This window comes from Desmodus rotundus, chromosome X (genome assembly GCF_022682495.2).
Source record: "Desmodus rotundus isolate HL8 chromosome X, HLdesRot8A.1, whole genome shotgun sequence".
Classification (NCBI taxonomy): Eukaryota; Metazoa; Chordata; class Mammalia; order Chiroptera; family Phyllostomidae; genus Desmodus; species Desmodus rotundus.
The window spans coordinates 28,587,638-28,731,816 of NC_071400.1; positions in this window are offsets into that span (position 1 = coordinate 28,587,638).

Sequence of the window (144,179 nt, forward strand, 5' to 3'; positions counted from 1 at the left end):
ATCCTGGGTTGCTCCATCTGTCTTGCTCCCCGGGTGTTCCTCCTAGCTCATCCACATATGAATGTGAGATCACCTGGTCCACCAGCCACCACCTCACCCACGTTGTCAGTTGCATTGCAGCATGTCCTCTCTGCCATGGCTGCTCATCTCTGTCCCTCCTACCAGTCTGGATGAATGTTTCTTTTTTAATTCCTTGGTTGTTGGACTTGATACAGTTTGATTTTTAGACAGTTCTGGTTATTTTTGTTTTTAAATTGGTTGTTTTCCTCGTTTTGCTTGTGTGAGGAAGCAAAGCATAGCTACCTACTCCTCCATCTTGTTCAGAAGTCTACTATACTCATTTCTCTTTTATTGTGCTAGTGAAATGGTATTGTGTTTATACTTTCCAATTCCAAATGTTCATTGTTGACATACAGGAAAACAATTGACTTTTGCACATTGACCTTTGCATCCTGCAGAGTATTTTATTCTTGATTACTGGTTCCAGGATTTTTTTTTTTTTTTTGGCACTTGTTGATTCTTCACAATTTCCTAGGTAGACAATCACGTTATCTTTTAACAGTTTTCTTTCATTCTTCCCACATTGTGTACCTATTCTTTTCTTTCTTATTGCATTACATAGGACTAACAGTATGATGTTGAATAGGACTGGTGAGAGTGGACATCCTTGTCTTATTTCTGATCTTAGGGGGAAATCATCTAGTTTCTCATTATGCATTCATTGATAGAAAATTTATACAAACAAGATTTCCCATGTAAATTTCATCCTGCATATAAGATAATAATCTTACATTACTGTGGTACATTTCTTAAAACTAAAAAGCCAACATTGTTATATTACTATCAGTGAAACTCCAGGCTTTATTTGGGTTTCATGAGCTTTTCCATTACTGTACTTTTCTGTCTCAGCATCCCATTACACTTAGTTGCCATGTCTCCTCCTTAGTGTCCTCTCATAGTCTGTCTTTCATTGTTTTCCATAAAGTTGACAATTTTGAGGCATACTGGTCAAATGTGTTTTGCAAATATCTCTCGTGATTAAATGACTTTTTGAGTTTTTTGAAATAACACTACAAGGTTAAATATTATATCATATCACTTACTCTCAAGAGGTACATACTATCCATATCACTTATCTGGTGATGTTAACCTTTACCACTTAACTAAGACAATGTTAGCCATGTTTCTCCACTGTAAAGTTACAATTTTTCCCTTTACATTCTCTATTCTTTGGAACAGACTCACTTAGTTTAGCTCTCACTGAAGGAGAGTTTAGTTCCACTTCCTGGAGTGGAGGGTATCTACATATAATATTTGTAATTCTTCCATAAGGAAGATTTGTCTCTTATTTCTCACTCATTCTATTGACTATTTTACTTATGTCAGTATAGGCTTGTGCATATTTATTTTATACTTTAAACTATAATCCAATACCATGCTGTTTATTTTGTTGCTCAAATCATTCCATCTTTGACCATGAGAGTTCTTTAAGTTTGGCTCCTATACCCCTTTGACATACACATACTTCTGTATTTTGAGCATTTCCTTACTCTCTGGTGAAAGAAGCTCCATGTTCATTATGTATGCTCTCTTCCTCGGCCCTAGAATCATCATCCCTCCAAGGAGACTTGGTTTCTTGTATTGAATGATGGCATTTGGAAACCAAGACATGGACCTTAAACGATTGACTTAAGTTTTAAGCAAGAAAATATTTTGATCATGCTTGAATTTTTTAGAGCACTCTAATACTTCAGTATGAAGAAAATATTGCAGTGGGGACAAAAGGGGACATGGGGTAACTCTTTGGGAATAAAATTAACTATCCATATTTTATATCTCCTTCACCCTAAATTAAATTCATATAAATGACACTTCTGGAGTTTGTGTACTATTTCACCAGTCTCTCTGTTCATTCCTAAGCCACTATGAGGACACTTGGTTTAATGAATTTTATTACATATTTCATTATCTTACATATTAAGTACCTCCTCACTATGCTTTTTCCAAATTTTCTTAGTCATTCCTACATTTTTTTTTCTTTCTTATGAACTTTCAAACGCTTTTAAGGCTTTCCAAATCCCCAAATGGATCATTATAGCAATTACATAAATTTCAGAGAGAATAGTTCAGCACTCTTTGAGTAGATAACATGACTCTGAGAGGCAATGCAACTCTAAGACATAATATGAGAGGTGGGGCTAATCAAAGAAACACACAAGCAAGCAATCATGGCAGGACACAATTTTTTCATCACAATGAATTATTAACAGGCTTAGAAGCTTCTAATACCTGTGGAGAATAAAGGCTAAAAAATTCTCTCTCAAATTTAATATATGGAAGTTAACTGTGAAATAGCACAAGCTTCTGCTTGCCCAGAAATCCAACCTTAACCATTCTCCATACAAATTACTTTGAAATAATTCTAAAAAGTAAATTATCTATTTAAAGATAAGTAACAATAAAAAGGAATCAAAACAAGATCTGATATTTCACATTAAAAGAAAAGACAAAGGCTTTGAGTTTTTTTATTCTTCCAATGTTGTTTTTCTTCAGCATTGTGTTGGCTGTTGTTTTTCCTTTCTATATAACTTCAAGTACCAGTTTTCAATACCTGAAAAATAGCTTACAAAGATTCTGCTTTAGATTACATTAAAAGTATAAAGTTTGGAAGAACTTATAACAATAGTGAGTTTTCAAATTTATGAACATTAATTTATTTAGATCTTCTTTTTGAAAAAAAATTTATTGTTATTTCATTACAGTTGTCCCAGTTTTTCCCGCTCAGTTTCCCTCTGACCTTCCCATTACTTTGATTGGTGTTTTATACTTTACTGAATACAAATCCTGTACATTTTGCTAGATTTATATCCAAGGATTTAGTTTCAGTGTCATTGTAAATGTTATTTTTTAATTCTAATTCCAAATCTTAACTTCTGGTATATATATTAATTATGCTTCCTGAATATGTGTCATACTTGCTTATTAGTTTCAGGAGGTTTTGCTTGTTTAGGATTTTTTGTAGTTTTGGGGATCTGTATTCAGTAAGTAGAACTTCAACAATAGCATCATACGAAAATAAAGGTTGTTTTATTTCTTCCTTTCAATCTGCACAACTTTTTGAAAAAAATAACTTTATTGTAATTGCCAATCTTAAAAGGAAACTGTCCAGTATTATTATTTCACCATTGAGTATAATGTTACCTGTATGTTTCTAAGATGTTGTTTATCAAGATGAAAATATTCTCACATTCCTAGCTTGCTTAAAATGTTACCTCAAATAAGTGAAATGCTTTTTTTATGTCGATTGCTATGACTTTTTTCCTTATCCTTTTGATATGATAGATTACATTAACTGATTTTGAAAGTTGAACCAGATTTCTATAGCTGAAATACACCTGGAGATGTATGATTATATTTAGAAATTTTTAGAAACAATTTCCTAATATTTTGTTGAGAATGTATGTATCTATGTTCATGTAAAATATTGCTCTGAAGTTTTCCTGTTGTGTAGTACCTATACTTGGTTTTGGTATTTTATAATCTTGGTTTCATAGATCATGTTAGAAAGTGTTCTTTCTAGTGGAATTCTATTCCTATTCCTGGAATAGATTGTTAAAATTTTGTATCACTTCTTCCTTAAATATTTCATATAATTCATCAGTGAATTCAACCTGTCCTGGTACTTTCCCTTTAGGAGGTTATTAATTACTGATTCAAGTTCATTTACACATACAAAACTATTTGGATTATTTCTCCTTATGTAAATTTTGGTAGTTTGTCTTTCAAGTAGTCGATTCATTTGAAATAAGCTATCAGATTTGTGAGGGTTTTATTTTTGTACCCTAACAATCTATCTGCAATTGACATATTTAAACCATTCATATTTAAAGTGTTTATGGATTATAATTAGGTTAATATCTACTATACTTGTAATTATTTTCTACTAAATGAATTTTTGTTTCTTTTTCCTTCTCAACAATTATATTAGTGGTTGCCCTACAGTTTATAATATATACATTTATCTAATCTAAGTCCACTTTCAAATAATACCCTTCCACTTCATGTATAGTGTAGATATCTTATAAAAGAATATTCCCAGTTCTCCATTCTATCTACCATGCTATTGCTGTCATTCATTTCACTTTTGCATGTTATAATGACCCAAAACACACAATATCATTGCATTAAGCAAATTATATTTTAGATCAATAATAAAAAGTAAAGGATGACTTCCAGCCAACACGAAGGCATAGATAGATACACTTCACCTCCTAACAAAACCAAAAGAAGGAAAACAACAAATTTGGATGGAACTGGAGAGTACTATGCTAAGTGAAATAAGCTAGGCCATGAAAGACAAATACCATATGATCTCACCTATAAGTGGAACCTAATCAACAAAACAAACAAGCAAGCAAAATATAACCAGAGACATTGAAATTAAGAACAAACTGACAGTAACCACAGTGGAGGTGAAAGGGGATAATAGGGAGGAAAGGGGGAAGGGTTTTCCGGAACATCTATAAAGGGCACATGGATGAAACCAAAAGGGGTAGGATCAGGGGTGGAAAGTGGAGATGGCTGGGGTGGGGGGAGTGGTGGGGGGGAAATGGAGACAACTGCACTTGAACAATAATAAAAAAGGTTAAACAATTTTTAAAAAATTAAAAATGTAAGCAGAACTGCCAGAAAATCGAACTGTATGGGAGTCCGACAACCAATAAGTTAATGAAGAAATATTCATCCAGACCAGTAGGAGGGGCAGAGACAGGCAGCCAGGGAAGAGTGAACACCCAGAAAGGCAGCAGATGGAGGACAGAGTCCAAGGAGATGGTAACTGACAGAGCTGGCAGTCCCACAATTGCATGAGGATAAACTGGGAGGAACAATTGGGGAGTGCGGCCACACAACCCAGGATTCCAGCTTGGGGAAATAAAGCATCAAAACCTCTGACTGAAAAAACCTGTGGGGGTTGAGGCAGCAGGAGAAACTTACAGCCTCACAGGAGAGTTAGTTGGGGAGACCCACAGGGTCCTAGAACATACACAAAACCATCCACCAAGGAATCAGCACCAGAAGAACCCAAATTGCATGTGGGTAGTGGAGGAAGTGACTGAAAGCAATCCAAGATCTGAGCAAGAGGCATTGTTCCCTCTTGAACCCGTCTGCCACACACAGCACCACAATGGCAGTGACATGGGTTGACCATCCCTGGCAAATACCTAAGGCTCCTCCCCTTACTACATAACTGGCATGCTGAGACAAAACAATATGGCACAAATGAAAGAATAGATCAAAGCTCCAGGAAAAACTACAACTAAGTGATGAAGAGATAGCCAACCTATCAGATGCAGAGTTCAAAACACTGGGAATCAGGATGCTCACAGAAATGGTTGAGTATGGTTGCAAAATAGAGGAAAAAGTGAAGGCTATGAAAAGTGAAATGAAGGAAAATGTACAGGGAACCAACAGTTAAGGGAAGGAAACCGGGACTCATATAAACAGTTTGGAGCAGAAGGAAGAAAGAAACATTCAACCTGAACAGTATGAAGAAAGAAGAATTAAAAAATATGAAAGACTTAGGAACCTCTGGGAAAACTTTAAAAGTTCCAACATCTGAATCATAGGGGTGCCAGAAGGAGAAGGGGAAGAGCAAGAAATTGAAAACTTACTTGAAAACATAATGAAGGAGAACTCCCCCAAACTGGCAAAGGAAATAGACTTTCAGGAAGTCCAGGAAACCCAGAGAGTCCCAAAGTTCGGCACAAGGAGGAACACACCGAGGCACATCATAATTCCATTAACGAAGATAAAATATAAGAAGAGAATCTTAAATGCAGCAAGAGAAAAGGACAGAGTTACCTACAAAGGAGTTCCCATAAGACTATCAGCTGATTTCTCCAAAGAAACCTTGCAGGCAAGAAGGGCCTCAAAAGAAGTATTCAAAGTCATGAAAGGCAAGGACCTATATCCAAGATTCTCTATCCAGCAAAGCTATCATTTAGAATGGAAGGGCAAATAAAGAGCTTTCCAGATAAGGTCATGTTATAGGAGTTCATCATCATCAAGCCCTTATTATATGAAATGTTAAGGGGACTTATCTGAGAAAAAGATCAAAAATACAAACACTAAAATGACAACAAACTCACAACTATCAATAATTGAACCTAAATAAACAAAAACAAACTAAGCAAACAGCTAGAATAGGAACAGAATCACAGAAATGGAGGTCACAGGGATGGTTATTAGTGGGGAGGTTGGGGGGAGAATGGGGATAAAAGGTAAAGGGAATATGAAGCATAATTTATAGGCACAAAATACACAGGTGGAGGTTAAGAACAGTACAGAAAATGGAAGCCAAATAACTTATATGCACAACCCAGGAACATGAACTAAGCGTGGGATGCTATAGAGAGGCGGTACAGGGCAGAGGGGGATAAAAGGGACAAAAAATGGGACATCTGTAATAGCATATTCAATAAAATACACCATATTTTCAGACTATAAGATGCACTTCCCCTCCAAATTTGGGAGGCAAATGGGGGTGCATCTTATACTCCAAATGTAGCTTACATTTATATTGGTGAAATATATTAATTTATGTTATTAAATATTTTACCACATTTTTTGCTTCTAATTTTTTTTCCCTATTTTCCTCCTCTACAACCTAGGTGTGTCTTATGGTCCAAAAAATATGGTACTTCAAAGTTAATTAATTATAAAAATGAACACAAAACAACCCAAAACCAATTGGACACAGTGAAAGCAGTCCTGAGAGGAAATTTAATACAGGCCTATGTAAAGAAAATAGAAAAAAAATCTCAATAAAGAACCTAGCCCTACATGTACAAGAGCTGGAGGAACAGCAACAAAGAAAGCCCAGAGTGAGCAGAAGGAGATAATCAAGAGCAGAGCAGAATTAAATGGCATAGAGACTAAAATAAATTCAAAAGATCCATGAATCCAGGAGCTAGTTCTTTGAAAAGATAAATAATATTGGCAAACTTTAGCAAGTCTCATCAAGAAAAACATAGAGACGACAAAATAAATAAAATAAAACATGAAAGAGAAATTACAACTGATACCAGGGAAATACAAAGGATGGTAAGAAATTACTATGAACAATTATATGACAAGAAATTGGACAACCTGTGCAAAGTGTACACATTTTTAGAAATGTACAAATTCGAAAACTGAATCAAGAAGAAGCAAAATGTCTTAATACATCGATAACAACTACTGAAATTGAAGTAGTAATCAAAACACTCCTGGAACACAAAATCCCTGGACTGGGTGACTTCATAGGCAAATTTCACCAAACATTTAAAGAAAAACTAACTACTATTCTTCTCAAACTATTGTAAAAAATTTCAAGGAGAAGGAAGACTCCCAAACTCTTTTTATAAGGTCAGTATTTTACTAATTCCAAAACCAGGTAAAGACACAACAAAGAATAAAACTACAGGTCAATATCTCTGATGAACATAGACGCTAAAATTCTCAACAAAAATTGGCAAACCGCATCCAGCAATACATTAAAAAGATCATACACCATGACCAAGTGGGATTCATCCCAGGGATGCAAGGATGTTACAATATTCACAAATCAATAAACATGATACATCACACCAACAACATCAAAGATAAAAATCACATGATCATATCAATAGATGCAGAAAAAGCATTTGATAAAATCCAGCACCCATTTATGATAAAAAACACTCAGCAAATTGGGAAAACAGGGAGCATTCCTCAACATAACAAAGGCCATATCCAAGAAACCTACAGTCAACATCATACTCAAAGGGAAAAACTAATAGTTTTCTCATTAAGATCAAGAACAAGACAAGGGTTTGTGCTTTGACCATTCTTATTCAACGTAGTAATAGAAATTCCAACCACAGTGGTCAGACAAGAAAAAGAAATAAAAGCCATCCAAATAGGAAAGGAGGAAGTAAAAAAAGTCATTTTTTGCAGATGACACGATAGTGTACATTGAAAACTCTATAGTATCCACAAAAAAAACACAAAATCTAAAAAGGGAATTTGGCAAAACAGCAGGAGACAAAGTAAATATTCAGAAATTGATGTCATGTTTGTTCACCAATAATGAAATATCAAAAAGAGAAACCAGGAAAAAAATCTCATTTACTATAGCAACAAGAAAAATAAAGTACCTAGGAATAAATTTATTTTTTAAAATTTTTAAACAGTGGGGAATGGAGGGAGAAAGAGAGGGAGAGAAACATCAATGTGTGGTTGCCTCTTGTGAATCCCCAACTGGGGATCTGGCCCACAACCCAGTCATGTGCCCTGACTGGGAATTGAACCAGCAACCCTTTGGTTCTCAGGCTGGCACTCCATCCACTGAGCTACACCAGCCAGGGCCCTAGGAATGAATTTAACCAAGGATGTACAAGACCTGTACTCGGAAAATTATAGAACACTAAAGACAGAAATTGAGGAAGATATAAATTAATGGAAGCATTTGCCATGTTCATTGATTGGAAGAATTAACATCATTAAAATGCCCATATTACCCAAAAGAATCTATAGATTCAATGCAATTCCTATTTAAATACCAATAGCATATTTCACAGATCTAGAACAAATATTTCAAAAATTTATATGGAAACAAAAAAGACCCCGAGTAGCCTCTGCAATCTTGAGAAAAAGAACAAAGTAGGAGGGATAACAATAGCTGATATCAAACTATACTACAAGGCCACTGTGATCAAAACAATCTGGTACTGGAGACATATTGATCAATACAACAGAATAGAGGGCCCAGAAATAAAACTATGACTCTATGATAAATTAATATTTGACAAAGGAGGAATTACCATACAATGGAGTAAAAATAGTCTGTTAAACAAATGGTGTTAGGAGAACTGGACAGGTACATGCAAAAAAGTTAAACTACACCACCGACTTACACCATACAACAGGATGAACTCAAAGTGGACAAACGACTTAAATATAAGTTGTGACACCATAAAAGTCCTAGAGGAAAACATAGGCAGTAAAATTTCAAATATCCCTCCCACATAGCAGTATTTTTGCTAATATATCTCCTAGAGCAAGGGAAATAAAGGAAAACAAACAAATGGGACTACATCACACTAGAAAGCTTCTGAGTGGCTAAAGAAACCATCAAAATGAAAAGGGAACTGAGTATAGGGGAGAACAGATTTGCAAATGATACATCAGAAAAGCATTTGATCTCTAAAATATAAAAAGAATTCATACGACTCAACACCAGGAAGACAAACAACCCAATTAAAAAATGTGCAAAGGACTCAAACAGACACTTCTCCAAGGAAGACATACAGAAGGCCCAGAGACATATGAAAAGATGCTCAGCATCACTAGCCATCAGGGAGATGCAAATTAAAACCACAATGAGGTTATCTTCTCATGGTAAATGAGGTAAATGATGGTAAATGAGGTACCATGTCACACCAGTCAGAGTGGCCAACATAAACAAATCAACAAACAAATGTTGGAGGGGATGCGGAGAAAAGGGAACCCTAGTGCACTGTTGGTGGGAATGCAGACTGGTGAGGCCACTGTGGAAAACAGTATGGAATTTCCTCAGAAAACTAAAAATGGAACTGCCCTTTGACCCAGCAATTCCGCTGCTGGGATTATACCCTAAGAACACTGAAACACCAATGCAAAAGAACCTATGCACCCCAATGTTCATAGCAGCACAATTTACAATAGACAAGTACTGGAAGCAACCTAAGTGCCCATCAGCAAATGAGTGGATCAAAAAATTGTGGTACATTTACACAATGGAATTCTACACATCAGAGAGAAAGAAGGAGCTTATACCCTTTGCAATAGCATGAATGGAACTGAAGAGCATTATGCTAAGTGAAATAAGCCAGGCGGTGAGGGACAAATACCATATGATCCCACCTTTAACTGGAACATAATCAACAAAAGAAAAAAGCAAACAAAATATAACCAGAGACATTGAAATTAAGAACAATGTAACAATAGCCAGAAGGGAGTGGGAAGGGGATAGTGGGGAGAGGGGTCTATAGGAGCTACTATAAAGGACACAAGGACAAAATCAAGGGGGAGAGTAGAGGTGGGGGAGGGAGGTAGGACTTGCTGGGGTGGGGTGGAGGGATGGAGAGAAAATGCAGACAATTGTAACTGAATAAAAGAAAATAAAATAAATTAAAAAAATAAGTTGATAGTAAAAATTATGTGAAATAACTATTTAGAATAACCAAAACAATTTGAAAAGAACAAAGTTTGGAAAGCTATACCACCTGATTACAAGGCTTCGTATAAAGCTACAGTATTACAAAAGTATAGTATTGGTATAAAGGTAGACATGTTGATCAATGGTACAAAATAGATAGTCCTGAAGTATGCCTTTATGTATGTAGTTAAATGATTTTAGACCAAGATGCCAAGGTAATTCAATAAGGAAAGGGAATTCTTTTCAACAGTTAGTGGTAAAACAAGTGGATATCCCTTTTTTAAACAATATAAATAAAAAAGAAAGAAAAGCAAGAAAAGGAACCTGAAATCTTACCTCACACTATATACAAAACAACTAAAAATATATCAAAAACATAAATGTAATGTTTAAAACTACAAATCTATAAAAATAAACACAGAAGAAAATCTTTGTGACCTTCATTAAGTAAATATTTCTGAAATATGACACAAAAATGCATGAAAATTAAATTTTAAAAAGTGTGATTAGACTTCAAAATTAAAACTTTTGTTCTTTCAAAAGTAGCAGTAATGAATTGAAAAATAAAAACAAGTTACAGAGTAAGAGATATGGTTTGCAAGATATATAACGAATAAAGTACTTGTAGCCAATTGGATTTTTTTAATTCTCCCAAATAACTAAGAATTCAAATCAATACAAAATGAGCAAAAGTATCAAATAGTCAATTCACCATAGAAGATAATAACATGGCAAATATGCACACAAAATTTGCTCACCATCATTAGTCATTTGGGGAAAGAAAATTTGAAGAAACTTGAAACCCTCATATACTGTAGGGGGAAATGTAAAATGACACTGCCACTTGGGGAAACAATTTTGTGTCTTCTTAAAAAGTTAAAACATATGCTTATTTAGCCCAGCAATTCTCCTCCTTGGTATCTATCCTAGAGAAATGAAAACCTGTCCACGAAAAAGAAACACTTATATGTGAATATTTATAGTTGTGCATCTCATCATAAATGAAAATGGAAAAAATTTATGTGTCAATAACCAGGTAAATGAATAAATATACTATGGCATTCAATCAAATACTCAGCAATTAAATTAAAAGGAACAAACTATTTTTACATGCACCAACATGGATTAATATCAAAGATATAATACTAATTGAAAGAAGCCAAAACCAGGAGTCCACATACTGTATGATTGCATTATATTAAATCTCTAGAAAAGGCAAAACTATACATAGAGAAACAATGTCAGGGATTGCCTGGATCTGGGGTCAGGAGTGGGGATTGCTACAAAAAAGCATGAGGAAACTTTTGAAGTGATGGTTATGTTCTAAACTTGGATTGTCATAATGATGGCACAATTGTATAAGTTAAACACCAAATTGTAAAGTTAAAATGTGTAAATTTTATGGTATGTAAATCACTCTTCAATAAAACTGTTAAAAATCATTAGCTGAAGGGAAAATGGAGACAACTGTAATTGAACAACAATGAAAAAAAAACTAAATCTTTCCATTTAAAAAAATCATTACTGAGAAATATTAAAAAAGACCTCATTTAATGGGGACATATATATTATATTCTTAGACTCAAAATTTAAAGACAATTTTTTTTTCCCCACCACTTTCCCACCCCCACCTCCTCCGTATAATCATGGCTTTATTGTATTTAGGGCAGGGAAGGGGGGTTGTTAAAGTGACTCTAAAATTTAAATAGAAATGAACAGACACTTCTCCAAGGAAGACATACACAGGGCCCAAAGACATATGAAAAGATGCTCAGCATCACTAGCCAACAGGGAGATGCAAATTAAAACCACAATGAGGTACGATCTCACACCAGTCCGAGTGGCCAACATAAACAAATCCACAAACAAATGTTGGAGAGGATGCGGAGAAAAGGGAACCCTAGTGCACTGTTGGTGGGAATGCAGACTGGTGAGGCCACTGTGGAAAACAGTATGGGCTTTCCTCAGAAAACTAAAAATGGAACTGCCCTTTGACCCAGCAATTCCGCTGCTGGGATCATACCTTAAGAACCCTGAAACACCAATCCAAAAGAACCTGTGCACCCCAATGTTCATAGCAGCACAATTTACAATAGCCAAGTACTGGAAGCAACCTAAGTGCCCATCAGCAAACGAGTGGATCCAAAAACTATGGTATATTTACACAATGGAATTCTACACATCAGAGAGAAAGAAGGAGCTTATACCCTTTCCAACAGCATGGATGGAACTGGAGAGCATTATGCTAAGTGAAATAAGACAGGCGGTGAGGGACAAATACCATATGATCTCACCTGTAACTGGAACATAAACAATAGAAGAAAAAAGCAAACAAAATATAACCAGAGACATTGAAGTTAAGAACAATCTAACAATAGCCAGGGGGGAGTGGGGTGGGGACAGTGGGAAGAGGGGATTACAGGAACTACTATAAAGGACACATGGACAAAATCAAGGGGGAGGGTGGAGGTGGGGAGGGAGGGAGTTTCAGCTGGGGTGGGGTGGAGGAATGGGGAGAAAAGGCATACAACTGTAACTGAATAACAATAAAAATTAAAAAAAATTTAAATGGAAATGCAAGGTCAGGAAGAATCAAGGTAATCTCAAGGAGGGATGACACATAGTCAGTAATCAAAGCTTACTATAAAGTTATAGTAATTAAGGCACCATAGTGTTGTTATTGTGGTAAAAAATATGGAACAGTATCTAAATTAAGAAGCAGACTATAGTTTTTTGATCCACTCATTTGCTGATGGGCACTTAGGTTGCTTCCAGTACTTGGCTATTGTAAATTGTGCTGCTATGAACATTGGGGTGCATAGGTTCTTTTGCATTGGTGTTTCAGGGTTCTTAGGGTATAATCCCAGCAGTGGAATTGCTGTGTCAAAGGGCAGTTCCATTTTTAGTTTTCTGAGGAAATTCCATACTGTTTTACACAGTGGCCACTATGGTACATTTACACAATGGAATTCTACACAGCAGAGAGAAAGAAGGAGCTTATACCCTTTGCAACAGCATGGATGAAACTGGAGAGCACTGTGCTAAGTGAAATAAGCCAGGCGGTGAGGGACAAATACCATATGATCTCACCTTTAACTGGAACATAATCAACAAAAGAAAAAAAGCAAACAAAATACAACCAGAGACATTGAAGTTAAGAACAATGTAACAATAGCCAGAGGGGAGTGGAGGAGGGGATAGTGGGGAGAGGGGTTTACAGGCACTACTATAAAGGACACAAGGACAAAATCAAGGGGGAGGGTAGAGGTGGGGGAGGGACGTGGGTTTCGCTTGGGTAGGGTGGAGGGATGGGGAGAAAATGCAGACAACTGTAATTGAATAACAAACAAAAATAAAAATAAATTTTTAAAAAGCAGACTATACTAGTTTTCTAAAGCTGTATAACAAATTGTCACAAATGTAGCAACATAAAACAACACCCATTTATTATCTCATGGCTCTGTAGGTCAGAAGTCCAGATAGCCTAAACTGGGCTAAATGCTCATGGTCTCAAAAGGCTGAAATTAAAAAATCAGCTGAGCTGGGATGTTATCTGAAGGTTTCGGGAAATAATTTGTTTTCAAGCTCATTCAGATTGTAGGCAGAACCTCACTTCATTGACGTTTAGGTTTAAATTCCTTATTTCCTTACTGTCTGTCAGCTAAGAGCTGTTACCTTCATTTTAAGGCTGTCTGCATTCTGTCTTACAGGGTCCATCTTATCATTAAACCATCAACAGTATGTTAAGTCATTCTTACATTTCAAATCTATCTCTGGCTTTCCCTTCTGTCACCAGTCAGAGAAAGTGCATTTAAGGGCTCATTTGATTAAATCAGACCCACCCAGACAATCTCCCTATCTGTCCACTATATGGTCCACTGTGCCACATAATACAACATAATTACTGGAGTGCTATACCATCATATTCACAAATTCTCATGATTAGTATGTGGCATCTTGGAGAACCATTTTAAAATTCTGCCAACCACACATATTCACACACATATGGTCTCATGATTTCCCACAAATGTGGCACTGCAATGCAGTAGAAAAGTTATTCTCTTTCCAATAAATGATTCTGGACAAGTTGGATATCTATATGGAAAAAATAAAACTCACACATATGAAAACAATTTCAATCAGACCATAGACCTAAATATGGAAATTAAAATAATAAAGCATCCAGAAGAAAACAGGAAAATGCCATCATTTCATTTGTATAAAAAAACAAGATTTCTTAAATAGGAAATTAATGTACTATACATGAAACAAAAGGTTGAAAAAACTTCATTAAAATTTAAGAACTTTTGCTTATCCAAGGATGACATTAAGGCAGTGAGAAAGCAAGCTACAGTGTGGGGAGAGATATTGCCAAAAGATATATCTGATGAAGGATTCCAATCCAAAATATAGTTTTATTAAAAATCCTACATACTGCCCTAACTGGTATGGCTCAGTGGATTGGGTGTCACCCCGTGGACTGAAAGGTCACTGGTTCAATTCCACGGTCGAGGCACATGCCTGGGTTGCAGACCAGGTCCCCGGTTAGGGGAGTGTAAGAGGCAACTGATTGATGCTTTTTATGCACAGTGAAGTTTCTGTACTTCTCTTTCTTCTTCCTTTCTTCACTTCCTAAAAATTAATAAATAAAATCTTTTTTAATCCTACATATTACTATGAAAAAGACAGACAACTCAATTTCTTAAATGGGCAAATCTTGTGGAAAAGCCCTCTATAAAAGATATACAAATGAACACAAAACATGAAAAAGTTCTTAACTTCATTTGTCATCAGAGAAATACAAAATAAAAACACAGCATGATATCACTATAGAATGATCAAAAAAGGAAAAGAGAGAAAAAACTGACATGATAGATAGCATTAATGGTTTCAATTCTTTCATTGTAATCACTCTCTGCGATGGGACTTTGCAATTCCTCATATAAAATATGGAGAGTATATTCATTCCTCTACCCCTTGATTTTGGATTTTGCCTTATGACTTTCATTGGCCCTACAATAAATCAAAAGTAAACATGTGACATTTTCAAGACTAAGCCTTAGGACCTTGGGTATTTCTGTTACCACTCATGCATTTTTGACATCTCCATGAGCAGAGATTCCCCTGTGCAACTGCTGCTCACTCACCCTCTGGGGTGTGCCCCTGAATGAACATGCATAGAACAGACCACATTAAAGATCAATACCAGTCAGACTCATTGTTTTTGGGAGAGCCACCCAGGAGCACTTAATCTATACCAGCTAACTCAACTGCAAATGTATAAGCAATAATAAATGTTATTTTAAGCCACTAAGTTTTGTGGTAGTTTGTTTTACAGAAGTATCTGTTAATAGCAAGTGTTAATGAGAAGGTAGAGCAACCAGAATTCTCATATGTTAATAGTGGAAGTGGAAATTGGTACATCAACTCCAAGCACACTGGCAGTATCTAATAAAGCTGATCAAGTGTTTTCCCTTCAACACAACTCCAGTCCAGAAATGAAGACATATATTGCAGTGTTATTTACAATCACCAAGATATAGCAGCAGCCCAAGTGTCTATCAGTAAATGAGTGGATAAAACAACTATGGAACATTTACCCAATGGAATATTACTCAGATGCAAAAAAGAATAAAATTTTACCCTTTGCAATAGTATGGGTGGACCTGGAGAACATTATGCTAAGTAAAATAAGCCAGTCACAAAAGACAAATATCATATGATTTCACTCATATGTGGAATCTAGTGAACAAACTGAACTAACAAGGAAAATGGGGGCAGACTCATAGACAGAGTGAAGGATGACAGCTAGGGGTGGGGGTAGGAATTTAGGGAGTGGAGGGATTGAGCAAAAAGGAAAAGGGACTCATGTACATGGACAGCAGTGTGGTGACTGCTGGGGGGAGGGGGTTTTAAAGGGATCAAATGGTGATGGAAAAATACAATAAAGATTAAATTAAAAATATATATACTTCTCGAGGCCCAGGCTGGTGTGGCTCAGTGAATTGAGTGTGGGCCTGTCAACCAAAGGGTTGATGGTTCAGTTCCCAGTCAGGGCACATGCCAGGGTTGCAGGCCAGGTCTCCAGTAGGGGGCATGTGAGAGGTAACCATACATCGATGTTTCTCTCCCTCTCTTTCTCCCTCCCTTCCCCTCTATAAATACACACACACACACACACACACACACACTTTTCAAGACATGGACAAGAGGGATCATAACAGTACTATTCAGATTGCCAAAAATGCATAAAAACAGGCACATAGACCAATGGAACAGAACAGAGAGCCCAGAAATAAACTCAAGTCTTTACGGTCAATTAATATTTGACAAAGGAGGCAGGAGCATAAAATGGAGCAAAAACAGCCTCTTCAACAAATGGCGTTGGGAGATCTGAACAGCTACGTGCAAAATGAAACTCGATCACCAACTTACGCCATACACAAAAATAAACTCAAGATGGATAAAAGACTTAAATATAAGTTGTAACACCATAAATGTCCTAGAGGAAAACATTGGCAGGAAAATCTCAGACATTCCATGCAGCAACATCCTCACAAACATGACCCCTAAAGGAAGGGACATAAAGGAAAGAATAAACAAATGGGACCTCATCAAAATAAAAAGCTTCTGCAAGGCTAAAGAAAACAGCACCAAATTACAAGGAGAACCAACAGTATGGGAAAACATATTTGCCAATGATACCTCAGACAAGGGTCTGATCTCCAAAATATATAAAGAACTCACACGACTGTACTCCAGGAAGACAAACAACCCAATTAAAAAATGGGCAAAGGACTTGAACAGGCACTTCTCCAAGGAAGACATACAGAGGGCCCAGAGACATATGAAAAGATGCTCAGCATCACTAGCCATCAGGGAGATGCAAATCAAAACCACAATGAGGTACCATCTCACACCAGTCAGAGTGGCCAACATGAACAAATCCACAAACAAATGTTGGAGAGGATGCGGAGAAAAGGGAACCCTAGTGCACTGTTGGTGGGAATGCAGACTCGTGAGGCCACTGTGGAAAACAGTATGGACTTTCCTCAGAAAACTAAAAATGGAACTGCCCTTTGACCCAGCAATTCCGCTGCTGGGATTATACCCTAAGAACCCTGAAACACCAATCCAAAAGAACCTGTGCACCCCAATGTTCATAGCAGCACAATTCACAATAGCCAAGTACTGGAAGCAACCTAAGTGCCCATCAGCAAATGAGTGGATCCAAAAACTATGGTATATTTACACAATGGAATTCTACGCAGCAGAGAGAAAGAAGGAGCTTATACCCTTTGCAACAGCATGGATGGAACTGGAGAGCATTATGTTAAGTGAAATAAGCCAGATGGTGAGGGACAAATACCATATGATCTCACCTTTAACTGGAACATAATAAATAGAAGAAAAAAGAAAACAAAATATATCCAGAGACATTGAAGTTAAGAACAATCTAACAATGGTCAGGGGGGAGTGGGGAGGGGACAGTGAGGAGAGGGGATTACAGGAACTACTATAAAGGACACATGGACCAAATCTAGGGGGAGGGTGGAGGTGAGGGAGGGAGGTAGGTTCAGCTGGGGTGGGGTGGAGGGATGAGGAGAAAAGGCACACAACTGTAATTGAATAACAATACAAAATTAAAATTAAAAAAAAAACAGATTGCCACAAGTAGAAATCTTATAATGGATAGATATATTGTGGTACAGCTATAAATTGAAATACTATAAGCATAACAATGAAAAGGCATAAAAAATAGCAATATACAACAACATAGATTAACTTACAATTATAATTTTGAGCAAAAGAAGGTAGATACAATATAGTACATGTTGTATAATTTAATTTATATTAAACTTCAAAAATTGGCAAAATGAACATAGCCTTACATAATAGTGGTTATGTTTTGGAAGGATAATGATGGAGTGGGGAGAGCTGCTAAAGAAGCTTCTGTAGTGCTTGTTATATTCTGCATCGTGACCTAGGGGATGGAAATATTCACTTAGCAAAAAAGTCATGAAGTAGTATACTTGTGACTTGTGCACTCTTCTGTACTTGAATAAACAAATTTTAAAATAACAGACAATAATGTGGTGAAGGCCAGCAGGAGTTGAGGTCGGGGCTGGGTGGAGGGGGGCAAAGAGGGGGAAAATGGGGGACATCTGTGATAGTATCAACAGTAAAAAAAATAAAAAGAAAGTGGAAAGCTCTATGTATACTAATATAGAATAATTTCTAAGTAATAAGTGAAAATATTAGCTATGACAATTCTTTTTTTAAATTTACAGGCATATACTGGTACCTCATTGAATTTTAATTAACATGTTTTGAATGCACCTTTTCACATACTTATTTGCCATTAATATATCTTATGTGCTGAAGTGTCTATTCCAATCTTTTTCATTTTCTTTTTTTTTTTTAATCTTTAATTTCTAGTTAACCTGTGTATATCAAACTCCTGAGGGAATTCAACTGTATGCCTATTCGGAGGCTTTTCTGGTAAGTGGATATCACCACTACTGTCTACAGTGACCCCACTTGGTAATTCACAGGGATGTCTGATACCTTTAAATCACTGTCTCTACTGGAATCCATGCAAGATACCTAGAGGGAAGTTATTGTCTCTTCTCCACCCTTCCCCATACCAAACTCGCACAAGACTATAATGGTTCTATACCAAGGTCTACACTTAGGGGTCACGTGTACCTCAAAATAGTAACACAGTGTGAGAACAACAGAAATTATAAATTTATTAGGCTTGATCATTCCATTATATCACACAATGGAAGGGCCTTTCAAACTTGGAAAATATCCTATGTGAACATTCTATTTCCATCAACCTCCCTTTGCTATTTCTTTTTTCAATAACCATTCCTTTCTATGCAGCCCCTTCTTTCAAGTTTCCAAATACAGTGCCTTGCTTTTCAGCCCTTGAGACACTTCATCCTTCTTCACAAGAAGGGAAAATTCTCTTCCCTTTAATCACTTCCTGCTTTTCTGCAAACTGGAGTTTCTCAGGCATCAACTAAATGCTAACAGAGACTCTTATCTGCATAGACATTATCGCCTTTGGAGGACTCATATACAGACCCTAAGTCTCTGCAAGAATGAAAGTGGGTGCTGTCATCTCAGTTTTGCCTCTCCACCAATGACATCCACAGCTGACTTCTTCACTAGTTTTCTTAATAGGCATATAAACCTTACCATGTTGAGATATTTTTCTTAGCGTTAATATGACAATCTAATCTCAAATGAACAAAGATTATTTCTCCTGCTAACCTGAGCATGACCATGTATTCCTTTCAAACAACAAACAAGACTAGGTATTATTTTGCTAAGGATTTCTTGAGCGATATCTGCATTGTAAGAACCACAACACCAAGCTTTAGATACAAGAGACTTGAAAACAAACTCAATTTATATTCTCTTTCAATTCAATTTTTCTTCCTGATTTAGGCATGGAGATATGAGGACAGGGATTTGGCTTTTCAGTTCATTTCATCATGCCTTTCCCTGTTTTTAAAAGAGAGAATCCATGTTTTTTTTTTTTTATTTCACTGAGAACATGACAGGTAGCTTATAAATTGTCATATGGTTTACTCTAGTAAATCATTTTCAATCTCAATAGAAAGAGCTTCCAGACAGATCTTAGCAGCTGTTTTTAATTCAGACTCCTCTGAAGTATTTTTAGTACATTTATTTTAGTTTTTAGTCATATGGAAGTTTTGTTACTTCATTTTCTAGGTATGGGGTTATTTCCAGTGTTATATTCTACTATTCATTTAAATGGTTATATGAGAAATGCATGTGTTAGATAGGGACTAGTTTCATATTACCATCCATTAGTGGTTTAAAGACGTACTTCTCAAATTTAATGCACATATCAGAACTGAGTATGTTGTTAAAATGCATATTCTGAGTCAGTAGGTCTATGGTGGGGCCAGAGATTACACATTTTTAACAAGTTCCAAATAATGCCAATACCAATTGTCCATAGGCCACAAACTGAATAGCAAATATTTAGGTACAAACTCTGGGGACAAACTGCTTGGTTAAAATTCCACCTCCTCCATGTAATTTGGCTATGTTAAAAGAAAATTTCCCACAGACAATTTACTGAACTAGTAGGCTTTTTATTCATCAATTCATGAACTGGGCAGCATCCAAACTAGCATATAGGAAAGAGCTCTGAAGAGCTGTACAAGTAGAGATTTTTATAGACCAAAGTGACCAAGAACAAAGAACTTATACTAGGTATTTGCTGATTGGTAAAAGCAGCATTAATTTCTTTATGTGGAGCAAAGGGAAGTATTGGGTCCAGGTTAGTAACACGCTGAGCAGGTAAGTAAGCACTGACTGGATGACTGAGCCTTCCTTTTCTAGGAGATCCACACAATAAAATTTAGTTGAGTTTTGGTTTGCTGATGTGAGGCTTAGTGTGAGCAACTTCATCTGGTTTCTTTAACAGCTTTGTGGACAACTAACTTATTTTCCTCGTCTTTAAGATAGGGATAATATTAGCACCTATCATTTGGAAGGTAAATACTAAAGGTAAATACATGTAAAGGAATTTTAAAAGTATCTAATGAGAAGTACATGTACAATAAATGATATAAATTCTCTAATGGATAATTTAATGTCCATATAAAAGTGATAATTATAGAAATCATTATGATGAAGTATCAGATACTTTTGCCAGCAGTTGAATTATTCAGATCACTTAAAAGAAATGACTTATTTCAACCACAGAAATAAAAATATGTGAATTTAAAAAATAATGTCCTGGGTAAATGACAACCATAAGTGACAGCTAGCAGCTAAAGAGAAAGGAACGCATATGATGCTAGATGCATATGAATATACATACATATAACCTTAATTTACATTTTATAATAAATGGGTAAGGCAGATTTCCATTATACAGTACATTATGCATTATGCTATTTCCATTATGCAGTTGAGGAAACTGAGGTTCAAAGAACTTAAATTTGACCAAAGGTACCCAGTAAATGAAAAAAAAAACAGGATTTGAATAGAGTTGCAAATTTCTATTTCATTATCACCATAGAAAAATTCACTGGTTTTCTGACAGAAGTTCCAAATAGAAAGTGAATTCTTCCTGCATGAATCTCTAAATAATGAACAGATTCTCAATTCCTTCAGCATCAAATACTTTGCCAACCTTTTTGTGAACTGCAATCCTGCTGCACCTGCTAGCCTGGCTCTACTAAAGGCACACATGGTCAGCATTTCCATTCTAAATGCTGCAGGGGCACTTTGCAACTCAGCCATAATCAATCTATGTTGGGCTGAGGTTTGTCATTAAAGGTCATGCCTCAAGAGCAACTTTAAAATAAAAACTCTTTTTAGCAAACCAGTATGAGTGAGGCATGTGAACAGAAGCAGATTTTGCACCTGATTGTAATTCACAGCCAGATGTCAGACTTAAGTATTTGCTTTATGCTTTCCAGAAGATGGCTGCTGTGTATTTGCACCTGCAACAAATAAACAAACTGTAGGGAAAATAATTACAGCTGTAGCTAGCTCAGCCAATGCCCTCATCCAAAGATTCTCTAAACATTCACCTTCATTTTCAAAAGGTTTATCATGCAAAATTTTATCACCACAAACATTGCAGATACCAGTGATAGAAAATGAACATGAGAAAATGGGTCCAAAATAAATGGAGTAAATATTCTGACATTGAAATTGAAGTTACCTACTTACTTGTAACTGGAGAAATGTGTAAGACCATACAAACTGTAAGTACGAGTATCTTTGACAAAAAATTCCGAGATTGCAATGGAACCTAGAAAGGTAGCCCTAATGCAGTCTTATTAAGCCAGTAGTATAATCGGGTAAATTGGAGCAAGTCCGCTACAGTCAGTGTGTGCTTGTAAAACAGCTTTCTCCAAAAAGTTTCATATAATTTGCTAATTTATGTGGTATAAATGCCCCAATCTAGACTGATTCCAAGCTGTGAAAGTGACACCACTGAATCCAAAGTTGGGAACAGGAGGATACAATTGTCTCTGTTAAGCCAGCTATGGCACACATGGCTCAAATCAATAACCTAGCCTTCTACTATAGGAAACTAGAAAAATAAGAGCAAATTAAAACAAACAGAAGAAAGGAAATAATAAAGATGAGAGAGGGAAAAAATAAAATAGAGGATAGAAAAATAATAGAGAAAAATCAAGGAAACCAAAGGTTAATTCCTTGGAAAAATCAACAAAATTGATAAACTTTTGGCTGGACTGAAAAAGAAGAAGAAGACTATCTTACAAAAATTAAAAAGAACTATAAGAAAATACTATGAACAACTACTTGCCAAGAAAATTAAATAAGCCAGGAAATGCACAAATTACTAAAAATACACAAACTGCTGAAACTGACACACAAAAAAGAAAAGAAAATCTGAGTAGACCAAAAAAAAGTTAAGAAAGTAAATGAGTAATTTAAGAAAAAGAAACATGCAGGGTGAGAGGGTTTCACTGCTGAGTTCTACCAACCATTTCATGAATAATTAATACAAATCCTTCAGAAACTCTTCCAGGACTTCCTGCCAAGATGGAGGCATAGGTAGACACACTATGCCTCCTCGCACAACCAAAAGAAGGACAACAAATTTAAAAACAAAAACAACCAGAACTTACAGAAAATTAAACTCTACGGAAGTCTAACAACCCAAGGAGTTAAAGAAGAAACATTCATCCATACCAGTAGGAGAGGCGGAGATGGACAGCCAAGTGGAGAGGACTCCCAGCAAGGCAGCGGCTGGAGGACCAGGATGGGCAAGGTGGCGGCTGGCAGACCAGGTGAGGCTTGCTAAAACAGGAACATAATCACAGAAATGGAGATCACATGGAGGGTTATCATCAGGGGAGTGGGAGGAGGAGAGAGGGGGAAAAGGTACAGAGAATAAGTAGCATAAATGGTAGGTAGAAAATAGACAAGGGGAGGGGGGTAAGAATAGTATAGGAAATGGAGAAGCCAAAGAACTTATATGTATGACCCATGGACATGAACTAAAGGGAGGGAATTCAGGTGGGAGGAGGTGTGCAGGACGGAGGGGAATAACGGGCTGAAAATGAGACAACTGTAATAGCATAATCAATAAAACATATTAAAAAAAAAGAAACTCTTCCAAAAATAAAAAGAAAAGGGAACCTTCCCAATTCATTCTATGATGTCAGTGTTAGTCTTATACCAAAGCCAGACAAGGATATTAGAAAGTAAACACAAACCTATAATATTTGAAACAAAATCCTATGAATATTAAGATTATACATATTAACACAAAAATCCTCAATAAAATATTAGCAAACCCAATCCAGCAGCATAAAAAAAAAATCATCATAAATGAGTGAGATTTATTCCAGGATTGCAAGATTAGTTCAATATTAAAAAGTCAATGTAATATATCACATTACAAGAATGAAGGGCTAACCTACATCATCATCTCAACAAATGCATAAAAAGCACTTGACAAGATCCAGAAACCTTAAATGATAAAAACACTAAAAAATTAGGAATAGAAGGGATGTTCCTTATCCTGATAAAGGATTTGCAATGAAAATACACAGTTAACATTGTAATTAATGGTATAAGACTGAAATCTTTCACTTAAGTTCAGGAATAAGACAGGGATATATGATCTAACCATTCTATTGAACACTGTACTTCAAACTCTAGACAGGGCAACTAGGCAAAAAGAAAAGAATAAAGGAATCTAGACTGGAAAGGAAGAAATAAAATTCCCTCTTTGCAGATGACATGATTTTGTATATAGACAATTCCAAGGAAATAAAAAAAAAAAAAAAAACATTAGAATGAGTTCAGTAATCTGGCTTGGTACAAAAAACAATATATACAAATTACCTATTTCTACAATAGAACAAAAAATAAGATACTTAGGTATAGTTTTACCAAGTGAAATGCAAGATTTATACTCTGAAAACTTCAAACAATCATTTAGAAAAATTAAGGAAGACCTAAACAAATGGGAAGACATTCACGATGATGGATTAAAGACTTAATATTGTCCTAGCAATACTACCCAAATTGATCTATACATTCAACATAACCCCTATTGAAATATCATTTAGTCTTCTTTTGAGAAATTGACAAGCTTATCCAAAATTTCATTTGCAAATGAAAGAGACCCAGGATAGTTGAAACTATTTAGACAAAGAACAAACTTGGAAGACTCATCTTCCTAATCTAAAACTTACAAAGCTACAGCAATCAAGAAAGTGTGGTACTGGCCTAAACATAGACATATAGATCAATTATGTGGAAATGAGAGTTGAGAAATAAACCAATGCATTTATGATATATTGCTTTTTGACAAGAATGCTAAGACAATTCGATTAGAAATAATAATAATAATATGCTAAGTGAAATATGCCAGGCAGTGAAAGAGAAATACCGTATGATCTCACCTATAAGAGGAACCTAATCAACAAAACAAACAAATGAGCAAAAAAGAACCAGAGACCTGGAAACAAAGAACAAACTGACAGTGACCAGAGTGGGGGAGGGGCATAATGGGGGAAAGAAGTGGAAGGGTCAAGTCAAGGAACATGTATAAAGGACCCATGGAGAAAGACAACAGGGGAGGAAGATTGAATGTGGGAGAGGGGAGTGGGCAGGGCAGGGTAGAGAAATGGGGGAAAATGGGAACAACTGTAATTGAACAACAATAAAAAATTTTTAAAAAAGAAATAATAATATTTTCAGTAAGTGGTGAAGAGACAAATAGATATCCACTTGCAGAAGCATGAAACTGGACCCCTCCATCATCACACCATAAAGTAACTCAAAATAGATCATAAACCTAAATATAAGAACTGAAATTATAAAAATTTTTAAAAGGAAATAAAGCAGTAAATACCCATGATATTGGGTTGAACAATGATTTCTTAGGTATGGCAGCAAAAGCACAAGTGACAAAAGGAAAAAAAGATAAATTGGACTACATAAAAATTAAAAACTTTTCTGATTCAAAAACACTATCAGGAAAGTAAAAAGACAATGCACAGAATAGGAGAAAATTTTTGCAAATCATATCTGATAGGAGAATTGTATTGAAAATATGTAATGAACACTTATAACTCAATAATAAAAAGACAACCCAATTTAAATAATGAGCAATAGATTTGAAGGAAAACTTTTTCTCTACTCACAACACGTCTGTTTGGGAAGGGTTTTTTCCCCCTACACCAATGACTTCCCGATTCTCCAGACACCAACTGGGTGTCCTATGTCATAATTCAGCATTACTCCAGGTAGGTAGTATCAGACTCCACAGTTGTAAGGGCTCAGTCTCACAAGATTGCCCTCACTTCAAATGCCAGTCACAAGTAATGGGTCCCTAGAATATACACACTTTTGTCCAACTTGGCAACAAAGTTGGAGATTACTACAACCTCCTCCTCCTTGAGATCAATGATTTGTTGGAATGTGTCACAAAACTCAAGGAAATATTTAGTTACATTTATGTGTTTATTACAAAGGATACTATAAAAGATATAGATGAACTTGCAGATGTAGAAGTACATAGGGCAAGGTAAAGGAGTGTCCTGAGTACAGGAGTTGTGGTGCCTCACCCTCCAGGCACACGGATGTATCCCCCACCTGAAAGTGTTCTGAAACCATAGCTCAGGGATTCTTGTGGAAGATTCATCATATAGGCATCATCAATTATTCACTCAATGTACATCCCCTGTCTTTTCCACTCCCATTCCTGCAAGAAGGGGATGGGACTGAAAGTTCTCAGTTTCTAATCATGGCTTGGTATCTCTAATGACTAGCCTCCATCCTTAAGTTATTTAGGAGCGAACCAAGAGTTGCCTGATTAGAACAAAAGATGCTCTTACCCTCCAGGAAATCCTAAAGGGTTTAGGAGGTCTGAGTAACACTCTTCAATCCTCCCTATCACTCAGGAAATTAGAAAGGTTTTGGGAGTTCTGTGTCAAAAACCAGGGGCAGAGAAAAAATATATTTCTTATTATGTCACAAGACTTGATTTGACTTTGCTCTACAGAAGATATACAATTGCCCACAATGCACACGAAAAAAAATGCTCAAAATCACTAGTCTTCTGGGAAATATAAATCGAAACCACAATGAGACACCATTTTACATTCACTAGGATGGCTAAAATTAAAAGAAAAACAGACAATGACAAGCGTTAGCAATGATGTGGGGCAACTAGAACCCTCATAAATTACTAGTGGGGATATCAAATACTGCAGCTGGTTTAATAATAGTTTGGCATTTCCTCAAAATCTTAAACATTGAGTTACTATAACACTCAGTAGGTATGCGAGGTCTATCCAGAACATATCTAGCCATGTAATATGAAAAAAGAGACATTTATTGAAGAAGATACAAGATATAAAACACTTTGTACACAGGACAATGACCCCTCAGTCCCCTTCAAAGTAGGCACGTTGGGACCTCAGGCGGTTCTCCCAATCACCATCAGCTGCCCTATAATAATATTTTCCTGAATCTCATCAATGGTCTGAAATCTCTTCCCCTTCAAAGGTAATTTAAGTTTGGGGGAAAGCCAGAAGTCACGGTGTGCCAAATCTGGGCTTGAGCAGGGCCGAGTCACCTGGCTGATTTGATGTTTCACCAAACTACTCTGCTCAAGACGTGACACATCAGTGGGCACATTGCTGTGATGAAGCTGCCAATCAGCAGTTGCCTATAACTGCAGCCTTCTGAATCATCCCAATAGTTTCCAAAGAGCAATGTTCAAGTTTAATGCAAAATTTGAAGTAGATTTGTTGCATTACTTGCTCAGTCATTTTGAATGCAATGGCCACACAGTACACATGCTCACTCAATGGCATCTACTGCCCCCACTGACTAGTACAATAAAGTTGTCATTGTTCACACACGTGCATTCCAGTCCACTCTCCTGGGCTGTCAGGTTACATCGATATCATGTAAACCACGTAAACCGCAACATCTCATTATATTAACAATGGCTGGAATTTTTCAGGACAGGCCTTGTATATCTATTCCTAGATATACACCCAAGAGAAATGAAAACATACGTCATTACAAAAAAATTGTTCACAAATGTTTATAGCATCATTATGTATAATAGCTACAAAATGAAAACCAGATGTCCATCAACTGATGAATGAATAAACAACGTGGTATATTGATACAATGGAATATTATTCAACAATAAAAAGCAGTGCTGGTATATGCTATAACATGTATGAACCTTGAAAATATTATTCTATGTTTTAAGATTCCATTTGTATGAAGTATCCAAAATAATCAAATCTATAGGGTTAAGGTGGGGAAATATCAAGACTACTGGTTTCTGGGAGGGTAAAAATGTAAAATTAGATTTTGGTGATGGTTGTACAACCATGTGAATTTACAAAAAATACATTGAAACATTGAATTATATACTTATATGGGTGAATTATACAGTATGTGAATTATAATAACTCAATAAAGCTTTACAAACAAAAGTAAAAACAGCTAACATTTATTAAATACTTATTAAGTTCACATCACTGTGCTATTTACTTCACACATATTATTTCACCTAATTCTCATGATAACACTAAGTGGTAGGTATTATCATTGACCCTTTAAACAGAGGGGTAAGCTAAGGATCAAAGAAGTTGAGTATTACTAAACCATAGGTCCCATAGCTGCTAAGTGGTAAAGATGAATTTGAGCCCAGGTTTGTATTATTCTAAGGGTGACACCTGCAATTTAAGTTACTAGCTTACAGTTCCTGGTCATTAGAAAACAAAAGGTGATCACTAAACAGTAAATGAATATAGTGAATGTGTAGAAGGAGAAATTAAGTATCTGTGAATGGAATTTTGGACAGTATAATTTGAGGGCCAGCCAAAAAAGTAACTCACAAAGGCAAAGAAAAAGATTAATAAAAATGTGAGAGATGAGTAGCTTATTGGAATGATATTAAATATATATCAGACACTTAGCATGTGTTAGTGTGCTAGGCACAGGGAATACAACAGTGAAGAAGACACACTTTTTGCCACCAAAATATATTACACAAAATAGTAATATTAGATAAAATAGTAATTTAAAAATACATAGCCAAAATTAAGATGTGACTTAGAATTTCAAGATTTTTATTTGGTGCTTATTCATAGATGTATTCACATGGATTTCAGGAAAGACATTCTGAGGTAAAGCTATCTTTATTATCCCACTATTGGCCCTTTTTGTATTATTTTCTCTTCTAACATACATTCCCCCAAGCTCCCTTACTTTCTGATGTTTATCAAGTTGTTTCTCCTATTCCCTGTGATGTCTGAAAAAAAACATCCAGCTATCAGTCATTTAAACCCCAGTGTGAACGAACCCATATCATGAAACTTTGGTGCAAACAAACTGACATAAATCACCAGTCTTAGGAAGGTTTTTAGAAATGTAAAGTACTCAGAATAATACATTATGTGGTATGTTTCATTTATGAAGCATGTTTCCAAAATCTTCCATATGTTTTCCAAAATATTCTAAAATACTTTGAGAGCAGGAGCCATATTTTCTGTATATCCCAGAGATAATACTACTGCTGAGAGCTGATTCAGGGATAAATATATGCTCAGGGTTTTACTGATAAATAACGGTGTTAATTTTAACCTAATTATATTTTATAATATTTCCTAAGTCAAAAATAGATTTATTTGTGTCCTTCATCCAAAACCAGAGAAAATTATGATAATTTCCTTCCCGTAGCAGTAATGATTTCTAAATTCCAATTTTGGTAATTGTAGTCCTTTCCTTTTTATCATATCAATACTTTATCCCTGGAAGGGTTAAAATAATAGACTTTCAAGTACACTACACCATTCCTTCCCTCAGAGAAGGGATTCTTATATTTTTGAAAGTCTAAGCTGATGAACTAGACCACATGAGTGTTTTGTCACTTAGAGAATACAATCTCTGCAGGTATGTTGTTTAAGATACTCACTGGGTCATTGGGGAGAGGAAAACTATGCTCACAGTATCCTCAAAACTCTCTTGAATAAAAACCTATAAGTGGAACCTAATCAACAAAACAAACAAGCCCACAAAATATAACCAGAGACATTGAAATTAAGAACAAACTGACAGTAACCAGAAGGGAGGTGGGAGGGAATAATGGGGGTATGGGAAGGGGAAAGGGTTTTCAGGAACATGTATAAAGGACACATGGGCAAAACCAAAGGGGGTAGGATCGATGGTGGGAAATGGGGATGACTGGGGTCGGGGGGATTGGTGGGGGGAGTGGGGGAATGGAGGGGAGTGGGGGGGAATGGAGACAATTGTACTTGAACAACAATTTTTAAAAGTTTATACACACACACATACACAGGAGGCCAAGTCCTACAGTTCTGTATCAGGCTAAGTTTCTTTTGTACTCAGTAGGAGCTTTCTCTGCATGAGGATTCCTAGATCAGTAGATCCTGAACATAAAAAAGAAATCCCTCTAGCTACTGGGACCTAAAATATAAATACATAAAATTTAAAAATAAAAGATTTCTCTCAATGAAAAAGAAATCCTTCACCCTTGCAGGCAAATCCTCAGACTGAAGTACATAGGAAAATTAGAAACAAAGAGTTTCTGGTAAAAAATCCCCCTGCTCTGGCTTGGAACCTGCTGAAAGTTGTAGTGGAAATTAGCACCTTAATCTTATACAGAAAGAAAATTCCTTAACTCAGAGCTTTCTGGAAATACCAAAGGTCAGGGAACAGGGCTTATCTGTTGGGATGGCAGGTAAGGCAATTTTTGCCTAGTTTGAGGATCATCAGTTGGAGTCCTTACCCACATAACTATTTTCTTCCCTCTCCTCTCTGGGCGTGAAATGCATGAGGTACTGAATCCCCAGGAAGGAGAAATCTGTGAAGAAAGGGAGTGTAATTAATATTATTTTCACATTTACCATGTTCAAGGCATCAGCATCTCAGTCCTCACAACTATCTAATGAGATAAGTATGATTATCTACATTTTGTAAAGTGAGCATACTGAGATATAAGGAAGTTCAACAACTAGTCCAAAACCACACAACTAAAAACTGGCAAGGACAACATTCAAATCCAGATATCGTGTTCCAGATCCTACGCTCATAACATGGAGACCCTCAAATACCTTCTGACTGTTGCTGAGGATCAGCCCAAGAGGAGATAGTGTGAATTTTCCTATAAGTGTGAATTAGCTGATTTGGTAGGTGAGAGTGGGGAAATGAAATACCTTTAACCTACTTTTTAAAAGAAATTTCCCTTTGAGGTGCTATAAGCCTCAAAAATTAATTTAATGTCACCTGCTCTTCAAAGATCTTTGTGAACAGCAAGAGCTTTTGTTCATATAACAACACAAAACCTTGTGTCTTCTGCACATTCATAGCTCCTGCCAGCTCGTGAAGGAAACAGTTATACAATTTCCAACTTCCAATTAATATTGCTTTTAGAGGCTTCTGGAGATTTCTTTGGAAATGGCTCAATACCTAACACTAATTTTTCCTTAAAGTTCTATAAATTTGTTGCCAAATGGACAATTTCAGGAAAGTTGCCTGTTCTCACTTAAGTAAATCTGCAGTATTACCTCACTTTCTATAATATATAATATCAATTCAAGGCAGATAAATAACACTTCCATTCATCAGTCAAGTGCTTTCATTTTGCAGTTTTATTTGCTATCCAAAAGATAATTGTTTACCAGGCACTCTTATCTTTTCTCTGCATGAACTGCCCTTACAATAAAGCAAGCCCAGGATTTTGACAGTGCATGGAGATTTGGTTTTGATTTGAAACCAAGTCAAGATTTCACTTTGATTCCCATCTCTTAGATGCTTATATTTCATAAAAAAGTAGTAATACCAAACCTGGCCTGAACTGTGAGTATCTATTATGAGTAATAGAAATCTCTCCTGAGTAGCTCACCAACAACAAATTAACCTCTAAGTTTGTCATGGGATTTTCTCAGAGTAATAAATGATCTGATACGATTGGAATTGCTGACACCTGGTCAATGCAATATAAAAAGGGAACAATCTATTGACTCTTCTGAGCATTTCACCTTTGAAATAACACTCAATAGATGTCAAAGGGTAAAATGAAAGCATCATCTTTTTCAAATGACAAAGATGCTCTATTTAGGAGGAATTGAAAAGCCCATCTTCCTACAAATCTCTCCCCTACCACATATCAGGTTTCCCGAACATTCATTGATTACCATCGCTCCAAGAACTTCTAGAGGGAGATATGATTATTTCACTCTTTCAAGAGACTGTATTAACTGAGACAGTCAGGTATCTCTCTTATGTTACAATTATACTCTCCTCTAATATGCATCATGTTGTATCATGATTGTTTACATTTTAACTCTCATGTAAACTCTTAAATCCTTGGGAAAAGGGACCAATTAGACTGCATTTCCATTCCCTAGGACACTAACCAAAGTCTACTAAGTTATATTTGCATAGTAAATATTTCATGAATGCATAAGTGAATGGAGAGAGGAAGACATAATAAATATATGAATTACAAATTACAATGATAGAAATTTATTTATATTATTAAGATAATATTATCCATACTTTTTCATAGTTTACAGTTTACTGTTCATTTTACTGTCAAACTATGAACAGTAAAACGACAACAAACTCACAACTATCAACAACTGAACCTAAGAAAAAACAAAAACAAAAACTAAGCAAACAACTAGAACAGGAACAGAATCAGAGAAATGGACATCACATGGAAGGTATTCAGTGGGGAGGGGGAAGGGAAGAATGGGGGAAGGTACAGGGAATAAGAAGCATAATTGGTAGGCATAAAATAGATGGGGACAGGTTAAGAATGGTATTGGAAACAGAGAAGTCAAAGAACTTATATGTACAACCCATGGACATGAACTAAGTGGGGGGTGGGCTGGAGGGTTGGGGGATACAGGACAGAGTGGGGATAAAGGGGGGAATTGGAAAAACTGTAATAATATAATCAATAAAATATACTTTAAAAAAGATTATTATCCAGAACACAAAGCAGAGCCCTAAAACAGAGGTTGCAAACCAGTGTATTTTCAAGTTACATGTAGCACAGAGACGAGTTGTCTGTGACTCATACTATGTAAACCAGAACAATGTTTAAACAAATTGGTTGCCAGAATTGAAAAAAACAGATTTCATATTTTTAAGATCCACATGCCTGGCTTTTCATAGGAACTTAGAAGCGCAATCAATCAATCAATCAATATGGATCAATATTCCCATGTGGCAATGATCTGTTGTCCCTTTAAGATAGGGCATAGGCTTTCCTTTTCTTTATAATCCCTACAACACTCATTTTATTTCTTTATATTAGCTGCTTAGCCAATATATTTATTTTGAGGTTATGCCCTAAAGAGGACACATGACAAGTATGTTATCTATGAAGGTTAGGAATGAGAGAAGAGAATAGGGCACTGACTTAGGACATGAGTGACTAGAAAACAGTGAGAACTATTACCACTTCATGAGGGCACTGGGAATCTTGCAGAATAGAGCAGCATTGTTAAAGTAAGGCTTGCATTACTTCATAATTTTTTGAGTAAATACTATAAAGAGAGATAACCATAGGACCAAGTGTTAAGACATTCTTCTTTTGTACATTGTGATATAATATTTAGACTAACTTAGAACTCCACACAACAGATACTATTTTCACTGAAGAGAAGTGAAATGTTGAGTTAATATTGAGGCTGAAAATAAATGGAGAAAGTGGTTCATATGGTGTTTGCCCAATTAAACATCCAATCAGTCATTCCTTTTCATGGACCTTGGAATATAATTTTGCTTTCTTCCATTCACATGCAAATGGATTACTTCAAGTGCACAAAAGAAGCACATAGGAAGAAATTCAAACATTATGTATCCTAATACTAGAGGTATAACATGCCAAGTGAATTTTTTTACACAGCCTTTGTTCCAGCTTTTCTACAATAAGACAGCTGTTTCTATTCATATGTGGTATTTTTTCTTTCTTTCCTATTTTTTGAGGAAACCAGTAACTGTGATTACAGCATAATGTCTTCCTAAATCATATTCAAAATAGCAAAATTTTCTTTAAGATCATAGAAAAATATGTGTTTCTACAACAAACTTAAATTATATAAAACCAAATGTTTGTTAGAAGCAATATGACTGTGTAAACCATTTTTACATATTGTTTTTTTCCTACCTTTCAGGAAAAAATCTAACCAAAAATGTCAAACTAAAGAAATATTAAAAAGGAAGTAAATAATTAAAGGTTGCACCAACCAAATTTTAGATACTTCCATGTACCATCAAACCCAGTAATATTTCTACTTAACAATTATTTTCTTTTTTTCATTCTTAGATTTTCCTGTATTTTTCCATTACCATTTAGTTCCCTCATGCCCCCTCTCCCCACAATTGCCACACTGTTGTCCAAGTACATGAGTCATTTTTTCCTTTTTGTTCAATCCCTCCATCCCCTATCTATGAGTATTTCTCTATTTTCCTTGTTAGTTCAGTTTGTTCATTAAATTCAACATGTGAGTGAAATCATACAGTATTTGTCTTTCTCTGACTGGCTTATTTTACTTAGTATAATGTTCTCCGAGTCCATCCATACTGCCCCAAAGGGTAAAATTTTCTTCTTCTTCTTCTTTTTTTTTTACTGGTGAGTAGTGTTCCATTGTGTAAATGTCCCATAGTTGTTTTATCCACTGATCTATTGGTGGACACTTGGGCAGCTTTCATATCCTGGCAATGATAAATAATGCTGCAATGAACATAGGAGTACTTATGTTCTTCCAATTTAGTGTTTGGGGTTCCTTCGAATATATTTGCAGAAGTGAGATTGCTGGGTCATAAGGCAGTTCAGTTTTTAATTTTTTGAGTTATCTCCATACTGCTTTCCACAGTGACTGCACCAATCTACATTCCCACCAACAGTGCAAAAAGGTTCCTCTATGTCCACATCCTCACCAGCACTTGTTTTCAAAACAGTATGGTGCTGGCATAAAAACAGACACATAGATCAATGGAATAAATAGAGAGCCCAGAAATAAAACCACACCTTTATAGTCAATTAATATTGACAGAGGAAGCCAGCACATACAATGGGCTAAAGATGGTTTATTCAATAAATGGTATTGGGAAAATTGGTCAGATACATGCAGAAAAATGAAACTAGACCACCATTTTATACCACACACAGGAATAAATTCAAAATGGATTAAAGACTTAAACATTAGACCCAAAACCATAAAAATCCTAGAAGAAAACACAGGCAGCAAAATCTCAGACATTGCTTATAGCAATATTATATCAGATATATCTCTCTAGGCAAGGGAAACAAAAGAAAAAATAAACAAATGGGACTACATCAAAGTAAAAAGTTTTTGCACAGCAACAGAAAACATCAACAAAATAAAAAGATTTCCCACAGAATGGGAGAACATATTTGCTGATACATCTGCTAAGGGGTTCATATCCAAAATTTATAAAGAACTTATAAAACTCAACACCAAAAAATAAAACCCAAACAACCCAATCAAAAAATGGGCAAAAGATCTGAATAGACAATTCTCCAAAGAGGACATACAGGTCACCAACAGACATATGAAAAGATGCTCAACATCATTAATCATTAGAGAAATGTAAATTAAAACCACAATGAGATATCATCTCACACCAGTGAGAATGGTTACCATCAATAAATCAACAAATAGCAAATACTAGCAAGGATGTTAAGAACTATTTTCAATGTGAAATGCTTTCACACATTTTCTGATTACTAACAGTGGCTATACAAAAAAAGAAAGGTGAAGTAGGGGGATAAAAATGCTTGAGATGAGGAGGTGGCGAAGATGGTGGCGAGATAGGTGGGAGGGGAGTCCACTTCCCCTCAACACCAGTGAAATACCTAGCTGATCTGAGGAACAGAGCGAACAGCGAACACTATTCCAGCATATATGAAGATCGGAGACCAAAGATAGAGGACATTGAAAGATCAGACAGTAAAAAGAGTGCTTAAGAACAATAAGGTCCCTGGGACCAGCACGGGGACCAGGGCGGCTGAAGCCCAGGCCGGGGCACAGAGTCTGCTGCAGGATTCTTGGGAGAGAGCCAGGCTGGACTGTGTGAGCAGCCAGGTGCTTGTTTGGACCAGGGGGGCTTGAATAGGAAGAATTTCTCAAAAAGGAAAAGAAAATAGAGGCACTCAGCAGTGAGTTAGAGAACTCTCAGCAGCACCCGCAGGCTCTTATGCCCCTCCCCCCTCAGCCCCTGGACTGTGAATGCTGAAAAGCAGCCCCAGCGCTCACCTGAAGCCAGGCTGGCGCACACCCAGATTAGCGGACTCGGGGCCCACAACTGAAACTCCGGGTGAGTGTGTGCCCTGATAAGCGGCCCGGCTGTCTGGGCGCCAGACACAAAGAGCCCCAGTGGGCACGTACCCCAATCAGTGGCCTGGGGCCCACACCTGAAACCCAGGGTGGGCCTGAGCCCTGATAAGCGGACCGGCTGCCTGGGCACACAGACAAAAAGCACCCGGGGGGTGCCCACACCTAAAACCCCGGCTGGGTGCCCACACCTGAAACCTCGGGTGGTTGCACAACCAGATCAGTGGCTGGCTGCCCCCACGCACAGACCCAAAGCAGGGGATCTACAGGCAACCCAGGACCAAAGCAGAGATCCGCCACACAACCGGATCAATGGCCTGGCTGCCTGCAGGTGACCACAGCCAAAAACATGGGTTCTGAAAAACTTCTATTTAGCCCCTGCATACAGATCCCTGCATGGCCCACTGGCTCTCTAGGAGGAAGGCAGAATGCCCAGCAGAGAGGAGCTGCAGGGTTAGGGGAGACTGCATTCCCCAAAAGACTTGACCCAGTAGGGGGCTGAACTACCCCATAGCAGCACCGAGAGCCCCTAGCATCTAAGACAGCAAAGAGCAAGAAGGTGGAATGTGAGTTGCCCCTAATTGGTGCAACTCAAGGACAGCACAGCTGGTGAAATAAAGGCCTAGTGGGGAGGAGAAGGACCCGGAGGAACTAGACTGAAGGCTGAACAACAGCGAAGAGTGTGGCTCAGGAAGGGAGAAAAGTGAAACCAATCCTTCCAACCGTCCCCCACCCCCCCCCCCCCGGCCCTTCCACAGACAGGAGGACCAGCAGAACTAACCTGACTGGTTTAAAGCTAGTAGAAGACTTTTTTTTTCTTTCCTCCTTTCCACCTGAATTCCTTCTTCTTTTCTGTCCTTCTTTCTATTTTTTATTCCTTCTTACTTCCATCCTTTACCTCTTTTATTCCTTCCTCCTGCCTTTTTTTATTTATTCTTTTGTTTTAACTCTTGTTAAAATTCCTTCTTATCTTGCCTCCGATCTTTCTTTATTCCTTCTTACTTCCTACCTTTCCTTCTCTATTCCCTTTTTCCCTCATGCCCCTCTTTTTTTTTTTTGCCCCCCCTCCTCTTTTCCCACAGGTGAGACAATAAAACCTGGAGTGCTGAAAAGACCAGAGATAGACCGTGTTTCACCCATAAACGTCAGGTCAAGACCACTGAGCACAGGAGATTAAGGAGACAGCACCACTGAATCCCATTGGCATTCTACCATAGCAGTTTATACCATAAATCCAGGGAGTCAGAATACATCAATTTAAGAAGCAGATGCTAACAAGAAGAGTCTCACAAACAATGGGAAGACAAAGAAACAATCCCCACATGAAAGGAAATGAGGAGGCCCCAGAAAGAATGCTAACTGAAAAAGAGGCAAGTCAACTATCACATACTAAGTTCAAAGCAATGGTTATCAGGAGGCTCACCCAGCTCACAGAGAACTACCAGAAACTACAGGGAAACAACAATGAACTCACTGCAAACTATATCAACATGAAAAAGGAAATAGAAACTATCAACAAGGGCCAAGAGGAAATGAAGAACACAATTTCTGAACTGAAGAACACAGTAGAAGGAATGAAAAGCAGACTTGATGAAGCAGAGGATCGGATCAGCAAGCTGGAGGACAAAGTAGAAAAAAAACATCCAGAAAGAGCAAGAAAAGGAAAAGAGGCTCAGAAAGAATGAAGAGGGATTAAGGGAAATGCAGGACAACATGAAACGTAACAACATCCGTATAATAGGAATACCAGAAGGAGAAGAAGAAGAGCAAGGGATAGAAAACCTGTTTGAAAAAGTAATGATGGAAAATTTCCCTAATTGATGAGAGAAAAAGTCACCCAAATCCAGGAATCACAGAGAGTCCCAAGCAAGAGGAACCCAAAGAGGCCCACTGCAAGACATATCATCATTAAAATGGCAAAATTCCAAGACAAAGAGAGGATCTTAAAGGCAGCAAGGGAGAAAAAGGAAGTAACATACAAGGGAGCCCCAATAAGGTTAGCAACTGACTTCTCAATGGAAACGCTCCAAGCCAGAAGAGAATGGCAAAAAATATTCCAAGTAATGAGAACCACAGGCCTTCAACCAAGACTACTTTACCCAGCAAGGCTCTCAATCAAGATAGAAAGCCAAATAAAGAGTTTCCCAGACAAAAGAAGTCTAAAAGAATACACTTCCACCAAACCACCTCTGGAAGACATGCTAAAGGGACTGCTTTAAGGAAAGGAAGGAAAAGAGAGAGAGAGAGAAACACAGGTAGGAAAAAATACAATGAATAACTACCTATCCATAATAACCTTAAACGTAAATGGATTAAATGCTCCAATCAAAAGACATACAATAGCTGAATGGATAAGAAAACATGACCCACACATATGCTGCCTACAAGAGACCCATGTCAGGACAAAAGACTTACACAGACTGAAAGTGAAGGGCTGGAAACAAATTTTCTAAGCAAACGGACAGGAAAAAAAAGCAGGGGTAGCAATACTCATATCAGACAAAATAGATTTCCAAAGAAGGGCCATAAAGAGAGACCCAGAAGGTCACTTCATAATACTCAAAGGAAGAATGCACCAAGAAGACATAAACATTGACAGTACATATGCACCCAACATAGCAGCACCCAAATACATAAAGAAAACCTTGGAGGACTTCAAGAAAGATATTGACAGCAACACAATTATAGTAGGGGACTTTAACACCCCACTATCAAAAATGGACAGGTCTTCCAAACAAAATATCAACAAGGATATTGTGTCACTTAGCAATACGCTAGAGGAAATGGACTTAACTGATATATACAGAGCTTTTCATCCCAAAGAAGCAAAATACACATTCTTTTCAAGTGTCCATGGAACTTTTTCAAAGATAGACCACATGACAGGACACAAAGCAAGCCTCAACAAATTCAAGAAAATTGAAATCATATCAAGCATTTTTCCTGACCACCAGGGACTGAAACTAGAAACCAACCCCAAAGGAAAAAACCTAAAACACTCAAAATCATGGAGACTGAATAGCATGCTATTAAACAATGAATGGGTCACGAATGAGATTAGGGAAGAAATCAAAAACTTTCTGGAAACAAATGAAAATGAACTCACAACAACCCAAAACCTATGGGACACAGCAAAGGCAGTCCTGTGAGGGAAGTTCATAGCAATACAGGCCTACCTTAAAAAGATAGAAACATTTCAAACAAACAACCTAACGCTACGCCTACAAGAACTCGAGGAACAACAACAAATACAGCCCAGAGCAAGCAGAAGGAAGGAAATAAACAAGATTAGAGCAGAGTTAAATGACATAGAGACTAAAAGCACAATTCTAAGGATCAATGAATCCAGGAGCTGGTTCTTTGAAAAGATAAACAAAATCGACAAGCCTTTAAGTAGGCTCATCAAGAAAAAAAGAGAGAGGGTCCACATAAACACAATTAGAAATGAAATACGAGAGATGACAACTGATACCATAGAAATCCAAAGGATTGTAAGAAATTACTATGAGGAACTGTATGCCAAGAAATTTAAAAACCTAGGTGAAATGGGCACATTTGTAGAAAAATATAATCTTCCAAAACTGAATGAAGCAGCAGACAACCTGAACAGACCAATAACAGCAGACAAAGTTGAAGCAGTCATCAAAAAACTCCTAACACACAAAAGGACGAGATGGTTTCACAGGAGAATTCTTCAAAGCATTTAAGGAAGAGCTAACCCCTATCCTCCACAGACTATTCGAAAAAATCCAAACTCATGGAAAATTCCCAAACTCTTTTTATGAAGCCGACATCATCCTAATCCCAAAACCAGATAAAGACACAATGAAGAAAGAAAACTTCAGTATCGCTGATGAACATAGATGCTAAAATTCTCAACAAAATATTGGCAAACCGCATCCAGCAATACATTAAAAAGATCATACACCATGACCAAGTGGGATTCATCCCAGGGATGCAAGGATGGTACAATATTCACAAATGAAGAAACATAATACATCACATCAACAACAGCAAAGACAAAAACCACATGATAATATCAATAGATGCCGAAAAAGCATTTGATAAGATACAGCACCCATTTATGATAAAAAACACTCAGCAAAGTGGGAATAGAGGGAGCATTCCTCAACATAATGAAGGCCATATATGAGAGACCTAGAGCCAACATCATACTCAATGGACAAAAACTTAGAGCTTTCCCACTAAGATCAGGAACAAGACAAGGATGCCCTCTCTCACCACTCCTATTCAACATAGTATTGGAAGTCCTAGCCACAGCAATCAGACAAGAAAAAGCAATGAAAGGCATCCAAATTGGAAAGGAGGAAATGGAACTGTCACTGTTTGCAGACGACATGATAGTGTACATGGAAAACCCTAAAGACTCTACTCAAAAACTACTCGACCTCATAAATGAATTTGGCAAAACAGCTGGATACAAAGTCAATACTCAGAAATCAAAGGCATTCCTGTACACCAACAACGAAACTGCAGAAACAGAAATCAGGGAAAAAAATCCCATTTGATATAGCAACAAGAAAAATAAAGTACCTAGGAATAAATGTAACCAAGGAGGTAAAAGACCTGTCCTCAGAAAAATACACAACACGGAAGAAAGAAATTAAGGAAGACACAAACAAATGGAAGCATGTATCATGCTCAGGGATTGGAAGAATTAACATCATCATAATGGCCATACTACCCAAAGCAATTGATAGATTCAATGTAATCCCTATTAGAGTACCCATGACATATTTCACAGATATAAAACAAACATTTCAGAAATTTATATGGAACCATAAACAACCCCGAATAACTGCAGCAATTTTGAGAAAGAAGCACAAAGCCGGAGGGATCACAATACCTGATATCAAACTGTATTACAAGGCCACGGTAATCAAAACAGCCTGGTACCGGCATAAAAACAGGCACATAGACCAATGGAACAGAACAGAGAGCCCAGAAATAAACTCAACTCTTTACGTTCAATTAATATTTGACAAAGGAGGTAGGAGCATAAAATGGAGCAAAAAAAGCCTCTTCAACAAATGCTGTTGGGAGATCTGGACAGCTACATGCAAAAAAATGAAACTCGATCACCAACTTACGCCATACACGAAAATAAACTCAAGATGGATATAAGACTTAAATATAAGTTGTAACACCACAAAAGTCCTTGAGGAAAACATTGGCAGGAAAATCACAGACATTCCACGCAGTAACATCCTCACAGACATGTCCCCTAAAGCAAGGGACATAAAGGAAAGAATAAACTAATGGGACCTCATCAACATAAAAAGCTTCTGCATGGCTAAAGAAAACAACACCAAATTACAAGGAGAACCAACAGTATGGGAAAACATATTTGCTAATGATACCTCAGACAAAGGCCTGATCTCCAAAATATATAAAGAACTCACACGACTCCACTCCAGGAAGACAAACAACCCATTAAAAAATGGGCAAAGGACTTGAACAGACACTTCTCCAAGGAAGACATACAGAGGGCCCAGAGACATATGAAAAGATGCTCAGCATCACTAGCCATCAGAGAGATGCAAATTAAAACCACAATGAGGTACCTTCTCACACCAGTCGAGTGGCCAACATAAACAAATCCACAAACAAATGTTGGAGAGGATGCGGAGAAAAGGGAACCCTAGTGCACTGTTGGTGGGAATGCAGACTGGTGAGGCCACTGTGGAAAACAGTATGGAATTTCCTCAGAAAACTAAAAATGGAACTGCCCTTTGACCCAGCAATTCCCCTGCTGGTATTATACCCTAAGAACCCTGAAACACCAATCCAAAAGAACCTGTGCACCCCAATGTTCATAGCAGCACAATTTACAATAGCCAAGTACTGTTAACAACCTAAGTGCCCATCAGCAAACGAGTGGATCCAAAAACTATGGTATATTTAAACAATGGAATTCTATGCAGCAGAGAGAAAGAAGGAGCTTATACCCTTTGCAACAGCATGGATGGAACTGGAGAGCATTATGCTAGGTGAAATAAGCCAGGCAGTGAGGGACAAATACCATATGATCTCACCTTTAACTGGAACATAATCAATAGAAGAAAAAAGCAAACAAAATATAACCAGAGACATTGAAGTTAAAAACAATCTAACAATAGTCAGGGGGGAGTGGGGTGGGGACAGTGGGAAGAGGGGATTACAGGAACTACTATAAGGACACATGGACAAAACCAAGGGGGAGGGTGGTGGGTTCAGCTGGGGTGGGGTGCAGGGAAGGGGCAAAAGGGCATTCAGCTGTAATTGAATAACAATAAAAAAATGCTTGAGGTGAGAAAACAGATATCATGTACAGAGAAAAAAATTCAAACAGTGGAAATATTTAAATCTTTTTTAAATTTCTTATTTTTTCCATTCTTTCAAAAAATTAAGAAGCTTTCCCTAAATCACTGAATAAAATGCTATTCACTACAATTGTATTTGTAGAACTTGAATAAAGGAACAGGGACTTCCTTATGACAATATTGTGATTTTTGGTTTTAATCTATAAGAACTTACTGATTTCACTGAAGGATATCCTATTTGCCAATGTTACAGCAAGAAAGGCCCTTGCTAAATCCCACATGTTTATTTAATACCCTCTATGTTCTAACAATAAGAAAAGTAATATTTATTGAGCACTTACTGGATACCTTTCTATTGTTTTTAATGTTTACATAAATCAATTAATGTTACCATGATTTAGCACATTCTGGCATTTTCCACTCTATATGAGATATATACATAAAGATATATAAAATCATATCTACCTCATAGTGTGGATATATACATATATATACACACATATATATTAGAGAAAGAGCTATAAATGTGATTATCCCCATTTTACACATAAGAAAATTGAGAGAGTGCAAAAATAGCTACAAGATCACATCACTAATAAGAGGTAAACATAATATTTTGATCCATGTTTCTCAAGTTCCAAAGATCATCCTCATTCCATTGTGCTACACAAATTTACACTGTGATCAGTGGCTCCTTCTTATATATAAATGTGCTGTTTTCCAAGTACTAAGACTGAATTTTCAGGGAGTCATATACATTTTTGTTTTCTTCCCTTTGTGACCAAGAGTCCAGAATCTTTATGGAACAGAAATAAATATGGGTTCAAAATAAAGTACAGATTTAAGGAGATGATCTAGATGAGAGGTGTGGTCTAGTTCTTTAAAAGACAAAGCAAAAATAAAAGAATTGAAATGGGCTTTCCAACAAGTAGAAACTCCTCACACCAGACAAGTTCAACTGGCTGTTACCTGGCCACACCTCAAAACAGAATCTTGGCTTTGAGAAATGTTGAGACCAGATTAAATTGCCTTTATAAATGTAATTTACCAAACTGAATAATCATACCACAATTGCTTTTTTTCTCAGACAAATAGGGCCTGAGACCTAATCTCCTGTCTCACTTAGAGAAACAAATGCATAGTGACCAATAGGAAAATTGAATCAAAATTACCTTGGTTAGATACATCCACAAAAAGACTTGTAAATTTGATAATGAGCTATCAATGTAAAGTTTTTCATTTTTTTACACATCTTATTTTGAGATGAGTAAGATACCAACAGCCTTTAGAGTCTAGCAAACTGATTTAAAATTCTGTCTTTTGTCTGAGACTCAGGGTCACTGCTGACAATTTCCTTATCTGTAAAATGAACATAACACTAACTTCATGGGGAAGTTATAAGCAGTAAGTGAGATCATGCAGTTATTTGCAAGTGTCTCTTTTTAGTCTTAGAAATTTTCTTCAAATTAAATCTTGTAGGGGATGCCCACCATATATGATAGATAAAAATGCAAAATTGTTTTTGAAGCCATTTGAGGAGAGAAGAAATTCAGGAGAAAATTAGAAAATTGTTGTGCTTATATATACAAAGTTCCTAGTACTTGCAATACAATAGCAGAAAATACATGGCAGCAATTATTATTGTTTGACCATTCTTTAAATTGGCAGTTGAAAAGAAAAATTGCACCATGATCCACCAGGAATAAGGGTTGGAAGGAAAAGATTTTTTTGCACATTTGCCTCACCATTACAAGTTTCTTGTGGGAAATGTTGGCTTCAAACCTAATTGTTCCAAATCAAACTATAATTGGAATGCACTACAAGAGGTTTTTTAATTGTTTGTTGTTATTTTTATTTCATTTTGTTTTTTGCTTAATCACTTCAACTTTTTCTCTCTTTCTCTGTTTTCTTATTTGTTATTTTATTTGGTTATATTATCATACCATTTAGATGACATTTAAAAACACCAGCAACAAGATATAGCAGCCCCACTGTATGTAAAGCACTGTGCTACATATTTTAAATCAGGTTCATTTACCAACTCATTTAATCCTTAAAATGATTCTACAGTATTTAATATTATTCTTTAAAATCTATGATTTGAATAGCTAATACATTTATATGGTTCAAAAATAAAAACCACACACAAGTACATATACATACATGGGGATGTTTTACTGTCTCAGTTCCCTTCACTTCATATCTTACAGGGGTATTTTTTAATCCAAATTTCAGCAAAAGTAATTATATATTATTATTTTCTCCTCTTTCTTATAGAAGGTAGCATTCTGTAACATACCTGTCTTCCTGTTTTTTTGTTCTTGTTATTTCCTGCATGTCGTTCCATTATAATGCTATGTGTAGATCTTCTTTTACATTTTTATTGCTATAGTTACATAAAGTATGTATACATGGGCATTTGGGTTATTTTCGGTTTTGTATCATTACAAACAGTGTCATAGTGAATAAGTGAAGAACAGTGCTATACTTAAATTCATACAGGTAAAGGTATAGGATAAACATCTGGACTTTGGATTTCTAGGTGAAAGGGTATATATGTATTTGAACTTTGACAGATATTACCAAATTGCCCACTATAGGGATAGCATTGTTTTCTACTCCCCAAATTTTGGGATTTTTTTTCAAATGATAGGTGAGAATGCTATTTCACAATACTTTTAATTTTTATTTCTGTAGTATGTTAGTTTAAGCATCTTTTCATAGATTTAAGAGCAATTTGTATTGTGTATGAACATTTTGAAGGTTTTGCTGTTTATTTTTAACATTGGTAAATTGCTTTCCAGATTGACTATACCAACACATAATCTCACTAGTAATTTTTTTTATTGTTTAAAGCTCTTTTTCTTTTAGTATTTATCAAGTAGAGTTGTCCCCATTTTCCCCCCACCACTCCCCTGCACCCAAGCCATTCCCACCTCCCTCCCCTGAACCCACATTCTTTGGTTTTGCACATGTGTCCTTTATAGTTATTCCTGAAAACCCTTCCTCCTTATGCCCCCATTATCCCCTCCCACTTCCCCTCTGGTTACTGTCAGTTTGTTCTTAATTTCACTGGCTCTGGTTCTATTTTGCTGACTTGTTTGTTTGTTTGCTGACTTGATGAGGTTCCACTTATAGGTGAGATCATATGCTATTTGTCTTTCACCATCTGGCTTATTTCACTTACAATAATGCTCTCCAGTTCCATGCATGCTGTTGTGAAGGGTAGAAGCTCCTTTTATCTTTCTGCTGCGAAGTATTCCATGGTGTAAATGTACCATAGTTTTTTTGATCCATTCGTTTGCTGATGGGCACTTAGGTTGCTTCCAACACACAGCTATTGTAAATTGTGCTGCTATGAACACTGGGGTGCACAGGTTCTCATGGATTGGTGTTTCAGGGTTCTTAAGGTATGATCTCAGCAGTGGAATTGCCAGATTAAAAGGCAGTTCCACTTTTAGTTTTCTGAGGAATTTCCATACTGTTTTCACGATGGCAACCCCAGTTTGAATTCCCACCAACAATGCACTAGGGTTCTCTTTTCTCCACAAATTCTCCAGCACTTGCTGTTTGTTGATTTATTTATGATGTCCATTCTGACTGGTGTGAAGTGGTATCTCATTGTAGTTTCAATTTGCATTTCTCTGATGGCTAGTGATGCTAAGCATCTTTTCATGTGTCTCTGGGCCCTCTGTATGTCCTCCTTGGAGAAGTGTCTGTTCAAGTCCTTTGCCCATTTTTTAATTGGATTGTTTGTCTTCTTGGTGTGGAATCATGTGAGTTCTTTATATATTTTGGAGATCAGACCCTTGTCTGAGGTATCAATGGCAAATACCTTTTCCCATATGGTTGTTTATCTTTTCATTTTAATGCTGTTTTCTTTAGCCATGCAGAAGCTTTTTATTTTGATGAGGTCCCATTTGTTTATTCTTTCCTTTATGTCCCTTGCTCTAGGGAATATATTGGTGAAAATATTGCTGCATTCAATCTCTGAGATTGTCCTGACTATGATTTCCTCTACAACCTTTATGAGGTCATGACTTATATTTAAGTCTTTTACCCACCTTGAATTTATTTTTGTGTTTGGTGCAAGTTAGTGATCAAGTTTCATTTTTTTGCATGTAGCTGCCCAGATCTCAAAACACCATTTGTTGAAGAGGTAATTTTTACTCCATTTTATGCTTCCACCAACTTTGTCAAATATTAATTGTCCATAGAGACTTGAGTTTATTTCTGGGCTCTCTATTCTGTTCCATTGGTCTATGTGTGTATTCTTATGCCAGTACCAGGTTGCTTTGATTAAAGTGCCCTCGTAATACAGTTTGATATCTGATATTGTGATCCCTCCTGCTTTGTTCTTCTTTCTCAAAATTGCTGCAGCTACTCGTGGTCATTTTTGGTATCACATAATTTTTTATATGTTTGTTCTATATCTGTGAAATATGTCATTGTTATTTTAATAGGGATTGCATTGAATCTATAGATTGCTTTGGGTAGTATGGCCATTTTGGTGATGTTAATTCTTCCAATCCATGAGCATGGGACATGCTTCCATTTGTTTGTGTCTTCCTTAATTTCTTTCTTCAGTGTTGTGTAGTTTTCTCAGTACAGGTCTTTTACCTCCTTGGTTAGGTTGATTCCTAGGTACTTTATTTTTCTTGTTGCTATATCAAATGGGATTTTGTTCCTGATTTCTGTTTCTGCAGTTTCGTTGTTGGTGTACAGGAATGCCTTTGATTTCTGAATGTTGACTTTGTATCCTACAGTTTTGCCAAATTCACTTATTAGGTTGTGTAGTTTTTTGGTGGAGTCTATAGGATTTTCTGTGTACACTCATGTCATCTGCAAACAATGACGTTTTTGTTTCTGCCTTTCCAATTTGGATGACTATTATTTCTTTTCCTTGTTTTATCACTATGGCTAGGACTTCCAGTACTATGTTGAATAGAAGTGGTGAAAGCAGACATCTTTGTCTTTTTCCTTCTCTTTGTGGGAAAGGTTTTAGTTTTTGAACATTGAGTATGATATTGATTGTACATGGCCTTTATTAGGTTGAGGAATACTCCCTCTATTCCCACTTAGCTGAGTGTTTTTATCATAAATGGGTGTTGTACTTCGTCAAATGCTTTTCCATCATCTATTGATATTATCATGTGGATTTTGTTTTTCCTGTTATTTATGTGGTGTATAACATTTATTAATTTGTGTATATGGTACCATGCTTGCATCCCTGGGATGAATCCCACTTGATCATAGTGTATTATGTTTTCAATGTATTGCTGGATGTAGTTTGTCAGCAATACATTGTTCAGGATTAATTTATTCAGGATTTTTGTGTCTATGTTTATGAGCAATATTGGCTTGGCCTGAAGTTTTCTTTCTTTGTTGTTTCTTTGTCTGGTTTTGGGATTAGGATGATGTTGGCTTCTAAAAAGAGTTTGGAAGTCTCCGGTCTTCTTGGATTTTTTGGAATAGTCTGTGAAAGATAGGGGTTAGCTCTTCCTCAAATGCTTTGTATAATTCTCCTGTGAAACCACCTGGTCCAGGGCTTTTGTGTGCTGGGAGTTTTTTGATTACTGCTTCAATTTCATCACCTATTACTGATGTATTCAGCCTTTCTACTTTTTCATTCAGTTTTGGAAGATTATATTTTTCTAGAAATGTGTCCATTTCACCCAGGTTTTCAAATTTCTTGGCATACATTTCTTTGTAGTAATTTCTTACAATCCTTTGTATTTCTGTGGTGTCAGTTGTAACCTCTCCACTTTCATTTCTGATTGTGTTTATCTGGGCCCTCTCCCTTTTTTCTTCATGAGTCTGCTTAAAGGTTTGTCAATTTTGTTTATCTTTAAAAAAAATAGCTCTTCGAATTATTGATCCTTAGAATTGTGCTTTTAGTCTCTATGTCATTTAATTCTGCTCCATACTGGGTTATTTCCTTCCTTCCATTTGTTCTGTTCTGTCTTTGATGTTGTTTCTCCAGTTCTTGTAGGTGTGGGGTTAAGTTGTTTATTTGAAATGTTTCTATCTTTTTTAGATAAGCTTTTATCTCTATGAACTTCCCTCTCAGTACTGCCTTCACTGTGTCCCATAAGTTTTGGATTGTTGTGAGTTCATTTTCATTTATTTCCAGAAAGTATTTGATTTCTTCCTTGATCTCATTCTTGACTCTTTCATTGTTTAGTAGCATGCTATTCAATCTCCACGAGTTTGAGTGTTTTTGAGTTTTTTCCTTGAGGTTGGTTTCTAGTTTCAGTCCCTTATGGTCAGAGAATATGCTTGATATGATTTCAAATTTCAAATTTGCTGAGGCTTGTTTTGTGTCCTATGATGTGGTCTATCTTTGAGAATGTTCCATGTGCATTGTTATTGTGCTTCCTTGGGATGAAAGGGTCTATATATATCAGTTAAGTCCATTTGATCTTGGACATTGTTCAATGCAGCAAAATCTTTGTTGATATTTTCTTTGGAAGATCTATCCATTTTTGACAGTGGGGTGTTAAAATCCCCTCCTATAATTGTGTTGCTGTCAATATCTTTCTTGAAGTCCTCCAAGATTTACCTTATATATGTGGGTGCTCCTATATTGGGTGCATTTATTTTTATAATTTTTATGTCTTCTTGATGGATTCTTCCCTTGAGTATTATGTAGTGTCTTTCTGGGTCTGTTTTTATGGCCCTTGCTTTGAAGTCAATGGTGTCTCACATGAGTATTGCTGCCTTGACTTTTTTCCTGTCCACTTGATTTGAATTTTTTTTCCAAACCTTCACTTTCCATCTGTGTAGGCCTTTTGTTCTGAGGTAGGTTTATTTTAGGCAGCGTATATGTGGGTCATGACTTCTTATCCATTCAGCTATCCCATGTCTTTTGATTGGAGCATTTAATCCATGTACATTTAAGGTTATTATTAATGGGTACTAATTCATTGCCATTTTACTCCCTTCGTACCTGCGTTCCTCTCTCTAAAATGTTTTTCTTCCTTTTCTTAAAGCAGTCCCTTTAGCATATCTTGCAGTGCTGGTTTGGTGGAGGTGTATTCTTTCAGCCTTTTTTTTGTCTGGGAAACTCCTTATTTCACCTTCCATTTTAATTGAGAGCCTTACTAGATAGAGTAGTCTTGGTTCCAGGCCTTTGCTTTTCGTTACTTGTAATATTTCTCGCCAATCCCTTCTGCCTTCCAGAGTTCACATTGAGAAGTCAGTTGCTGGCCTATCAAGGTTCCCTTGTATGTTATTTCCTGTTTCTCCCTTGCCGCCTTTAAGATTCTCTCTTTGTCTTGGAATTTTGCTATTTTAATTATGATGCGTCTTGAAGTGGGCCTCTTTGTGTTCCTCTTGATTTGGACCCTCTGTGTTTCCTGGATTTGTGTGACTTTTTCTCTCCTCAGATTAGGGAAATTTTCCATCATTACTTTTTCAAACAGGTTTTCTATCTCTTGCTCTTCTTCTCCTTCTGGTACCCCTATCGTACAGATATTATTACATTTCATGTTGTCCTGCAGTTCCCTTAACACCTCTTTGTTCTTTCTGAGTCTTTTTTTCCCTTTTCTTGCTCGTTTTGGGAGTTGTTTTCTACCTTATACTCCAGCTCGCTGATTCAATCCTCTGGTTCATCCAGCCTGCTTTTGACTCCTTCTACTGTGTTCTTCAATTCAGAAATTGTATTATTCATTTCCTCTTGGCTCTTGTTGATAGTTTCTATTTCCTTTTTCATGTTGATATAGTTTGCAATGAGTTCATCATAATTTTCCTATAGTGTTTGGTAATTCTCAGTGAGCTTATTGAGCTTCCTGATAACCATTGCTTTGAACTCAGTATCTGATTGTTGACTTGCCTCTATTTCAGTTAGCATTCTTTCTGAGGCTTCCTCCTTTCCTTTCACTTGGGTTTTTTTTTTCTTTGTCTTCCCATTGTTTGTGAGACTCTTCTTGTTATCCTCTGCTTCTTGAATTGATCTCTTCTGACTCCCTGAGTCTGTGGTGTGAACTTCTATGGCAGGAGACCTGTAAGATTCAGAAGTGCAGTCTCCTTGATCTCCTGATCTTGCTGCTCTTGGTATGTCATTTATGTTGGCTCTCTGGATGTATTTAGGTTTTGATTGTTTTGGGGTCTTTCTTTGGTGGGTCCTTTCCTCCAGCTAGTTGACTGACAGTCATTCTACCCACTCCATCTTCTATGCTATTGTGCATGTGGAGACCAGTTGTGCTGAAGCTGGTTCTTCTGTGTGTGCGAGGTTTAAAGGCTTCTCTCTTACTATTGTTCAGTTGTTTTTTCTTGGCAATTTCTCCAGTTTAGTTGTAATTCCAGATTGGTCCTGAGAGGAGCTTAATGTGGCTTCCACTCACTCTTCTGCCAACTTCCTTTATTATCTGTTGGTGGTTCCTTCATTGGTGGGTTCTATCTTCCAGCGGGTATATTGGTGCTCACAGCTCCCACCTACTCTTGTATGTGATCAGTTGCAGGGGGAAGGCAAAATGGATTAAGACAGCCCAAGAGTATTCTGTGGGATTTAAAGTACCAACATGTATACTCTGGTTTCTCTTCAGATCGTATAAATCTTTTGCCTTTTTTAAAGTACCAACATGTAGAGAAGAGATAGGAGATCCTTTGGATTAATATAGCATTAACTGTAATATTTCACCCAAATAGCCACTTTTTGTAAAAGTGAAAAAGGGATAAGACTCTTGCTAGTGGGGGAAGGATTGTGAGCTGAGTCCAGAAAACACAGCACTTGTGAGAGGTCAGATGATGAGACATAGTGAGAGTAAAGGATAGAAAATAGGCATAATGTGCAAGAGAATAGAGTTAACCACAACTGTAATAAAGCTCTGGAAGATAGTGAAATGGGCTAAGATCTGGGAGGTGTGCTGTGTAGTATCTACAATTATATGGAAAAACAATAATATGACAAGAACTATATGATCTGAATAACAAGAATAGGAAGTACGTGACCTATAATAGTGTGCTATTATAACACAAGTGAAATAAAGAAGAAAATTAAAATACACTATGAAAGAGAGAACAAGAAAAACCAGTCAAATACAATTAAACAGACAAATAAAACAGAGAAAATTAAACAGCAAGAAATTTTAAAATACTAATAAAATAAAAGAAGTAAAAATAATGAAAAAAATAATAATAATACAAATAAACCATAACATGCAAGTTCTGTGGAATAGCAAAGTGAAATTTGTCTGTTTCTCAGTTGTTTGGGTTAGCCTTGTGTGCCCTCTTTGGGTCTGATTCTGGTCCTTTCACAGTTCCAGGTCTTATTGTCTCACTTGGGGGAGTGGGGAAAGCCTCCTGCTGACTTTAAACAAGTCAGGTGAGTTCTGCTGGTGTTCCTGGATGGATGCTGCAGGATGAAGGGGGTTGGGCTTCGCTTTTCTCCCTTTCTATGGTTTTGTGAGGATGGGGGCCAGGTCTGAGCTGCAATATTCACAGTTGCCCAGCCTCCAGCCCAGGTCCTCTGTGTGCTGCCATGCCCTCACTGTCCATCTGTATCAGGCTGGTGCCTTTAATCCACCAGTTGTGTCATCTTTGAGGTGTACTAATTAGGGGCAACTCACACACTGCCTTCACCCTCTTTGATGTCCTAGGTGCTGGGCACTCTCGAAATCTCTTCAGGGTGGTTCAGCTCCCCCACTGAGTTAAGTCTTTCTGGGGACTGCTAACTCCCTGAGCTCTGCTACTCTCCTCTGCAGGGCGCCTCCTCCTTCCTCGTATGGAGCTAGCAGCACTGCAGTGGGGAGGGCAGCAGTGGGAGGTGACCAGGATGGCAGTGGTGGTAGAGGCAGCCTCGCATCTGAGTTCCTTAAACAGTGACTAAGAGCCTTTTTTTGAATAAAATCCTCCTGTTTAAGCCCGCTGCTCTTAAAAAACGCCTGGCTTCTCACACAGCCCAACTTTCTAACCAGACCAGAGACTATCCAGGTCAGGGTCCATAATGGCCCAACTCTTCTCCCTTCTCCAAGGCCTCACCTGACTCCCCAATTTCTCTGGTAATGACCCAGCTGGCGTCCACAGTCCCAATGGGTGAACACTGCCCCTGTGTGTCTCCCACTTCATCTTTATTCCCTCCAGCGACTTAAAGTATTGAGGTCCATCCTGGTGCTGCTCTGTCCTCCCTGTTTGGCAGGAGAGGAAGTGTTGATTTGGCTCTCCTCTGAGGATCCCATGGCAGACACCGGGCCATGCTAATCCTAGGGAGCTTACCTTCCCAAAGCAATCTCCTTACTGTCTGTTTTTCAATGTGCTCTACAATGTTGGCCTCCAGCCTTCATATATGCTCAGATACCATTGGCTGTTCACTCTGTTCTTCACATCGACTAGGTGTTATACCTGTGCTCAGGGGAAAGTGGTCCCCACTCCTGCCTACCTCACTGCCATCTTCCTCTGTCTTTTTTTTAATTTTATTTTATTTTTCAGGCACAATTGTCTCCATTTTCCCACCACCAGTTTCCCCTGCCCCACAATTCCACTTCCCTCTGAGAGCTGTCAGCCTGTTCTCTTATCTATGTCTGTTTTTATTTTATTAGTTTATTTTGTTCATTAGATTCCACATATGAGTTGAATCATATGGTACTTGTGTTTCTCTGACTGGCTTATTTACAATATACAAATGATGTATTATAGAACTGTACACTTGAAACCTATATAATTTTATTAACCAATGTCACCCCAATAAATTCAATAAAAATATAATAAATAAATAAATAAATGTACTATTTAAAATTATGTTGTAAATTTAGCATCAGCACAAATAATTTTCTTTAACATGCTTTTTTCTTTTAAAGAAACCATGAGATAGTTAAGTCACAGGATCAAATATTAGGGGATCTGATTTCTAGTCTGAATTCTGCTATTACCTACCCAATAAAAAATATTTATAACTTCTAAGTTTACTGTTTTTTTCTTCTAGCACTGAGGTCAGCACTTTTTTTTTTCTTTAAAGGGCCAAATACTCAATATTGTATGGTTTGTGGTCCATACAGTCTCTGTAGTAATGACTCAACTCACCTGTTGTGGTGCAGAATCATTGATAGAATATGCATAAACAAATAGGCATTACTATATATCAATTGTATTTACAAAAACAGGTGCTAGGCTTAATTTGACCCCATGGCCAGTTTTCCAAATATTACACAGGAAATACCAGTGTCGGACAAGATTATTAATTTCAAACCTGACAAAGCATCCAGATAATTTGGGGGTACTTTTGTAAAATACAGCTTTCTGCCCCCTACTCCTATCCCACCACTATCTACTGAATCAAAATCCCCAGGAGTAAGACTCAAAGATCATAAACCCAGGTTTCTGAAGTATTTTGAATGCAGGTCTATAGACAATGATTAACAATCACTGGACTTGGTGATTTCTAGGCCTCTTCCAACTCCAGGATTCTTTGATAAATTGGAATTCTCACCAGTGGTTTAGATCAAAGTTAAAAATACTTATAAATACAAAATATATTAAAATAATTTCACTGTTTGAGAATTACAGTTTGATGACAGTTTGAGAATAATTTATTAATTTCAAAGATATTAATAGATTAATTTATCCCAGAAAAATGTGTAGAAAACAGACATTCTATAAATATTACTACTCTTCAAAAAAAACAGAAGTCCTTGGGTTTCACTTTCTGAAGCATTCCTCTTAGAGCAGTAGTTATCAAACTTTTTGGTCTTTAGGAAGCCTTAACATTCTTTAAAATTAGTGAGGACGTTAAAGAACTTTTGCTTATATAAGCTGAGGAAAACTTTATGCTTATCTATTTATATTTACCATGTTAGAAATTAAAACTGATTTTAAAATGTAAATAATTATTTTAATAATAAACTGATGACATGTAAATGTATACAATTGTTTTTTTAAATTATACTTTGAAAAACAAAATATTGATCAGATTGGCCTTTCTTTACAGTTTTTCATGTATCTTTAATATCTGGCTTAATAAAAGACAGATTTTCATATGTCTGTATTTAATATGTTACCACATATTGTTTGGTTGAAGTATATGAAGAAAATATGGCCTAACACTGATGTGTAGTTGGAAAACTAAGAAATATTTTATTTTATCTATTTATTTTTAGGGCTGAACTCATATTTTTTATTTAATCTTAATGGTATTTTTACATTACTTTTTAGTCCCCTTATACACCCCTCCCCCCAGCAATCACCACACTATTGTCACATGCATGAGTCCTTTTTCATTTTTGCTCTATCCCTCCATCCCATAATCTCCACCCTCCAACAGCTGTTTTCCTGCTCACCATCTATGAGTCTGTCCCCACTTTACTTGTTAGTTCAGTTTGTTCATTATATTCCACATATGAGTGAAATCATATGGTATTTGTCTTTCTCTGACTGGTTTATTTCACTTAGCATAATATATCTGAAGCAACCCAACTAAATTGGAAGAACATGATCACTCCTGTGTTCATTGCAACATTATTTACAGTTGCCAAGATATGGAAGCAGCCTAAGTGTCCATCCATAGATAAATGGATGAAACAACTATGGGACATTTACACAATGGAATACTGTTTGGTCATAAAAAGGAAAATTTTACCCTTTCCAACATTATGGATGTATCTAGAGAACATTATGCTGAGGAGTATTTTAATAGCATTTTCAGATATCTGTAGATATTCTTATTTGATACCACACTAAAATTTGACAAGTTTTATTTCAGGGTATATTGAGATATGAAATCATCACAATGAACTTTTTACTCTGTTACAATCAAATCCATTGGTCTATCCTTGCACTCTGAATAATTTTAACATTGACAACAAATACTCTCTATTTTTTCCTTGAAGTGACAAGCTCACTTTATTTATTTAAAAACTCTGCCAAATACCCATGTAATTAACAAGTAAAATTTCAAGTAAAAATGGTGTTCATATATGACAAATCAACTGCCAATATAATATTCAATGGGCAAACATTAAATTATTTCCCTTAAGATCAGGAGTAAGACAGGGATGTTCACTTTCACGACTCTTATTCAAAATAGCTGGGGTGGGGGGAAATGCAGACAACTGTACTTGAACAACAACAAAATTTTTAAAATGCAAAAAAAAAAAAAATAGCACTGAAAGACCTACCCAGAGCAATCAGACAATAAGAAGTAAAAGGCATCCAGACTGGAAAAGAAGGAGTGAAACTATTGCCCTGACCAGTGTGGCTCAGTGGGCTGGGTGTCATCCTGCAAAGAGAAAGGTCACCAATTTGATTCCCAGTCAGGGCACATGCCTGAGTTGTGGGTTCCATCCCCTGGCCAGGCACCATGGGAGAGGCAACCAATCAATGTTTCTCTCTCACATCAATGTTTCTCTCCCTCTCTTTCTCTCTCCTCTTCTCTCTAAAAATAAATAAATAAAATATTTTTAAAGTTCATGTACCTTTTAAAAAAGGAGTCAAACTGTCATTATTTGCAGATAACATGATCCTGTATATAGAGAAAATTAAACATTCCACGAAAAACTACTGAAACTAATAAATGAATTCAGTAAAGTAGCAGGATACAAAATAAATATCCAGGAATGTGTTGCATTTTTACACACCAATAGTGAACTACCAGAGAAAGAAACTTAAAAAACAATTCTATTTACAATTGCATCAAAAATAATATAAAATACTTAGCAATAAATTTAACTGAGGAAGTAAAATACCTGTACTTGAAAAATTATAAGACACTGAAAAAAGAAGTTGAAGAAGATATAAATAAGTAGAAGCATATACTGTGTTCATGAATAGGAAAAATTAACATCATTGAAATGTTCATGCTGCCCAAAGCAATCAATATAATCTACACAATTCCTATTGAAATGCCAATAGCATATTTCACAGAACTAGAATAAATATTCCAAAAGTTTATAGGGAACCACAAAATATCCTGAATAGTCTCAGCAATCTTGAGAAAGAACAAAGTAGGAGGAATCATGCTACCTGGTATCAGACTGTATTACAAGACCATAGTAATAAAAAATAGCATGGTGCTGACATAAAGCACATAGATAAATGGAACAGAATAGAAAGCTCAGAAATAAACCCATTCTTTTATGGTCAATTAATATTTGACAAAGGAGGCAAGAACATACAAGGGGGTAATGACAGTCTATGCAATAAATGATGCTGGGAAAATTGGAGAGATATGTGTGAAAAATTAAACTAGACCACCTTCTTACACCATATACAAGAATAAACTCAAAATGGATTAAAGATTTAAATATAAGACTCAAAATGTTAAAAATCCTAGAAGAAAACATAGGCAGTAAAATTTCAGACATTTCTTGTAGCCATATTTTCTGATGTATCTCCTCAGGCAAGGGAAACAAAAGAAAAAATAAAACAAATGAACTATATCAAACTAAAATTTTTTGCACAGCAAAGGAAACCAACAAAATGAAAAGACAATACACTGAATGGGAGAACATAGTTGCCAATGATACATCTGATAAGGGGTTAATACCCAAAATTTATAAAGAACTTCTACAACTCAACACTAAAAAATCAAACAATCCAATTTTTAAAAAATGGGTAAAGGACTTGAATAGACACTTCTCCAAAAAAGAAGTACAGAGGGTGAATGGACATATGAAAAGATACCAAATGTCACTAATCACCAGAGAAATGGGAAATAAAACCACAATGAGATATCACCTCACACCTTCAGAATGACTGTCATCAATAAGTCAACAAACAGCCCTAACTTGTGTGGCTCAGTGGATTGAATGCCAGCCTGCAAACCAAAGTGTCAATGATCCAATTCACATTCAGGGAACATGCCTGGATTGTGGGCCAGGTCCCCGGTGGGTATGCACAAGAGGCAACCACACATTGATGCTTCTCTCCCTCCCTTTCTCTCTCCCTTCCCCTCTCTATACATAAGTAAATAAAATCTTTTTAAAAATTTAAATACCTTTAAAAAAGAATAATTGTCCATTTTAAAATAAACAAACAAACAAGTGTTAGTGAGAATGTGGAGAAAATAGAATTCTCACACACTGTTGGTGGGAGTGCAGATTGGTGCAGCCACAGTGGGAAACAATGTGGAGCTTCCTCAAAAAATTTAAAATGAAATTCCCTTATGTCCCAGTGATTCCACTTCTGGGAATATATCCAATGGAACCCAAAACACTATTTCAAAAGAATAAATACTCCCTTATGTCCATTGCACCATGATTTACAATAGCCAAGATTTGGAAGCAGCCCATGTGCACATCAGGAGAGGAATTGAAAAAAACAGCTGTGGCACATGTACAGAATGGAAAATTACTCAGCCATAATAAAGAAGGAAATCTTACTTTTTGCAACAGCATGAATGGATGGGGACAGTATTATGCCAAGTAAAATAAGCCATTCAGAGAAAGACAAGTACCATATGATTTCACTTTAATGAACAAAATAAGCTAACAAATAAAATAGAAAAAGACTCTAATGAACAAAATAAGCTAACAAATAAAATAGAAAAAGACTCACAGATACATACAATAGACTGACAGCTGTCAGAGGGGTGAGGAATGGGGGTCTGGGTATAAAAGGTAAAGTGATTAAGCAAACAAAAACACTTCCTAGACACAGACAACAGCATGGTCATTACCAGACAGAAAGGGAGATAGGGGAAGGTAGAAGAGAGTAAAGAGGGACTAAATGGTGATGGAAGGAAAGTTGACTTGAGGTGGTGAGCACACAATACAATACACAGATGAGGTATTATAGAATTGTTCACTTGAAACCTATATAATTTTATTAATCCATGTGATCTCCAATAAATTCAACAAAAGCTAAAAAAAAAAAATGGTAGACTTCCATTATGTTCAGCTAGTGTTATTTCAATGAATGATTTTTTACTGCCCCGTAGAACATATATTATACTATATAAAAATGAGTATAAAACATTTTTATTAATTTCAATGTCTCTGGTTATATTTTGCTTGCTTTTACCAGAGACATTTTAATTAAGAACAATCTAACAATAGCCAGAGGGGAGGGGGGAGGGGACAATGGAAGGAAGGGTTTTCAGGAACTACTGTAAAGGACACACGGACAAAACCAAGGGGGAAAATGTGGAAGCAAGGGAGTGAGGTGGGTTTGGCTGGGGTGGGGGGGAGCAGTGGGGAGAAAATGCAGACAACTGTAATTGAAAAACAATAAAATAATTTAATTTTTTTTCCTAAGAATGCTAATTATCTGTTGCGTCAAGGTAGTGTAATTTCAGTGAATGAATGTGTTCATCACAGTGTGGTATATGTAATACACTATGTGAAGGGATAATTCTCAGAATGTTAACTGCATGCTAATCACAAAACTGTTATTTCAGTGAAAGAATGTGCCCATCACATCATGGTGTATGGAATAAACTATGTGTATAGACCTGTATAAAAGAAAAAATGAAATATAATGTTACAAATATATATATATAAATATATTACAGATTACAACAAAAGATAATGGATTAAAGATGTCTGTTAAATAACAGATTTTATCAGTTTGAATAAAAGAATCAAAGAAAAAGCCAGCTGACCAATACACAGTTATATCCACAATAGCAAATTTTAAAATCTTGATGTACCTCAAAGGAAGTGTGAATACTCAGCAGTAGTTATAATGAATGAACCAGATCTTATGAGAACATGGAAATATAATCAGGTCAATAAAGCAAGCTACAGAATAATAACCAGAAGTGTGTGTGTATAAAAATGACTATATACATACAAACTAATGAAACATCCATTCAGGGATACTATGAAGAAAAAGAAAACAGGAGGCTTGGGGTCATGGGACTTCAGCATTTCACTCTGTTTTTATGTGTTTTAATTTTTATGAGAAAAAATCTTCAAGTATTTTAAAAGGGAAACAGTTTCAAAAACAATATCACATTCTCTTCCTTTCAGATTTTTACAGAAATCTTTTTTTTTTCTCTTCTCACCTTGGAGGTGTGTTTTCGTACCTCTGCCTATTGACAATTTTAATTTTTTTCATTTATATAATAGCTTCTTTTTACCAAGAGGATTGTGAAGCCCTGGGAAGTGCCTAGAGGAACTCAACCAAATGACAAGTAAAATTAATATATTAGTAATTCTACTTTCAACCTATTTCTTTTTGCCAAACAGTTTTCTATGGCTTCTAGTGTGAATAGACATAAAATATATCAATAGTTCTATATCTTGCCTTCTTTTCATAAAGGAGTGATAAATACTCACTATTTTTCATTCATTTCATTAAATGTAGGTTTGCCTGAAACTAAGTTGCATGAACTTAATATTTTCAAGTTCTATCAGCAAACCATTTTGAAATTTGTCTTCTCTGGGGTACATCAACACAAATCTCCAGTTGTATTTTGAATTGCTATTCTACATACTTATGCTTGGTGTACACATTAAAAATGCAAGGAATACTTTGAGTAATATATGAGCCTAGACAGAGTAGTCATGTAAATAAAGGGCCAACTTGAGATTAGGCATAATTAGTGTACAGAGACAGAGGCATATATTCTTGTCTATATTACAAAATGCCAACTGTCTTCTGTTTACAAGCTGAATTTAATATTATAGTTATTGACTTCTATCCTCTGAATGATACAGACAGATCCTTCTGAGAGCCATCACATGCAAGTAATAGTGCAACTGAAACTTAGAAAAACATTAGCAGTATTATCACACAAACACCAAAGCAGTAATGAGGAATATAGCAGAAACCCAGAAAACATAGCAAAACTCAGAGGTTAAATTTAAAGAAAATGACATTGTTATATCATTTCATTTCCTCATTATTAATAATGTCAGAACACCACATTTACTTTTATCATGTTTTCCATTTTTATTGCCATGATTGAATATTCACAAAATTGGACACGTTTTATAGCAATTTCTTTATCTTTTAAAATAATTATCAAGGTAATATACAACCCTGAGAAAAGGTTGATCATTAAAATACAAAATAGCTCATTTTCAACAAAAAGGTCAGCAGCAGAAAAAAATGACATTGAGGTCATCTTTTTTATCTTTGCAAGTAGAATATTTATTGATAACATATCTAATATTAGTCTCATTTTTTTGTAGATTGTGCTATTTAATTTATTTTTCTTTTTTATTGTATTTTTTCCATTATGATTTAACCCTATTATACCCCTGGCACCCCTGCAATCACCACACTGTTGTCCATGTCCATGAGTCCTTTTTCCTTTTGGCTCAATCCCTCCACCCCATAACCTCTCCCACCAATAGCTGTCATCCTGCCCTATACCTATGAGTCTGCCTCTATTATGCTTATTACTTCAGTTAGTTCATTAAATTTCATGCATGAGTGAAATCATATGGAACTTTCCTTTCATGGCCTGGCTTATTTCATGTATCATAACTTTCTCCAGGTCCATCTATACTGTTGCAAAGAGAAAAATTTACTTATTTTTTGCACCCAAGTAGTATTATATTGTGTACATTCCCCATAGTTGTTTCATCCACTCATTTACTGATGGACACTTGGGCTGCTTCCATACCTTGGAAAATATAAATAATGCTGCAATGAACATAGGGGTGTTTAATCTTTCAAATTCATGTTTTGGGTTTCTTTGGATATATTTCCAGAAGTGGGATTGCAGGGTCAAAATGCAGATGCATTTTTAATTTTTTGAGATATTTCCATGCTGCTTTCCACAGTGGCTGCTCCAGTCTGTATTCCCACCAATAATGCAAAAGAGTTCCCTTTTCTCCACATCTTCACCAGCACTTGTTGTTTGTTAATTTATTGATGCTAGCCATTCTGACAGGTGTGAAATGATACCTCATTGTGGTTTTAATTTGCATTTCTCTGATGACTGGTGATGTAAGGCATCTTTTCATATATCTATTGGTCACCTGTATGCCATCTTTGGAGAAGTGTCTATTCAGGTCCTTTGCCCATTTTTTAATTGGATTGCTTACTATTTTTGGAGTTGTTTTGTAAATTATTTATTTTCACAATTTTTATTGTTGTTCAAGTACACTTGTCTCCATTATCCCCCCACCCCTACCCCTACCCCAGGCATCCCCACTCCCCCTTCCTTGATCTTAACCCCCTTTGGTTTTGTCCATGTGACCTTTATACATGTTCCTGAAAATCCTTCCCCCTTTTCACCCCATTATCCCCTCCCACCTCCCCTGGAGTGTAAATTCTTTATATTTTTGGATATTGGTGCCTTATTACATGCATTGGTGAGTATGTTCACCCATTCTGTGGGTTGTCTTTTTATTTTGTTGATATTTTCCTTTGCTGTGCACAAATTTTTTAGTTTGATGTAGTCCCATTTGTCTATTTTGTCTTTTGCTTCCCTTGCCTGAGGAGATATATCATGTAAAATTTTCCTACGAGCAATGTCCGAGATTTTACTGCCTATGTTCTCTTAGAGGATTTTTATGGTTTTAGGTCCAATGTGTAAGTACTTAATCAATTTGAATTTATTATTGTGTGTGGTATAAGAAGATTGTCTAGTTTCATTTTTATGCATGTATCTGTCCAATTTTTTCAACATCAATTATTGAATAAGCTATCTTTAGCCCTTGTATGTGCTTGCTTTTTCTGTTGAATATTAATTTATTTTATTTTATTTTTTAGAATTAATAATTTTTTTCTTTTTATTGTTATTCAGTTACAATTGTCGGCATTTTCTCCCCATCCCTCCACCCCATCCCAGCCAATCCCACCTCCCCCCCACCTCTACCCTCCCCCTTGATTTTGTCCTTGTGTCCTTTATAGTAGCTCCTGTAAACCCCTCTCCCCACTATCCCCTCCCCACTCCCCTCTGGCTATTGTTACATTGTTCTTAACTTCAATATCTCTGGTTATATTTTGTTTGCTTTTTTTCTTTTGTTGATTATGTTCCAGTTAAAGGTGAGATCATATGGTATTTGTCCCTCACTGCCTGGCTTATTAATTGACTTTAATTGTGAGGGTTTATTTCTGGGCTCTCTATTCTGTTCCATTGATCTATCTGTCTCTTTTTATGCCAGTACCATGCTCATTTGATTACTATGGCCTTATTGCATAAGGTATTGACATGAGGTAGTGTGATTCCTCCAACTTTGTTCTTCTTTCTCAGGATCACTGTTGCCATGCAGGGTCTTTTGTGGTTCCATATAAATTTTTGCAATATTTGTTCTAGTTCTATGAAATATGACATTGGAATTTGATAGGAATTGTGTTGAATCTATAGATTGCTTTGGATATCATGGACATTTTAATGATGTTAATTCTTCCTATCCATGAACATGGTATGTGTTTCTACTTGTTTGTATCTTCTTCAATATCTTTCTTCAGTGTCTTATAATTACCCAAGTACTAGTCTTTTACATCCTTGGTCAGATTTATTCTAGGTATTTTATTGTTTTTGAAGCAATTGTGAATTGGGTTGTTTTCTTAATTTCCCTTTCTGTTAGTTCATTATGAGCATATAAAAATGCAACTAATTTCTGGATATTAATTTTGTATCCTGCTACTTTGCTGAATTCATTTATCAGTTCTAGTAGTTTCTTGGTGAAATCTTTGTGGTTCTCTATGTACAGTATCATGTCATCTGCAGATAAAGAAAGTTTCACTTCTTCTTTTACAATTTGTATGCCTTTACTTCTTCGTCTGATTGCTGTGGCTAGAACTTCTGGTACTATGTTGAATAAGAGAGGTGAAAGCAGACATGCCTATTTGTTCCCAATCTTAAAGGGAATGCCTATAGTTTTTGCCTGTTGAGTATGATGCTGGCAGTGGGTTTGTCATATATGGCCTTTATTATGTCTATGTATGTTCCCTCTATTCTTAATTTACTGAAGTTTTTATCATCAGTGGGAGTTGGATTTTATCAAATGCTTTTCCTACATCTATTGATATGATCATGTGTTTTTTATCCTTCATTTTTTTATTTGGTGACTCACAATTATTACTTTGTGAATGTTGTGCCAATCTTGCATTCCCAAAACAAATTCCACTTCATCTTGATGTATGATCTATTTCATGTATTACTGTATTTGGTTTGCTAATATTTTTTTGAGGATTTTAGCATCTATGTTCATCAGGGATATTGGCCTGAAATTTTGCTTTATCTGGTTTTGGAATTAGGAAAATGCTGGCCTCATAAAATGAGCTTGGAAGCTTTCCCACCTCTTCAATTTTTAAAAAATACTTTGAGAAAGAGAGGTGTAAATTCTTCCTAGAATGTTTGGTAAAATTCATCTGTGAAGCCATTCAGCCCAGGGCTTTTGTTTGTTGGGAGTTTTTTTTTATTACTGCTTCAATTTCACTAGGTGCGATCTGTCCATTCACATTCTCTGATTCTTCCTGATTTAGTTTTGGAAGATTGTAGGTTTCTAGGAATTTATCCATTTCATCCGGGTCATCCAATTCGGTGGCATACAGTTTATAATATTTTATTACAATCCTTTGTATTTCTTTGGTGTCAGTTGTTATTTCTCCTCTTTCATTTATGATTTTATTTATTTGGGTCCTCTCTCTTTTTTCTTGATGATTCTGGTAGCAGATTGTCAATCTTTTTATCTTTTCAAAGAACCAGCTCTTGGATTCATTGATCTTTTGTATCATCTTCTTAGACTCTATTTCATTTATTTCTGTCCTGTTCTTCATTATTTCCTTCTTCCTAATCACTTTAGGCTTTATTTGTTGTTGTTTCCCATCTTCCATTAAGTGTGAAGTTAGATTGTTAGAGCTTTTTCCTGTTTTAGAGATAGGCCTGTAATGCTAATGAATTTCCCTCTTAGGATTGCTTTCCCAGTGTCCCACAGATTTTGGATTCTTGTGTTCTCATTTTCACTTGTTTCAAGGTATCTTTTTTTGTTGTTGTTGATTCATTTATTTATTTTTATTGTTGTTCAAGTAAAGTTGTCTCCATTTCCCCTCTACCACTCTCCTCTGCTCCACCCACCCCCACCTCCGACCCTCAATCCTACACCCCTTTGGCTTTGACCATGTGTCCTTTGTACAGGTTCCTTGATGACCTCAAGGTATCTTCTGATTTCTCCCTTAATCTTATTGTTGACCCATTTGTTGTTTAATAACATGTTATTTAGCTCCTATGTCTTTGTGTGTTTTTTAGTGTTCTTCATGTGCTTGATCTCTAGTTTCATAGCATTGCGGTCAGAGAAGATGCTTGATATGATTTCAATCTCCTTAAATCTATTGAGATTGGTTTTGTATCCTGACGTGTGGTCTATCTTAGAAAATGTTCCACGTGCACTTGAAAAGTATGTATGTACTGGTCTTTTGGAGTGAAATGCTCTGAAGGTATCAATTAAGTCCATTTGATCTAGTGAGTTGTTTAAGGCCACAGTTTTCCTGTTGATTTTCTGTCTAGAATATCTATACATTAAAGTCAATGGGATATTAAAATCCCCTACAAAAACTGTATTTATGTCCAGTTAAAGGTGAGATCATATAAAAAAACTGTATTTATGTCAATATCTCCTTTTATGTCCATCAATATTTGCTTTACACATTTAGGTGCTCCTATGTTGGGTGCATAAATGTTTACTAGGGTTATATACTTTTGTTGGAATTCATGTAATTTACAGCTTTATCACTAACCATGATGAATATTTTCTATGGTACCCTTACTCATGATCTAGGAAGATTCTTGTTTAGCAAAGTGGCCTGTTCTACCTTTGAAGAAATTAAATGGATTGACATTTATTCTTTCTGGGAGGACAAGAACTTCCTGCCTGTAAATTTCATCTATACATTTTACCTATTTCTTATGGAACTGTAATTCTCAAACTGAGGTGACCACATTCCAGAGAATGTAGAAAATTATCAAATGGGATAAGTTAAGGAAATATTCTTGTGTGTGTATGTGTGTATATGTATGCCATGATTTTTTTATATATATATATATATAAAATTATATATAATATATATTTATTTATATATTATACATGTATTTATAAATATATATTATATATTTATAAATATATTATATATTTATAAATATAAATATATATTATATGTATAATTTATATATATAGTTATATCACTTTGTGATATATATATATGTGTGTGTGTATCAATAAGAATAGCAGAGTACAGACCTCAGAAAATCGTCAACTTAATAAAATAGATAACTATTGTAATAATTGTCAGAATAAACTTGTTCAGAATTACGGAAATTAAGCAAAGTCTTACAGAAATTGTGGAGGATTTATTTTAGAAAAAAATGAATCTTAGTGAGAACAGGGAAATTTTTGGCATTTTAACTTGTTTTATTCCTATCACCTTTCCCCAAGTGAGTGTTACCCTTGGGGAAAAAACATGCATGCACTGTGAAAACCAGAATATTAGTAACCAATGGATGGAGAACAGGTTTGGAGCTCATTTAAAGCTCCATTTCCAGAGAACTATCATAATTTAGCTAGTTTGATAGTTTCCTAGAAGACCTCATTCACAGTGCCTCTCTTTTTATAACCTGAGTCAAAGTTTGCCCAGTGTGAACAATTTTTCCCTGGGAGTATTTGTCAAAAATAATCAGCAGCAATGGTTTAATAGCAAATCAGCCTGAGGCAGAGGATAAGAACTGGTATAAAAATGGATTAACCAGAAAGCTTAAAAGGACACACTTGGGAATGAGATGTCAATAGGGGACTTATTCTTGGTAATTGAAAAGGCCATGTGCCTGTGTAGAACTGGGCTAATGTCAATGAAGACATAAAAATCTGTAAGCTTTCACCTCTGGCTATATTTGAGGCTCTAAACAAATAGGAATAAACACTCTAAGGCAGTGAAGTAAACTGCCTGGCTAAGAATCTAAGACATCATAACACAGAGCTCCTCCAAAAAAAAAAAAAAAGGTGATTTATCAGTTACATGAATCCAAGAAAATATTTGTTCAAAATTTGTTGATAACAAAGTTAACTGAGCAGAAATTTCAGTGGTCACACAAGACAAAGAAATCACATATTACAGAATTAGTTCAGAAAACTCAGTAAACTAGCAACAACAATAAACAACAATAAGAACAAACCCTGGAAAGGGGAAAGAATTTAACTTCTAGAATTGCTAGAATATACTATACAAGCAGTCCACTTTTTGACAGAAAAAATATAAAGCTTGCAAACATACAACAAAACATAGCTCATAAACAAGATTTTAAAAACATGAATAGAAACTGTCCCTAAGGAAGATAAGACAAAGACTTTAAATCAGCTATTTATATTTTTTCAAAGAAATATTGAAAACCATGTCTAAAGAACTGTAAAGTATAAAATGTACCAACAAAGTGAAAATACCAACAAAATATAGGTATTATTTTTTAAGAAGACAAAATAGAAGTTCTGGAGTTGAAAACAATAACAACTGAAAAATCACTAGAGGGGCCTGACATCAGAATTAGGCAGGCAAATGAAAGAATCAGTGAATTTGAAGATATGTCAATTGAGCTAAATCTTAGGACCAGAAATTTAAAAAATGAAGAAAATTAATGTGCCTAAGATATCTGTGTGACACAAACAATAACACCAACATAGGCACAATGGGAATCCCAGGAATGAAAAGAGAGAATGGAGCAAAAAGTATATTTGAAGTAACAAAATGGGTGAAATCTTTCTGAATTTGATGATATATATATATATATATATATATATATATATATATATACACACACATATACATATATACATATACACACACACACATATATATCATCAGATAAAGCTGTAAATTAAATGAAGTCCAATGAAAGGATATAACCCTAGTAAACATTTATGCACCCAACATAGGAGCACCTAAATATGTAAAGCAAATATTGATGGACATAAAAGGAGATATTGACATAAATACAGTTTTTATAGGGAATTTTAATAACCCATTGACTTTAATGTATAGATATTCTAGACAGAAAATCAACAGGAAAACAGTAAAATTTATATTTATAATATATATAATATATTTATGTTTACAATATATATATGAGTAAATATATATAAATTTAATCATCTAAGAAGCTCCATGAACTCCAAGTAGGAAGAATTGAACAAGATACTTACAAAGACACATTATAATCAAACTGTTGAAAGATGAATAGAAAATCTTAAAAGGAAAAAAGAAGAGTGACTCATCATGTACAAGGGAGTCACAATAAGATTAATGGCTGATATATCATCAGAAACCATGCAAGGCAGAATACAGAAGTACAACAGTTTCAAAGTGTTAAGGAAAAGGGCTATAAATCAAAAATTCTATATGAAGCAAAACTATCTTTCTAAAGTGAAGAAAAAATAAGACATTCCAAGATAAAGGCTAAAAGAATTTGTCACTAGCAGGCTTTACCTACAAAGAATACTAAAAGGAATCTGTTTCAATATTGTTTGTTTACCTCGTTCTTTAGGTTTCACATATAAGTGAAATCATATGGTATTTGTCATTCTCTGACTTATTTCATTTAGCATAATACCCTCTAAGTCCAATCATGCTGCCACAGATGGTAAGATTTCATTCTTTTTTATGCCCATTGTATATATGTGTCACCATTTTTATATCCACTTGTCTATTGATGGGCATTTGGGTGGCTTCCATAGCTTGGCTATTATAAACAATACACAATGAACATACAGACTCATAGATACATAGAAAAGACTGATGTTTGCTAGAGGAGAGGGTCTTGGGAAGCTGGGTAAAAAAATGTGAGGGGATTAAGAAGTACAAATTGGGTAAGGGTTAGGGGATAAAGGGATTGAGCAAAAAAGAAAAATGTCCCATGGACATGTAAAACAGTGTGATGGTTACAGAGGGGAGAAGGTAGGTACAGGTGGAAGAGGTTATAATGGGGAAAAATGATAATGGAAATTACAATATGGAGAGAAGGAAGGAAGGAAGGAAGGAAGGAAGGAAGGAAGGAAGGAAGGAAGGAAATGCATAACAATTATAAGCCTATATGCATATAACAAGAGGATTCTAAAATACATGATGCAAAAACAGAATTGAAGAGAGAATATACAAATTAACAGTAATAGTTGAAGACTTCATTATCACACTTTATTAATGGAAAAAACAAGCAGAAGACCAACAAGAAAATAGAAGAATTGAACACCATAAAACAAATAGACCTAATAGGCATCTATAAAACACTCTACCTCACAACAGAAGTATATACACTGTTTTATAATCTAGCACAGATTTATTTTGGAAATCATTCCATGTATGTTGAGAAGAATGTAATCATCTATGCTTTAAAAAAAAAGATGTCAAATCAATAACCTAACTTTCCATCTTAAAAAAAAAATAGGAAAATAAGACCATACTAAATTCAAAGCTAGCAGAAGAAAAAAATAAAATCAAAATAAAGAATGTGAAGGTTGGTCCTTTAAAAAAATACAATATTGACAAACCCTTGGTTACCAGAACAAGAAAAAAAAGATAAGAATATTTAAATTACTAAAATTGGAGTTGAAATAGAAATTACTGAAGTAAAATTCATAAACAAAATAAAACCCTAACCTGTATGAAATTGACGAATTCTCTAAAAGACACCAATGACTAAAAATTACTCAAAAAGAGAATCTAAATAGATCTATAACAAATAGAAAAATTAGTAAATCAAAAAGCTTCCCACAAAGAAGAGCCAAAGACCAGATGGCTTCACTGATGGATTCTAGAAAATATTTAAAGAATAATTCATATCAGTTCTTCACAAACTCTTCGAAAATATAAAAGAGGAAACACTTCTCTACTAAACCTATGAGGTAATTGTTTCCCTAATACCAACACCAGACAAACAAAAACAATACTACTAACCAATAGCCATTATAAGTAAAGATGTAAAAGTAATCAACAAAACATTAGAAAACCTAATACACCAGTACGCTAAAAGGAATACAGTCCTCAATCAAGTAGGATTTATCGAGGAGTACAAGGTTGTATGAACATGTAAAGTCAATACACCATATTAATAGAATAAAGGAAAAAATCCACATGATATCTCAATAAATGCAGAAAAAGCTCTGAAAAAAATCCAATAATACGTAATGATTTTTTTAATTTTATTTTTTTAATTTTAAGTTTGTATTGTTATTCAATTAGAGTTGTGTGCCTTTTCTCCCCATTCCTCCACCCCACCCCAGCCGAAACCCCCTCCCTCCCCCACCTCCACCCTCCCCCTTCATTTGTCCATATGTCCTTTACACTAGTACCTGTAATCACCTCTCCTCACTGTCCCCTCCGCACACCTCCCTGACCATTGTTAGATTGTTCTTAACTTCGATGTCTCTGGTTATATTTTGTTTGCTTTTTTCCTTTGTTCATTATGTTCCAGTTAAAGGTGAGATCATATGGTATTTGTCTCTTACTGCCTGGATTATTTCACTTAGCATAATGCTCTCCAGTTCCATCCATGCTGTTGCAAAGGGTATAAGCACCTTCTTTCTCTCTGCTGCGTATAATTCCATTGTGTACATATACCATTGTTTTTGGATCCACTCGTCTCCTGATGGGCATTTAGGTTGTTAACAGTACTTGGCTATTGTAAATTGTGCTGCTATGAACATTGGGGTGCACAGGTTATTTTGGGTTGGTGTTTCAGGGTTCTTAGGGTATAATCCCAGAAGTGGAATTGCTGGGTCAAAGGGCAGTGACATTTTTAGTTTTCTGAGGAAATTCCATAGTGTTTTCCACAGTGGCCTCACCAGTCTGCATTCCCACCAACAGTGCACTAGGGTTCCCTTTTCTCCGCATCCTCTCCAACATTTGTTTGTGGATTTGTTCATGTTGGCCACTCTGACTGGTGTGAGATGGTACCTTATTGTGGTTTTAATTTGCATCTCTCTGATGGCTAGTGATGCTGAGCATATTTTCATATGTCTCTGGGCCCTGTGTATGTCTTCCTTGGAGAATTGTCTGTTCAAGTCCTTTGCCCATTTTTTAATTGGGTTGTTTGTCTTCCTGGAGTGGAGTCGTGTGAGTTCTTTATATATTTTGGAGATCAGGCCCTTGTCTGAGGTATCATTGGCAAATATGTTTCCCAATCTATTGGTTCTCTTTGTAATTTGGTGCTGTTTTCTTTAGCCATGCAGAAGCTTTTTATTTTGATGAGGTCCCATTTGTTTATTCTTTCCTTTATGTCCCTTGCTTTAGGGGACGTGTCTGTGAGGATGTTGCTGCGTGGAATGTCTGAGATTTTCCTGCCAATGTTCCTCGAGGACTTTTATGGTGTTACAACTTGTATTTAAGTCTTTCAACCATCTTGAGTTTATTTTTGTGTATGGCATAAGTTGGTGATCGAGTATCATTTTTTTGCATGTAGCTGTCCAGATCTCCCAACACCATTTGTTGAAGAGGCTGTTTTTGCTCCATTTTATTCTCCTGCCTCCTTTGTCAAATATTAATTGACCGCAAATACTTGAGTTTATTTCTGAGCTCTCTGTTCTGTTCCATTGGTCTATGTGCCTGTTTTAATGCCAGTACAAGGCTGTTTTGATTACAGTGGCTTTGTAATACAGTTTGATATCAGGTATTGTGATCCCTCCTGCTTTGCTCTTCTTTCTCAAATTGCTGCAGCTATTCAGGGTTGCTTATGGTTCCATATAAATTTCTGAAATGTTTGTTCTATAACTGTGAAATATGTCACGGGTACTCTAATAGGAATTGAATTGAATCTATAGATTGCTTTGGGTAGTATGTCCATTTTGATTATGTTAATTCTTCCAATCCATGAGCATGGTACATGCTTCCATTTGTTTGTGTCTTTCTTAATTTCTTTCTTCAGTGTTGTGTAGTTTTCTGAGTAGAGGTCTTTTACCTCCTTGGTTAGGTTCATTCTTAGGTACTTTTTATTTTTCTGGTTGCTATATCAAATGGGAATTTTTTCCTGATTTCTGTTTCTGTAGATTCCTTTTTGGTGTACAGGAATGCCTTTGATTTGTGAGTATTGACTTTGTATCCAGCTGTTTGCCAAATTTATTTATTATGTCGAGCAGTTTTTTGGTGGAGTCCATAGGATCTTCCATGTACACTATCATGTCATCTGCAAACAGTGACAGTTTCATTTCCTCCTTTCCAATTTGGTTGCCTTTTATTGCTTTTTCTTGTCTGATTGTTGTGGCTAGGACTTCCAATACTATGTTGAATAGGAGTGGTGAGAGAGGGCATCCTTGACTCATTCCTGATCTTCGTGGGAAAGCTTTAAGTTTTGTCCATTAAGTATGATGTTGGCTGTAGGTCTCTCATATATGGCCTTTATGATGTTGAGGAATGCTCCCTTTATTCCCACTTTGCTGACTGTTTTTATCATAAATGGGTGCTGTATCTTATCAAATGCTTTTTCCGCATCTATTGACATGATAATGTGATTTTTGTCTTTGCTGTTGTTGATGTGATGTATGATGTTTATTGATTTGCGAATATTGTACCATCCTTGCATCCCTGGGATGAATCCCACTTGGCCATGGTGTATTATCTTTTTAATGTATTGCTGCATGCGGTTTGCCAATATTTTGTTGAGGATTTTAGCGTCTACGTTCATCAGCGATATTGGCCTGAAGTTTTCTTTCTTCATTGTGTCTTTATCTGGTTTTGGGATTAGGATGATGCTGGCTTCATAAAAACGGTTTGGGAGTCTTCCATCAGTTTGGATTTTTTCGAATAGTCTGTGAAGGATAGGGATTAGCTCTTCCTTAAATGCTGTGTAGAATTCTCCTGTGAAACCAACTGGTCCAGGGCTTTAGTGTGTTGGGAGTTTTTTGATGACTGCTTCAATTTCCTCTGTTGTTATTGGTCTGTTCAGGTTTTCTGCTTCTTCTTCAGTCTGTTTTGGAAGATTATATTTTTCTAGAAATGTGTCCATTTCACCTAGGTTTTCAAATTTCTTGGCATACAGTTCTTCATAGAAACATCTTACAATCCTTTGTATTTCTGTGGTACAAGTTGTAATCTCTACTCTTTCATTCCTAATTGTGTTTATTTGGATCCTCTCTTTTTCTTGAGAGCCTACTTAAAGGCTTGTTGATTTTTTTTATCTTTTCAAAGAACGAGCTCCTGGATTCATTGATCCTTAGAATTGTGCTTTTAGTCTCTATGTCCTTTAACTCTGCTCTGATCCCGGTTATTTCCTTCCTTCTGCTTGCTCTCGGCTGTCTTTGTTGTTCTTCCTCTAGTTCCTGTAGGCGTACGGTTAGGTTGTTTGTTTGAAATGTTACTATCTTTTTAACGTAGGCCTGTATTGCTATGAACTTCCCTCTCAGGACTGCCTTTGCTGTGTCCCATAGGTTTTGGTTGTTGTGAGTTCATTTTCATTCATTTCCAGAAAGTTTTTGATTTCTTCCCTAATCTCGATCTTGACCCATTCATTGTTTAATAGCATCCTATTCAGTCTCCATGATTTTGAGTGTTTTGGGTTTTTTCCTTTGGGGTTTGGTTCTAGCTTCAGTCCCTTGTGGTCAGAGAAAATGCTTGATATGATTTCAATTTTCTTGAAATTGTTGAGGCTTGCTTTGTGTCCTATCATGTGGTCTATCTTTGAAAAAGTTCCATGGACACTTGAAATGAATGTGTATTTTGCTTCTTTGGGATAAAAGGCTCTCTATATATCAGTTAAGTCCATTTCATCTAGGGTACTGTGAAGTGACACAATATCCTTGTTGATATTTTGTTTGGAAGACCTGTCCTTTTTTGACAGTGGGGTGTTAAAGTCCCCTACTATAATTGTATTGCTTTCAATATCTTTCTTGAAGTCCTCCACTATTTTCTTTATGTATTTGGGTGCTGTTATGTTGGGTACATATATATTTACAATGTTTATGTCTTCTTGGTGGATTCTTCCTTTGAGTATTATGAAGTGACCTTCTGGGTCTCTCTTTATGGCCATTCTTTGGCAGTCTATTTTTTCTGATATGAGTATTGCTACCCTTGCTTGTTTTTCCTGTCTGTTTGCTTGGAAAATTTGTTTCTAGCCCTTCACTTTCAGTCTGTGTAGGTCTATTGTCCAGAGACGGGTCTCTTGTAGGCAGCATATGTGTGGGTCCTGTTTTCTTATCCAGTCAGCTATTCTATGCCTTTTGATTGGAGCATTTAATCCATTTACGTTTAAGGTTATTATCAATAGGTAGTTATTCATTGCCATTTTTTCCTACCTGTGTTCCTCTGTCTTTCTGTCTTTTCCTTCCTTTCCTTAAAGCAGTCCCTTTAGCATCTCTTGCAGAGCTGGTTTGGTGGAGCTATATTCTTTTAGACTTCTTTTGTGGGGGAAGCTCTTTATTTGGCCTTGTATCTTGATTGAGAGCCTTGCTGGGTAAAGTAGCCTTGGTTGCAGGCCTCTGGTTCTCATTACTTGGAATATTTTTTGCCATTCTCTTCTTGCTTGGAGCGTTTCCATTGAGAAGTCAGTTGCTGATCTTATTGTGGCTCCCTTGTATGTTACTTCCTGTTTCTCCCTTGCTGCCTTTAAGATCCTCTCTTCGTTTTTGAATTTTGCCATTTTAATTATGATGTGTCTTGCAGTGGGCCTCTTTGGGTTCCTCTTGCTTGGGACTCTGTTTCCTGTATTTGGGTTACTTCCTCTCTCATCAGATTAGTGAAATTTTCCATCATTACTTTTTCAAACAGGTTTTCTATCACTTGCTCTTCTTCTTCTCCTTCTGGTATTCCTATTATATGGATATTGTTACGTTTCATGTTGTCCTGCATTTCCCTTAATCCCTCTTCATTCTTTCTGAGCCTCTTTTCCTTTTCTTGCCCTTTCTGGGTGTTTTTTTCTACTTTGTCCTCCAGCTCGCTGATGCGATCCTCTGCTTCATCAAGTCTGCTTTTCATTCCTTCTACTGTGTTCTTCAATTCAGAAATTGTATTCTTCATTTCCTCTTGGCCCTTGTTGATAGTTTCTATTTCCTTTTTCATGTTGATATAGTTTGCAGTGAGTTCATTGTAGTTTCCCTGTAGTTTCTCTTAGTTCTCTGTGAGCTCAGAGAGCTCAGTGAGCTTCCTGATAACCATTGCTTTGAACTCAGTATCTGATAGTTGACTTGCCTGTTTTTCAGTTAGCATTCTTTCTGAGGCTTTCTGCTTTCCTTTCATGTGGGGATTGTTTCTTTGTCTTCCCATTGTTTGTGAGACTCTTCTTGTTAGCCTCTGCTTGTTGAATTGATCTCTTCTGACTCCCTGGGTTTATGGTATGAAATCCTATGTTAGAATGCCAATGGGATTTAGTGGTGCTGTCTCCTTAATCTCCTGTGCTCGCTGGTCTTGAGCTTACGTTTATGGGTGTAACAGGGTCTACCTCTGGTCTTTTCAGCACTCCAGGTTTTATTGTCTCACCTGTGGGAAAAAGAGAAAGGGAGAGAGAAAGAAGAAAAAAAAGAAGGTAGGAAGGTAAAAAGGGAATAGAAAAGGAAAGGAAGGAAGGAAGAAGGAATAAAGAAAGATCAGAGTCAAGATAGGAAGGAATTTTAACAAAAATTAAAACAAAAGAATAAATAAAAGAAGGCAGGAAGAAGGAATAAAAAATGTAAAGGACGTAAGGAAGAAGGAATAAAAAAAAGAAAGAAGGACAGAGAGGAAGCAGGAATTCAGGGGGAAAGGAGGAAAATAAACCCAAAAAGTCTTTTGCTGGCTTTAAACAGCTCAGGTTAGTTCTGGTGGTCTTCCTTTCTGTGGAACTGGAGGGGGGTGGTTGGAAGGATTGGTTTCACTTTTCTCCCTTCCTGAGCCACACTCTTCACTGTTGTTCAGCCTCCAGGCCAGTTCCTCAGGGTCTTTCTGCTCCCCACTAGGCCTTTAGTTTACCAGTTGTGCTGTCCTTGAGTTGCACCAATTCAGGGCAACTCACAGTCCCCCTGCTTGCTCTTTGCTGTCTTACATGCTAGGGGCTCTTGGTGCTGCTATGGGGTAGATCAGCCCCCTACTGGCTTGAGTCTTTCTGGGGAATGCAGTCTCCCTTAGTCCTGCAGCTCCTCTCTGCTGGGTGTTGTGCCTTCTTCATAGAGAGTTAGTAGGCCCTGCAGGGCTCTGTGCGCAGGGGCTTGATAGGAGTTGTTCAGCACTGGTATTTTTAGGTGTGGTCCCTCGCAGGCAGCCAGGCCTTTGATCAGCTGATCTGCTTCTTTGGGCCTGGGTTGCGCTTGGCGGGCCAGTCTGCTGCTCTGGGCCTGAGTCGTGCTGCTGACCCGTCCCCTGCTTTGGGACTGAGTCATGCGTGGCCGGCTGGTCTGCCGCCTTGGGCCTGTGTGTTGGGCAGCTAGCATCTGCTCCCGGTGAGCACCCACCAGAGGTTTCAGGTGTGGGCCCCCAGTCCGCTAATCTGTGTTTGTGCCAGCTGGGCTTCAGGTGAGCGCTGCGGCTGGTTATCCCACATTCACAGTCCAGGGGCTGAGGGAGGAGCAGCGCCAGAGCCCGAGGTGCTGCGGAGAGTTCTCTAACTAGCTGCTGAGTGCCTCTATTTTCTTTCTCTTTTTGAGAAAGTCTTCCTATTCAAGCCCCCCCTGGTCCAAACAAGTACCTGGCTGCTCACACAGCTCAGCCTGGCTCTCTCCCAAGAATCCTGCAGCAGACCCTGTGCCCTGGCTGGGGCTTCAGCTGCCCTGGTCCCCGTGTTGGTCCCAGGGACCTTACTGTCCTTAAGCACTCTTCTTACCGTCAGATCTTTCAATGTCCTCTATCTTTCGTCTCCGATCTTCATATATGCTGGAATACCGTTGGCTGTTCACTCTGTTCCTCAGATCAGCTAGGTGTTTCACTGGTGTTGAGGGGAAGTGGACTCAGCTCCCACGTATCTCGCTGCCATCTTTGAGATCTTAATGATTTTTTTTAAGCACTGAAAAACTAGGTATAGAAAGGAATTTTCTCAGCCAATAATGGGCATCTATGAAAAAAAAAAAAAAACACTTATCACCCTTATCATTGTAAGCCTGAAAGTTTTCCCCTTAGTATCAGGAACAAGACAAGGATGTCTGTCTGCTCTTGGAACTTCCACTCAACATTGTGGTGGAGGTCTTAATTGCCAGGGAAATTAAGCAATAACCTGATCATGCTGGCACCCTGGTCTCAGATTTCTAGCCTCCAGAACTGTAAGAAATAAATTTCTGTTGTTTATAAGTAAGGGATCATGTTTATGGCATTCTCTTACAGCATCCCAAACTGAGACACTGAGTCATCACTGATGGAGTCACCAATGAGAGCCAACCAAAATAGAATTTCCATACTGAACTCTTAATGACTGAGAAATAACTTTTTGTGTGTTAAAGCACTGATGTTTGGTTATTACAGTCATTAATGTAAATTATGTTGATTAAGTACATCATTCTTCCTAAAAAATTACATGAGGAAGCTAGGAAATTTTCAAAAGTCATCCCATCAACCAGCATGAATCTTTTAATTGCAAGAATAAGATATACAAATATATATATGTACACATTTATAACTGAGACAGTGAAACATTTTTAACCCTGTTAAAATGGCCAAATGTCTTTTTTCTTTTGGACTAGAGAAATAAGACAACATTGAATTTAAAATGATTAGAAGTGGGGGGGGTGAAATTTATTGAGGAAGATACATAATTTGTATCTAAAATTTTGTTTCTTTAAAATTTTAATATCTATACTTAATATCTGAAGAGCCCATTTTGTGAAAAAAATAAGGTCAAGTAGAAAAATACACCAATATTTATCCTCGGTTATGCACATACACAGAAGACCTACCCACTGGCCCAAAGGGAGCCATAGTCAAATATCCGAATTGAACTTGTGGCTCCTATCTACTTTACAGGTATAATTTCTGAGAAGGAAAAAGCCCAGATTTATAAGGAAAAATGGTGTGAGAATTAGGGGTTTGCTAGATTGGTGGAGGGACTCAATCTGAGAAACGATTTAGAAGAGTTTTCTAACAATCAAGATAGGTGGTAGGTTCTCAGTTAGAAAGGTAGCAGTGGAACATATAATAAGGAGTGGGTAGAACTTAGTCAAGAACTAGATAAATATCAAAGAAGAACAATCTATGTTATTTCCAGTACTTTCCTGAAGACTGGAAGATTAACAAGTAGAAGTACAGAATTTAGAAATAAGAAAGGGAAGACATATTGGTAGGGGCCAAGATAATGAATTTGGAATCCATTCACATGTTTGACATTATGAGAGTAGGTGAGCTTTTTGAGGAAATCAAAATACAAAATTTAACATACAGTTACTCCCAAGAAGCTGGAAAGGAAAGTGTTAGTAAGTATTATAGAATAAAGACCAATTAGAGAGGAAGAAGACAAATCAAGAAAGTGAAGTCTCAAGGAAACAAAGGTAGAAGTATTAGAAAGTAAACAGTGAAAGATTCCTTAACTATTTTAAAAGATCGCTGGTAGCAATTGAATCCATATACTTTATTCTACTTATTTTTTTTCTGAATAACTTTTACCTATAAAATAGAGGATAAGAGATTATATAGTGATAGCTCTCTAATAATGAGAGAGCACTAACACTAGTCTTGTCAAGACTGGACTCTAAGGCTTGTTAAGAGGAAGTTGAGTTGCAAACAGACTAAACATTTTTTTAAAAAAAACATTTTTTTATTGTCATTCAAGTACAATTCTTTTTTGCAATTTCTCCCCACCCCTCCCCACTACCCTACCTTGCCACACTTCCTTCCCCTTCCCCCCTGCCTTGTTTTGTCCATGTGTCCTTTAAAATTTTTCCTAAAATGCTTCACCTTTCCCCCCCATTATTCCCTCCCCTCTCCCCTCTGATCATGGTCAACCTGTTCTCAATTTCAATGTCTTTGGTTACATTTTGCCTGATTGTTCATTGTCTTTATTAGGTTCCTGTTAAAGGTGAGATGATATGGTATTTGTCTTTTACTGCCTGCCTTATTTCACTTAGCATAATGCTCTCCAGTTCCATCCATGCTGTCACAAAGGATAGGAGCCCTTTCTTTCTTTCTGCTTCATAGAATTCCATTGTGTAAATGTACCATAGTTTTTTGATCAATTCATTTACTGATGGGCACTTAGGTTGCCTCCAGCACTTGCCTATTGTAAATTGTGCTGCTATGAACATTGGAGTGCATAGGTTCTTTTGGATCAGTGTTTCATGGTCATTAGCATATAATCCTGGCACTGGAATTGCCAGTTCAAAAGGCAATTGCACTTGTAGTTTTCTGAGGAAATTCCATACCGTTTTCCATAGTGGTTGCACCAGTCTGCAATCCCACCAACACTGCACTAGGGTTCCATTTTCTCCACAACCTTTCCAGCACTTGTTGTTTGTTAATTTGTTTATGATGGCCATGATCAATGGAGTGAAGTGGTATCTCACTGTGCTTTTAATAGATGTCTGTCTGAGGGTCAGCAATACTAAGCATCATTTCATATGTCTCTGGACCCTCTGTATGTCCTCCTTGGTGAAATGTCTGTTCTCAGATATTCCATGCAGCAATATTTTCACTGATATGTCCCCTAAAGCAAAGGACATAAAGGAAAGAATAAACAAATGGGCTCTCATCAAAATAAAAAGCTTCTGGATGGCTAAAGAAAACAGCATTAACATGAAAAGAGAATGAATCATATGGAAAAACATATTGGCCAACGATACCTCAGACAATGGGCAAAGGACTTAAACATCATTCTTAAGTTCAGTTGCTAAGAGAAAGCCCTGGAAGTATAGGATTCCTACTACTTAACAACTAAAAGTTTGCCTGGAAGAATTACCTGGAGTTTGAATTAATTTCTTAATATTGAAGTGATGAAAAGATGCAAGCAACTATGATCTACTATTACAGATCATACCATATAGATCTACCATATCATGATTTTAACAAATGATAACTGATAGGTAATAGATTGGAAAACAGCATTGTATGATATTGGTTCAAGTTTATTAAAAATGTATATTCATAAAATAAAGTAAGCCCAACCCATATGTTTCTGAGGAAAAGGTTAAATAGATAAGTATATTTTATCACCCTTTCTCCCTTTTTACTGCTGCCTTGTCTTAATAACAATAATAATTGTAAGTGAAACATGGGAGTGACAGCAAGGTGTCATGAAAACAAAACTGTATCTGAGAAGGATATTTAGAAACATTCACAAAAAATAAAGAAAATTACAGATAGGTACTTATTATATTAAAATGTTGAGTTTGTTTTTTTAATTGTTGATATTATTACAGATGTCCCCATTTCCCCCCTCCTTATCCACCTCCATCCAACTCCAGCACCCTTTCCCTCTGGCCATCGCCACACTGTTGTCTGTGTCTATGAGTTACACACATAAGTTCTTTGGCTAATCCCTTCACCTTTCATCCAGTCCCCCCCACACTCCTATGACAGCTGTCAGTTTGTTCCATGTGTCCATGCCTCTGTTTCTATTTTGTTCATCAGTTTATTTTGTTCATTAGATTCCACTTATAATACAGTTGTCTTTTTCTGACTAGCTTATTTCACGGAAACTTAATATAGCCATTTCTGCCTTCTAATTCCTATCTTTGATGTTATGTGACACTCCCCAACGTTTGGAGATTGAAATGGAAAGGAGAAAAGGAAGACAATTTCAAAGCCTCTGCTAGTATTGAGGTAGATGATAACACAAGTAAATGGCCCTTTTTTATCAGAGCATATTAATGAGCCTTTGAATATAAAAAGATATCTATGAACCAGTATAGAATCTGTTCTACATAATCATATAATGGGAATTGAGTAACTTTGGTTTTTCTTGGGGAGGGGGTGTGCTATAAAGAATTAAAGGAGCCTGATAAAAGATAATCATGGAGATGTGAATAGAATGAGGAAACAGGCAAGAAGACAAAGGATTGTACCTGAGGAAGAATATGCAAGATGAGATGACCATTGGCAGAATGGCATGAACTTTTTGGAAGAATGATGCCTAATGTTCAAATCTACATTATTAGCTACAAATAAAACATTCTTCTCATTAAGTGAAGCCTTCCTAAAAGTCTGAAATTCATACAAATAACTCAGTGTGTGTGTGTGCACACATGCATACACATCTTGGAGAAGTCATATAAAAAACTTAAATTTGACATTTAGGTGAGCTCAGCAGGGAGAATAGGACATCTCTGGTAGGTACAATTTGAGTAAGACTGAAAGTATAGTGAAAGCAGAAATTTAGGGGCAGGAGTTCATATGTTCTCACCATGGGAACATATGACTGAGAAATTCTCGGGAATTTTGTGAAGGATACATTTCTTCTAAAATATAAAATTGTATTTATCTATTTAAAAGTGAGGATCTCTTCAATTCAAAAGAACCTGTGCACCCCAACATTCATGGAAGCACAACTTACAATAGCCAAGTACTGGAAGCAACCTAAGTGCCCATCACCAAATGAGTGGATCAAAAAACTATGGTACATTTATACAATGGAATTCTACACAGCAGAGGGAAAGAAGGAGCTTATACCCTTTGCAACAGCATGGATGCAACTGGAGAGCATTATGCTAAGTGAAATAAGCCAGGTGGTGAGGGACAAATGCCATATGATCTCACCTTTAACTGGAACATAATCAACAAAAGAAAAAAGTAAACAAAATATAACCAGAGACATTGAAGTTAAGAACAATTTAACAATAGCCTAAGGGGAGGGGGGATGGGACAGTGGGGAGAAGGGTTTTCAGGAACTACTATAAAGGACACATGAACAAAACCAAGTGGGAGGGTGAAAGCAAGGGAGGCAGGTGGGTTGGGCTGGGGTTGGGGGAGGGGTGGGGAGAAAATGCAGACAACTGTAGTTGAACAACAATAAAATAATTTATAAAAAACTATGGTACATTTACACAATGGAATGGTATGTGGCAGTAAGAAAGAAAGAACTATCCTTCACAACAGCATGGATGGAACTGGAGAGCATTATGCTAAGTGAAATAAGCCAGACAGTGAAAGGCAAATACCGTATGATCTCACCTATACATGGAACCTAACCAACAAAACAAACAAGTAAGCAAAATATAAGCAGAAAAATTGGAACAAAGAACAAACTGTAACCACAGGGGAGGTGGGAGAAGGTTAATGGTGGAAAATAGGGGAAGGACAATCAAGGAACAACAATAAAAAAAAGGAACATGTATAAAGGACACATGACAAAGCCAAAGGGGGTAGATTTCAGGATGGGAGGCAATGATGGGTGGGGTGGGGGACCATGGTGGGCTGAAAATGGAGACAATTGTACTTGAACAACATTAATTTAAAAAGTGAGGCTTTATTAAATAATAATTAGACAGTGGTAGATAATGAGATCCAGTGAACAACAACATTCAGTTTTGGTATTTGACCTGTATTTAATCAAAGGAAAATATAACTAGTTTAACACATCTAAAGCTATAGCCTGATAATTTGAACCACAAAACCTCACAAATACATATATGTATTCATAAATATAGATATATGTGTACGGAATTTCACTAATATATTATGTTTTTAATCTTCTTTGTTCACTAGTGATTTATTAGCATGATCATTTTCTTATCTCAATAACAATTCTAAAGTTATCAATTTATAAGCTAGTCTATGATAGACAGTAGTAGTACATAGTCATTGCAATTAAATTCAATTATTTAAAAACAGTAGTCCAATGCCTACCTTGAGCCACATGATTCTAGACCTACGGGAGACAGATTACCCCAGGAAGTTTACAAACCAGAACAATAGTTGGCAAGGGTAGGGTAGGTAAATATTCCCACTCTCATTCCTTTTAGAGCTACTGTGTTTATTTCATGTTTGCTTCATCATTGATTAGCCTCAAGTAAATACAAGGTCATCATAAAATCAAAGGTAAATAAAATCAATAGACTCTTAAAATTCAAACCCAATATATTGAGAAATACTGATCTAAAGAGAGACAATGTTTCTGAGAAAATGCTTATGCTTAAACTTCTGGAGACTCTTGAAGACTTCAACATTTAATCATTTATCTGTCTTGCTTTAATGTCATGGCATGCCTCAGTCACATGAAAGAAGATACAATGTGGGGAACTGTTTCATTGATACTAAATACAAATGGTTATATTTAAGGAAACAATGGAAGAAATGGTTTTAAGATTATTAGCTACTATATTCAAAGTCTTTATAACATCAGAGGGCGAAAATGACGGCGAGATAGGTGGGAAGAGAGTCCACTTCCCCTCAACACCAGTAAAACACCTGGCTGATCTGAGGAACAGAGCGAACAGCCAATGGTATTCCAGCATAAATGAAGATTGGAGACCAAAGATAGAGGACATTGAAAGATCTGACGGGAAGAAGAGTGCTTAAGGACAATAAGGTCCCTGGGACCAGCACGGGGGCCAGGGCAGCTGAAGCCCCGGCCAGGGCGCAGGGTCTGCTGCAGGATTCCTGGGAGAGAGTCAGGCTGGGCTGTGTGAGCAGCCAGGTGCTTGTTTGGACCAGGGGGGATTGAATAGGAAGAATTTCTCAAAAAGAAAAAGAAAATAGAGGTACTCAGCAGCTTGTTAGAGAACTCTCTGCAGCAGCCGAGGCCTCTGGCGCCCCTCCCCGCTCAGCCACTGGACTCTGAACTCCAGATAAGCAGCCCCAGCTCTCACCTGAAGCCCCTTAGCACGCACCCAGATTAGCGGACTGGGGGCCTACAACTGAAAACCCAGCTGGCCGCCCACACCTGAATTCCCAGCGAGGCGCCCACACCTGAAACCTCGGGTGGGTGCTCACTGGGAACAGAGGCTAGCTGCCCCACGCACAGGCCCAAATCGGCAGACCCGCCAGCCACTCACAACTCAGGCCCAAAGCAGTGGACTCGCTGCCCACACAGGACCCAGGCCCAAAGAAGCAGATCAGCTGATCTACAACCTGGCTGCCTGTGAGGGACCACACCTAAAAACACCAGTGCTGAACAACTCCTATCAAGCCCCTGTGCACAGAGCCCTGCAGTACCTACTGCCTCTCTAGGACAAAGGCAGAACACCCAGCAGAGAGGAGATACAGGGCTAGGGGAGACTGCATTCCCCAGAAAGACTCGACCCAGTAGGGGGCTGATCTACCCCATAGCAGCACCAAGAGCCCCTAGCATGTAAGACAGCAAAGAGCAAGCAGGGGGACTGTGAGTTGCCCTGAATTGGTGCAACTCAAGGACAGCACAACTGGTAAACTAAAGGCCTAGTGGGGAGCAGAAAGACCCTGAGGAACTGGCCTGGAGGCTGAACAACAGTGAAGAGTGTGGCTCAGGAAGGGAGAAAAGTGAAACCAATCCTTCCAACCACCCCCCTCCAGTTCCACAGAAAGGAAGACCACCAGAACTAACCTGAGCTGTTTAAAGCCAGCAAAAGACTTTTTGGGTTTATTTTCCTCCTTTCCCCCTGAATTCCTGCTTCCTCTCTGTCCTTCTTTCTTTTTTTTATTCCTTCTTCCTTACGTCCTTTACATTTTTTATTCCTTCTTCCTGCCTTCTTTTATTTATTCTTTTGTTTTAATTTTTGTTAAAATTCCTTCTTATCTTGCCTCTGTCCTTTCTTTATTCCTTCCTCCTTCCTTCCTTTCCTTTTCTATTCCCTTTTCCCTCCTTCCCTTCCCCTTCCCCCGCCCTTTCTCTTTTTCCCACCGGTGAGACAATAAAACCTGGAGTGCTGAAAGGACCAGAGTTAGACCGTGTTACACCCATAAATGTCAGCTCAAGACCAGTGAGCTCAGGAGATTAAGGAGAAAGCACCACTGAATCCCATTGGCATTTTACCATACCATAAACCATAGGAGTCAGAAGAGATCAATTCAACAAGCAGAGGCTAACAAGAAGAGTCTCACAAACAATGGGAAGACAAAGAAACAATCCCCAAATGAAAGGAAAGCAGGAAGCCTCAGAAAGAATGCTAACTGAAAAAGAGGCAACTCAACTATCAGATACTGAGTTCAAAGCAATGGTTATCAGGAAGCTCACCCAGCTCACAGAGAACTACCAGAAACTACAGGGAAACAACAATGAACTCACTGCAAACTATATCAACATGAAAAAGGAAATAGAAACTATCAACAAGGGCCAAGAGGAAATGAAGAATACAATTTCTGAATTGAAGAACACAGTAGAAGGAATGAAAAGCAGACTTGATGAAGCAGAGGATCGGATCAGCGAGCTGGAGGACAAAGTAGAAAAAAAAACACCCAGAAAGAGCAAGAAAAGGAAAATAGGCTCAAAAAGAATGAAGAGGGATTAAGGGAAATGCAGGAAACATGAAATGTAACTATATATATATATATATATATATATATATATATATATATATATATATATAATAGGAATACCAGAAGGAGAAGAAGAGCAAGGATAGAAAACCCATTTGAAAAAGTAATGATGGAAAATTTCACTAATCAATGAGAGAAGAAGTCATCAAAATCCAGGAAACACAGAGAGTCCCAAATAAAAGGAACCCAAAGAGGCCCACTGATATACATATCATAATTAAAAAGGCAAAATTCCAAGACAAAGAGAGGATCTTAAAGGCAGCAAGGGAGAAACAGGAAGAAAAATACAAGGGAGCCCGAATAAGGTTAGCAACTGACTTCTCAATGGAAACGCTCCAAGCCAGAAGAGAATGGCAAAAAATATTCCAAGTAATGAGAACCAGAGGCCTGCAACCAAGACTACTTTACCCCGCAAGGCTCTCAATCAAGATGGAAGGCCAAATAAAGAGTTTCCCAGACAAAAGAAGTCTAAAAGAATACACTTCCACCAAACCAGCTCTGCAAGAGATGCCAAAGGGACTGCTTTAAGGAAAGGAAGGAAAAGAGAAAGAGACAGGAACAGAGGAAGGAAAAAATACAATGAATAACTGCCTATCGATAATAACCTTAAACATAAATGGATTAAATGCTCCAATCAAAACACATAGAATAGCTGAATGGATAAGAAAATATGACCCACACATATCCTGCCTACAAGAGACCCATCTCAGGACAAAAGACTTACACAGACTGAAAGTGAAGGGCTGGAAACAAATTTTCCAAGCAAATGGACAGGAAAAAAAAGCAGGGGTAGCAATACTCATATCAGACAAAATAGACTTCCAAAGAATGGCCATAAAGAGAGACCCAGAAGGTCACGTCATAATACTCAAAGAAAGAATCTACCAAGAAGATATAAACATTGTAAATATATATGCACCCAACATAGGAGCACCCAAATACATAAAGAAAATCTTGGAGGACTTCAAGAAAGATATTGACAGCAACACAATTATAGTAGGGGACTTTAACACCCCACTGTCAAAAATGGACAGGTCTTCCAAACAAAATATCAACAAGGATATTGTGTCACTTAACAATACCCTAGATGAAATGGAATTAAATGATATATAGAGAGCTTTTCATCCCAAAGAAGCAAAATACACATTCTTTTCAAGTGTCCATGGAACTTTTTCAAAGATAGACCACATGATAGGACACAAAGCAAGCCTCAACAAATTCAAGAAAATTAAAATCATATCAAGCATTTTCTCTGACCACAAGGGACTGAAACTAGAAACCAACCTCAAAGGAAAAAACCCAAAACACTCAAAATCATGGAGAATGAAGAGCATGCTATTAAACAATGAATGGGTCAAGAACGAGATTAGGGAAGAAATAAAAAACTTTCTGGAAACAAATGAAAATGAACTCACAACAACCCAAAACCTATGGGAAACAGCAAAGGCAGTCCTGAGAGGGAAGTTAATAGCAATACAGGCCTACCTTAAGAAGAGAGAAACATTTCAAACAAACAACCTAACCCTATGCCTACAAGAACTGGAGGAACAACAACAAAGACAGCCCAGAGAAAGCAGAAGGAAGGAAATAACCAAGATCAGAGCAGAGTTAAAGGACATAGAGACTAAAAGCACAATTCTAAGGATCAATGAATCCAGGAGCAGGTTCTTTGAAAGGATAAACAAAATCAACAAGCCTTTAAGCACACTCATGAAGAAAAAAAGAGAGAGGGTCCAAATGAACACAATTAAAAATGAAAGAGGAGAGATTACAAATGATACCACAGTAATACAAAGGATTGTAAGAAATTACTACGAACAACTGTATGCTAAGAAATTTGAAAAACTAGATGAAATGGACACTTTTCTAGAAAAATATAATCTTCCAAAACTGAATGAAGACGAAGCAGAAAACCTGAACAGACCAATACCAGCAGACGAACTTGAAGCAGTGATCAAAAAACTCCCATCACACAAAAGCCCTGGATCAGATGGTTTCACAGGAGAATTCTACACAGCATTTAAGGAAGAGCTAACCCGTATCCTTCACAGACTATTCAAAAAAATCTAAACTGATGGAAGACTCCCAAACTCGTTTTATGAAGCCAGCATCATCCTAGTCCCAAAACCAGCTAAAGACACAACGAAGAAAGAAAACTTCAGGCCAATATCACTGACGAACATAGACACTAAAATTCTCAACAAAATATTGGCAAACCGCATGCAGCAATACATGAAAAACATCATCCACCATGACCAAGTGGGATTCATCCCAGGGATGCAAGGATGGTACAATATTCGGACATCAATAAACATCATACATCACATCAACAACAGCAATGACAAAAATCACGTGATCATCAATAGATGTGGAAAAAGCATTTGATAAGATACAGCACCCATTTATGATAAAAACACTCAGCAAAGTGGGAATAAAGGGAGCATTCCTCCACACTATAAAGGCCATATATGAGAGACCTACAGCCAACATCATACTTAATGGACAAAAACTTAGAGCTTTCCCACTAAGATCAGGAACAAGACAAGGATGCCCTCTCTCACCACTCCTATTCAACATAGTATTGAAAGTCCTAGTCACAGCGATCAGACAAGAAAAAGCAATAAAAGGCATCCAAATTGGAAAGGAGGAAATGAAACTTTCACTGTTTGCAGATGACATGATAGTGTACATGGAAAACCCTATAGACTCCACCAAAAAACTACTCGACCTAATAAATGAATGTGGGAAAACAGCTGGATACAAAATCAATACTCATAAATCAAAGGCATTCCTGTACACCAAAAACAAAACTGCAGAAACAGAAATCAGGAAAAGAATCCCATTTGAGATAGCAACAAGAAATATAAAATACCTAGGAATAAACCTAACCAAGGAGGTAAAAGACCTGTACTCAGAAAACTACACAACACTGAAGAAAAAAATAAGGAAAACACAAACAAATGGAAGCATGTACCATGCTCATGGATTGGAAGAATTAACATCATGAAAATGGCCATACTACCCAAAGCAATCTATAGATTCAATGCAATCCCTATTAGAGGACCCATGACATATTTCACAGATATAGAACAAACATTTCAGAAATTCATATGGAACCATAAACGACCTCGAATAGCTGCAGCAATTTTGAGAAAGAAGAACAAAGCAGGAGGGATCACAATACCTGATATCAAACTGTATTACAAGGCCACTGTAATCAAAACAGCCTGGTACTGGCATAAAAACAGGCACATAGACCAGTGGAACAGAACAGAGAGCCCAGAAATAAACTCAAGTGTTTGCGGTCAATTAATATTTGACAGAGGGTACAGGAGGAAAAAACGGAGCAAAATAAGCCTCGTCAACAGATGATGTTGAGAGATCTGGACAGCTACGTGCAAACAAATGAAACTCGATCACCAGCTGACGCCATACACGAAAATAAACTCAAGATGGATAAAACACTTAAATATAAGTCGTAACACCATAAAAGTCCTAGAGGAAAACATTGGCAAGAAAATCTCAGACATTCCACGCAGCAACTTCCTCACACACATGTCCCCTAAAGCAAGGGACATAAAGGAAAGAATAAACAAATGGGACCTTATCAAAATAAAAAGCTTCTGCATGGCTAAAGAAAACAGCTCCAAATTACAAGGAAAACCAACAGTATGGGAAAACATATTTGCCAATGATACCTCAGACAAGGGCCTGATCTCCAAAATATACAAAAAACTCACATGACTCCACTCCAGGAAGGCTAATAACCCAATTAAAAAATGGGCAAAGGACTTGAACAGACACTTCTCCAAGGAAGACGTACAGAGGGCCCAGAGACATATGAAAAGATGCTGAGCATCACTAGCCATCAGAGAGATGCGAATTTAAACTACAATGAGGTACCATCTCACACCAGTCAGAGTGGCCAACATAAACAAATCCACAAACAAATGTTGGAGAGGATGCGGAGAAAAGGGAACCCTAGTGCACTGTTGGTGGGAATGCAGACTGGTGACGCTACTGTGGAAAACAATATGGAATTTCCTCAGTAAACTAAAAATGGAACTGCCCTTTGACCCAGCAATTCCACTGCTGGGACTATACCCTAAGAACCCTGAAACACCAATCCAAAAGAACCTGTGCACCCCAATGTTCATAGCAGCACAATTCACAATAGCCAAGTACTGGAAGCAACCTAAGTGCCCATCAGCAAATGAGTGGATCCAAAAACTATGGTATATTTACACGATGGAATTCTACGCAGCAGAGAGAAAGAAGGAGCTTATACCCTTTTCAACAGCATGGATGGAACTGGAAAGCATTATGCTGAGTGAAATAAGCCAGGCGGTGAGGGACAAATACCATATGATCTCACCCCTTACTTGAACATAATAAATTAAAGAAAAAAGGAAACAAAATATAACCAGAGACATTGAAGTTAAGAACAATCTAACAATGGTCAGGGAGGTGTGGGAAGGGGACAGTGAGGATAGGGGATCACCGGAACTAGTATAAAGACACATGGACAAAATCATTGTGGAGGGTGGAGGTAGGGGATGCTGGGGGTTTCAGCTGGGTTGGGGTGGAGGGATGGGGAGAAAAGACACACAACTGTAATTGAATATCAATAAAAAATTAAAATTAAAAAAAACAAAGTGTTTATAACAATGAGATTTTAATGGTATCAACAACTTAATAGATCTTTAGCTACAATGACCCAATCTCCAGTGGACTTAAGTCTATGTTTGGTAATTACATAGTTGCTAAATGACTATTTAATCAAGTTACTGTGAACTTCTATTTTTTTAATCCTCACCCAAAGACATGGTTATTGATTTTAGACATAGAGGAAGGAAGGGAGAGAGAGACAGGTAGAGAACTTTGATATGAGAGAGAAACATCAATAGGTTGCCTCTGGTGTACACCCCAATTTGGGACTGAACCCACAACCTAGGCATGTGCCCTACTGGGAATCAAAATCAAGACTTTTCAGTTTATGGAACGACACTCCAACCAACTGAGCCATCCAACCAGGGCATGTGAACTCCTCTTATCATAAATAATAAAATAGTCTACATTTAATTGGTAACAAAATGAACAATTCCTAGAGAACCTTGAAGACCATACAAAACAGCCCTGCCTGGCATAGCTCAGTGAATTGAGTGCGGGCTGTGAACCAAAGGGTCACCGGTTCAATTCCCAGTCAGGACACATGCCTGGGTTGTGAGCTATGTCCCCAGTGGGGATCATGTGAGAGGCAACCACACGTTGATGTCTCTCCACCTCTCTCTCTCCCTCCCTTCCCCTCTCTCTAAAAATAAATAAATAAATTCTTAAAGAAAATACAAAACAAAATAAAAGTGGGGAAGTGTTATAATCTATTTCATCCTTAATCAAGTTATTTACAGTTTAGGGCTAGCATTCCTAAGCATATTCAATAAACCTAAATTCTGCCTTCAATCTAGTTGGGGAAATAAGAAAATACTTAGGGAAACTTCAAACAATACAGTATAGTACACAATTAACTTCTAAATTTTATGACATATATTATAAGTAGTCTAGTTGTTCAGAAAAATAAAAGAAAATGAAGAAATCAGGAAAGATTTAATGAAAAAGTGAAACATGGTCATTGGGTCCTGAAGTATGAATAGTAATAAGGTAAGTAAAAAGTTGACTCAAAACCAGCAAGTCCAGGAAAAAAACATAAGGAACCTAAAATTAGCATTGACGTTCTTGTGAAAGTAGATGTTTGACCATCATTCCAATTTAGAAAATGTCTTCAGTTATACTCGATTGTTCATTTTCTGCTTTTGTTGGTCTCCTGTTCTGCAAACCTGCTGTCTCCAGGAGCTGTGTTTACTTTCTCCTCCATTATGGTTACATTTAGCTCAATTCTCATTTTATAGGAGGAATAGCCTCAAAAATCTATTTAGATTAATGTAATAAATGTTAAGCTCCTATTGTATGCCCTAAATCAGGCATGTTGGAAAAAAGATGTAAACACAAAATGTATGCCATCAAAGACTTTATCACTTTATTGAGAAAAGAAAACTAATGGAGATAATGCAATAGTGTACCATGTTGTGTATCAAAGAATGATCATAAACCATGACACATATACCCCTGGTAATACATGAAAACCTATCCAAAGGGTTTGTAGAAAAATGGAGATTTCTTAATCAATTTTAGATTTTCAACTCCATATGAGTTCTTTCCCACTAGTTATCTGCTAGAGACCACACCTGCAATCTGCAGATTCTCTTTCTCCAGCTCCCCATTCACAACCCCCTTCTCCCACTTCACCAAAGAAAAGAACACCTCTCAGCAATCACTGATTTTACTGTAGTGCATTGCCACAGGAAGGAAAAATCTGTGGTGTGCCAAACAAAGAGACAATTTAAAATTATGTTAATGAAGTTGATAAAATGAATGACTAATGGCTGAGTAATATTCTCATGCAAAATTAGGTAATTTTTAATTATTTGCTTTTAAGAAAATTAAAGGAGAACCCAATTGAATTATCAACTCACAGATTAAAATAATTTTGATGAAATTTAGTATAGTCATGCATCAATTAACAATGGTGACACATTCTGAAAAATGTGTCATTAGGCAATTTTGTCATTGTGTGAACATCAGAGAGTGAACTTACACAAACCTAGATGGTACACCCCACTACACAGCTAAGTTATGTGGTGTAGCCTATTGCTCCTAGGCTACAAATTTATACATGATGTTACCATACTGAATACTGTAGGCAGTTACAACACAAGGGTAAATACTTGTGTATCTAAACATATCTAGACATAGAAAGAAATATAGTATAAAAGATGAAAAATGGAAAACCTGTATATGGCACTTAAAATGAATGCAGCTTGAAGGACTGGGAGTTGTTCTGGGTGGGTCAGTGAGTGGTGCGTGAATGTGAAGGCCTAGGGCATTACTGTACACTACTGTAGACTTTATAAACACTGACCCACAAAACCTCGCCCTGCTTCCTTGTGATGGGGTCGGAAACAGAACATCACATCTGTCAATGCTGCTCGTGAACACGGATAAGAGCTGAACTGATTGGAAATATCGAGAAGAAACCAGATGGATGAGGCATAGATCACCAGAAGGGAGTGAAAGGTGGCCTGAGGATGAGTAAGAATAAGAAATCAAAGCCCTGGCTGGTGTGGCTCAGTGGATTGAGTGCTGGCTTGGGGACCAAGAGGTCACAGGTTCAATTCCCAGTCAGGGCACATGCCTGGGTTGCAGGCCAGGTCCCCTGCAGGGGGCACATGAGAGGCAGCCATGCATTGATGTTTCTCTCCCTCTTTCCCTCCATTCCCCTGTCTAAAAATAAATAAATAAAATCTTTTAAAAAAAGAAATCAAGATGGAGAGATAAAACAGCATAGGGGATTGCCATAACAATGTGATTTTGACTATTACATGTTGATTTTTTTTGTGGTATTCATAACAAAGAGGGTGTTGAGTATGGAGGTTCCTCAAAAAAATAAGAATAGAGTTATTATATGACACAGAAACCCCTCTTCTGGGTATCTACCTGAAAATTTTTTTAACTTTTATTCACAAAGATATATGCACCCCTGTGCTCATTGCACCACTATTTACAATAGCCAAAACATGGAAACAACCAAAGTGCCCATTAATAGAGGATTAGAAAAAGAAGATGTGGTACATATATACTATGGAGTATTACTCAGCCATAAGAAAGATGAAACTGCCATTGGCAACAACACGGATGGACCTTGAGAGTATTATACTTAGCAAAATAAGTTAGTCAGAGGAAGCTAAGAACCATATGATTTTACTCATACAGGGGATATGAAACTGAAATTCATAGCCACAGACAACAGTATGGTGATTACCAGAGGGAGAGTGGGAGGTTGATAAAAGGGAAAGGGGGTCAAATATGTGGTGACAGAAGATGATTTGACTTTGTGTGGTGGGCACACAATACAATATACAAATCATGAATCATAGAAGTGTACACTTAAAATCTATATAAGTGCTGTAAACAGCCTAAGTGCCCATCAGTAAATAAGTGGATCAAAAAACTGTGGTACATTTACACAATGGAATACTATGCAGCAGAAAGAAAGAAGGAGCTCCTACCCTTCACAACACCATGGATGGAACTCAAGAGCATTATGCTAAGTGACATAATCCAGGCAGTGAAAGACAAATACCATATGATCTCACCTATAAGTGGAACTTCATCAACAAAACAAACAAATGAGCAAAATAGAACCAGAGACAGGGAAATAAGGAACAAACTGACAGTGACCAGAGGGGAGCGGGAAGAGAGATAATGGGGGAAAAAAGGGGAAAAGTCTAGTCAAGGAACATGTAAAAAGGACCCATGGTAATAGACAACAGGATGGAAATTAACTGAGGGAGCAGGGGATGGGCAGGGCAAGGGAGAGCAATGGGGGAAAAATTGGGACAACCATAACTGAACAATAAAAAAACTATATGATCGTATTAACCAATGTCACCTCAATAAATTTGATTAATTTTTAGATAGGGTGTGTAGCCCTGGCTGGTGTGGCTCAGTGGATTGAGTTCCAGCCTGTGAATCAAAGGGTCTCTGGTTCAATTCCTAGTCAAAGCACATCCCTGGGTTGCAGGCCAGGTCCCCAGTACATGAGAGACAACCATACATTGATGTTTCTCTCCCTCTCTCCATTCCTTCCCCTCTCTCTAAAAATAAATAAAATATTTTTAAAACATTAAAAAATAAAAGTAAATAAATCAGGTGTGTAACAGAGAGAGGGAATAGAATTGAGGACTCAGTATGTTGACTTTGGAAATTTGTTTTTGGTTCCATTGACCCTATCTGGAAGAAAGGGCTCTCTCTGACATTGAATTAATGGAATAAATAGAACTTATCTGTGCTTTATGTCATTACAACCTGAAAATATGTCCAAAGTACAGGGACAGGCTGTTTCCACACTACCCCAGAAGGCTTTTACTTAAGTTGCAGTGGCACTTAATACTTGTTAAAGTAATTTCTGTGGACATGGTCTTTATACAGGATCTTAGGTTCTTAACAAAGAATTTTCAACAATGTACACTGAAGGCCCTCAAGCCAGATCTCAGAGGGCTGCAGCATCCTCTGAATATGTAGTACTGGGGGTACAGGCACTTCTTTACTGAAACAGGTCAGTGACTGAGTGATTGGGGTGAAATCTGTACACTCAAAACTGAGGTGCTTTGAGTGAGAGGGAACCAATGTCAGGTTCCACAAATATTGTGCCCATTGAGAAAAAAATCCTCCTGAACCACATATCCATCCACTTCTTACAGGAAATGCAGCTCCATTATAATCTTATGGGACCACAGTAGTATATGGGGTCCATCATTGATCAAACCTTGTTACACAGCACATGACTGTATGCGATTTTCGGCATTCAAAGGATTAAGAGATATGGCTATCACAAAGTAATTTCAATTCACATCTAATTGTTTATGAGAACAAGTTTCTTTATGCTTACATATTTTAAAAATGAATGAAAAATTAGAAAAAAGATAAAACCTGTCTCATGCTTGTAAAAAATAAAATTCATCTACAAATTTAAAAAACTAAATGAAAAAACAACTCATCATTTCATTAAGAGATGCATTTCCAAAAGATTTTTATTTTAATTTTTTAAATCAAGATTAAAAGAAGCCCTTTGAACTTTGTTTTTAATGATTTTAGAGAGAGAAGAAGGGGGAGAGAGAGGGAAACATTGATGTGACAGAGAAACATCGATTGGTTGCCTCCCATACATACCCTGACCAGGGATTGAACCCATAATCTAGGTATATGTCCTGACAAGAAACGAACCCCTGGCCTTTTGTTGTATGGGACAATGTTCCAACTAAGCTACACTGGTTAGGACATGATTTTATCTTTTAATTATATGTCAAAATGTTGATAAACTTCAGTCATTTTGATCAGTTGTGTACTAAAAGTTTGTAATAGTAGCTCATTTCAGTAGGAAAAAAACAACACATAATTTTATAGACATAGAGAAAAAAATAAATTCATGTACATATTTTGCCAGAGAAATATAGATGATCAACATGGTTTCTAAGCACTAAATCATATAAATTAAGATAAAAACCTATAGGAAGTGTAAAATGAAATGAGTTAAAAAAGAAAAATGAATGATAACCCTTCCAAGTGTTAATGTATTTTGAACTTGTTCTGTATGTTTCAAATAGATGATGGTAAGAACCAAATAGTTTAATTTTTTAAAGATTTTATTTATTTATTTTTAGAGAGAGGGGAAGGGAAGGAAAAAGAGAGGGAGAGAGATGTTAATGTGTGGTTGACTTTCAAGTGGCCCCCACTGGGGACCTGGCCCACAACCCAGGCATGTGCCCTGACTGGGAATCGAACCAGCAACCCTTTGGTTCACAGTCTGCGCTCAATCCACTGAGCTACACCAGCCGGGGCTGAATACTTTTTTTAATATTATTCAAGGTATCTTCCCTTTGTCGAGGTAAATCAGTTCACTACTCTTTCCCACCCTCTTTTAAAAACAGATGCTGTTCATAAACTTATTCCATGAAGTAATGTTTCTTTGACTAAATAGTCTCACTATCTCACTTACTTAGGCAATTTACACACATACCCCAATATATTGGTAATAAAAGTATGAAATAAAATAAAAATACTATTTATTATCTTAAAGTAGTCATTTACCTATTTTTTAAAACAATGCTCAGTGTAGATAAGTGCAGGAAAAAATGGGTACTCTCATAAACTACCATTCAGAGTATAAATTAATAACTCTTCCTGAGAGATAATTTGAAAAAAATGAATCAAAAGATTATAAATGCCGGTAGTGTTTTCCCATAAAATTTACTTCAGAGATTTAGCCTAAGAAAATCAGCATGGATAAACAACTTTTTAAAGATTATTTATTTTTAGACAGAGGGGGAGGAAAGGAGAAATTGAGGGAGAGAAACATCAGTGTGTGGTTGCCTCTCGCACACCACCCACTGGGAACCTGGCCCGCAACCCAGGCATGCGCCCTGACTGGGAATCAAACCGACGGCCCTCTGGTTTGCAAGCCAGCACTCAATCCACTGAGCCACAGTAGCCAGGGCAATAATCACAAAATTTTAACTATAAATATGTTTATCAGAATTATATATATAACATAAAAAATAATAGCAATCTAAATACAAAAAAATAAGAAATGAAGGCAATACCTCCAAATAGGAGAATACTGTGTAGTCATAAAAGAGGCAACAAATATGCACAGCATGCTGTCAGTTTTATAAGATGTGTTCAGTGTATATATGCACAGGCATAGAAAATAATCTGGAAGAACAATCACCAAAACATTAACACTGGCTAGCTATGTGTTCATTTTTATTTAGATTCCTTTTGTTTAATTGTATTATTGAATTTTCTTCTCCAATTAGCATATATTATTTGTATATTTAAAAAAATTATTTTAGAAGTATATATTTTAAACTTCCATCAAAATAATTTCATATATATAAAATGAAATATATATGATATATATAATCATAAGTTTATATATATGATAATATATTATCATATATATTATCATATATGTGTTTATATTATATATAATATATTATATATTATATATATTATCATAAGTTTGTATTATATATATTATCACAAGTTTATATATATGATAATATATATTATCATATATATTATCGTATATATGTTTATATTATATATATATATATATATATATATATATATATATATATATGATAATATTCCAGGAAAAGTTTCATCAAAATGTAAATAGTGTCCCCTGACTTGGTGGCTAAGTTGCTTGGAGCATCATATTGTGCACCAAAAGGTTGCTGGTTCGGTACCCTGTCAGGATGAGTATGGGAGGCAACAGATTAATATTTCTCTCTCACATTTCTCTCTCTCTCTCTCTCTCTCTCTCTCTCAAATCAATTTTTAAAAAACATGTCCTCAGGTGAGAATTTAAAAAATGTAAACAGTGTATACTCTAGGTGTTAAGATTATGGATTTTTAAAATATTCTTATTGCCATTTATCTGTGTTTTCTAAAATCAATGTTATTTAAATATTTATAATAATATAAATTATAAAATATAAAGCTGTTTATCCTGGGATCTATAATTTAATATTATTAAGGATTCATTAAATTTTGTTAAAACAAATTTAGAAGCACCTATTCCAATACATTGTTGTGGTGGTGATGGTGGTGGTTCAGGGTTTATTTTGGGGGGAGAGAGAGAGAGTCAGTTTGCATCAAAATTTGAAAATGTTTAGGTGAGATATTTTTCACAACCAGCTCAGGTACAAGACCATCCTGGCATTCTAATTACAGATCACAAACTCAATTCCAGAATCCTAGAGATGAAATTCTGGTCCAGACAGGAACAAAAGACTATGATTACTAAGGTGAAGGATAGACTTGTTCCCTTCTTCGAGAAAGGAATGAAGAGTTGGGGCAATGTATTTACAGATGCTTTTTTCATTTAAAGACTGGCACAGGAGTTGAAATAGAAGGAAAAGAATAATATAAACTATTATAATTGCTGTTTTGTAATGTAGAGGAAAAGATTAAAAATATATAAACAAATAGTTTAGAAAACATGAGAGGTCAGCATATGGTATAGAATGCTGTAATAATATAAGCTCTAGAACCAGACTTTCTGTATTCAAATACTGCTATTGTCTCTTATTAGATCTATAATCTTGGATAAGTTGTTTCACATATCCAAGTTTATAGAGCTCATTTACCTTGTTATAAGAAACTGTGCCTTAGTTTCCCTATTTGTGAAATGGGATAATAATAGTAGCTACCTCTTAGTATAGTCAAGAAGGTTGGATTCAATCATATCTTAATAAATGTTTGCTGATAATATTTAGTTTAGTACAGAAAAACATATAGAATGATATATATGAGCCCAGATTTGAGTTTATTATCCAGGTCAAATGAATTAAACTCATTATACTTCGATTTCTAAGCAGTAAAATGGATCTAATAAAAAATACCTCTTCATGGCATTATTAAAAGAATTTAAAAAATTATATATATATATATATATATATATATATATATATATAATGGCCTGGCATACCATACATGTTAAATAAATATAATTGCAGACCCAACTTTACTGTCTACTCTTCTCTATCCGGCTTTCTCCTCAGGAGCCTCTTATGTGCATTAGACTGCCTCATTGAAATCACATCATTGAAATTATTGGACTACATCATTGAAATCACCTACCCTCTGGCTTTCAGCTGGGTTGATCCAAAGGACAGCACCAGCAGAAGGAAAGAGAGAAAGAGGAGGAAGGTCAGGGTATTTATTTCCCTGGTTCTGTTCTTATGAGGTTTTACTCTGGCTGGCTGTCTCTCTCAAGAGAAATCACTGCTCTTAAAGTGCCAGCTTTATGTGAATTTCTCTCCATCTGGATTCCAGTAATCACTCCCTCTCCCTTTGTCTTTCTAGGCTAGGGATAGTAACAATGCCAACTTCCCTTGGGTCTTGCACTATCTCTTGTGGTTCCCATATACTCTATCCATACCTTTGTGAACAGCCGCTTTGTTAATAAATCCTCCTCAAATTACTGTACTATGAATGTTGCATTTGTTTCCAGTTGGGTCCTGAGTGACTCAGAGAATATGCTGTAGCAAATAATGAACACTTATAATTTTATTATTCGATAATTTGAAAATTTTGTGTTAATGAGATTTAGGCATTTAAGAGGGCTTGAAAATCACTTTGTCAGTACTTTTGCTTTATGACAAAAGCAAACAAAATGGGATTATAGACCCAAAAGAAGATCAGTTTAAAGAGGAGAAGTGATGGAAGGTGGGTATAACCTGAAGTATATTGGCCAGTAATCCCATAGGCTGGAGGATTGGATGGACATCTTGAGGAAAAGAGCTGCCACAGTAAAATATCCCCACTATGTGGAAGATCACTGCTGATACCAAGATCACATCTCATCAGGAACATCTGAGAACCCTGTCCTTATTAGTAAGCAGAGACATTTTAAGTTAGTTCATATTTTTTTTTAAAAAAAGAGAAGGGCAGTTTGATTGCATATATCCTGGTTTCCTGCAATTTTATTCTCATTCTCTGGGAACTATTTTGTTATTTTCATCTACTGTAGAGAAGTAACTCTACAGTAGAGTTAAAGTAGCTTCCATAACAAGGGACCCAAAAGTTCAGATGTGCTTAGTGATACTTTCAAAGTAAACCTCTCAATCCTTGTCCTTGATGTGGTACCCAGAGAAAAGAGTCCTTCAGTTCTAATTTTTATGTGTTGCTGAGTTAGTCAATGCCTTTAAATGCATTAGTAACTAGTAAATGTCAATGTGTCAAATTATCTTCTTTATAGAAACAGTGTGTGTAGATCGTACTTGCCACTAGCAACCTTGTGGATATAGAACATAAGCTCTTCAAACATATATGCATTTTTCTCTTATTTAATATAACATTGCTAGAATTTAATAATTTCAACATTGTGTGTAGGCAAGTAAACTTCATACTACATTAAATGCCTCAAATCTTCTAAGTGTCCTAACTGAGGAAACTATAATCAGCAATCAGCTTTTGTTCATAGGGCACAATTTGGTGATTTCCTCTGATTGATCCATTTCTGGACTTTACTAAAAGCCAGGTACTGCTATAAGTAGATGTGAATAAGGAACACCTGAAAGAAAAGTGTGCATGCTAGAAAAAATGAATTAGCAAAAATTATGCATGGGAGTACCTAAAAGACAATGTTAACAAAACAAACAAGCAAGGAAACTATAACCAGAGGCATGGAAATAAAGAACAAACTGACAGTAACCAGAGGGGAGGGGGCAGGGAGATAATGGGGGAAAGAAGGGGAAGGGTCATCAAGGAACATGTATAAAAAACCCATGGACAAAGCCAAAGGGGTTTAGGATTGAGGGTGGGAGGTGCAGGTGGGTAAAGCAGGGGAAAGTTGGGGGGGGGGCGGAAATAGAGACAACTGTACTTAATAATAAAAAATGGAGTAGAGGCTTCTAGTAAAGATAACATTATAGGTAGATATGGCTCACCTCTTTGAACAACCACATCAAAATTACAAATAAAATATAACAACCATCACTCAGAACTGTCAGATATCGAGTTGAATGGAAGTCTGACAACTACAGAATTAAAGAAACTACATCCATCCAGACTGGTAGAAGGGGTGCAGACGCAGAACAAGCTGGGCCCTTGCCCATGTGTGGTGGATAAAACTTCAGGAGGGATATCTCAGGAGTGAGCAAGCCCAGCCTCACACCAGGGCCTCCAGCCCAGGGTTCTAGTGTTGGGAAGATAAGTCCCCACAACTTCTGGCTGCAAAAACCAGTGGGATTGAGTTGGTAGAAGAAACTGCTAAAGCCCCAAGCGGTTCCTCTTAAAAAACCCGCACATGGACTCACCTACCCAGACTCACTCCCTCTGAGCTCCAGCACCAGGATAGCAGCTTGGAAGGCACCAGTGGCATAAAGGGAGGAACTGAAGTGTCTGGCATCAAGGTGAGCAGAGGACATTGTCCCTTTTCTAAAGCCACCCTCCCTCCACAGAGCTGGCAAGCTAGTGCCATATCTGAGACTCCATCAACCTGCTAGATCGACTTCTGAGATCCCCAGAGACTCCACTCCACCCACTTTACAGCCCCACCCAAGCTGCTTTTCCATATGAACAGCTATTCTTGGCTCATGCTTCACACCTTCCTAAGTCCCCTCAAACAAGCTACAGCTGGCCTCAGTGAGCCCTAGGCCTAGCATTAGCAGCAGCCAGCCTATATTCACAACTTGGCTTTGCCTGGGAATCTCCAACCCCACCACAAGTAGCAGACATCTCAGATTGCTTTATACCTCATGCAGGGTGGCCACAGGCAAAACACAGGTGGGGGCTGAACTTGGTCTGCAGCACCCAGTGGACAGCAACAGACCTTGTTGGAGCACCACCACCCTGCCTCTGCACAGCTGATACTCCACAGAGGTCAGAGGTTGGTGGTAAGTGGTCACATTCAATCCTTGCAGCTGACTGGCCTGGGTAAATCTCTCCCATTGATATGCCAAGAGCAACCAAGGCTCAACTACAAGAGGAGGGTATAACCAGCTCACTCAAAGGGTACACCTCCAGTAGCCAGCTTTTGTGACAGAAGAGGCTGTGTCACTAGAACCAACAGGACACCTACTACATTAGGCCACACTACTGAGACACAGAGTCAAAACAACTCTACCTAATACATGAAAACAAACATGGGGAGGCAGCCACAATGAGGAGACAAAGAAACATGGCCCAAATGAAAGAACAGATCAAAACTACAGAAAAAGAGCTACACAAAATGGAGATAAACAATCTATCAGAGGTAGAGTTCAAAACACTGTTAATAAGGATTCTCAAGAAACTTAGGACCTCAACAGCCTAAAAAAGATCCAGCCAGAAATGAAGGATATACTAATGGAAATAAAGAACAATTTACAGGGATACAACAGTAGAGTGGACAAAGCTAAGAATCAAATCAATTATTTGTAACATAAGGAAGCAAAAAACAAAGCAACAAGAAAGAAAGGAATCCAAAAAAATGAGATTACTATAAGCAGCCTCTGGGACAACTTCAAGAGGTCCAAAAATCACATCATAGAGGTGCCAGAAGGAAAAGAGAAAGAGCAAGAAATTGGAAATCTATTTGAAAAAATAGTGCAAGAGAACTTTCCTGATTTGATGAAGGAAATAGACATGCAAGTCCAGGAAGCACAGAGAGTCCCAGGCAACACGGATGCAAAGAGGCCCACTCCAAGACACATCATAATTAAAATGCCAAAGGTTAAAGATAAAGAGAGAATCTTAAAAGCAGCAAGACAAAAGAAGTTAGTTACCTACAGGAGAGTTCCCATAAGACTGTCAGCTGACTACTCAAAAGAAACTTTGCAGGCTAGAAGGGATTGGCAAGAAATATTCAAAGTCATGAAAAGCAGGGACCTACAGCCAAGATTGCTCTGCCCAGCAAAGCTATCATTTAGAATGGAAGGGCAGATAAAGAGCTTCCCAGACAAGAAAAGACTAAAGGAGTTCATCATGACCAAACCCTTATTATATGAAATGTTAAAGTGACTTATTTAAGAAAAAGAAGAAAATCAAAACTATGAGCAATAAAATGGCAGAAAATACATATCTTTCACCAATTGAATCTAAAAAACAAACTAAGTAAACAAGAAGAACAGAATCAGAATCATAGATACAGAGAGCATTTTGATGGTTGCCAGGTGTAAATGAGTGAAGAGGTAAAAGGATTAAGAAGTACTGCTGGGATTGTACCCTAAGAACCCTGAAACACCAAACCAAAAGAACCTATGCACCCCAGTGTTCATAGCAGCACAATTTACAATAGTCAAGTACTGGAAGCAACCTAAGTGCCCATAAGCAAATGAGTGGATCAAAAAACCATGGCACATTTACACAATGGAATTCTACGCAGCAGAAAGAAAGAAGAAGCTTATACCATTTGCAACAGCATGGATGGAACTGGAGAGCATTATGCTAAGTGAAATAAGCCAGGCGGTGAGGGATAAATACCATATAATCTAATCTTTAACTGGAACATAATCAACAAAAGAAAAAAAGCACACAAAATATAACCAGAGGCATTGAAATTAAGAACAATGTAACAATAGCCAGGGGGGATACAAGAACCAAGACAGTGGGGTAGGTAGACACACTGCGCCTCCTCGCACAACCAGAACTGACAGAAAATCGAACGGCAAGGAAGTCCAACACCAAGGAGATAAAAAATAAATATACATCCAGACCGGTAGGAGGGGCAGAGACGGGCACCAGGGCAGACAGGACTCGCGTTGCAATAGCGGGACCAAGACTAGTGGAGTGTGGGACAAAAGGGACACCAACAGACCCTGGGGCCCCACATTCGCGCACAGATAAACTGAGAGGGCCGGACTTAGAGTGGCGGAGAACAGGGCAGGCAGAGCGGTGGGTAGCACCCCGTGGCCCAACACTCACGCAAAGATAAACTGGGACTAACGGCGGGGAGCGAGGCAGACCGCATAACCCAGGGCTCCAGCTCAGGGAAATAAAGCCTCAAACCTTTGATTGAAAATGCCTGTGGGGGTTGGGTCAGCGGCAGGAGAAACTCCCAGCCTCAAAGGAGAGGTCGTTGGACAGACCCACAGGGGCCTAGGGCATGCACAAGCCCACCCACTTGGGAACTAGCACCAGAGGGGCCCAATTTGATTGTGGGTAGTGGAGTGAAAGACTGAAATCCGGCGGAGCAGGCGCCATTGCTCCCTCTCGGTCGCTCCCCCACATATAGCATCACGGCACAGCTACCAGCCTTACCCCGCCCCAGGGAACACCTAAGGCTCCGCCCCTTTAAGTAACAGACTCGCCAAGACAAAAAAAAAAAAAAAAAAAAAAAGGTCCAAGTGACAGAACACTTCAAAGTTCCAGAAAAAAATAGAACAAAGCAAGGAAGAGATAGCCAACCTATTGGATGCACAGTTCAAAACACTGGTTAGCAAGACGCTCACAGAATTGGTTGAATTTGTTCAAAAACCAGATGAAAAAATGAAGGCTATGCTAAGAGAAACAAAGGAAAATGTACAGGGAACCAATAGTGATGCGAAGCAAACTGGGACTCAAATCAATGGTGTGGACCAGAAGGAAGAAAGAAACATCCAACCAGAAAAGAATGAAGAAACAAGAATTCAGGAAAATGAGAGGCTTAAGAACCTCCAGGACATCTTTAAATATTCCAACATCCGAATTATAGGGGTGCCAGAAGGAGAAGAGGAAGAACAAAAAATTGAAAACTTATTTGAACAAATAATGAAGAAGAACTTCCCTAATCTGGCAAAGGAAATAGACTTCCAGGAAGCTCAGAGAGTCCCAAAGAAGCTGGACCCAAGGAGGAACACACCAAGGCACATCATCATTATATCACCCAAGATTAAAGATAAGGAGAAAATCTTAGAAGCAGCAAGAGAAAAGAACACAGTAACCTACAAAGGAGTTCCCATAAGACGGTCAGCTGATTTCTCCAGAGACCTTACAGGCAAGAAGGGGCTGGAAAGAAGTATTCCAAGTCATGAAAGGCAAGGACCTACATCCAAGATTGCTCTATCCAGCAAAGCTTTCATTTAGAATGGAAGGGAAGATAAAGTGTTTCTCAGATAAGGTCAAGTTAAAGGAGTTCATCATCACCAAGCCCTTATTATATGAAATGTTAAAGGGACTTAGCTAAGGAAAAGAAGATAAAAAATATGAACAGTAAGAATGACAGCAAACTCACAGTTATTAACAACCACGCCTAAAACAAAACCAAAAGCAAACTAAGCAAACAACTAGAACAGGAACAAAACCACAGAAATGGAGCTCACATGGAGGGTTATAAATAGGGGAGTGGGAGGGGGAGATGGGGGGAAAGGTACAGAGAATAAGTAGCATAAATGATAGGTGGAAAATACACAGGGGGAGGGTAAGAATAGTGTAGGAAATGTAGAAGGCAAAGAATTTATAAGTATGACCCATGGACATGAAAAATAGGGGGGGAATGTGCGAGGGAGGGAGGGGGTGGGCAGGTTGGTGTGGAGTGAGTGGGGGAAATGGGACAACTGTAATAGCATAATCAGTAAATATATTAAAAAAAGAAAAAAAAAACAATAGCCAGAGGGGAGTGGGGAGGGGATATTGAGGAGAAGGGTCTACAGGAGCTACTATAAAGGACACAAGGACAAAATCAAGGGAGAGGGTAGAGGTGGGGGAGGGAGGTGGGACTGGCTGGGGTGCGGTGGAGGGATGGGGAGAAAATGCAGACAATTGTAACTGAATAAAAATTTTTAAAAATTAAAAAAAAGGCAAAGTAAGTAGGAAAGAAAAGGAAGTACAAATAGGTAGTTACAGAATAGCCATGGGGAAGTAAAGTAGAGTATAGGGAATAGAGTAGCCAAAGAACTCATATGCATGACCCATGGACATAAACAATGGTGAAGGATTGCTGAAGGAGTGGGTGTTGCTGGGTGGAAGGGGGCAAAGTGGGAAAAATCAGGACAACTGTAACAGCATAATCAATAAAATACAATTAAAGAATTAAAATGACAAAAAAGTGAGTAAAATGTTGAGATGACATCCTTTGACTTTTGTGTACATTAACTGAATATTAATTAGGTATATTTTTGGCAAATTGAATCTTATAACAAGTGTCATCTGGAATCATATGATCATCCATTTGCAATCATAAGCCTAAACAAAGACTACTACACTGTATGATTCAAAGCATAGAATGCACAGTTAATAGCATTCTCTTTAATATATGATTTAAAAGTGAGCATCATATTAAAAAACATTAAAAAGATACAGTTAAATGTACTTTTACAGAAAATTTAACTTTTGAATAACTTTTTTTCTGCCAAGATAACTGGATACCTCCAAAGTCAATAAAACAAACATAAAACTGTCCATCATTTCAACTTTAAATACTGAAGTATTTAAATGTCACTTGTACTTGATATTCATTAGAAAAAATAATGCATTTAAAGAGGGAAACTCTATGTGTTTTTAAAATATTTGATGGGTTTTGTTATCCAAATACTTCATTGGTTTCACGACACTTCTTAACTGTAATTAAACTGTGTCCCAAATCATACCATACCTGGAAATTGAACTATTCATGCTGCAAATTGAATTCCTCAAAGAAAATTCTTTATAAATAATGCACATTAACATAAAAAAACTATCTAAATTAAATGAGGTCATTTCTATTTCTCAGAGGAAGCTAGATTTTCAACTCCATCAACTCTAATAAGACATATCAGAATCAGCAAATGGCAAGATAAACCTCAATCCTATTAAAATTAAAATCCCGTTCTTTCTTAAAGGGGAAGAGTACTGCACAACTATTGTTTACCAAATTTTTTACATTTAAAGGACTTTAGAAGCCATATATATGACATCTCCCCCCTTTTACAAATCAAAGGACTAAGAACAAAATAAACCACAGAAATTGCATATATGCTAACCCCCACAAACATGAACAAAAAGAAACAAAAATAGATACTAACAATACCAGTGTAAGATGAAGTTAGGAAAGTATACAACCTTGTGTCAGAAATGTAAAGAGAAATAATGAGCTATGGACTTAGTAGAGAAAGCAGACTAGAAGCAGATACATAAATCCCGTGTTCATGATCACACCCATGTATACACAACAACATGGGCATTCAACAAGTTCGAGGTGGTTCTTGAGAGCATGAATTGCAAAAAATAAGAGAAAGAAGTATAAAGAGAACATTTTAGCAACATGGAAAAACTGAGCTAATGTGGAAATCCTACTCACTAAATACACAGGGAACTGTTGGGTAAAATATATATTAAAAACAACTAAATACCTAAGTTCAAAAAAAGAAAGCAAAATTCTTAGTTGTAAAAAAATAGGCAGAACTTAAAACAGGAGCAATTAACACCTGAGCAGAAGCTTAGACAGCCCAGGGTGTTAGATGACTGTTTATAGGTGCTAGGGTTTAGGGTTGTAATGCCTACTGAGGGACAAGAGATGACCTTAGGCCGATGGCATGAAGGTGATAGCATGTTAAAGTTCCTCTCATCAGTTATCAGAACCATTGAAATTTTAATTAATTGAGGTTTAGGGTGGGGAAAAATTATCCCATAAGAAATGAAAGTATCCACATATGTGCCATACAAGTGTCAACTCTGAATTTAAAATACACACATAGTACAGATAACCCTGAAGCATGAAATTAACATGAACATTCTAAAATGAAGAAATTTCTGGGACTCTGGGCAGAAGCAAATGTAAAACTAACTTGATATAATTCTCTTACAACCAGGGACACACGAAATCTCAATGCTTCCCACTCTCTCTAAGTAAATGAAAGATGAGCTCCTAATAAATCAATTACAAAACACATGAAGAAAACAATCTATTAGGAGAGACACATCAGTCAATACACACAGAAAGGTTAGGACATAGAAGAATTTGAGAAAAAAAATTGGGATAAACCATAAATTAAGTATTTTAAAAATGACTTAAGATATAAAACAGGGATGGAAACCACAAGGAGTAAATAGGACATTAGCAACACTACTGGTCCAGTTTAAAAAATAACCAAATAGAATTCTACAAATAAAACTACATGAGCAGGTTGGATTACAAATGACACGGATATAGATGAAGAAAGAATTTGTACCCTGAAAGCCAGACCTCAAAATATTATCCAAAATACAGCATGTATAAATGAAAAGACAGAGAATTTGAAAGGAATTTAAGAAATGTGAAAGACAAAACAAGGCATCATATGGGGCTTATGTGAGTCTAATATGAGTCACATAAAGAAATATTAGAAACAATATGAGAAGCAATATTTAACAGGTAATGTTAGTGAATTTTTCAAAATTGAAGGAAATCATATTTGACGTTTACAAAGATTACTGAACATGAGAAACAAAAATAAATCCACACTTAGACATTAAAGATATTAACAAACAAAGAAACCCCAATTTTGCTACTCATAGACCTTTCCTGGAAAAGTTACTAATGAATTCAATTCAATAAGAAAGGAAATATGACCTAAATAGAAGGGGTAGAATACAAAAGGCATTAATGAACAAAGGAAGTGGTGAAAAAGAACAGTTTTAAATAAAATTAGCTGTAAACAAGCAATAAGCACAATAATAACCAATTAAAATTAAAAATAAAGTGAAGCTAAAACAGTAAATAACTATTGCATAGGCAATAGGAGGAATTGATCAGAGTTAAACTGTCATTTACTTGAGAGGAGAGTATCATGCCTTAATATTTAATAAATTAAAAATTATACCATAGACAATTGGAAGATGGCGGCGAGATAGGTGGGAGCGGAGTCCACTTCCCCTCAACGCCAGTGAAATACCTAGCTGATCTGAGGAGCAGAGCGAACAGCCAACAGTATTCCAGCATATATGAAGATCGGAGACCAAAGATAGAGGAAATCGAAAGATCAGATGGTAAGAAGAGTGCTTAAGGACAATAAGACCCCCGGGACCCGCGCGGGGAGGAGGGCGACTGAAGCCCCAGCCCGGGCGCAGGGTCTGCTGCAGGATTCTTGGGAGAGAGCCAGGCTGGACTGTGTGAGCAGCCAGGTGCTTGTTTGAACCAGGGGGGCTTGAATAGGAAGAATTTCTCAAAAAGGAAAAGAAAATAGAGGCACCTAGTAGCCAGTTAGAGAACTCTCCACAGCAGCCACCGCCTCTGGCGTCCCTCCCTCCTCAGCCCCTGGACTGTGAACGCGGAAAAGCAGCACCAGCGCTCACCTGAAGCCCGGCTGGCACGCGTCTAGGGGCCCACACCTGAAACCCGGGGTGAGCGCGAGCCCTAATAAGCGGCCCAGATGCCTGGGCGCCAGACCCAAAATGCCCCAGTGGGTGCGTACCCCAATCAGTGGCCTGGGGCCAACACCTGAAACCCCAGGTGGGCGGGCGCCCTGATAAGCGCCCGGCTGCCTGGTAACCTGGACAAAAAGCTCCTGGGTGAGCACGCAACTAGATCAGTGGCTGGCTGCCCCCACGCACAGACCCAAAGCAGGGGATCGGCCACACAACACGATCAACGGCCTGGCTGCATGCAGGCAACCACAGCCAAAAGCACTGGTTCTGAAAAACTCCTACGTAGCCCCTGCGCACAGAACTCTGCAGGGCCTACAGGCTTTCTAGGAGGAAGGCAGAACACCCAGCAGAGGGGAGCTGCAGGGCTAGGACAGACTGCATTCCCCGGAAAGACTCGACCCAGTAGGGGGCTGAACTACCCCATAGCAGCGCCGAGAGCCCGTAGCATTTAAGACAACAAAGAGCCAGAAGGTGGAATGTGAGTTGCCCCTAATTGGTGCAACTCAAGGACAGCACAGCTGGTGACCTAAAGGCCTAGTGGGGAGCAGAAGGACCCAGAGGAACTAGACTGAAGGCTGACCAACAGTGAAGAGTGTGGCTCAGGAAGGGAGAAAAGTGAAACCCATCCTTCCAACCACCCCCAACCATTCCACAGACAGGACGACCAGCAGAACAAACATGACCAGTTTAAAGCCAGCAGAACTTTTTTTTTTCTTTTTTCTTTCCTTCTTTCCCCCTGAATTCATTCTTCCTTTCTGTCCTTCTTTCTTTTTTTATTCCCTCTTCCTTCCATTCTTTACCTTTTTTATTCCTTCTTCCTGCCTTCTTCTATTTATTCTGTTGTTTTAACTTTTGTTAAAAAATTCCTTCTTATCTTGACTCTGATCTTTCTTTATTCCTACTCCCTGCCTTCCTTACCTTTTCTATTCCCTTTTTCCTTCCTTCCCTTCTTTTTTTTTTTTTTTTTGTCCCACTCCTCTTTTTCCCACAGGTGAGACCAGAAAACCTGGAGTGCTGAAAACACCAGAGTAAGACTGTGTTACACCCATAAACGTCAGCTCAAGACCAGTGAGCACAGGAGATTAAGGAGACAGCACCACTGAATCCCATTGGCATTCTTTCATAGAACTTCATACCATAAACCCAGGGAGTCAGAATACATCAATTTAAGAAGCAGACGCTAACAAGAAGAGTCCCACAAACAATGGGAAGACGAAGAAACAATTCCCAAATGAAAGGAAAGGAGGAAGCCTCAGAAAGAATGCTAACTGAAAAAGAGGCAACTCAACTATCAGATACTGAGTTCAAAATAATGGTTATCAGGAAGCTCACTGAGCTCTCTGAGCTCACAAAGAACTAACAGAAACTACAGGGAAACTACAATGAACTCACTGCAAACTATATCAACATGAGAAAGGAAATAGAAACTATCAACAAGGGCCAAGAGGAAATGAAGAATACAATTTCTGAATTGAAGAACACAGTAGAAGGAATGAAAAGCAGACTTGATGAAGCAGAGGATCGGATCAGCGAGCTGGAGGATAAAGTAGAAAAAAACACCCAGAAAGAGCAAAAAAAGGAAAAAAGGCTCAGAAAGAATGAAGAGGCAATAAGGGAAATGCAGGACAACATGAAACGTAACAATATCCGTATAATAGGAATACCAGAAGGATAAGAAGAAGAGCAAGGGATAGAAGACCTGTTTGAAAAAGTAATGATGGAAAATTTCCCTAATCTGAGGACAGAAAAAGTCACCCAAATCAAGGAAACACAGAGAATCCCAACCAAGAGGAACCCAAAGAGACCCACTGCAACACACATCATAATTAAAATGGCAAATTTCCAAGACGAAGAGACGATCTTAAAGGCAGCAAGGGAGAAAAAGGAAGTAACATACAAGGGAGCCCCAATAAGGTTAGCAACGGACTTCTCAATGGAAACGCTCCAAGCCAGAAGAGAATGGCAAAAAATATTCCAAGTAATGAGAACCAGAGGCCTGCAACCAAGGCTACTTTACCCAGCAAGGCTCTCAATCAAGATGAAAGGCCAAATAAAGAGTTTCCCAGACAAAAGAAGTCTAAAAGAATACACTTCCACCAAACCAGCTCTGCAAGAGATGCTAAAGGGACTGCTTTAAGGAAAGGAAGGAAAAGAGAAAGAGACAGGAACACAAGAAGGAAAAAGTACAATGAATAACTACCTATAGATAATAACCTTAAACATAAATGGATTAAATGCTCCATTCAAAAGACATAGAATAGCTGAATGGATAAGAAAATATGACCCACACATATGCTGCCTACAAGAGACCCATGTCAGGACAAAAGACTTACACAGACTGAAAGTGAAGGGCTAGAAACAAATTTTCCAAGCAAACGGACAGGAAAAAAAAGCAGGGGTAGCTATACTCATATCAGACAAAATAGACTTCCAAAGAATGGCCATAAAGAGAGACCCAGAAGGTCACTTCATAATACTCAAAGGAAGAATCCACCAAGAAGACGTAAACATTGTAAATATATATGCACCCAACATAGGAGCACGCAAATACATAAAGAAAATTCTGGAGGTCTTCAAGAAAGATATGGACAGCAACACAATTATAGTAGAAGACTTTAACAACCCACTGTCTAAAACGGACACATCTTCCAAACAAAATATCAACAAGGATATTGTGTCACTTAACATTACCCTAGATGAAATGGAATTGAATGATATATAGAGAGCTTTTCATCCCAAAGAAGCAAAATACAGATTCTTTTCAAGTGTCCATGGAGCTTTTTCAAAGATAGACCACATGATAAGACACAAAGCAAGCCTCAACAAATTCATGAAAATTAAAATCATATCAAGCATTTTCTCTGACCACAAGGGACTGAAACTAGAAACCAACCCCAAAGGAAAAAACCCAAAACACTCAAAATCATGGAGAATGAAGAGCATGCTATTAAACAATGAATGGGTCAAGAACGAGATTAGGGAAGAAATAAAAAACTTTCTGGAAACAAATGAAAATGAACTCACAACAACCCAAAACCTATGGGAAACAGCAAAGGCAGTCCTGAGAGGGAAGTTAATAGCAATACAGGCTTACCTTAAGAAGATAGAAACATTTCAAACAAACAACCTAACCCTATGCCTACAAGAACTGGAGAAACAACAACAAAGACAGCCCAGAGAAAGTAGAAGGAAGGAAATAACCAAGATCAGAGCAGAGTTAAAGGACATAGAGACTAAAAGCACAATTCTAAGGATCAATGAATCCAGGAGCAGGTTCTTTGAAAAGATAAACAAAATCAACAAGCCTTTAAGCACACTCATGAAGAAAAAAAGAGAGAGGGACCAAATGAACACAATTAAAAATGAAAGAGGACAGATTACAACTGATACCACAGTAATACAAAGGATTGTAAGAAATTACTACGAACAACTGTATGCTAAGAAATTTGAAAAACTAGATGAAATGGACACTTTTCTAGAAAAATATAATCTTCCACAACTGAATGAAGATGAAGCAGAAAGCCGGACCAGACCAATAAGAGCAGACGAACTTGAAGCAGTCATCAAAAAACTCCCAACACACAAAAGCCCTGGACCAAATGGTTTCACAGGAGAATTCTACAAAGCATTTAAGGAAGAGCCAGCCCCTATCCTTCACAGACTATTCAAAAAAATCCACACTGATGGAAGACTCCCAAACCCTTTTTATGAAGCCAGCATCATCCTAGTCCCAAAACCAGATAAAGACACAATGAAGAAAGAAAACTTCAGGCCAATATCACTGACGAACATAGACGCAAAATATTGGCAAACCGCATGCAGCAATACATTAAAAAGATCATACACCATGACCAAGTGGGATTCATCCCAGGGATGCAAGGATGGTACAATATTCGCAAATCAATAAACATCATACATCACATCAACAACAGCAAAGTCAAAAATCACATGATCATATCAATAGATACGGAAAAAGCATTTGAAAAGATACTGCACCCGTTTCTCATAAAAACACTCAGCAAAGTGGGAATAAAGGGAGCATTCCTAAACATCATAAAGGCTATTTATGAGAGACCTACAGCCAACATCACACTCAATGGACAAAAACTTAGAGCTTTCCCACTAAGATCAGGAACAAGACAAGCATGCCCTCTCTCACCACTCCTATTCAACATAGTATTGGAAGTCCTAGCCACAGCAATCAGACTAGAAAAAGAAATAAAAGGCATCCAAACGGGAAAGGAGGAAATGGAACTGTCACTGTTTGCAGATGACATGGTAGTGTACATGGAAAATCCTATAGACTCCACCAGAAAACTACTCGACCTAATACATGAACAGCTGGATATAAAGTCAATACTCAGAAATCAAAGCCATTCCTGTATACCAACAACAAAACTGCAGAAACAGAAATCAGGAAAAAAAAACCCATTTGATATAGCAACAAGAAAAATAAAGTACCTGGGAATAAACCTAACCAAGGAGATAAAAGACCTGTACTCAGAAAACTACACAACACTGAAGAAAGAAATTAAGGAAGACACAAACAAATGGAAGCATGTACCATGCTCGTGGATTGGAAGTATTAACATCATCAAAATGGCCATACTACCCAAAGCAATTTATAGATTCAATGCAATCCCTATTAGAGTACCCATGACATATTTCACAGATATAGAACAAACATTTCAGAAATTCATATGGAACCATAAACGACCCCAAATAGCTGCAGCAATTTTGAGAAAGAACAAAGCAGGAGGAATCACAATACCTGATATCAAACTGTATTACAAGGCCACTGAAATCAAAACAGCCTGGTACTGGCATAAAAACAGGCACATAGACCAATGGAACAGAACAGAGAGCTCAGAAATAAACTCAAGCCTTTACGGTCACTTAATATTTGACAAAGGAGGCAGGAGCATAAAATAGAGCAAAATCAGCCTCTTCAACAGATGGTGTTGGGAGATCTGGACACCTACATGCAAAAAAATGAAACTCGATCACCAACTTATGCCATACACAAAAATAAACTCAAGATGTATAAAAGACTTAAATATAAGTTGTAACATCATGAAAGTACTTGAGGAAAACATTGGGAGGAAAATCTCAGATATTCCACGCAGCAACATCCTCACAGACATGTCCCCTAAAGCAAGGGACATAAAGGAAAGAATAAACAAATGGGACCTCATCAAAATAAAAAGCTTCTGCATGGCTAAAGAAAACAGCACCAAATTACAAAGAGAACCAACAGTATGGGAAAACATATTTGCTAATGATACCTCAGACAAGGGCCTGATCTCCAAAATATATAAAGAACTCACACAACTCCACTCCAGGAAGACAAACAACCCAATTAAAAAATGGGCAAAGGACTTGAACAGACACTTCTCTAAGGAAGACATACAGAGGGACCAGAGACATATGAAAAGATGCTCAGCATCACTAGCCATCAGAGAGATGCAAATTAAAACCACAATGAGGTACCATCTCACACCAGTCAGAGTGGCCAATATAAACAAATCCACAAACAAATGTTGGAGAGGATGCGGAGAAAAGGGAACTCTAGTGCACTGTTGGTGGGAATGCAGACTGGTGAGGCCACTGTGGAAAACAGTATGGATATTCCTCAGAAAACTAAAAATGGAACTGCCCTTTGACCCAGCAATTCCACTGCTGGGATTATACCCTAAGAACCCTGAAACACCAATCCAAAAGAATCTGTGCACCCCAATGTTCATAGCAGCCTAATTTACAATAGCCAAGTACTGGAAGCAACCTAAGTGCCAATCAGCAAAAGAGTGGATCCAAAAACTATGGTATATTTACACAATGGAATTCTACACAGCAGAGAGAAAGAAGGAGCTTCTACCCTTTGCAACTGCATGAATGGAACTGGAGAGCATTATGCTAAGTGAAATAAGCCAGGCAGTGAGGAGCAAATACCATATGATCTCACTTTTAACTGGAACATAATCAATAGAAGAGAAAAGGAAACAAAATATAACCAGAGACATTGAAGTTAAGAACAATCTTACAATAGCCAGGTGGGAGTGGGGTGGGTCAGTGGGACGAGGGGATTACAGGGACTACTATAAAGGACACATGGACCAAATCAACGGGGAGGGTGGAGGTGGGGGAGGGAGTTGGGTTCAGCTGGGGTGGGGTGGAGGGATGGGGAGAAAATTCATACAACTGTATTTGAATAACAATAAAAGTTTAAAAATTATATTCAATACCATAAAATTATATCTCCTTCCCAAATTAATCTGTAAAATTAATGCTATCACAATTTAAATTCTTTACAGAATACCTCCTTGAATTTGAGAAGCTGACACTATAATTTGTGAGGAACAACCAAGAAAATTTTGAAGAAGTATAAGCAGTAAATACAAAGCTCTCTGGTATATCATAATTTATATAATGTTTCATAAATCAATGTGATATTGACCTAAGATGGACAAATAGACTAATTGGACAAAATAGAGAGCAGACGTAGATTCAAGTACATATGGAAATATGGTTAATAATAGAGTAAGCATCACAAATCAGAGGGAAGAAGATGAGCTATATTAAATTGAAGTAGGACTACTGGTTATATATGTAGAAATATAAAATTTGAGCCTTAGCACATACCATGAACATATAATTATAAGATAATAACTATATCACAGTAACAGGTAAAGATTTCTTGAGTAAGAACAAATCATATTTAATTAGAAAATATAATACAGGTCCTGGTAAGGATGTGAAAAATATAATGTATATAGGTGGAAATAAACTTATATATATGTATACACTCATATGTATCAGCATATGTATAGAATATATAGCATATAAATATATATAGCACATATATTGAAATAAATATATATAGATAGAAATAATATTTAAGATATATATATATATACTATGGCCCAGCTATTGCATTTCTATACATATGCCCTAAAGAAACTCTCCCATTTGTGCACATGTATACAAGTGCTCACATGTATACAAGTAGCTTTTCTTAAAAAAAAAAAAAAAAAAAAGAAAATTTGTATATAAAATGTCTACCAGTAAGGATATACATGTTTTGATACATTTTCAAATCCCTGGAATTATCAGCAAATTTTACTAAAAACATTTGATGTGAAAAGGACATACAACATGGCACGACACAGGTACTCTGCAATCACTTCAGCACAAAATAATATAATAATGCATTCAAATATAGTACTAGAAATAGAGCACAAAAATGCTAGTTGAAGAAAAGTTTACATAAGTCTGCCCTAGAGCACAATGTCTAATAAATATGTGTGTTGAAATTGGGGAGAACAGTTATGGGGTAATGCTATAAGGAATGGAGACTACCATATCATTATTCTATTTCCTATACCAGATCTAAGATGACAGATTCAGCAACTGGTATTATAAAAATATGAAGCCAAAACATTCAGCTACTAAGTCCCCAAATCTTACAGATACCCAAATATATGCTACACACAACACCAAATATTCAGCTTGAGTTATAGGATCCTTGAATTAGCCAGATGGTTTAATTTGTACTAGTCCATATTTGTTTTATTTTAATATATACTGCTATTCAATTACAGTTATCTGCCTTTTCCACCCATCAGTCCACCCCACCCCAGCTGAACCAACTTCCCTCCCGAGCCTCCACCCTCCCCCATGATTTTGTCCTTGTGTGCTGTATAGAAGTTCCTGTCATCCCCTCTCCCCACTGTCCCCTCTGCACTCCCCTCTGGTTATTGGTAGATTGTTCTTAACTTCAATGTCTCTGGTTATATTTTGTGTGCTTTTTTCTTTTCCTGATGACATTCCAGTTAAAGGAGAAATCAAATAGTATTTCTCCATTACCGCCTGGCTTATTTCACTTAGCATAATGATTTCCAGTTCCATCTATGCTGTTGCAAAGGGTATAAGCTCCTGTTTTCCCTCTGTTGTGTAGAATTCCACTGTGTAAATGTACCACAGTTTTTGGATCCACTCATTTCCTTATGGGCACTTAGGTTGCTTCCAGTACTTTCCTATTGTGAATTGTGCTGCTATGAACATTGGGGTGCATAGGTTTTTTTGCTTGGTGTTTCAGGGTTCTTAGTGTATAATGCCAGCAGTGGAATTGCTTGGTCAATTGCAGTTCCATTCTGAGTTTTCTGAAGAAATTCCATACTGTTTTCCACACTGGCCTCATCAGTCTGCATTCCCACCAACAGTGCACTAGGGTTCCCTTTTCTCCGCAACCTCTCGAACATTACTTTGTTGATTTGTTTATGTTGTCCACTCTGACAGGTGTGAGATGGTACCTCATTGTGGTTTTCACTTGCATCTCTCTGATGGCTAGTGATGCTGAGCATCTTTTCATATATCTCTGGGCCCTCTTCCTTGGAGAAGTGTCTGTTCAAGTCCATTGCCCATTTTTTAATTGGGTTGTTTGCCTTCCTGGAGGGGAGTTGTGTGAGTTATTTATATATTTTGGAGATCAGGCCCTTGTCTGACGTATCCTTGGCAAGTATGTTTTCCCATAATGTTGGTTCTCTTTTTATTTTTAATGCTATTTTCTTCAGCCATGCAGAAGCATTTTAATTAGATGAGGTCCCATTTGTTTATTCTTTCCTTTATGTCCCTTGCTTTAGGGGACATGTCTGTGAGGATGTTGCTGCGTGGAATGTCTGAGATTTTTCTGCCAATGTTTTCCTCGAGGACTTTTATGGTGTTACAACTTATATTAAATCTTTTATCCACCTTGAATTTATGTTTGAGTATGGCGTAAGTTGGTGATTGAGTTTCATTTTTTTGCAAATAGCTGTCCAGATCTCCCAACACCATCTGTTGAAGAGGCTGTTTTTGTTCCATTTTATGCTCCTGCCTCCTTTCTCAAATATTAATTGACTGTGAAACTTGAGTTTATTTCTGTGCTCTCTGTTCTGTTCCATTGGTCTATGTGCCTGTTTTTATGCCAGTACCAGGCTGTTTTGATTTCAGTGGCCTTGTAATACAGTTTGATATCAGGTATTGTGATCCCTCCTGCTTTGTTCTTCTTTCTCAAAATTGCTGCAGCTATTCAGAGTCATTTATGGTTTCATATACATTTCTGAAATGTTTGTTTTATATCTGAAAATATGTCATGGGTACTTTAATAGGGATTGCATTGAATCTATAAATTGCTTTGGGTAGTATGGCCATTTTGATGATGTTAATTCTTCCAATCCACGAGCATGGTACATGCTTCCATTTGTTTGTGTCTTCCTTAATTTCTTTTTTCGATGTTGTGTAGATTTCTGAGTACAGGTCTTTTACCTCCTTGGTTAGGTTTATTCCTAGGTACTTTATTTTTCTGGTTGCTATATCAAATGGGATTTTTTCCTGATTTCTGTTTCTGTTATTTCATTGTTGGTATACAGGAATGCCTTTGATTTCTGAGTATTGACTTTGTATCTGACTGTTTTGCCAAATTCATTTATTAAGTCAAATAGATTTTGGTGGAGTCTATAGGATTTTCCATGTACACTATCATGTCATCTGCAAACTGTGACAGATTCATTTCCTCCTTTCCAAATTGGATGCCTTTTATTGCTTTTTCTTGTCATATTGCTCTTGCTAGGACTTCCAATACTATGTTGAATAGAGTGGTGAGAGAGGGCATTCTTGTCTTGTTCCTGATCTTAGTGGGAAAGCTCCAAGGTTTTGTCCATTGAGTGTGATGTTGGCTGTAGGTCTCTCATATATGGCCTTTATGATGTTGAGGACTGCTCCCTTTATTCCCACTTTGCTGAGTGTTTTTATCAGAAATGGGTGCTGTATCTTATCAAATGCTTTTTCTGCATCTATTGATGTGACCATGTGAATTTTGTCTTTGCTGTTGTTGATGTGATGTATTATGTTTATTGATTTGTGAATATTGTACCATCCTTGCATACCTGGGATGAATCCCACTTTGTCATGGTGGATGATCTTTTTAATGTATTGCTGCATGCGGTTTGCCAATATTTTGTTGAGAATTTTAGTGTCTACATTCATCAGCGATATTGGCCTGAAGTTTTCTTTCTTCATTGTGTCTTTACCTGGTTTTGGGATTAGGATAATCCTGGCTTAATAAAAAGGGTTTGGGAGTCTTCCATCAGTTTGGATGTTTTTGAATAGTCTTTGAAGGATAGGGGTTAGCTCTTCCTTAAATGCTGTGTAGAATTTTCCTGTGAAACTATCTGGTCCAGGGCTTTTGTGTGTCCGAAGTTTTTTGATGACTGCTACAATTTCTTCTGCTGTTATTGGTCTGTTCAGGTTTTCTGCTTCTTCTTCATTCAGTTTTGGAAGATTATGTTTTTGTAGAAATGTGTCCATTTCACCTAGGTTTTCAAATTTCTTGGCATACAGTTCTTTGTAGTAATTTCTTACAATCCTCTGTATTTCTGTGGTATCAGTTGTAATCCTTCCTCTTTCATTTCTAATTGTGTTTATTTGGATCCTCTCTCTTTTTTTCTTGATGAGCCTACTTAAAGGCTTGTTGATTTTGTTTATGTTTTCATAGAACCAGCTCCTGGATTCGTTGATCCTTAGAATTGTGCTTTTAGTCTCTATGTCCTTTAACTCTGCTCTGATCTTGGTTATTTCCTTCCTTCTGCTTTCTCTGGGCTGTCTTTGTTGTTGTTCCTCCAGTTCCTGGAGTAGGCGTAGGGTTAGGTTGTTTGTTTGAAATGTTTCTATCTTTTTAAGGTAAGCCTGTATTGCTATTAACTTCCCTCTCAGGACTGCCTTTGCTGTGTCCCATAGGTTTTGGGTTGTTGTGAGTTCATTTTCATTTGTTTCCAGGAAGTTTTTGATTTCTTCCCTAATCTCGTTCTTGACCCATTCATTGTTTAATAGCATGCTCTTCATTCTCCATGATTTTGAGTGTTTTGGGTTTTTTCCTTTGGGGTGGTTTCTAGTTTCAGTCCCTTGTGGTCAGAGAAAATGCTTGATAGGATTTCAATTTTCTTGAAATTGTTGAGGCTTGCTTTGTGTCCTATCATGTGGTCTATCTTTGAAAATGTTCCCTGTATGCTTGAAAAGAATGTGTATTTTGCTTCTTTGGGATGAAAACCTCTCTCTATATATATATCATTTAATTCCATTTCATTTGGGTATTGTTCAGTGACACAGTATCCCCGTTGATATTTTCTTTGGCGTAGCTGTCCATTTTTGACAGTGGGGTGTTAAAGCCCCCTACTATTATTGTGTTGGTGTCAATATCTTTCTTGAAGTCCTCTTAGATTTTCTTGATGTATTTGTGTGCTCCTATGTTGGGTTCATATATATTTACAATGTTTATGTCTTCTTGGTGGATTCTTCCTTTGAGTATTATGAAGTGACCTTCTGTGTCTCTCTATATGGCTCTTCCTTTGACGTCTATATTGTCTGATAGGAGTATCGCTACCCCTGCTTTTTTTCCTGTGCATTTGCTTGGAAAATTTTTTCTAGCCCTTCACTTTCAGTCTGTGTAGGTCTTTTGTCCTGAAGTGGGTCTCTTATAGGCAGCATATGTGTGGGTTATATTTTCTTATCCATTCAGCTATTCTATGTGTTTTGATGGGAGCATATAATCCATTTATGTTTGTTTATTTTTTTAATTTTAATTGTTATTCAATTACAGTTGTATGCCTATTCTCCCTATCCCTCCACCCCACCCCAGCTGAACCAACCTCCCTCCTTCTCCTCCATCCTCACCCTTGATTTTGTCCATGTGTCCTTTATAGTAGTTCCTTTAATTCCCTCTCCCCATTCTCCCCTCCCCACTCCCCTCTGGCTATTGGTAGATTGTTCTTAACTTCAATGTCCCTGGTTATATTTTCTTTGCTTTTTCTTTTCCTGATTATGTTCCAGTTAAAGGTGAGATCATATGGTATTTGTCCCTCACTGCCTGGCTTATTTCACTTAGCATAATGCTGTCCAGTTCCATTCATGCTGTTGCAAAGGGTATAAGCTCCTTTTTTCTCACTGCTGCATAGAATTCCATTGTGTAATGTTACCATAATTTTTGGATCCACTCATTTGCTTATGGGCCTTTAGTTTGCTTCCAATACTTGGCTATTGTAAAATGTGCTGCTATTAACATTAGGCAAAAACATGAAACTCGATCAACAACTTACGCCATACACAAAAATAAATTCAAGGTGGATAAAAGGCTTAAGAATAAGTCATAACACCATAAACGTCCTGGAGGAAAACATTGGCAGGAAGATCTCTGACATTCTATGCAGCATCATCCTCACAGAAATGTCCCCTAAAGCAAAGGACGTTTAAGGTTGTTATTGATAGGTAGTTATTCACTGCCATTTTTTCCTACCTGTGTTCCTCTCTCTTTCTCTTTTCCTTCCTTTCCTTAATGCTTTCCCTTTAGCATCTCTTGCAGAGCTGGTTTGGTGGAAGTGTATTCTTTTAGACTTCTTTTGTCTGGGAAACTCTTTATTTCGCCTTCTATCTTGATTGAGAGCCTTGCTGGGTAAAGTATCCTTGGTTGAAAGCCTCTGGTTCTCATTGCTTGGAATATTTTTTGCCATTCTCTTCTGGCTTACAGCATTTCCATTGAGAAGTCAGTTGCTAACCTTACTGGGGCTCCCTTGTATGTTACCTCCTGTTTGTCCTTTGTTGCCTTTAAGATCCTGTCTTTGTCTTGGAATTTTGCCATTTTAATTATGATGTGTCTTGCAGTGGTCCTCTTTAGCTTCCTCTTGCTTGGGACTCTCTGTGTTTCCTGGATTTGGGTGACTTTTTCTCTCATCAAATTCTGGAAATTTTCCATCATTCCCTTTTTAAACAGGCTTTCTTTCCCTCACTCTTCTTCTTCTCCTTCTGGTATTCCTATTATACGGATATTGTTACGTTTCATGTTGTCCTGCATTTCCCTTAATCCCTCTTCATTCTTTCTGAGCCTATTTTCCTTTTCTTGCTCTTTCTGGGTGTTTTTTTCTACTTTGTCCTCCAGCTCGCAGATCCAATCCTCTGCTTCCTCAAACCTGCTTTTGATTCCTTCTACTGTGTTCTTCAGTTCAGGAATTGTATTCTTCATTTCCTCTTGGCCCTTGTTGATAGTTTCTATTTCCTTTTTCGTGTTGATGTAGTTTGCAGTGAGTTTATTGGAGTTTCCCTGTAGTTTCTGGTAGTTCTCTGTGAGCTCGGTGAGCTTCCTGATAACCATTGCTTTGAACTTAGTATCTGATAGTTGGCTTGCCTCTATTTCAGTTAGCATTCTTTCTGAGGCTTCCTGCTTTCCTTTCATTTGGGGATTGTTTCTTTGTCTTCCCATTGTTTGTGAGACTCTTCTTTCTAGCCTCTGCTTCTTCAATTGATCTGTCCTGACTCCATGGGTTTATGGTATGACCTTCTGTGGTGGAATGCCAATAGGATTCAGTGGTGCCATCTCCTTAATCTCCTGTGCTCAATGGTCTTGAGCTGATGTTTATGGTTCTAACAGGGTCTAACTCTGTTCTTTTCAGAGCCGCAGGTTTTATTGTCTCACCTGTGGGAAAAGGAAAAAGAAGGGAAAAAAAGGAGAAAGGATGGAAGGAAAAATGAATAGAAAAGTAAAGGAAGGAAGGAAGAAGATGGAATAAAAAAAGATCAGAGGAAAGCTAAGAAGAAGGAATTTTAACAAAAATTAATACAAAAAATAAATAAAAGAAGGCAGGAAGAAGGAATAAAAAAGTAAAGGAAGGAAGGAAGAAGTAATAAAAAAAGACAGAAGGAAAGAAAAGAAGAAGGAATTTAGGGGGGAAAAATGTCTTCTGCTGGCTTTAAACCAGTCAGGTTAGTTTTGCTGGTCTTCCTGTCTGTGAAATGGGAGGGGGTGTGTAGATGGATTGGTTTCACATTTCTCCCTTCCTGAGCCTCACTCTTTTCTGTTGTCCAGCCCCCAGTCCAGTTCTTCAAGGTCCTTCTGCACCCCCCTAGTACTTTAGTTCACCAGTTGTGCTGTCTTTGAGGTGCACCAATTAGGGGCAAGTCATACTCCACCTTCTTGCTCTTTGCTGTCCTAGATGCTAGGGGCTCTCAGTGCTCCTTCAGGGTAGTTCAGCCCCCTACTGGTTCAAGTCTTTCTGGGGACTGCAGTCTCCCCTAGCCGTGCAGCTCCCCTCTGCTGGGCGTTCTGCCTTCCTCCTATAGAGCGAGTAGGCCCTGTGGGTCTCTGTGTGCAGGGGCTAGGTGGGAGGTGTTCAGTCCCTGGTGCTTCAGGCATGGTGGCCCTCAGGCAGCCCAGCCGTTGTTTGGGTTGTGCACAGACCCAAGGCTTTGGGCCTGTACGCCGGTGCGGCCATGTGGCTGATCAGATTGCACACCCACCCGAGGTTTCAGGTGTGGGCGCCCAGGACGCTGATCTGGGTGCACACCAACCAGGCTTCAGGTGTGTGCTGGGGCTGCTTATCAGGTGTTCACAGTCCAGGGGCTGAGAGGGGAGGGGCGCAAGAGGCCACTGCTGCTGTGGAGAGTTCTCTAACTAGCTGCTCAGTGCCTCTATTTTCTCTTTTTCTTTTCAAGAAATTCCTCCTATTCTAGCCACCCGCCAGGTCTAAAAAAGTGCCTGGCTTCTCACACAGCTCATCCTGGCTCTCTCCCAACAATCCTGCAGCAGACCTGCTCCCCAGCCAGGGGCTTCAGCAGTCCCCATCCCTGCACTTGTCCCAGGGACCTTATTGCCCTTAAGCCCTCTCCATTTGTTTTATAATTGTTGTTAAGCCCTATTATGGGGTTGTTTTCCCAACCCAAGCAAAAAATCCTTAATATGGTTGCTTTCGGGAAAATAAAGAACCACATGGTGAAAATCACTACTAGGAACTCAGTAAATGCTTGATTTAATGATATTACTTCATTCATTTATTAAAAAATCATTTATTGATGGCTTCCTATGTGTCAACTACTATACTAAGTACTGCTTGTTTTCTGTTATATTATTTCTGTAACTTTTCTCATGCCTGTCACTGGATATAATTTTATGACATATTAGAGGAACAAACTGGATATTTTATAGATTCTATTACTCCAAGGCACTTTGTACCAAGTGAAGCAGCATGAGATCTTTGCAAATACTCATCATACTAAGAGAAATCTATCACCATGAGTGGCAATCACAAAATAAATATCAATTCATGACAGAAGAGAATGTATATGTATAATATAATATATAAAATGTATTTTTGTCTACAATATGTATAAAATATATTTTTTCCTTTCCACCCAAATTCTCTAACTGCTCACAACATAGAAAACTTGTCCTAATTACCTGCCTTATAATCCTGAACAGGATTATAACAGTTATGTTTGTAAAGTAACCATGGTTCATCCAGAGCATAAACATAAGTGGTTCCTGAAATGAAGACAAATGGGGAAAAATATGGACTCCAGTTTTTAGGTTTGAGAAATAAACAGAAAATTACATTCTTCCTGAGGAAAACAGCACAGGCTTTTTGCCAAGTTCTTCCAGGGAGATTGAATGTTTTGATTCAAGTAAAAAGACTGTGGATTTCCTGAGGTGATTAATTACCAGACCAAGGAATGCAATTTGCTATGATTTCAAAGCAAGTACATCTTTAATTTATGTATCTCAATAAACAGGAACACAGCAAAAAATCCAAGTGTCAACAGATCTAGTGCTAATATTATTTGTCATTATTTTCTGATGCAGCAGTTGTGGGCCCTATGTCCATCCCTAAGCCTTCTAGATTTCTATGCTAATTGGTATGATAGTCAGTGTTTGTATCTTTAAAACAGAATGGAAATTTGATCGATCTCTCTCTCTCTCTCTCCCCCCCTGTCCCCCACCACCTTCCTCCCTCTCCCTCTAAAATCAATAAAACATATCCTTGGATGAGAATTAAATAAATAAATATAACAGAATGGAAATGTTGCCATAGTGCATTGTATAACATTATTCCATAGGAGCAGTTCTCACTCCTGCCTCAGCTGGTCATCAGGTTAGGCACTACACAGTGAAAAGTATCTGATGAGATGTGTACTCTGCCTAATACTTCCATTACCTTATACATGAAACATATGAGTAAATTACTACTAAAACTTTGGGCTTACCTTCATTTGCATTTTCATAATACTTTAAGGAATTAAAGCAAAAATAAAAAAAGCATGAGATTACTTTTAAAACGTCCTTGTGAGGTGAACTTGATAGTTCCTGCTAACCCTTTTAACTCAGAGACTAAGCACTCTCATGAGAGTGGGATATTTTTAGGGCCAACCTTGGCATTTTGACAACCCTGAGGATTTCATTTGGCTCAGAGCCACAGAGCCCCTCCAAAAACTTAAGAAAAATCTTCCTATATTATCTCGAGAAAAAGAATATTACTTTAGAATAGTCATTTTAGCATAGGAGGTTTTTCAATCAAGAATAACCCAGGGCCAAATTTATGCCCTATTATTTATTAGAGAACTTTTAATATCCTTGTTATTCATGGACAGAAATTAGAAATGTAAAAGCAGGGCAGTTGGTGTATCTGGAAAAGAATGCATAATGAGGGGAGAATGTTAGAAGTTGTGGGTTCACTTCCCTGTCCCCAGTACTAACAAAGAGGTAAAGAAGCCACTAAGATGAAAATGAGGGAATGAAAAGCAGACTTTTGCTTTCTCCAATTCTATTTTGAGCTTATAGCTGTCAGCAAGCGGCACAAAACAAGACTATCTCCAAAGACTCTTGCCTCCAGTATTAACCATGCCCCCCCCCACCCCATAGTATAGGGAAACTGAAGCATTAACAGGAGGAAAATATCATAGAACAAGACCAGTCAACATGATATAAAAGATTCGGAATAAGAACTCTGAGCTGTTTTAACCTGCTCTAAGAAGTCTCGCCTTACTATTAGTACCCTACCGTAATGCTACTTATTCTCAACACTTTATTACCAACTGGTACAATATGGATTGACATTTATAGAGATACTGACTAGTATGTTTCTTCTTCTTTTTTTAAAATTTTTATTGTTATTCAATTACAGTTGTATGCCTTTTCTCCCCTTCCCTCCCCCCCAGCTGAACCCACCTCCCTCCCCCACCCCCCATTCTCCCCCATTTTGTCCATGTGTCCTTTATAATAGTTCCTGCAATCCCCCCTTCCCACTGTCCCCACCACACTCCCCCCTGGCCACTGCTAGACTGTTCCCAACCTCAATGTCTCTGGTTGTATTTTGTTTGCATTTTTCTTCTATTGATTATGTTCCAGTTAAAGGTGAGATCATATGGTATTTGTCCCTCATCTCCTGGCTTATTTCACTTAGCATAATGCTCTCCAGTTCCATCCATGTTGTTGCAAAGGGTATAAGCTCCTTCTTTCTCTCTGCTGTGTAGAATTCCATTGTGTAAATATACCATAGTTTTTGGATCCACTCGTTTGCTGATGGGCACTTAGTTTGCTTCCAGTACTTGGCTATTGTAAATTGTGCTGCTATGAACATTGGGGTGCACAGGTTCTTTTGGATTGGTGTTTCAGGGTTCTTAGGGTATAATCCCAGCAGTGGAATTGCTGGGTCAAAGGGCAGTTCCATTTTTAGTTTTGTGAGGAAATTCCATACTGTTTTCCACATTGGCCTCACCAGTCTGCATTCCCACCCACACTGCACTAGGGTTCCCTTTTCTCCGCATCCTCTCCAACATTTGTTTGTGGATTTGTTTATGTTGGCCACTCAGACTGGTGTGAGATGGTACCTCATTGTGGTTTTAATTTGCATCTCCCTGATGGCTAGTGATGCTGATCACCTTTTCCTATGTCTCTGGGCCCTCTGTATGTCTTCCTTGGAGAAGTGTCTGTTCAAGTCCTTTGCCCAGTTTTTAATTGGGTTGTTTGTCTTCCTGGAGTGGAGTCATGTGAGTTCTTTATATATTTTGGAGATCAGGCCCTTGTCTGAGGTATCATTAGCAAATATGTTTTCCCATACTGTTGGTTCTTTTTGTAATTTGGTGCTGTTTTCTTTAGCCTTGCAGAAGCTTTTTATTTTGAGGAGGTCCCATTTGTTTATTCTTTCCTTTATGTCCCTTGCTTTAGGGGACATGTCTGTGAGGATCTTGCTACGTAGAATGTCTGAGATTTTCCTGCTAATGTTTTCCTCGAGGACTTTTATGGTGTGACTAGTATGTTTTTAAAAGAAAACAAACTACTATTTTTTGTGTGCCTACCACATGAAAGACTTTGTTAAGCACTTTAGCTTATTTTGATTGACTTTTGCATATTCATTCATTCATCTAATATTTGAGTGCCTCCTATGTCCCAGGAACTGTTCTATGTGCTAGGGATAGAGCATGACACAAAACAAACAAAATTTCTTACCAATAAGAACTTGCATTCTGGTTAAGAGAGAATGGCAATGAAAAACATAATACAGATAAATTATATGGTATGTTAAAAGGTGATAAAAGTAACATAAAAAATAAAACACAGGTCAAGGGAATTAAGAGAGTGGGGAGAGGATGAGTTACAATCATAAAATAAGGTGAACATGGTAGGTAGGCCTCAGGGAGATATTTGGTAAAAAATATTTTAGGAAAGTGGAACAGCAAACAAATACAAAGGTTAGCATTCCTTGAATGCTCAAGGCAAAGCAGTGGAAGTTGGTGAAGTGGAAAAAAATGAGCAATGAGAAGAGAGTGTTAGAAGAATTCAGAAAAGCAGATGGGAGCATATCAAGTGGTGCCTCATAGGTCCATTGTAAACACCTTAGTTTTTGCACTGGGAGAAGGCAATGTACTAGAGGGTTTTGAATATAAGAGTGTTCAGAAAGAGGCCTGTCTGAGCAGAAGTGGCTAATATACTTTGTGCTGACCTAAAAAAAAAAGAAGAAAAAGAAAAAAAGAATATAGATTGTAGGATAACAAGAATGGAAATAGAAAGACCAGACAGAAGGCTATTGAAATAATCCAGGTGAGAGATGATGGTGGATCAGCCAACAATGATAGCAGTGGAGATGGCAATAAGTGGTTGAATTCTAGTTATTTGAAGGTAAGGTGAAAAGGGTCCCTGAAGGATTAAATGTGGTCTGTTAAAGAAAGAAGAGAGTTGGGAAAGTCTGTAAGTTATTCACTTAAATAATTGAGTAGATGGAGTTGCCATTTACTGAGAGGGCAAAGGCATTGGAAATATCAATTCAGTTTTGGACATGTTGAATTTGAGATGCCTATTAGATATCAAATTAGAAACATGTGAGCAGTTCAATATAAAAGTCTGTAGTTTGGGACAGAGGTATGTACTGAGTAAAGAAATGTTGGTGTTCTTGGACTATAAATGGTAGTTGAAGTTGGAAGGCTAAATGAGATCAAGAGGAAGTGGGCATAAGTAAGGAAGAGGACACAGGGCTAAACTCAAGGGCACTCCTATATTAAGAAGAGGTGATGAAAAGATGATGGTAAGCAAAGGAGACAAATGGATGACCAAGGAGGTAATAGGGAAAGGGAACAAAGAGAGTATGATTTCCTGAAAGCCAAATGATCAAAAGTATATCAGGAATGATACACTGCTCCTACTGAAACAAGTAACATGAGGTTTGAGAATTTACTTGTGTATTTGTGAAGATAAAGATCACAATAACCTTCACAAAAATTTTCAGTGGAGTCATGGAGGGAAAAGTCTGACTGGATTGGTTCAAAGACCATGGGAGAAGAGATTCAGGGAAGATGGCAGCAAGGTAGGTGGGAGCTGAACCCACTTGCTCACACACCCAACTGCGACACCTAGACAATCTTCTGAAGAACAGAGTGAACAGCCAATGGAATCCCAACTTATATGAAGTTTGGAAGCCAAAGATTGCAGAGGACATTTAAAAACAGATGGTAAGGAGATTTGGTAGGCCGATGGGAAGGTCCCTGGGACCTGCACCAGGACCACAGTTGCAGCGGTTCCTAGGCCCCATGCCAGGGACTGTGGCTGCCACAGGAGCTTTGGAGGAGAGCCGGATCAGCGATTGTAACTTCTCAGCTCCCTCCCCTCCCACAGCAGGGAAGCCAGCCCCACTGGGAGAGACCTGAGTGCTTGAAGTCACTAGGGGGATAAAGATGCAGTGGGAGACACACAGAGGCAGTGTTCCCCAGCTGGGACTGTGGTTGCTGGCTGGGAAAATACCAGAGAAATTGGGGAGCCGGGTAACACCTGGATATGGGAGAAGATTTGGGTGGCAACTGACCCTGACCCAGACAATCTCAGGACTGTACAGAGAATTGGGCTGTGTGGAAAGCCAGGCCCTTGTTAAGAATGACCAGCCGCAACCAAAGGGAATTTGGGAATTTGCTCAAAAAAAAAAAAAAAAAAAAAAGGCTCTCAGCTGCTCTAAAATCAACTCTCCCACGTGGAAGGCCTGGAGAAGAGGGAGGAGGAGGGGCACAATTTATTCCAAATCAGAGTGTCTCACAGACTGATCAAAGTGGGAAGCAGGGCTTCAGAGGGGTAGCAGTCCCCAGAGAGACTTAATTTAACAGGGGAACTAAATAGCCCTGAAGGGACTTTGCATGCGCAGCGCACAGTCCAGTAAAGAGGGATGAGGGCTATGAGTTGCCCCCCACTATGTGCACCTCATGGATTGATCAAAGGATGGCACAATGAGGTGGATTAAAGGCACTGGACTGGCACATATGGACAGTGGGGACTACACAGAACTCTGAGGGCTTGGGCTAGAAGCTGGACACCTGTGAATAATGTAGCCCAGACTGAGCCCCCAACACAGAACCACAGGAAAGGAAAAAGAAATGGAGCCCGGCCTCCCTCTATATGGAGCATCCAGGAAGACCAGCAGAATCTGCTTGATGGGCTTAAAGTCAGAAGGAGGCTTTTTTTCTTCCAAGTATAAGATGATAAGACCTAGAGCTGTGAAAGGAACAAACACAGATCCAGAGAGAAATCAGAAGGCTAACACCAACAACTGAGACAAAATTCACTTTGCTGTCCTACAGAACCTACATTTTACTTTTACTTTTTATTTTTTATTATTATAATTATTTTATCAATGTTATTTTATTTTTATTTCTCTTCCTTCAGTTTAGTTTTCTTTGTGTGATTTCATTGTTTGACTGGTTTTCTCTGTTCTCCCTTTCACATTGCATTTCAATTTCTCTTCCGTCACTCATATTCCAATAACACACTACTCTTGGTCTTTTACTTTTTATTCTTTTTATTCAGATCATATATTTCTTGTCATATTATTGTAGTTCCAATTCCCACATAGCACCCCTCCCCGGTCTTGGTCCATTTCTCTATCTTTCTGAACTTTATTACCACTGTGGTTACTTTATTTTCTCGCACACTATGCCAAGTTTCTATACCTTACTCTCACTATATCTCACCACTTAACCTCACATAAGCACTCTGCTTTCTGGAGTCAGCTCACATTCTTTTTCCCCTCTAACAGGAGTCTTACCTCTTTTTCACCTTTTATAAAAAATGACTAGTTGGGTGAGTTATGACACTTACTGCTATACTTCTCCAAAGGATTTCCTATCTGCTTTTTACTTGTTGGTACTACAAATACCATAAAATATTCTCCCACCTGCATCCAGCCCTTGATCACATACAAAATAAGGTGGGAGTTGTGAATACCAGTAAACCTGCTGGAGGAGAGAACCAAAAACAAAGGAGCCACCAACAGGTAAAACCCAAGTACAACAAAAGAGCCCACACAAAAGAAAGAAAGAGCAACACCAAAGCATCCAGACAAGGAGATCAAAGATACTATACCACTGAGTCCAACAGAATTTCTACCATAGAAGTCCACCCTACAAGGACAACTAGCAAAGCAGAGCATCAGGAAGTACAGAAACAAACAAAAGTGTCACCTAAAATGGGGAGACAAAGAAATAAACTGTAATCGAATGTAATGGAAGATTCCCCAGTAAAAGATCTAAATGAAATGGAGGCAAGCGAACTGTCACATATAAAATTCAAGTCAATGCTTGTAAGGATGCTCAAGGAACTCACAGACAACTACAAGGAACTGAGTGACAAATACAACAGTATGAAAAAGGAAATAGAAACTATAAACAAGAACTAGGAAGAAATTAAGAATACAATTTCTGAAATAAGACACAATAGAAGGAATTATGAGCAGGCTGGATGAAGCAGAGGACTGAATTAATGAGCTGGAAGACTAGGTAGAAAGAAACAAACAAGTAGAGCAGCTACACGAAAAAAAGACTAAAAAATATGAAGATAGCTTAAAGGAACTACAAGACAACATGAAACACAACAACATTCAAATCATAGGAATACCAGAAAGAGGAGAAAAGGAACAGGGGATAGAAACCCTGTTTGAAAAAATAATGACAGAAAAATTTCTGAACTGGGAGAGGGGAAAAACCACACAAGTTCAGGAAGCACAGAGGGTCCCAATCAAGATGAACCCAGAGAGGACTACTCCAAGACACATCATAATTAAAATGCCATGTTTTAAAGACAAAGAGAGAATCTTAAGAGCAGCATGGGAACCTATAGGAGCTACTATAAAGGACACAAGGACAAAATCAAGGGGGAGGGTAGAGGTGGGAGAGGGAGGTGGGACTGGCTGGGGTGGGGTGGAGGGAAGGGGAGAAAATGCACACAATTGTAACTGAATAAAAATAAATTAATTAATTAAAAATAAATAAATAAATAAATGTCATAACAACAACAACAAAATATATATCATGAACTTAAAACAAACAAACAAAAGAACAGCATGGGAGAAAAGTAACATACAAAGGAGCTGTAATAAGGCTAGCAGCTGATTTCTCAGCAGCCACACTTCAAGCCAGGAGAAAATGGCAATATATATTCCAAGTAATGAAAAGCAAAGGCCTGCAACCAAGACTATTCTACCCAGCAAGGCTCTCAATTAAAATAAAAGGTGAAATAAGGAGTCATCCAGACAAAAGAAGGCTAAAGGAATACATGTCCACCAAATCATCACTGCAAGATATACTAAAAGGACAGCTCTAAGAAAAGGAAGAAAAAGAGTGAGAGAGAGAGAGAGGAACACAGGTACAAAGGGGATAAAATGAATAAATACCTATCAAAAATACCTAAAATATTAATGGATTAAATGATCCAATCAAAAGAACAAGAGTAGCTGAATGGATAAGAAAACATGACACACATATATGCTGCCTACAAAAGACCCACCTCAGAACAAAAGACCTACACAGACTGAAACTGAAGGATTGCATAAAAATATTCTAAGCAAATGGACAGGAAAAAAAGCTGGAGTACAAATACTTATATCAGACAAAATAGATTTTAAAACAAAAGCCATAAAAAAGAGACACTGAAGGACACTTCATAATACTCAAGGGAAGAATACATCAAGAAGACTAAACATAGTAAACATATATGCACCCCACATAGGAGCACCCAAATATATAAGGAACATCTTGGAGGACTTCAAGAAAGATGTAGACAGCAACACACTTACATTAAGGGATTTTAATACCCACTGTCAAAAATGGATAGATCTTTCTAACAAAATATGAACAAGGATATTTCGGCATTGAACAATTCGCTACATCAAATGGGCTTAACTGATATATATATAGAAACTTTCCACCCAAAGAAGCAAAATACACATTCTTTTCTAATGAACATGTAACATTTTCAAAGATAGACCACATAATAGGGCAAAAAACAATCCTTAACAAATTCAAGAAAACTGAAATCATATCAAGCATTTTCTTGGACCACAATGACCTGAAACTAGAAACCAATCTCAAGGAAAAAAATCTAAAACACTGAAATTCATGGAGATTGAATAGCATGCTATTGAAAAATGAATGGGTTAAGAATGAGATCAAGGAAGATATCAAATAGTTTCTGAAAACAAATGAAAATGAACTCACAACAGTCCACAACCTATGGGAAACATGGAAGGCAGTCCTCAGAAGGAAGTCAATAGCAATACAAGCTACCTAAAGAAGATAGAAACATTTCAAATAAACAACCTAATCCAACATCTACAAAAACTGGAGGAACAACAACAAACAAAGCAAAAAGCAAGAAGGAAGGAAGGAAATAACCAACAACACAGCAGAATTAAGCAACATAGCACCTAAAAGAACAATTCAAAGGATCAATATATCCAGGAGCTGGTTCTTTGAATAGATAAACAAAATCAACAAGCCTTTATGCAAGCACATCAAGAAAAAAGAGGGGAGAGAGAACCAAGATGGAGGCGTAGGTACACACTGCGCCTCCTCGCACAACCAGAACTGACAGAAAATCGAATGGCAAGGAATTCCGACACCAAGTTGATAAAAAAGAAACATTCATCCAGAGCAGTAGGAAGGGCGGAGACGGGCAGCCGGGGCGGAGAGGACTCACGTTGCCGTGGCGGGGACCAAGACTGGAGGAGTGTGGGACGAATGGGGCAAGACCCTTGGCCCTACATTTGCACACAGATAAACTGAGAGGGCCGAACTCAGAGTGGTGGAGAACGGGGCAGGCAGAGCAGCGGGTAGCACCCCAAAGCCCAACATTCATGCACAGATAAACCAGGACGAACGGCGGGGGAGCGAAGCAGAATAACCTCCCAGCCTCACAGGAGAGGTCGTTGGAGAGACCCACAGGGGCGTAGAGGGTGCACAAGCCCACCCACTCGGGAACCAGCGCCAGAGGGGCCCAATTAGATTGTGGGTAGAGGAGGGAGTGACTGAAATCCGGTGAAGAGTGGAACAGGTGCCATTGCTCCCTCCCGGCCCCTCCCCCACGTACAGTGTCACAGCGCATCAACCAGCATTACTCTGCCCTGGTGAACACCTAAGGCTCCACCCCTTTAAGTAACAGACTCGCCAAGACAAAAAAAAACAGTCCCAAATGACAGAACAATTCAAAGCTCCAGAAATAATTCAACTAAGCAGCGAACAGATAGCCTATCTATCAGATGCACAGTTCAAAACACTGGTAATAAGGATGCTCACAGAATTGGTTGAATTTGTTCGAAAAGTAGATGAAAAAATGAAGGCTATGCTAAGAGAGACAAAGGAAAATGCACAGGGAACCAATAGTGATGCAAAGGAAACTGGGACTCATATCAACAGTGTGCACCAGAAGGAAGAAAGAAACATCCAACCAGAAAAGAATGAAGAAACAAGAATTCAAAAAAATGAGGAGAGGCTTAGGAACCTCCAGGACATTTTGAAACGTTCCAACATCCGAATTATAGGGGTGCCAGAAAGAGAATAGGAAGAACAAAAAATTGAAAACTTATTTGAACAAATAATGAAGGAGAACTTCCCTAATCTGGCAAAGGAAATAGACTTCCAGGAAGTCCAGGAAGCTCAGAGAATCCCAAAGAAGCTGGACCCAAGGAGGAACACACCAAGGCACATCATAATTACAATACCTAAGATTACACAGAAGGAGAGAATCTTAGAAGCAGCAAGAGAAAAGGAGACAGTTACCTACAAAGGAGTTCCCATATGACTGTCAGCTGATTTCTCCAAAGAGACCTTAAAGGCAAGAAGGGACTGGAAAGAAGTATTCAAAGTCACGAAAGCCAAGAACCTACATCCAAGATTACTGTATCCAACAAAGTTATCATTTAGAGTGGAAGGGAAGATAAAGTGCTTCCCAGATCAGGTCAAGTTAAAGGAGTTCGTCATCACCAAGCCCTTATTATATGAAATGTTAAAGGGAGTTACCTAAGAAAAAGAATATAAAAAATATGAACAGTAAAAATGACAGCAAACTCACAGTTATTAACAACCACACCTAAAACAAAAACAAAAGCAAACTAAGCAAACAACTAGAACAGGAAGAGAACCACAGAAATGGAGATCACATGAAGGTTTATCAATAGGAGAGTGGGAGGGGGAGAGAGGGGGGGAAGGTACAGAGAATAAACAGCATGAATTATAGGAGGAAAATAGACAGGGGGAGGGTAAGAATAGCGTAGGAAATGTAGAAGCCAAAGGAATTATAAGTATGACCCATGGACACGAACTATAGGGGGGGGATGTGGGAGGGAGGGGTGGGCAGGATGGAGCTGAGTGAAGGGGTGGAAATGGGACAACTGTAATAGCATAATCAAAAATTTATTTTAAAAATTAAAAAAATAAAAACTAAAAAAATTAAGTTAAGATCAAAAGAAAAAGGAGAGAGAGGACCCAAATAAATACAATCATAAATGAAAGAGGAGAGATTACAACTGATACCACAGAATTGTAAGAAATTGTAATACAAGGAATTGTAAGAAATTATTATGAACAATTATATGCCAAGAAATTTGAAAACCAGGGGGAAATGGACAAATATCTATAAAAATACAATCTCCCAAAATTGAATGAAGAAGGGACAGAAAGCTGAACAGACCAGTAACACCTGACAAAATCGAAGCAGTAATCAAGAAACTCCCAGAACACAAAAGCCCTGGAACAGATGCTTTTACAGAGAGTTTACAAAACATTAAAGGAAGAGTTATCCCATATCCTTATCAGATTATTCCAAAAAATCCAAGAAGAGAGATAACTCCCAAACACTTTTTACAGAGCCAGCATCATCCTAATTCCGAAACCAGATAGAGACACACCAAAGAAAGAAAACTATAAGCCAATATCGCTGAAAAACATAGACACTAAAATTTTCAACAAAATATTGGCAAACTGTATGCAGCAATACATTAGAAAGATCATACACTATGATCAAGTTGAATTCATCCCAGGGATGCAAGGGTGGTACAACATTCACAAATCAATAAACATAATACATCACATAAACACTAGCAAAGACAAAAATCACATGATCATATCCATAGATGTAGAAAAAGCATTTGATAAGGTACACCACCCATTTATGATAAAAACATTCAGCAAAGTGGAAGTAGAGGGAATGTACCTGAACATAATAAAGGCCATATACAACACACCTACAGCCAACATCATACTGAAGGGGCAAAACTAAAAGCTTTTCCACTAAGACCAGGAACAAGACAAGGATGTCCACTTTCACCACTTCTATTTAACATAGTATTGGAAGTCCTAGCCACAGCAATCAGACAACAAAAAGAAATAAAAGGCGTCCAAATTGGAAAGGAGGAAGTAAAATTGCCACTGTTTGAAGATGATATGATACTGTACATAAAAAAAACCATTTAGACTCCACCAATAAACTACTAGACCTAATAAGTGAAAATGGCAAAACTGCACAGTTCAAAGTCAATATTAAGAAATCAAAGGCATTTTTATACACCAACAAAATATCAGAATTGGAAATCAGGAAAAAATCCATTTGCTATAGCAACAAGAAAGATAAAGCACCTAGGAATAAAGCTTACCAAGGAGGTAAAAGACCTATACTCAGAAAACTGCACAACACTGAAGAAAGAAATTAAGGAAGACACAAACAAATGGAAGTATATACTGAGTTCATAGTTTGGAAGAATTAACATATTAACATCATCAAAATGTCCCTATTGTCCAAAGCAATTTGTAGATTCAGTGTAATCCCTATTAAAATACCAATGACATATTTCACAATATAAAACAAACATTTCAAAAAAAGAAAATATATTTTTCACTTTTTTGTTTTTGATTTTTTTAGAGAGGGAGAGTGACATAGAAAGAGGGAGAGAGAAACATCAATGTGTGGTTGTCTCTCATGTGGCCCCTCCTGGGGATCTGGCCTGAAACCCAAGCATGTGCCCTGACTTGGAATCTAACTGGCAACCCTTTGGTTCACAGCCCACACTCTATCCACTCAGCTACACCAACCAGGGCCATTTCAAAAATTTATATGGAAATATAAACAACCCTGAATAGCCACAGCAATTTTGACAAAGAACAAAGTAGGAGGGATCACAATATCTGATATCAAACTATACTATAAGGCCACAGTAATCAAAACAGCCTGGTACTGGCATAAGAACAGACACATAGAACAATGGAACAGAATAGAGAGCCCAGAAATAAACCCAAATCTCTATGGCCAATTAATATTTGACAAAGGGGGCAGGAGCATAAAATGGAGTAAAAATACCCTCTTCAACAAATGGTGTTGGGAGATCTGCACAGCTACATGCAAAAAAAAAAAAAAAAAAAAAAAAAAAAAAAAAAACACCTCAATCACCAACTTAAACCATACAGAAAACTAAATTCAAAGTGGATAAAACACTTAAATATATGTCACAACACCACGAAAGTCCTACAGGAGAACATAGGCAAGAAAATCTTAGATATTCCACAAAGCAATATTTTCACCAATATATCCTCTAGAGCAAGGGACATAAAGGAAAGAATAAACAAATGGGGCCTCATCAAAATAAAATGTTTCTGCACGGCTAAAGAAAACAGCAGTAAAATGAAAAGAGAATCAACTGTATGGGAAAATATATTTGCAAATGATAGGTCAGACAAAGGTTTGATTGCCAAAATATATAAAGAACTCACACAGATTCTCTCCAGGAAGATAAACAACCCAATTAAAAAATGGGCAAAAGTCCTAAACAGACACTTCTCCAAGAAGGACATACAGAGGGCCCAGAGACATATGAAAGGATGCTTAGCATCACTAGCCATCAGAAAGATGCAAATTAAAACAACGAGATACCACTTCACACTGTTCAGAATAGCCATCATAAACAAATTAACAAACAACAAGTGCTGGCATAGTTGTGGAGAAAAGGAACCCTAGTGCACTGTTGGTGTGAATGCAGATTGGTGAGGCCACTGTGGAAAACAGTATGGAATTTCCTCAGATAATTAAAAATGGCAGTGCCTTTTGACCCAGAAATACCACTGCTGGGATTATATCCTAAGTGTACTGAAACACCAATTCAAAAGAACCTATGTACCCCAATGTTTATAGGAGCAAAACTTAACAAAAGCCAAGTGCTGGAAGCAACCTAAGTGCTCACCAGTAAATGAGTGGATTAAAAATGATGGTACATTTACATGATGGAACTCTACACAGCAGAAAGAAAGAAGGAGCTCCTACCCTTCACAACAGCATGGATGGCACCGGAGAGCATTATGCTAAGTGAAATGAGCCAGATGGTGAAAGAAATACCATATGATCTCACCTATAAATGAGACCCAATGAACAAAACAAACAAGCAAGCAAAATATAACCAGAGACATTGAAATAAAGAAAAAACAATAACCAGAGGGGTGAGGGGACAAGGACAATGGGGAAAATAGGGGAAGGGTTATTGAGGAACATGTATAAAGCCAAAGGGGGTAGGTTGCAGGGTGGGAGGCTGGCATGGGTTGGGTGGGGGTAGTTTTGTGGGGAAATGGAGACAACTGTACATGAACAACAATAAAAACCAGACCACGGGAGAAGAGGATTTAGAGACCAAGTGTAGATATCTTTAAGTATTTTTAAAACAGAGAAGAACAGAGAAATTGTCTGGCAGGTGGTTGAGGACAGGGGAATGCACTCTAGTGATGGGTTTCTTTTAAGATGGAAGAAAAAGCACATTTGCATGCTGAGAGGAATAAGCAAATAAAAGGAAAAATTGATAATGTGGAGGAGAGAAGAGAGGCCTGCTGAAGTAATGTTCTTGACAAGATAAAAAGGTTTAGGATCTACTGTGAAATTGGGGAAAAAATGGCATTATTAATAGCACTGGTAGTTCATGTATTCTAACTTGCAAAAGGGCACAGAATAGGAGTACAGATCTAGTAGGTTTGTACATATGGTAATAAGGGTCAATAGAACCTACTCTTTCTTTCCTTTAGTCCTTATATGCATGCTCCACTAGAATGACAAATAGTAGTAGCATGGAAACAGATACATAAGTCAATACAACAAAATCAAGAGCCCAGAAATAAATCCATATATATATATTAAATCATCTGTTGACAAAGGTACCAAAAAAGCTCAATGGGGAAAAGATAATCTCTTTAATAAATGTTGCTGGGAAAAGTGGATATTCACTTGCCAAAGAATTAATTGAACATCATCATACACCATACACAAAAATCAAATCCAAATAGATCAAAGACTTGAACAAAAGACCTTAAACAATAAAACTTCTAGAAGAAAACATAAGGGATAAATGCTTTGACATCTGTCTTGGCAATGATTTTTTAAATTTGATACCAAGGGCAAAAATTAATGGGTAGGACTACCTCAAACTAAGAAGCTTCTACACAACAAGGGAAACAAACCATCAATAAAATTAAAATGCAATCTACAAAATGTGAAAAAATATTTATAAACCATATATCTGATAAGGAGTTAACATTCAAAACATAAGGAACTCATAAAACTCAATAACAAAAACAAATAACCCAAATAAAAAGTGACCAAGAACCTGAATAGACATTTTCTGAAAGATATACCAATGGGAAATAAGTATATAAAAATGATACTCAACATCACTAATCACCAGGGAAATGCAATCAAAACCACAATGAGATATCACCTCACACACCTTACACCTCACACCTCAAATCCTAACAGGTCTATTATCAAAAAGACAAGAGACAATCAATGCTGACAAGGATGTGAAGAAAAGGAAACCCTTGCACACTATTGGTGGGAATTTAAAGTGGTAAACCACTGAATACCAATACGGAGTTACAAAAAAAATTTTTTTAAACTACCATATGATTCAGTGATTTCATTTATGGGTAGTGTATTTTTCCATGTGCAATGCATGCCCAGGTTTCTGGCTCAAATTTTCAGGAAAAAAAGTCTTCCATTTTAATTTTTTAATTCAATTTTTAATTTATTTATATTGAGAAACAAAACTGATTCTTGTATTCCAGGGTATTATTTTGCATACAGATATCATTATTACTTTCTAGTTACACTTTTAACACATAAGCATAAACAAAATAATTAAAAACATTTATATAGATACAGAATTAGTACTACCCATGTATAAGGCACACCCTTATTTTTCCATCAAAAATTTGGACCAAAAAGTGGACATTATACATGGCAGAATACAGTATATATCTAAAGGAAATTAAATCACTAGATCAAAGAGATATCTGCATCCTCTTTTTTTTTTTTTTTTACTATATTCATGATAACCAAGACATAGAAACAACCTAAGTGTCCATCCATGGATTAATGGATAAAGATAATGTGATACACACACTAAAATATTATTCACCCATTAAAAAGAAGAAAATTCTGCCATTTGCAACAACCTGCATGAACCTGTAGGGCATTATGCTAAGTGAAACAAGCCAGACAAAGAAAGACAAATACTACATGATTCTGCTCATATATCAAATAGAAAAAGAAAAAGAAAAAAGTCAAACTCATAGAACTAGAATAGTGGAATAGTTCTATGTGAATAATGAATAGTGAATAGTGGTTGTCAGGGGCTGAAAGATGGGGGAAATGTGGAGAGATTGGTAAAAGGGTAATAACTTTTAGCTATAGTAGCTATAAGATGAATAACTTTTGAAGATCTAATGTATAGCATGTTGATTATAGTTGATAATATGGCATCATATAACTGAAATTTGCTGAAAGAGTAGATCTTAACCAATCTCAAACACATAAAAGGTAGCTGTGAGGTAATAAAAGTGACAACTAATTCGATATTGGGAATCCATTCACAATGTATACATATATCAAATCTTCATTTTATTTGTCAATTATACCTTAATGATACTGGAAAAAACATTTAATGTCACATGCACATACACACTGCTCCACAGGTAGCCATCACTGGTGAAATGGAAAGAGAACTGGAAAATTAAAAACCGTGTTTGAGTCCCAGCTCTACTATTTAACCTTTTGTGATTCTAGGCAAATTACTTCAATTCTCTGATCTTCTATTTTCTCTACTGTAAAGCAGGTTAACTAAGACAATTGCTGGGAAATTATGTGAAAGTACTTAGTGACTAAAGCTAAATGATTTTGAAAATAATGAAAACATTCTTCTAAATCCAGCTGATGTAATAACATACAACAAGAATGATATGTAAGGAAATGTGCTTAGCATTTTAGACATCATTCCATTTAATCTTCACAACCTTTCAAAGTCAGCATGATAATAGATTACCATAGATTTTTTTTAAAGATTGAGGACCCCAAAGATTCATTCATTTACAAAACATCTGAGCACCTACTATAACTTTTGTGCTAAGAAATCTATTACAGTTGACATCTGCTGTTTCTGCCTGATCTGGACCCATTCTTCTTTTGACAATAGCATTTGTATTGTTCTCTGGAAGACCACTATTCCCCATTCTCTGTCCATGCATTTCTGGTAGACTGAAACCACTCAACCCTCATTCTAGCCATGGGCATGTGATCCAAACTAGACTAATTGGCATATTCCATCCCTCTAGTCTTGGAAATTGGTTCAGAACTAGGCATTTAGCCCAAAGAGACTCAATTCCAAGACATTTTATGGACCATTTTGCAATGAACTCTTTTCCACTGGAACTGGTAACTCTGGGGTTATAAGCCTATAAATTTAGAACCAGCAACCTCATACAGAACATCAGATAAATAATGAAGTCATCCAAACAGGGCACAGTCACTAGATAAGGGTGAGGGCTTGGAAAGTATAGAAAGGACTAGAGAGGGAATTTGGATTTCCTCATTTTAACTTCTGGATCAGACAATGCTAAAGCCAATTATACGTTTAGATTTCTCACATAAATAAAGCAATAAATTCCCTTTTTACCTAAAATATTTTTTCAATTGTTTTTTTCGCTGAAGCTAAATAAATTCTAATTGATTATACATGCTTCAGGTATGAAGCTATCAGATAATAGTGACTGTATTTGAACTAAAATCGCTGGCTTTAAAATCTTTGCCTTTTTCCATTTGTAATAGTAACTCTTCAACATATTTACCAATATATATATATTCAGTTGTTGGAGGCTCTAAGAAAAATCTGAGTTTCGCACTTACTACTCATTTGAAGAGTGAATATTAACTGTTAAGAAAACAGCCTCCTCATATTAGATACTTTGGAAGGCATAACAAAACTGTACTATAGTTGAACTGAGTATATATATTCCTGACCATTAAGAAGTTTTTAGACTTAATGAAGAGAAAATGTCAAGAAAGTTAAACATGCATTATAAAAGCAATATAGTAAAATATGGATCAGGCTGAGAATGCAAAGATTAAAAGATATAGAATAATTGCCTGTTAGAAATATTAAGCACAGACCTCCTTCTAAACAGAGTCAGATAGAAAAAGAGCAGCCAGTTAACACCCTGAAATTCAAACCCAAAGACTGCATTACATATGGAAGCTCACTGCCATTTGTCACTCAATATGAAATTAACACAAGAATACACTGTCATGCATTCAAGTGATGATACTTTCTGTAATATCTTCACTGAAATCAATGTGTGTTGGTTATTGGTCTGCCGTAACCCCACTTGTCAGTCATTTTCTTAGAAATAAAACTATTACCATCAATTCTGAAGAATAAATTATAATTGTGCCCTAGATATTATTAGACTCTTTTTATAGCCCATTATACATCCTCCATTTTTCTTATTTTTGTTAAAAGAAATAATTTCCATCAGTTGAGAATTTATAAAGCCATAAACTGCTTGTGATTATTCAGCACTTTCACAGAAACCATTTCCTGGTAATTACATGGTACTCAAAGCTAAGTAAGTAAAACTATCACCATTATACTAAATTTAACTTAAAACAGACGTTTTCTTTCCTCTGCTGCATAGAATTCCACTGTGTAAATGTACCATCATTTTTTGATCCACTCATTTACTGATGGGCACTTTAGGTTGCTTCCAGTACTTGGCTATTGTAAATTCTGCTGCTATGAACATTGGGGTGCATAGGTTCTTTTGGATGGGTATTTCAGGGTTCTTAGGGTATAATCCCAGCAGTGGAAGAGAGAAAGAAGGAGCTTATACCCTTGGCAATGGCATGGATGGAACTGGAGAGCATTATGCTAAGCGAAATAAGCCAGGCAGTAAGGGACAAATACCATATGATCTCACCTTTAACTGGAACATAATCAATAAAAGAAAAAAGCAAACAAAATATAACCAGAGACATTGAAATTAAGAACATTGTAACAGGGTCAGGAAGATGGCGGCAAGATAGGTGGGAGCGGAGTCCACTTCCCCTCAACACCAGTGAAACACCTAGCTGATCTGAGGAACAGAGCGAACAGCCAAGGGTATTCCAGCATATATGAAGATCGGAGACGAAAGATAGAGGACATTGAAAGATCTGATGATAAGAAGAGTGCTTACCTTTAACTGGAACATAATCAATAGAAGAAAAAAGCAAACAAAATATAACCAGAGACATTGAAGTTAAGAACAATCTAACAATAGCCAGGGGAGGGGGGGGGGACAGTGGGAAGAGGGGATTACAGGAACTACCATAAAGGACACATGGACAAAACCAAGGGGGAGGGTGGTGATGGGGGAGGGAGGTGGGTTCAGCTGGGGTGGGGTGGAGGGACGGGGAGAAAAGGCATACAACTGTAATTGAATAACAATAAAAAATTTTTTAAAAAAGGAAAAATAAACCTTTCCTCTTCTACAAAAAAAAAAAAAAAAAAGAAGAAGAGTGCTTAAGGACAAAAAGGTCCCTGGGACCAGCATGGGGACCAGGGCGGCTGCAGTCCCTGCCCGGGCGCAGGGTCGGCTAAAGGATTATTGGGAGAGAGCCAGGCTGAGCTGTGTGAGCAGCCAGATGCTTGTTTGGACCAGGGGGGATTGAATAGGAAGAATTTCTCAAAAAGAAAAAGAAAATAGAGGCACTCAGCAGCAAGTTAGAGAACTCTCCATAGCAGCCTAGGCCTCTGGCGCCCCTCCCCCCTCAGCCCCTGGACTGTGAGCTGGGGATAAGCAGCCCAAGCTCTCACATGAAACCCTGGTACGCGCACCCAGATTAGCGGACTGGGGGCCCACACCTGAAACCTTGGCTGGCCGCCCACACCCGAAACCCCGGTGGGGCGCCCACACCTGAAACCTCACGTGGGTGAGTACCGGGAGCAGAGGCAAGCAGCCCTACTCACAGGCCCAGAGCTGCAGACTGGCCTGCTGCACGACTCATGCCCAGAGCTGCGGACCACCCGGCCAAGCGCGACCCTGGCCCAAAGCAGCAGATCGGCTGATCAACGGCCTGGCTGCCTGCAAGGGACCACATCTAAAAGCACCGGTGCTCAACAACTCCTAAATAGCCCCTGCAAACAGAGCCATACAGGGACTACTGGCTCTCTAGGACTAAGGCAGAACACCCAGCAGAGGGGAGCTGCAGAGCTAGGGGAGACTGCAGTCCCCAGAAAGACTCGACCCAATAGGGGACTGAACTACCCCATAGCCGCACCGAGAGCCCCTAGTATCTAAGACAGCAAACAGCAAGAAGGGGGAGTGTGAGTTGCCCCTAATTGGTGCAACTCAATGACAGCACAGCTGGTGAACTAAAGGCCTAGTGGGGAGCAAAAGGACCCTGAGGAACTGGACTGGAGGCTGAACAACAGCAAAGAGTGTGGCTCAGGAAGGGAAAAAAGTGAAACCAATCCTTCCAACCACCCCTACCCGTTCCACAGACAGGAAGACCACCAGAACAAACCTGACCGGTTTAAAGCCAGCAGAAGAATTATTTTTAAATATATTTATTCATTATGCTATTACAGTTGTCCCATCCCCCACCCCCTCACTCCACTCCATCCTGCCCACCTCCTCCCTCCCACATTCCTACCCTATAGTTCATGTCCATGGGCCATACTTATAAGTTCTTTGGCTTCTGCATTTCCTACAATATTCTTAACCTCCCCCTGTATATTTTCCACCTATCATCTATGCTACTTGTTCTCTCTACCTTTCCCCCCCTTTCCCCCTCCCACTCCCCTATTGGACCAGAAGGAAGAAAGAAACATCCAACCAGAAAAGTATGAAGAAACAAGAATTCGGAAAAATGAGGAGAGGCTTAGGAACCTCCAGGGCATTTTTAAATGTTCCAACATCTGAATTATAGGGGTATCAGAAGGAGAATAGGAAGAACAAAAAATTGAAACCTTATTTGAACAAATAATGAAGGAGAACTTCCCTAATCTGGCAAAAGCAACAGACTTCCAGGAAGCCCAGGAAGCTCAGAGAGTCCCAAAGAAGCTGGCCCCAAGGAGGAACACACCAAGGCACATCATCATTACATTACCCAAGATTAAAGAGAAGGAGAGAATCTTAGAAGCAGCAAGAGGAAAGAACACAGTTACCTATAAAGGAGTTCCCATAAGGCTGTCAGCTGATTTCTCCAAAGAGACCTTACAGGCAAGAAGGGGCTGGAAAGAAGTATTCCAAGTCGTGAAAGGCAACGACCTACATCCAAGATTGCTCTATCCAGCAAAGCTATCATTTAGAGTGGAAGGGAAGATAAAGTGCTTCTCAGATAAAGTCAAGTTAAAGACGTTCATCATCACCAAGCCCTTATTATATGAAATGTTAAAGGGACTTTTCTAAGAAAAAGAATATAAAAAATATGAACAGTAAAAATGACAGCAAACTCACAGTTATTAGCAAGCACACCTAAAACCAAAATAAAAGAAAACTAAGCAAACAACTAAAACAGAAGACTTTTTTTCTCTTTTATTTCCTCCCTACCCCCTGAATTCCTTCTTCCTTTCTGTCCTTCTTTCTTTTTTTAATCCTTCTCTCTTCCATCATTTACCTTTTTTATTCCTTCTTCCTGCCTTCTTTTATTTATTCTTTTGTTTTAATTTTTGTTAAAATTACTTCTGATCTTGCTTCCGATTTTTCTTTATTTCTTCTTCCTTCCTTTCTTTCCTTTTCTAT